At 44.7% G+C, this 144179-nt stretch overlaps 1 long non-coding RNA gene across 1 annotated transcript; it reads left to right on the top strand.

The window, feature by feature from the left end:
- Window positions 1-34197: 34197 nt before the first annotated feature.
- Window positions 34198-130162, top strand: LOC146867495 (uncharacterized). Its single transcript, XR_014966099.1, has 3 exons — window positions 34198-34693; window positions 83153-83226; window positions 129282-130162. It is a non-coding gene; the product is annotated as an uncharacterized LOC146867495 (long non-coding RNA).
- The last annotated feature ends 14017 nt before the right edge of the window (window positions 130163-144179 follow it).

Genomic DNA, 144179 nt, shown 5'->3' with positions numbered 1-144179 from the left:
GCCTGGCGGGGTCCTGCGGAGTTGAGGGGCAGACTGCTCTGGGAAGGTGCTTTATGGCTGGTCGTGAGGAGCGTGACGATGGGGGTGTGGGGGGGCCTGAGCGGAGTGGAGCGCCGGGGAACGACTGGCTGTGACTGGGCAAGGATGCTTGGATAAGGACTGTTGTCAAGCCCGTCTGGCGGTGAGCCACCACCTCAACCTCACGGACGAAGTGAGACTCTGGTGGCTACCAGAGGGTTTGTTTGCTGTTGGGGGTAGTATTTGGATGGGTAACTACAGTTTAGCACCTGTTCTGGGGAGGGGAGGGAGCTCGGGGAGTTGGGTAGTTATATGGTTTTTGGGGCTTGTCAGTGTGCCTCGGGGGTCCCGTCATGGGTGGTTGGTTCACCGATGGGATGGGGAACCCCCCTGAACTGCGATTTATGACTTGGAATGTGAGAGGGCTCACCTCAATGGTGAAGCGGCATAAGGTCCACGCGTACTTAGTGCGGAGAGGGGTACAGGTAGCATTCCTCCAGGAAACCCACTTGGACAAAGAAGAGGGGCAGGCGCTGCGTAGACGCTGGAGGGGCCAACTGTATTACACGACATTCTCGAAGTTTGCTCGGGGTGCCCTGATCTGGGTGAGGGCGGGAGTCCCTTTTCAGAATCTCAGGACGTTAGTGGATCCGGAGGGCAGGTTTGTGGCGGTGCAGGGGCGGCTGGATGGCAGGGATATAGCTTTGTGTAGTGTGTATGCCCCCAATGTTGACCAGGCCGCTTTCTTTTCCAGACTGTCGGGTCAACTGGCAGAGTATTTGACGGGGCGGTAGTACTGGGGGGGGATTTCAACTCCGTGTTGGATGTGGAGTTGGACAGGTCTCATCCGCCCCTTGCACAGTCGGCGGTCTGCCGGGTGGCCAAAAGCAGGCGGGTCTGGCAAGATACTTGGGGCTTGGTGGACACGTGGCGTACCCATCACCCGCATGACAGGGACTACTCCTTTTACTCGGCTCCACATGAGCTGCACGTCAGATTAGATAGCATATTGTGCTCGCCGGATGTTCAACCTTTGATGCGGCATAGTGAATATTTAGCCAGGACCATATCGGACCATAACCCATGCGTGGGGATGCTGCGATGGTCTAGGCAGCGGCAGGCGATCCCTACGTGGCGCCTTAACCCCTTGCTGCTTGAGGATCCGGTGTTCCAGGCGGAGATTGGCGATTGCATAACGCAGTATTTCGGGCAGAATACAGGGACGGCGACGACCCGAGCGACGGAATGGGATGCGTTTAAGGCGGTCGTCCGGGGGGCTTGCATTTCCTCCACCACCGGGGTGAGGAGGGCCTTGTTAAACGAGGTGGACGGAGCGGAGACACGGCTGCGGGAAGCGGAGCGGGCGTTTCAAGACGGGGACGGCGAGGTGGCCGGGGTTGTGGAAGCGAGAGAACGCGTGGCGGTCTCCATGGAACAGCTTCGTTGTCACGATCATAGAGCTTATCTGGTCCGAGCACATGCGGAAAGGGATAAGGTGGGTTCCCTTTTGGCATGGTTGGCGAACCTGGCGGCGCGCGGCAACCCTATACTCCTACTGGTAGAGGAGGGGGGGGTCCCGGTTTATTCCCAGGTGGGGATTAATATGCGGTTCGCCAGCTACTATGCTGGGCTATATGATAGTACGATGGCGCAGGAACCCGAGGGCCTTGTTGATTTTCTGTTGGCAGCCCGTCTGCCTCAGCTGGACTCGGACGCTGGGAAGGACCTTGGGGGCGCGATTTCGCTGAGCGAAATCCGAGTGGCAATTAAGCACATGGCTCGTCGCAAGACCCCGGGGGCGGATGGCTTGCCTGTCGAGTTTTATGCGGCCTACCCGGAGCTGTTGGCGCAGCAGTTGCAGGCCCTGTATAGCGAGGCCTGGGAGTTGGGACAGTTGCCTGCCTCTGCTCGGGAGGCGATCGTGATACCCTTGCTGAAACCCGGTGGCGAGGCGGGTGCGCGCACAGCGTACTGCCCGCTTTCTATGCTGACGGTGGACTACAAGATCCTGAGTAGAATTTTGGCGTCACGCCTTTTGACCCACATGACCGCCTTGATCCACCCGGATCAGGCGGGCTTCATTCCTAGGCGCAGCACAGCCACCTCAATTCGACGGTTGCTGCGAGTGATGGAGCTGGACCGGGACGAATACCCGGAGGCCTGCACACTGTCGGTCGACCTAGAAAAGGCCTTCGATAGTGTGGAGTGGCCGTATTTGTACCGAGTGTTGCGGGAATTCGGCTTAGGGGAGGACTTTGTCCGTTGGACAGCCTTGTTGTATAGCGGGGCCACGGCCCGGGTGAAGACGGGGACTAATATCTCGGCTTCCTACCACGTGCGGAGGGGGACAAGGCAGGGCTGTTCCCTCTCCCCCTTGTTGTTTGCGCTGGCCGTGGAACCGCTGGCCGCTCACGCCCGACAGGGGGGTGCTTATTCCGGAGTCTCCCTGAGGGGGGACACCCACTACATCTCCCTCTATGCAGATGACCTGCTGTTGTTTTTGAGGGACGCGACTGATGCGTTACGGGGCGCGACCGCGCTGCTGAAGGAGTTCGGCCGCATGTCCGGCCTGAAGGTCAATTGGGGTAAGACGTGTCTGTTCCCATTGTCGCGGGGCGGCGGGACACCGCGGACGGTGGGACATATCCGATGGGAGAGCAGCTGCTTGCGCTACCTGGGGGTTAACATTTATCATACCCAGGCAGATTTGTTGGAGGGAAATGTCGGCAGGGCGCTTCGGGGACTACGGGGTAGTATGGGATTTTGGAGTACACTCCCACTCTCATGTGCCGGGAGGGTGGCGTTGCTGAAAATGGTGGCGCTGCCACGCCTTCTTTATTGTTTCCGCACACTTCCTATATGGATCCCGGCGTCATATTTTGCGCGCTTACGGGCTCTTTCGACGGGGTTCATTTGGGGGTCGGGTCGACGACGGGTGGCGTTGGCCACGTTGCGGAGGCCGCGAGCGGAGGGGGGCCTGGCAGCCCCCGACTTTGAGTGGTACTATCTGGCGGCGCAGCTCCAGTGGCTCACACAGGCGGTGGCCCGGGAGTATCGAGGCCCTGAGGGCCCACAGGACAGGTTGATCCCACGGCATGTGCTGGCCTTCATTGTTCTCCAGCAGAGACTGGATCTGACTCAGCTGACCCTGGAGGAATGCACCCTCCGGCAGTGCTGGAATAGGTGCCAGAGATGTGTACAGCGCTCCCGCATGCGGGAGATTGGTCGGGGCTAGCGATTTGGGAGGAGCTAGGGGTACAGATGGTAGGGGATCTTTACCGGGACAGTGCGTTATTGTCTTTCCAGGAATTGCTGGACGCCTATGGGCTCCCGCAGGGGGACTTTCTGCTTCATGCGGCTTTGGTGGCGAGCATTCAGAAGCATTGGAACATGGGGCTGTCGGAACCCCCGACCGCGGCGGGTTGTCAGTATGTCGTAATGGCAGCAGGGACGGCCAAAGCCATAACATGCTTATACCGCAGATTATCGACGGAGGGTTTGCAACCACTGGCCGCCCTGCGAGAAAAGTGGGAAAGGGACCTCGGGAAAACGATCCCGGAAACCACATGGTCTACGATAGTGCGGAGGGCCTGAAAGGGGACTCGGAATGCACGATTCCAGCTCGTTCAGTTTTTCACATTACATAGGGCGTATATGACGCCGGCCAAGATCCTGCAATACTTTGGTGGAGCGCAATCTCCATGCCCTCGATGTGGGGGTGAGGGGGCGGATTTTCGCCACATGTTTTGGGCCTGTCCACAGTTAGGCGATTATTGGGCGGAGGTAGTGGATTGCCTGAATCAGGTGACAGACCGCTCTCTCACTCCGGAGATGGGGACATGCTTGTTACTATGGTTTCCCCACACCCGCCGCACGAAGGTCACTAGTAGGTTCTATGATCTGGGGCTGATATTAGCTAAGAGAGAATTGACCCTGCACTGGAAATCCAGGGGGGGGCCTAGCTATGTGCGGTGGAGGGCAGCGCTAGTGAGATGGGCGGGAGCAGAGGGTACGCTCCGGGTGCAGATGGCTCTGAGGGGTGACGATGAGAAAGCGTTAGCGACAGCAAGGGCATGGGAAGCGTTGGTAGTGGAGCTCCAGGGGCTGATGTCTGAGGTGGAGGAAGAAGGGAGCGCATCGGATCGGCATGAGGCGAGGGGACCTGGGGATTGAGTTAGGAAGGGGATGAGGGTGGCCCCCAGACAAAGGCCAGAGGCCTGGCCACGAGGGACGATTTGCTTCTGTAGAGAGGAGGTGAGCAACTACAACTGAACTCCAAGGTCGGGGGGGCACATCAAGGGTGAAATGGGGGACAGGGGTGCACTGACATGGGGGCGGGAGGGGGGGGACGAGTTGGGATTGGGGATTGGGAGGGTGGCTGCTCTTACGGCACGAGGGAACCCGTGATGTAATGAACAGTTGTTGTTGATTTGGAAACTAATAAAAAATGTTTCAACAAAAATAATGGACAAACACTCGTCTCACGGCCTACGATTGTAATGCTTTTCACAAGACTGACATTCAGAAAAGTATATAGGTGCTTGCCGCCGGACCTCCGGGTTGTCGGTAGATTGGCTGTGTGCAGGTTGGATTGGAACTCTGATAAAGTGTCTGCTATAGCCGGCCCGTGAGGTTGTAGGCGTGAGAATGTATAACTGTTGAAGGCTGAAATAAAGGTTTTTGAAATTTAAAAAAAAAAAAAAAAAGGTTGTAGTCCACACTGGTATCCCAACATAGAGTCAGTGTGAGAAGGAGCCCTATACTATGATAATTAGGAGAGCATACAACATGAGTTTTCTCTCCAGATTCCCTTTCAGTAGGACAGGACTATTAGATGTCACCAAAATAAGGTACCACAAAAATGCAGCAAAAAAATGCAATAGTGTGCCTCAAAAGTTCAATTTTTCTTCAGAAAAGGTTCCTAATCCATGCTGAAATATCATGGGGGGTTTGATTAAGATATGGCGCTCTTCTGCTCTCTCATAGCACTGGCGCACTTCAGGCAGCCTGGGGCCAACACTGGCACTTTGGACCATGGTGCAAGGGTGCCTGCATTATTTGCAGGATTGTTTTGTGCAGGAAAGGATACCTTGCTGCACAAAGCAATCCTGGGGCAAAGTTCTGTTTCTATATGTGCTGCAGAAAGCAGCACACATGGGAAGAAGAAGTAACAAGGAAAAATAAAGATAATTTTCTTTGTTAAACTTGTCTCCGGTTGGTGCACCATTATGGTGCAAACTCAGGCTTACAGCCATTAGTATATCTATGTTTGCATCGATATACATTAGTGGATGCATGGAATGCCCGTTCTCCAACCATGTGATGCCTATGTGACGCAGGGCAGTGTAAGGCTCTGCGTTGCGCTATTCTGTGGCTGATAAAGTATCGCAAGGCCACACAAATCTCGAATTGTGTGGCTCTGTAAATGTCTCTTCAGCACTTGTGCTGCCTTGCGTAGACTAGCTTGACGCAAGGATAATACAAACGCATAGTAAATCTGGGCCTCAGTCTCTACATCCAGCGATGCCATAGCGAGGGCAGGTGCAGGAGCCAGCTCACCGTGGCAACAAAAGGATAAGAGTTACTCCACACGTCCAGGAAGCAAACACAGTATGGGTGTGGTTTGGCACTTTTTATGTACACTTCTCTGTCCGGTAATGGAATCAGTTTGGGAGCTGTAGTCTCCAACACCAGTATCAGAGAGTCAGGATTGCTGAGCTCCTACTAAGAGCAGACCTGCAGTGGGTGCGGGTTCTGGAGTAGAGTGCAGTGACAGAATAGGGGTCGGAAATAATGGACTTTCAGCAGTTTCTACAACACACCTGGTAGAGCCACACCTTGAACAAGCAAACCAGAGGCCTTGGAAATAGACTCCATTGTCCCGAGTAGGAATCAGCCACCCTCCAACATTAGGAGCAGAGAATCTAGGCCGCCGATTTCATACAGCCAGCAGTACCACACTAAGGATGTTGGCTGGACCAGCTCACAGAGGCGGTGAGGGTGGACAGGGTAGAAACAGCTCCACCATACACCAGCTACAGTTGCATCCTTTTGCCTTCATTAGTTTTCCATGGTCGCCATATACTGTGCCCTTTTCACTCCAAGTAAGCATGTCTGACATTGCTTCACGGTCCTAGGTGCCATCTTTGTAAGTGTGAACAAGCTTTTTTCTCCAAACAAGCTATCTGCACTTTTACCCAAGAGAACCCACACGTGTTTTAATGGTGAAGCCAGCTAGAGTAGGTCAAGACAAAGATTTGCATTCAGTTCAGGACCTAGACAAACTAAAATGAGAATGGGTGGTTTACTCAATTGCCCTTAATCAAAATATAATGAACTGGAGCAGAATCTTGCAGTGGGTGTCCCTCACTGGTCAGAGTGAGTGTCAAGACTCCCAAACAATAAGGCCTTGGAGAGAGGCTCACACGCCTGAGGCTTCACATTTATTATTTTTTCGGTACACCTTTCCATTCATCGTTTGATTCCAGAGCATGAGAGTAAAATGAATGATTAATCAATAAGATGGTTCTGTGGTTCTTGGAATAATGTACTTTAGTTGAAACCAAGAAAATATGTGGTAAGGGAATTACACATTGATTATACTAAAACGCATGCTTTAGTAGATCAACACCTCTACATACAAAGGTTTAGCTGCTGATAAGGTGGAGATCAGATTAATTCCCCAATATTTTCAAGCAAATAGAGATGAACAAGGCGTCTACTTGATTTTGCCCACAATTAAGGGGTAGCACCGGTCGTACAGGTATCACCAATAGCTGATATAACGGTGTTCACATCATTATTCATCTGCCTTTATCCTTAATTCAGAATAATATGCAATCTGTTGAAACAAGATTCCGAATTGTGAGACAACAACTTGAATGATTTAATTCATTAAATAGATAGGTGTGCCCTTCAGGGGGCGCAAGTCGTCCCTCTGATTTCAAAGGCTAATTATTCAGCCTTTAATAAAGTGTCTACAGACAGGCGGGGAAACAGCAATGCATAACCTACTCAAATGAGATACAATTTCCACGAGGTTTCAAACAGACTGGATCCTGTTGGCAGGAAATCATATACAGATCTTAATTCTCAAATCTAGCATAAGGACAAATCAGAGACCGGCATAATAACCACATAACCCATGATGAGAGTTAAAAAAGGTTTGATGTTCTTAGACATTCATCTGAGACATGCAGCACCTTGCAAGCTTTCCAAATCGATCAAAAACCTTCAAGTGTGATGCTCGATTGGGTAAGTGGCAGGTTCATGACACTCATCCAATTGCAAATAACCTTCTCCTGATATGAAGAAGGCAGGTCTTTTTCTAGTTTTAATGGCCACTTGGACTAGTTTTTGAGGACAGCAATTTAACTTTGCAGCAAAAAGCACAGTGATATAAAAAAATAAGCTGACAATACAATAGGAAAGCCCTTCTTAAATGGATAGAGTTTTGCACTCTACGTCACTGGGTCAGGGCGGTGGCATCGGGCAATCTATCGTGTTTATTAATCTCCCTTTTGTATTAAGGGGCATATTATCAAGGACGGCGTTAAAAGTTTTCGCTGACTGCCGCTAAAGCGGTGATAATGGGCTTGATAATATGCCGCAAAGAGTTCCAATAGAAGCCCATGTTCTGGTGTGAACCTGGGCTTCTATTGGAATTGTCCAGAACATATTATCAAGTCCATTATCGCCGCTTTAGCGGCAGTTTTCTCCCGCTAAACCGGCGATAATTTTAACACCTTCTTTGATAATATGCCCCCTAGTATTGCACTGATCAGCGTCTGCTGGTAGATTGCTTTCCTCCCATGATTTAACACTTCAGCCCTCTTGAGGTATACGGAGCTTTGGGGGGACGAGTTCTTTCACTTGCAAGTTTGGTGGTTTTGCACATCCTGGTGTTATACCTATGAGCAGAGGTGCCAGGTTCTCTAAGATCTGTACATTTTAAATCAACCAGATACCGATGTGACTCTACCAAACGTTAATTCAGGATGTGCTTTGTAGAAAATTGCACAACACTGTCTTATAATACTTTCACTACCCTTAATCCAGCCATACAATGATTCAATTTCTAAATGCACCCAAGTCTGACGTCTTGTTAGCCATCGTAATAGGTCATTTCGAGTCTGCCAAAGATGATGGGAAGTGATAAACTGTCCAATATTAGTGTCACTTGTCATTGTTTCCACTTCACTCCATTACCATCTCTGTAATAGACAGGAAAGGAAATCTTAATACAGCATTGTGTGCAGCGTTACCAATTTTTCCTTTCTGGAGTGATGGATAGTATTAGACCTAACAACTTTTGGCGTGATTTCCCCTCTCTTTTTGCCGTCTGATGTCCTGTTTTGACTGTGTGCTGAACTTCATTTTTGCTGGTTTTAAGACTCTGGGAACTTTTTCACTGCTGGCCAGTGGTAAAGTGCATGCTCTCTGTGTCTAAAATGTATTGTCGTATGGTTTCTCCATGATTGGCATATTTGTTTTAGTAATCATTCCTTAGTACAGTGTACAATAGGTGACTTGGGCCTGTAAATCTAATGCTACTAGTCGGCCTGCAGCACTGATTGTGGCACCCACGAGTAGCCCCTCAAACCTATCTCAGGCCTGCCACTGCAGGGACTGTGAGTGCAGTGTTTAACTGCCATTTCGACCTGGCAAGTTCACCTACTTGCCAGGCCAAACCATTCCCTTTTATTACATATAAAGCCGACCATTGAGAAGCCTAGGCTCCATCTCCCTTTCACTTGCCCATACCCCCCGCATCTACCGAAGGAGAAGTGGATGGCGCTTCTTCTCCCACATCGCAGCAAAGACCTAGAATAGTCTCCCCAAGCACCTCTGGACCATCACCTCACTGTTGGAAATCCGAATGGCCCGCAAGACCTAGCTGTTCGAATAAACCTCCAGGGCCGGCAAGCGGCTGGATACCCTATTGTGTGATTAGCCGTGGATTATAAATCCTGATTTATATAAATCATCTCAAAGGTAAGCCCTACATAGCCCTTTGGGCAAAGTGCAGTGTATTTAAAAAGTAGGACATGTTCTTTTGATTTTCACATGTCCTGGTAGTGAAAAACAGCTCCATTTGTTTTTCACTACAGCATGGCCTGTCTCTCCCATAGTTTAGCATTAGAGCTGCCTTGTTACACCTTACAAGTGTAACTTACACTTGGGTGCAGATAGAAAATGTGCATTTGGTGTCTCTGGACTCACAATCTAAAAGCTCATCTTTTAGTGAAGTTGGTTTTTAAATTACAAATCTGAAAATGCCCCTTTTGAGCATGTTGGCATTTCCTTACTTTAACCATTCTGTGCCTCTGCATGTAGAATACATGTCTGGGTGGGATGACAGATGGGCTTTGTGCATTCCCTCTAGACAGTCACACACAAAGGGAGCTGAGGTGTGCCCTACATATCCTGATGGTCAACACCAGGCTGATGGGTCTTCCTGAGCTAGAATCAGAGGGAGGAACTAACACTTGCAGCTGAATTGGGCTGTGGCTGTCTCCATACACAGAGCTGCATATCCCCTGTAGTGTGTCTGGAGCCAGGGCCAGCAAGGTCAGGGTATTTTATACTACAAAGACCTTTCTTTGGAATCTCCCTAATTCAAAGGTTAAAATGGGTATATATACTGGGCCTTTGACACCATATACTCAGAAGACTACTGGACAGAGAACATTCTGCCAGGAAGAAGAGCTGTTGTACTGCCAGGAGGGATTGCCACTTTGCTGCTTGCTTTGCTGTGTTGGCCTTCTACTTCTAGCCTGGGATGGAGAAGACTGGGCTTTACTCTCTACAACCTGCATTCCTTAAGATTCACCACTGGTTTGTTTGGGCTTGCCTCCTGTTTCTAAAGTCTCAGGGATATCAAAAGACTTCACCTGTGTCTTGCTCCTAGTACCTGGTCTTCTCCGCTGTGAGTGCTGCTCTGCCAAGTGGTGTCAAACCCAGTCCTGGGCCTTTGGAAGTGAGTGTTTGTTGCTGTAATGCAAGAAACTAACGCATCGACACCGCAGCATTGTTCAGAGCCAGTGCATACCCTGTAAAATCAACGCATTACCAGGGTCTGCACCAAAGCCATGGACACCATTCGCCAAGTGTGCGATGCAATGACCTCAACATACAATGCAGCTCAGACTTTGACTTTGCTGGTGCAGTACCTCCAAATCACCCTGCTACGTGTGTCTCGGACAACACATCGTCGACGTCTACAACGCCCCATCCCCGACTTCAACACATTCCCAGCCCAGCACGGCTTCTAACCGACACAGCGCCCTCTGCCCAGTGGTTTGACATTGACAGCTTAGAACCGACGCACAGCGCTCTTGACATCGACGTATCAATGACTTTGCCGAATTTGAGAACCAACCCATCACCTATGACAGTGACGCATCACCTCTGTATTTCAATGCAGCATTCCCTAACATTGACTCATCCAATGAACTGCCACTGGGTCTGCGAGACTCCTGTATCCAGACAATGCTCCATTGCAGTCGGACTGAACTTTTGAATTTTCTCAGGTCAAGCACGACCAGATAGCCAGAATTGAAGCTATTGACTTCTAAGCACTGCATTTTGTTTAATTTTGCCAAATTCCTAACTTGCCTTGTGTATATTGGATATTTGTCATTTTGGTCCTGTTTTACTCAGATAAATATTGGCTATTTTTCTAAACTGGTGTGGCGTACTATTGTGGTGTTTTCATGTGTTACTGTGTGTGCATGCACAAATACTTTACACATTGCCTCTTTAGTTTAACCTGACTGTTCTGGACAGAAGAAGCGATGTTTTCACCAGATACTGATAATATTTATGAACTGTGATTTAAATATGAGAGAATGATGGGTAGCAATGGTATTACTAGTACCAACATTTTGACCCAATTTCCTTGGCCAGTCACTCTCCCTAAAGGTTGTCAAATACTGTTCTGGGAACATCCAAAAGGACCTTAATAGAGAATCCTTCATGTGTGGACGTTCAGTTTCACCCACAGGCTTTTAATCTAAAATGATATGTTGTGGACATGCCCTCCACTTAAAAAAAAGCCCCAACACATGACAAACTCATTGTCTGCTTGGTAGACTTCACACCCCAAACCACGCAACAACACATTTTCCCACCGCAAACCTCTTTATAGTGTAATGAGAGGTGTGCGCCTACATATCGACAAGCTGGGGTCAATTCTCACTGGTGTCCGATTGATAGGAGCAAAACTCGTTTGAGCAGTGCTTCAACTCGAGTGTCCTGATTCTGTCTGCCAGTCACTCCACTCTTTTGGTGCCTAAAATATCTATGATGTTGGTGCCTAGGCCTACATTTTCTCTTCTAATGCAGTTCTAATTGTCTTAATATGCAGTTTCTCCCTTTGAATCTTTGGTGAGGTGAGCAGACTAATGGCTTAAGAGAATTTGGAGGTGTTGATGCTTTGGACCTCACCAGTGTTAGGTTGGGTCTCCTCATCTTGCTTGGGTCGTTCCTTGTGTCCTCTCTTGTGTATCATGTATCATTGGGCCTGTCTGGCTTTCCAGGCCATGGCTTCCATTTATCTTCAGCTCCATGTTGATGAGGTTGGCTGTCAGCGATACCTGTTATTTACACCACTACGGAACAGCAAAGCTTTTGTAGCATGCACTATGTAACAATTCTAAAACTGAAATTAATGTTCTAAACCGTTCCCTGCCTTCTTCTCAGCTGTTTCATTGCTTCGCAGAGGAGATTTGCTTATTTATAAGTCGGTTATTATGGGAAATGCATGGGCCGTTGTTTACTCTTCTGCATGCCACTGTGTGGTGGAAGATATTTAATAACATGCTGGAGGTGGGAGGCTGTGTGTGTGTCACCATTGAAACTGAACGTTATTTCCATAACAAGATTCAATTTCTGGCTGTCAAAAATATGAGGGCAGCGATTATTTCTGTGATATTTTTTGACATCCTTCCTTTCTTTATTTCTTTTCCTGCCAATTATGCTGTTTTGGCTGTGGATGTTGTTCCTATATATGTGTCTTCAAATGTCACGTTCATAGTGATTCTATCAGATCTCTCATTTGCCAAGCTTTCTAAGGCAGACATTTTTTGTTCCAGGGAAATGAGTGAGTTGCCTCTTGTGTACACGACAGCATCACTGGTATACGTTATAGGACTGTGTTTTGTACTGAATTGAAAGGCTTTGGTTATTTTAATTCCAACTGTGACCATTCATCTACAGCACAGACAAGATGTCATTTCTATAATGCATGTAAAGGCGAGTTTATGGACGTTGCTGATATGTTATTAATTTATTTTACAGTTTATTCCGATTATCCTATCCCTTCAAAAACTATTTGAAAACCCTTCCTTCAGAAAAAGATACCACACTCTGCAATATGCTAAGGCTTCACTGATATATCCTTTTAACTATACGTACAAGAACTCAGGGCCAATTCACCAAGGCAAACTTATACTTTAGTCTAAGTTTACTACTTTTCCGTATTCACAAAGTCACTTACGAGTAGCATCTTTAGGACTGCAGAGTCTCTGTACTCAGGACAGAGGTTTCACACACAGGGTTCTTCATCAGAGCACAACAATTAATAATTTAACAGATGGAGGGAAAATCTCCATTCATAGGTCCAGAATCAGACACCATATCATGTTGTACAAGTTCTAGTACTACAAACAGTAGAACAAAAGGTAAAACCACAATAAATTGCAGTTTCAAGCCTCCTCCTGTCCCATATGTATATGTGTGCCTGTCAGGTAGGAAACAGCAATGTGTGGCAACATGTAACGAAATATTAAGTACTTAAAGTCTGAGGGACACAAAAGCCAGCCACCATTCAATAAATATGAGGGGAATACGAAGGAGCTATTAGCTATACTGGGAAGGTTTATGAGACGGGCAACACCTACCCTCTCAGTCAGTGTTGAAATGTTAATTAAAATACATTGCAAACACAAAGATAGGATGGATGGAGCGCTGAAACTTTTCAGACACTCACCCCCAGTCACAGATCTGGGTTGAATCCATCATCAGTCTTTAGCTCAGTTCCCCACCCCAGTTCACACCCAGCTATATGCAAATCAGTCTTGACCCTGTGCCTCATGGGAGCAATCTAGCCCGAACTGCCAAGCCAGGTCTTCCCTGGACCAGAAACAAGCATCCCGGGACTGGTTTCGGGATAACATCCCTCATCAGCCGGGCTAGCATGAATACATTGTCAAAGTGAGCAAGGGACCCACGTCTGGCCATACCCTGCCAACTTGGGGCAAACAAAGCAAACACACAGAGATGATGGACAGAGAGCTGAAACTTTTCAGGCACTCACCCCCAGTCACAGATCTGGGTTGAATCCATCATCGTTTTTTAGATCACTTTGCCACCCCAGTTCAGACCCAGCTATATGCAAACCAGTCTTGACCCTATGCCTCATGGGAACAGTCCAGCTCAAACTGTGAAGCAGGTCTTCCCTGGATCGGAAACAATCATCCTGGAAGCAGTTTCAACCCTTGCTCACTATGCCACTGGATTCAAGCAAGCCTGGCTGATGAGGTGTGTTACCCTGAAACCGGTCTGGATACCATTTGGGTTATGGCCTTTATATGGTTTCACAGTCTGTTGTCAATGATGATTGATAGAGATTTCCTACTCTGTCCATAATTTCCATCCTGACAATACTCTGTAAGCCTTTCGTAGTGTATCTGTTATCAAGAGGTAAAAGTTAGGCCATGAAAAACATTTGTCAGAAGGTTTGCAGTTCATCAGGCCTACGGAGCTAAGGACTCCATTTCCCTTGTGGAGTTCAGGTTTCTCATGTTTTGAGATGTTCCCCGGCCGAGTGGGCATCTATATCCTTCTCTACAACTGCTATCATGATGGGACATGTCTATGCATTGAGTGAGTGAGGGATGGCTTTGTGAACAAGATGGAGACTTATAGGGATGCAGCCCAATTTTTGTTTTGTCACTCCAATTAAGACATTTCATTTTAGAGCTATAAGGTACAAAAACAACAAACAATCATGCCTCGCCCATGGGGATTTAGTTGCAATGCTGTGTTCCTCATTTTCTCATTTTCACCCAGCGCTTACAAGTCGATGTTACATAGGGGTGAGATATAGTGAACACTTCACATTGGTTAACTTATTCCACATTGTAGGGGCAAGAAATGACAAAAACCTACACAGTACTTACTGGTGTAATGCATTGGAGCTTAATATCAGTGGTGGAGATGGAGTAGTCTCTGTTGCTGATCTAGTGAGGCCATGGATGAATAAACTTAAATGGGCATGAGCCTCTGTTTTCTGGACAGAGTAGTAAGACAGGTAGTACTCCAAGGGGCATGTGTAATATACCTTAAAAGAACAGAATTCAGCAAGGAAACTTGCTGTGCTGAGTTGCATGAATGAATAGAACCCAATGATACATATTTGAACAGGATAATTAACATATATGCTATCTCTGTGTGTTGCTGCTCTTGTGGCAGTGTAGCTACAATGTTGGAACCCTTGCACCATGGAGCAAGTGCTCCTGTGTCATGCCCAGGATTGTGTCTAAGCAGAAAAGGACTCCTTCCCCAAAAAAAGTAGAAGGGTGGTAGGATTTATGTGTGTAAGTGAATGCATCACTCATGTAAACGACAAGTAATGTGGATAAATAAGTATATGTTATTTCCTCCTACTTAGTTTGGGGATGGTTTCATTCTTGCTGACGAGGCAGATGGACATATATATGTGCATCAGGAATTGTGGCAAAATACATGGTTGGATGCATGGGAACACCTCTGGTCCACCCATGGAAAGGCATCACGGTGTAAGGCATAAGGCAAGGCAAGGCATCGAGATATGCTGAATTTGTCAAAAAATGTTTGGTCACATTGACATACAAGATGACACAAATAGCCCCCACTGTGACATTGTAAATAGCAGTTAAGGCTTTGTGTAGGATGGCATTTCCAGTGCAAGGACAACATCATCTTACTTGAGGTAAGTACACATGCAATGTAAAAAATCATCATATTATTATAGAACATGTAAACATATTTGAACATATACAAAATGTACCTTCCACGTACAAAGCACAATGTCCTGCGTGATTTGAGCACGTGCTGCAATACTCAGCTGGGTTTCAGGGCCACCATAAAGCTGAGGGTACTTAGCAAGCACTCCCTCACTAATGATCTTTAGTTCACTCTGGGTGAATGTTGGTGCCTTTTCATCTAGACCCTCAGCCATGTTGGGGGCAGGATAAATAAACAGAGCAGCAGGATGGGAGAGGAAGCGTCTCTGAAGAAAGCAAAGCACAGAATGATCTCAAAAAGGCTGACCCCATCTTCCTGTATGTCATTTCATATATGTCATATCTTATATATCATTTTCTATATGTCATATCCTCTAAGTCATTTTATAATTTTTTTTACAATTTTTTTTTCCCAAAAATTATTTCTACATGTCATGGCAAATTCAACAGAAAACTATACATTGAAGCTTTTACAATCCAACAGCAAAATCAGCAATAAAAATGCGTAACATAATTTCATACTCCAGACCCAAAAAAGAAAAGAAAAAAAAGACAAAAAGGAGCATTCCACTGCTATTCTTTTAGATTGTCTCGTCCTGATTTACTCTATCCATCCTGCAATTGGAGCCCCGATTTTTTGCCCCAGCTCTCGTCTCCTTCGTCCTCTTAACCTATATACTGAAGATTCAATATTGTATATAGCCAATATCCTAGACCGCCAATTAAAGAAAGTAGGAGAGTCAGGACTTATCCACTGAGAGGTAATACATAATTGCACGATAGCCATAACAATAAACACGAATCCGATCTCGGATCTCATCCTCGCATTTCCCCCCGTATTACACTCAATGCCCAAAATCACAAGGTCTGGTGTCATTATTAACAGGATACCTAAAACCGTATTAAAAAAATATTCAATATCCTGTAAAAACCTTGCTAAGCTAGGGCAGGAATAGAACATGTGCATGGTATCAGCAGCCTGCAACCCACATCTGCTACATTTACCCGTCTGCGTTCCCCCCATTTAGCTATCTTTTCAGGAGTATAATAAAGGTCGAAAATTGACAAATAATGTTGCCTCCTAAGACTTTCTGTTATTAAGATATGATTGGATAATTCAAGTGAGTCCTCTATGTTTATTCCTTCCTTCCCAAACTTTCTCTCCCATTTGGTATTCTGACTGCATACATCATCGGGAGAGCTTCCAATAATTTTTGATACATTTTCCCAATTCGGAATTTAGTTTGTATTATTTCCACCAAGCGTATCTTTTCAAGATTTACGACTGACCCTTGCACGTTCCTCCCCAAAAACTCAGAATCTGCAAATACTTAAAAAAATCTCGTTTGCACAGACCAAACTTCTCTTGTAAAAACATTAATTAGGCTTTTTTGCCTTCATTACATAGGTTCCCAGAACAATAATTCCAGTATACCCCCATCTGAAAGTAGTTTGGTCTTGGAAAATTGATTGCAAGGTACCACAAGCCGAGAATGGAGTATACAGATTTATGTTTGAAATCTTCAATCTACGCCGTATCTGTCTCCAGATCAAATAAGCCACCTTGATTATTTTGAATCTGGTCTTTTCGTAGTAGCTGTGTTCTAGTATCTTAACTAAACATTGCTTTGCTTCATCCCCCAGTCCTATTTCAAATATAGTTGGTCTGACAGCCGCCGGAATTTCAGCCTTAGCCCTGACTACATGTATCCCCATATGTTGCAGAATTGACGCCCAATAATAAAGAAGGAAATTGGGTACGCCCCATTCCCCCCGCAGTCTTGGGAGTGTCATCCACTTAGCTGCCCTTCTCTATCTCTGATACCCCATAAAAATCTAGAACACACCCGTTCAGTCCTTGCTAAACAAGATGTAGAAAACTCCAGGGGGATGGTCCTGAAGAGGTATAAGAATTTAGGGAAAACCATCATTTTAATGACGTTACTTCGTCCGTGTAGGGATAGATGTAAATGATCTAACCTCTTCAGTGTCCTATTAACAGTATCAATCATTGGCACAATATTTAATTCAGGGATTCGGTCTACCACTGCTGTAATCTTAACCCCCGAATACATTGCTTCAGAAGCAATTGGGAGATCTGCAGGGAACATAGTATCAGAATGAAGATTCTAGGACTTATTAATGTTTAATTTGTACCCGTGAGAGACTCCAAATCGCTCTGCCAAAGCCTTCACTGCTGGGAAAGCCAAAATGATATCACTAGTAAGTAACACAATATCAGAAAACTCCAGTGTCTTAAACCTTGTATCGTTAATCTTCATTGGTTTAATGTTCATACTCATTTCTGTTACTTCAGGTGATAGTTAAAGTGCCTGTACTGCTTGAATAAATTCAGTACACAACCCCTTCCATCGCAGGACAGACCACAGAAACTGCCAGGAGACCCTGTTGAACGCTATCTCCGTGTCCAACAGGACCACTCCTAGCTGTGATTCCGTGGCCTGAGCCCAGTTGAGAAGGGCAATGACACTTCTAACATGATCAGTCGTGTCCCTACCTGGGATAAACCCATGTTGGCGGATGAAAACCAAAGGGATGATGATCTTTCCTAACCTAGAGGCAAATATTTTTTAATAAATCTTACTGTCAGAATTAATGAGTGAAATAGGTCTGTAGGATGATGGGTTAAGTTCAGGTTTGTCTTTTTTTTTAATACTACTATGGTAGTCTTTCGCCACGAGTGAGGAGTGCGCCCCCTTTGGGCCAGCTGAAATAGAGACACAATATCTAGCTGAAGTGATTGACGGAATGTCCTAAAAAATTCCAAAGGAATACCATCCGGACCCACAGCCTTACCCATAGCTAAAGAAGTTATAGCACTTTCAACCTCTTCCCATGTAATCGGGGCTGCAAGAATCTCATTTTGGTCACATGTACTCTTCATTGTTTCGAGATCTTTAAAAAACTCCTCTGGAGATTCTTCCCCTATCACATCTGCTTCCTCAGTATAAAGTTGCCGGTAAAAATTCTGAAATACATCCAGAACTCCTGTTGGAGAGTCCTGAATCTGATCGAGATGATCTTTGATTCTCCAGATTATATTTGATACTTCCCTCTGTTGTAAACGCTTTGCCAGGACCCTCCCAGTATTTTCACCAAGTTCATATATTTCAGCCCTATACTGCACATACTTAATAGCAAGCTCTTCCGCGAAATGCTGATGTACTCTAGATTTCATAATAGCTATTGACTGTTGGCACCTTTCTGTATCTTGACCTTCCCATATATTCCTCATAAGCTCAATCTCAGCCGACCTGAGCTGTTCGGCCCATCCCCTGATCTCCTCCTGTACAGCCTTCTGCCAGTGAATAGAAAAACTAAGAGTCTCACCACATACGACTGCTTTAAACGCATCCCAGACTACAATTTCAGAAGCCGTGTTCCTATTTATATTTAAAAAATCCACAATACACTTAGCCATATGTTCACAGTATGCTTGATGAAGCAGCAATTTCCTTTCAAAAGTCCATGTCCTCGGAATTCTTAAAATGCCACTCAATGGGAATTCTACTACTAGTGGGTTGTGATCTGAAATGACCCTAGGGGAGATCTCAATGCTAACTCTCTCAGCCATTTGATTTGAAATAAAAAAAAATACAGGCGGACTAATTAATTATGAGGGGCCGAATAAAAAGTGAACCCTGGATCCTCTTGTCTATGCCTATACCAGGCATCAACCAAGCCGTGTCCCCTAACCAATCATTGCAGAGCCTTAAAAATTCTGACCTTACTTCCTTGATATGGAAAATTACTGAGAAGATTAAAATTACTATCCAAATGAATATTGAATTCTCCACGGAGGATTAGCGGACGCGACCATAGAGCAAGTTCTACACTTGAATGATTCAAAACTTCTGGATTGTCCAAGTTCAATCCATATATCGAGCAGATTGAGAGAGGGGCTTCATGAAATTATAAGTTCCACAATCACCCAAGGCCCCAATCTATCCTCCTTAACTCGCTTAGAGATTCCGACACCTCGCTTTGCAAGAATAGCCGCCCCCCTAGTTGTAGTACCTTGACGAGTACACACCAGTAAGTCAAGGCCCAAATCCTTCAGCCATCCACGTTTACTCCAAGGTATATGGGTCTCTTGCAGACATAACAGATCTATCTGCATAAATTGTATAACCTTGGCCGATAAACCTCTTTTGTTCCTGTTGTTCAAGCCACATATATTCAGTGAACAGATACACATTCTACCCCTTCTACCCATCATCCTTATGGGATACACACTCTTTATCAGGACTAGCCAAACAGTACAGACAATGCAGATATGCTTTGCAGATTATACCGGAAATTACTTTCATTCTTACATAGAGACAAATGCCATGACAATATATGAAGAACACCAGCTGTGCTCCCCACTAAACCCCCCTAAACCCCCGCCACTCCGCCACCCCCCCTACCTACCTTCCATCCTTCAGAAGAAAAGACTTGTGTTTGACCCTGGAATACCACTTTCAATTTAGCAGGATTGAGCAAAAACACCTGCTCCCCCTTTGCCTGAAGCAATGGGATCAATTGACGAAACTGCCATCTTTTCTCAACTGTCACCTTGCAAAAAACGGGTCTCACAAAAAATTCACAACCCTTACCCACCCTTTTCCTGTCCGCTCTGGCCAGATCATTTAATGCCTCTCGGGCCAAAAAATTGTTGAGACATATAAGAATAGCCCACGGCCTATCAGTAGCTTACCCCCCTTTTTTACGTTGATTAAAAGGAAACCTATGAGCCCTTTGCAGTTCGACTTTCCAGTCCTATTGCCTGAGTTCAGGGAATGCTTCCACAGAGAGTTCAATCACAAACGGCCGAACGTCAGCACCCTCCTTGCCCTCGGGGATGCACAAAATCCGCAGGTTATTCCTCCTTGATCGATTCTTAAGATCACTCAATTTCCAAAGCGTGTCATCCCTCTGAGCTTTCAGGGAGTCGGTAAAAGTTTGTTGCACGGCCAGCTCATCCTCAAGCGTAGATATTCTAGCTTCAGCTTCACCAATCCTGACTGCAAAGTCAAAGGAAACCTCTAAGTCATTTCTTGTGTTTTTGTGTTGATCTTTGGCCTACTTGTGGAGTCTCCACCCCACGTACAAGGCAGTGATCAACACAAGTACACAGGAAAATACATATATTGAAAATTGGTTTGGGAATAATAATGAAACCTTCAACTCACACTGTAAATACTGCAGACAATACTTGCTATGTCTGTCAAATTTTACAATATGTGGTGTATTTATTCATATGAGAGCCAAATCCCACCCAATCATTTTTAAATCACATATTATTGCTTTCTTGGGTCAAGGTACAACAATGTCAACAAGTGCTTTATCTTTTTTTTACTTTGCGCCTTAAAAGAGCACAACGCCTACATAATTGTTCATTTGCACTTTTCAGTGAATCAGGTTGGCCAATGGACATCACTACAGGACCAGAGGCAGACCAGTACATCCTCAACTTGTAGGCGGGCATGTCTTTACAATACCGCCAGTGAGGAGGAGAAGGGAAAACAATCACAAAGCAGGGACAGTGCCCCCATTTGAGGACTGAAAAGGCCATCAGAAAAAAGAATCTGGGTGAAAAATGGGAAGGCTGAAGGGGGAGGAATTGAAAGGGACACCGTCAGCTTGGGGGAGAGAAGTTGAAGCTCCTTCTAACCTACAAGATGAACCATCTGCAGTGGTATCCCCAGAGAAGGCCCCAACAACATCTGGGCCTGCCACCAGCCCTTCGTAACTTCTGAGGGCCCCATTCCAATGGGGCGTCTATCTGCACCCCCTGCCACTACTCCCCTCCAAGTGCATGTCAAGAGGAGCATGAGTTGATGGAGACATCTGCACCCAACACCCCACGCCCCTCATGTGAGCCACAATCCCCTTCATGTGTGTCTGCGACAGCACTCCAGGGGGCGATGGCGGCTTTGAGGATTGTGTTCTCTTGAGGCTTCCAGGACAATAGGGATGAACTCCAGATGCTCCGAGTGATCTAGGGAGCTTGATTCAATTAATGCCTCAATCATCAACTTGAGTGCAGCTCAATTGTCTCCATTCGCTCCAAGACCCGCGCGACTGTTGCTGTGTCTCCAAGTTCATCAGCCCTCTCTATTTCTCCTGCTACCCTTCATGTTGTCTCTTCCCATGGGGTGGCTTTTCCTGCACCAGCCAGCCGAAGTGTGTTCACATGTGAGGAGGATTTTGACATCATGGTGAAAGACGAGAGTGAGGATAACCAGTGACTGTGTTCCCCCATGCCTGGACCCTACTTGAAAAACAACATGTGCTTTGGGGGGCAGGCATTGTTCTTTAAGTTGACTGTGGACTCTTGGGTTTTGAAAATGTTTTTACTGTGGACTATTTTGTCTGAACCTTTGTATATGGAGTGGTTTCCCTGATGCTGACATGTTTTATTATGTTGCTCTACCACATCCTAGTTCCCTTGCCCATTCTGCCTGGAAACTTGATTTGTGTTCCTTTCTCCCATTTCATATGACAGTTTTATTTTTTAACTTTATTTGAAATTTCCTTTATTTATATTTTGTATATACCTATATACATACTAGTTTCATAAAACCTATCTGTCACTTATTTGACATAATGTGTGTTGCATAAGAAATGTTTAATTGTAAAAATGTGGGTGTTTAGCATATGCTTGCAACATGTCTTATAACACAGATGTTCCTACAGGTCTACATGTAGCACTCACAAACATAGATATATATGCATCACAATCAGAGTACTCATTTAGAAAAGTAAAATCTGTATAGAAGCTTTGATTGGTGCACATATGTTTATTTATATACATATGTTGAGTTAAAAACATATTTGCAGTAGTCATGGGGAATATATCTTGTGAGTTCGCAATTGTGGAGATAAAGATCTTTTTGAGGAAGTGTGCATTCTGGGTGGGTGCTGATTCGTGTGTGCATGTGTGGCAGCTGCCTGTCCAGGTGGATCAGTTGGCTCTGCTGATGGACCCAGTGGCTGTACAGATGGGGATGTGGTTGTACAGGTTGGGGTGGTGGAGGCTGTACAGATGGGGTTAGCTGTACAGGTGGGATTGTTGTAGCTGTACAGATGAGGTGTGACTGTCCTGATGGGGTGGCTGAACAGGTTGGGGTGCAAGTTGCTGTACAGATGGGGTGGCTATAGAGGTGGAGTGCAACTGGCTGTGCAGGTTGGGCGGCAGGTGGCTGGGCAGGTGTGAATGCAGGTGGCTATACATATGAGGGTGCAGGTTGCTGTGCAGGTTCTTCTCCATGTGTTGACCATGAAGTTAGACTTTGGAAAATTTTCAAAATGGCCCCCATCATCTTCATATCCAAGGCTTGTTTTCTTGCACTCTTTTCCTATACAATTTGATTTGATCTTGGTGCATCCTCAACATATCTTGTCAACATTTCACAACAGTGTAAAAGGCATGGATCTGTTTGTCAAACTTCTGAGCCTGTCCTTGTAGTGAGTCTAAAATGTCAGACAGAGTAGCCCCTAGTACACAAATATTCTTCTGCACATTGGTCTGCTGTTGAAAAAACTCCTCCTCATACTAGCCTACATGAGCATCTGCGATCCCCCTCCACATGGGATGCACTCTGATTTTTATTTCTTTGTTTGTTCTATTTTATAGAATGCGAACTCGACCCGAAGGTATTGGAGTACTTTACACGAGCACCGGTTACATTACACAATTACACATTCATTTTTGGTAGGCACAGAGAGATTAAGTGATTTACCCAGAATCACAAGATGTTGAGCTGATGCTGAGACTCAAACCTGGTTCCCCAGATTCAAAGTCAGCAGCTCTGGATGTTGTGCCACATCTTCTCCTCAGGTTGACCAGAACAGGGAGAGGTGGCACATGGGAAGCTCCGAGAAAAATATTCATGCCTGAGAGATGCCTTTTCCTCACCTGGGGTTTTCTCTCCTTCAGATGTTTGAGAGTAGGTTTGATGATCATTGTTTCGAGGTTGGTAGACTATTGTCTATAACTCTAATAAACCTAATAAAAACACCACAAGTCACACATCAATATCACGAGATGATAATATCAGGGGACTTTAATTATAATCTGACAGGAGGAAAGACGAATAAGAACAAGAATAAAAATCAAAATATACGAAACAAGCTGGAAAAACTAGGCATGGTCATCCTAAATGGAAACATGAAGGGAGATCAACCGGCAGGTATCACCTTTTCCTGTGGAAAAAAACAATCAATTATTGATTACACGATAATCAGTAAAGAGCTAACGCCCCGGGTAGACAATTTCTGCATCTCAACACGACCTGAGAGCGATCATTTCCCTCAGGAGACAGTCCTAGACTTAAACATCAAGCAAAAGGAGTGTGTAGCATCATTAGTTGCATGGCCCGAAATATACAACTTACGGAAGATTAAATGGAGAGGAGCCATCATGGAAGAGATAATGGACATGGTGAATGAACACATAAAGAATGCTGAGGAGTCAGCAGTACAATCATTAAGTAACTGGGAGGAACTATGTGAATCACTCCTGGACAAATTTCCAGCAAAAACAGTAAGCAAAGGGAACCACTGGTTTATTAAAGAGCCATGGTACACAATACAGATGAGAAATAAAAAAAGAAACATCGCCAAAGAGGTAGGACAAAACGCGCAAGCAATTAAAATGGGAAAAAAAATAGACAGCGGAAAGATCCAAAAATTGAGAAAAGACTACAAGGTGGAATGCAGAGTGGAAAAAAGAAAATACAGAGAAAAGTTATGGGAAGATCTGCTGAGGGCAAGCAAACTACCAAATAGTAAAGAATTTTGGGGCATAATCAACAAATTAATGAAAGGACACGGAAAGCAAAATACCATCGGAATAAGCGAAAAGACTTGGCTAGAACACATTGATAAATTGTATAACCCCAAACTAGGATTAGAATAGGTGGATGCAGTAAGGTCACCGAACGTAAAGGAAAAAGAACCTTACTCCGAGGTAACCAGCACTAATATTGAAAGTGGAAAAAACCAGATTAGCTGGGAAGTAGATGACCAAACTCTGACAACTGTTAAACGCATAAAAACACTGATAAAAAATTTGAAAGCGGAAGGAGCAGCAGGCCCAAACGGGCTACCAAATGCCCTGTTCAAACGAGACCCGGAAGTTTGGGCAAAATATCTAACACCTCTTTTTAACCATGTCTTCTGTGACAACAAAATCCCACAATCCTGGAGCGGTAACCTGTTCCACCCAATTTACAAGAGCGGCATCAGAACAGAACCCGGGAATTACAGGTTGATCGCCCTGATCGACGTAGAGGCCAAACTTTATGCTTCATGCATCCTGGAACATCTACAAGAGTGGACAGAGGAAAACAACATTACCCCAAAATTCCAAACAGGCTTCAGACGGGGAATGGGCACCATTACAAATCTAACAGCCTTGACAATTCTTACGGAAAAAGCTGAAAGGAAAAGGGGAGTAATAGTGGTTTGCTATATAGACCTAAAAGTGGCTTTCGATAGAGTGCCGTGGGACCGCTTGTGGAAGAAACTGAAAGCATGGGGACTGCCACAGCCACTGATAAACGCAATACAAGCACTATACAGCGAAACATGGGCTACTGTAAAACTAGGGGATGGACTAAGAGTCTCTTCAAAAATAAACATAACAAACGGATTAAAACAGGGCTGCGTCCTTTCTCCATGCTTATTTAATTTATACCTAGCAGATTTGAACAGCCACTTAGAACAAATAAATGGACACCCACCAAATTTGGCAAATGAGCCGGTTCAATACTTACAGTATGCAGATGATATTGTCCTGGTAAGTCAAACTCCGATAGGGCTACAAAGTACAATAAACAAACTTATAGACTACATGGACGCCCAAGGTTTAGAATTGAATAAATCCAAAACCAAGGTGGTAAGATTAGCGGGCCCAAGACAAGGAAACTACAAATGGTACGCAAAGAACTCTCAAATAGAGGAAATAAGACTTTATAAATACTTGGGCATCGAAATAGCAAAAAATCTGTCAATGGTGGAGCAGAAAAAGGAGATCACAGCAAAAGCTCAATCCTTAATATTTGCCTACAAACAACTATACAAGAAACTGGAAAGCCCTTCACACGGGCATCTTTTAAAAATCATGGCAGCCCAATTGCTACCGACCCTGTCCTACGGTCTGGAAACCTGGCATGGCCAAGAAAGTAACATCTTAAATAAATTACAAACCAAGGTTTATAAAACGGTATTCAACCTCTTTAAAGGCTCCTCGCCAGCACAAATTCGTTTGGAATTCGGACTACAGAACCAAGTATTCCAAAGGAAGGCAACCATGGTAAATCTATGCTGGAAACTCAGAGCAGCATAATTAGGAACTTTGAACAACTTATGCTGGTTGGAAATAAAACAACAACTAGAGCAAAGAATCCCAAACTCGTGGGGGGACAAACTGAGGATAGCCCTGGAAGAATTAGAGCTCTATGGGCTTTGGAACAGCAAGTTGGAAAAGGCCACATTTAAAAAAGCAAAATCATTATCCTTTGTGGAGGACAAGAGGGGATTATTAAGACGCCACCACGCATGGGTCATAATAAATTCTTACACACGGCTAAGACCACAACCCTACATAGCAGCTCATTTCCGATTGTCCTTAAAAAGGAGGTTTATGGCATACAGATTTGGAGATCTTTGTTCATTAGACTTGGCGCCCTCCTGGAAAAATAAGGATCAAACAAAGGCATGTCGTTTATGCGGTTATCATATTGAATCTCTGAGCCATTTATTGTGTGTCTGTGAAACAGTAAAATCAGAAAGAAGGAAGATGCTGAGAACAGTTTGTAATGATTTAAATATCCGCACCTGCAGACAGGCGGCGACAAGTTGGATGGGTGTCGCATCAAACATTTTAATATGCAGGGGGATAAAATTTATGATAGCGGTAAAAAGCTTACTTACAATAGTGGGCAAAGTCTGAAGGCTTGCTGCCACAAAGGAACTAAGTAGAATTTTATGAACTGAAAATGGTTTTTTTTTTTTTTTAATATGAAATGTGTTTTATATGCATTATGGTTTGTGAAAACCAAATAAAGTTATTTTTGACTGACTGGTAGACTATTGGGGAACGGCAATCCTCAGATGGGAAATGCGAGGTAAAATGCTGGCCGAACATGTAGTGGTCTTTCGTCTCAATAGCAGTGGGCCAACAATGGCCTCTCTTCATCCATCTCCTCATCCTTGACCAACACCTGCTCATCTTCTTTTTCTCACCCTCTTCTTGTTGAGAAGTAATGATAGCAGATATTGCTGCTTGAAGGAGGATAGGAATCTCTCCCTAGGTTGCCAGCTGGCCTCCACTGATAGATGGTTTAGCTTCACTGAATTACTCATTGTCCCCAGAAGATGTAAAGTGCAGATTGCAATATATGAAGCTTATAACATTGTGAGGGGGCCGACTCCATAACCTCCCTACCCCTCCTTCCTTTTTACCCTCCAGAACGGAGACGGGAACCAATGGAAGGACGGCGAGGCAGAGCCACTGCCATGTAAGGAGAACGCAGAAGTCCCAGCCCGTCGACACATACCGGAGGAGCAAGGAGAGCAGGTCACAAGTAAGCCTGGGCAAAGCACTACGCTACGCTCGCGTAGTTTGCAAATTTTGCGCTACTTCGCACTACGCGAATTGCACGTAGCACAGTGCGAACACCCGTAGCGTAGTGTTGCGTAGTGCAGCGGTCATTTTTTGCTTGCTCGCGGTCCTCAAGGTCAAGTTGGCGACCGCGAGCAAGCAAAATGACATCCCGGCGAGACTTTTTCCTCGTTCGCGATCAGCAACATAAAGTTGGCGATCGCGAGCATGGAAAATAAACCTCCCGGCGAGATTCTCAACGCGAGGAGGTCAGGTTTCTCATTGCGAGTGGTCGCGTATGCTCGCGACCGCTCGTGATGAGAAACTACCAGTCCGCGTTGAGAAAGCTGCCGCTCGAGTAAAAATTTACTTGAGTGGCAGAAAACTACAGCTCGCACTGTTCAAGATGCCGTTTTCAACGATTGCACAGTGCCGGTTGCTTGTCCGCACTGTGCAATCATTGAAAACTACATCTTGCACAGTGCGAACAGGGTACTACGCAGTTCGCGAAGTGCTACGCGTAGCTCGCATAGTGCGAAGTGCACTTTGCGTAGCTTCGCATAGTGCTACTTCGCGAACTACGCCCAGGGTTAGTCACAAGAGCAGGAGCAAGTAACTTGTGGAAGGAGAGCACCGAGGAAGAAGAGCATCAAGGAGAGGTGTTCGCAGGCGTTGACCCTACTGTCGTCCACGACTCCAAAGAAGGAGCTGAATCCTGGTCAGAGGAGTAGTGGATGCCCCCGGAGGATACCTACGAGCTGCTGCAGCTCAGGAGAGCTGTGGCTGTTGCGGTATGTGAAGCGGGAGGGGGGAGGGAATAAAGGGAGCGTATCGGGGAATGCGCTGTATCACAGGACACTGTTAATATTCATGCACTCATATATGTCTCCTGCACTGCTTGCCCCACTCCTTTGTGCACAAGCCCCTGTTCTTCTGAGCACGTCCTACCTTTACACGTGACCATCCCCATCCTTTGCACAGTAAGTATCCTAAAGTGAAGGAGACTGTGAGGAAGCATATTCCTTTCACACCGCTAGTGGCTTTACGCTGTTTTCTTTTCTTTACATATTCTTCAGCTTTACAAGCAGCCACATTTATAAGTCGGTCTCTCGCCATGGACTAAACGGTGGAGGGTTCTGTCCTTGTTCGCTTGTGACAAACAGACTGTCTTACCGCCTTTTCTCTTCTTTTTCCTTGAGCCTCCTGGGGTGCCCTACGGAACCAAGAACCCGGAGCTGCACGGAAGGAAGACCTCGGTCATAAGGGACAGAAGACGACCTGTACACTTCACTGAGCTAAAGCTATGTTGAACTTTTTTCTGCCTTAATAAGACCCTGTCAAAAATTGATCCCCAGATTCGGCCTCCTCATTTTTCCTTCTGCCCGTACCTCTCACACTTGGTTCCAGAAGTGGGATCTGTAAGGATGGAGGCCGCACTGCAGAAGATGGCGGAAGGCCAGGAAAGACTGGGACGCGTTATGGAAAAATTCTTGGCCGTGGCTGAGGAGAGCCTTCGGTAGTCCTACAAAAATATGTTAGCGGGGAGGACCTCGATTTTTTCTTTTTGAATTTTGAGAGAATGGCCAGGGCAGCTGGTTGGGCCAACGACAAGTGGGGCCAGAATCTGGGTCCTCTGTTAACGGGCGACTTGCAGGCCGCCTATCAAGCTGCTAATCCACTGGATCTCACCCCCTGTGACGACATAAAGAAAACCATTCTCGAAAGATTAGGGAGCGACGACGAGACCGACAGAATGCGCCTCAGACTGATGAAAGAAGGGCCACAGGAGAACCCCAGAGCCCTCTCCTATTGTGTGTGGGATCTGGCCGACTGTTGGTTTCAGTCCTTGACCTCCACCAAAGAAGACATCATGGAGAAGGTGTACCTAGAACAGTTTCTGTCCTTCCTACACCCCCCGTACAAAAATGGGGACGTCAGCATACTGGTCTGACCTTTGACTGAGCAGTGGAAATCGCAAGTGCGTTCAATCGAGCTCAGGAGCTCCAACGGGGTCGGGAGGATCATCCATGGAAGCAACCCAGCGGAGGCCCTTCTAGAGCAACCAAACCACCCGCTCCCCAAAGACAGGACACTGTTACCCTGTTGCCTGGCCCTTTACCTATCCCCATTCGACCCTCGCCCCACCAAGGTCCCCAGTGTTTTGCCTGTGGGGGTTTTGGTCATATCGCCAGGGTATGCCCCCAGAAAGAAGAGCCTATGGAGGTGGGGCTCACCCGCTCCTACTACTGTGACCCTGCAGGGAAAAAGCCCCCCTACTATCGTACCGTGAGGGTCGACAGGGAAAATTGACAAGCCCTGATGGACACAGGCTGCCTGCAGAGTGTGATATAACCCTCCGCCGTTCCAGGAGGTGTCACGCAAACCACTGGAACAGTTAACATACAGTGTGTGCAGGGGGACAACAAGCGGTACCCCACCACCGATGTGCAGATTAAACATGGTCCCACCTATGAACCGGTTCCCTTGAGAGTGGGACTGATACCCTGTCTACCAGAGCCTTTAGTCCTAGGATCCGACTACCCCTGTCTATCTATGATGGTACCAGAAACAGTCGCCGACAAGGAGGACTGGTGTCAGAGCACACCCTTTTCCCAAGTGCTCTGTCTTGCATGTCCCCAGGGGAAACCACGGAAGAGTGGGAAACAAAAGAAGAGAGAAAAAAGGGACTGGATCAGAGTCGCCTTAACCCAGAGGAAAGAGGGGTCTATGTGGCAGTACGACAGGGGTTCTTTTGCCACCCAGAGGGAAGACCCCACCCTGCAGGAAGCATGGAACAAGGCAACAGACACAGGAGACCCTGAACAAGTAGGTTCCCAATTCATTCTAATGAAGGGGTTAATATACAGGAAAGGAGGGAAGGGACTGCCACTACAGCTATTGGTTACCCAATCATACAGAGAGAAGGTGATGTTTCTTGACCATAGCCACCTCTTGGGGGAACACTTTGGGGAGGAAAAAATGGAGAAAGCAATACTAGAAAAAATCGTCTGGTCCGGTATATATCAACAGATAAGTAGATATTTCAAAGAATGCCCCGTTTGCCAAAAAAATAGCCTATACACACCCTCCAAGGTCCCCTTATATCCCCTGCCCATAATCAGTGAGCCCTTCTCCAGAGTAGGGATGGATATAATAGGACCCCTATTACCCTCCCGAAGTGATTGCTGGTATGTGCTGGTATTGATAGATTCTGCCAACCGCTTCCCAGAGGCGGTCTCACTGAGACATCTGAATGCGCCACACACGCCCATGGTAAATATCTTTTCCAGAGTAGGGTTTCCCCGAGAAATCATAACGGACCAGGGAACACCATTTGTCTCCAAACTCAAGAAGGCAGGTCTGCTTACAGTTAAACATCAAACAGATCCGTACAGCGGCATATCATCCCCAAACCGGCGGGTTAGTTGAACGGTACAACGCCACCCTCAAAACCACCCTAACAAAAACTCCTAGATCTAGAAACCCGACGATGGGAGGAAATGCTACCCTTTGTCATTTTTGCGATACGGTGTAAACCCCAGAAAAGCATAGGGTACTTCCCGTTTGAGCTGTTGTATGGCCGACAGCCCCGTACCCTATTAGACATGATGAGGGAGGAATGGGAGGAGGAACCAGAAAGGACCAAACCTCTCCTCGAGTACGTCCTAAACCTGAAGACTCACCTCCAGGAAATACGAAGCATCTGTAGGGCTCATATGGAGCTGGCACAGGAAGCCCAGAAGCATCACTATGATAAAAACACCAGAGAACGTTCCCTGAAAGTAGGCAACTTTGCCTTACTCATGATGCCTACCTCAGACCATGAGCTCTTTGGGCAGTGGCAGGGCCCTTTTCGGATTGTGGAGATAGTCACTCCAGTGACATATCGCCTTGAGATGGACCCCGAGAAGAAAACTATCACCCAAATATTCCACATAAACCTGTTAAAAAAATGGGAAGGGGAAGTACCACGTACAGTGGCTCTAACAAATAGCCCCCCCTTCATACATCCAAAGCAAAGATCCAGAATTACCCGAAGACCAGAGAGATGCCCTAAACCACAGATTATGGCCTTTACAGGCCGTGTTCTCCTCAACACCGGGGAAAACTAACTAGATTGAACATGCCATCATTACACAACCAGGGAAGACAGTGAAGTTATGCCCGACCGCCTCCCGGAGTCTCGAAGACGGGCTATCGAGGACGAGGTAAAACAGATGCTTCAGACAGGGATAATAGAACCATCGACCAGCAAATGGAATTCTCCCATCGTGTTAGTGCCAAAACCGGATGGGTCCATACGGTTTTCCATAGACTTACGGGAGGTGAATAAGATCTCTCAATTCCACTCCTACCTGCTACTGCAGGTCGACGAGATGATTGAGAGGCTGGGGAAAGCACATTACATCAGCATGTTAGACTTAAGTAAGGAATATGGCAGGTGCCCTTGAGAAAGCAGGACAGGGAAAAGACCGCCTTTTTGACCCCAGGGGGATTATATCAGTTCACCGTCCTACCGATTGGGTTGCATGGGGCCCCGTCGACCTTTCAAAGGTTAATGAACACTGTACTCAGACCCTGTGTCGATTACGCGGTGGCCTACATAGACAATATTGTTATATACAGCACAACGTGGGAACAACATCTTGACCATCTTGCTACTGTTGCCCAAACCCTGAAAGACAGTGGCCTGACCATTAACCCCGCCAAAATCAGGTTAGCAGCTAGGTCAGTGAGGTATTTGGGATATCTCCTTGGGGTGGGACTCATTAAACCCCAGAAAGAGAAAATGACTGCCATAGCCGATATCCCTTTTTACCGGACCAAAAAGGACATTAGAGTGTTTCCAGACATCCTGGGCTACTACAGGAGGTTTATTCCTGATTTTTCCCAAAAGGCAGCTCCCTTGACGGACCTCCTACAAAAAAACATGAACACTGAAAAAGTATTGAGTTGTCCCTCGGCCATGCATCAGTCCGCCTTTCGAAACTTAAAAACAGCCATCACCTCCAAACCTGCATTACTGAGACCGGATTATGGGAAACCATTCATTCTACAGACCAATGCCTCGGACCAAGGTGTAGGTGCCGTCCTGTCCCAAACAGATGCCCAAGGACAAGAAAGACCCATATTATACATAAGCCAAAAGCTCTTTTCCCGGGAAATAAAGTATTCATTGATCGAAAAAGAAGCCTTGGCAATAAAATGGGCCATCGAGACTCTCCGCTACTATCTGGAGGGGTGAGAGTTCACCCTGTATACTGATCACGCCCCATTAGAATGGCTCTCCCGCAACAAAGGCCACAGCAACAGAATCATGAGGTGGTATTTGGCACTACAGCCTTTCCGGTTCACAACTCTTCACTGAAAAGGGAAGGAACAGTCAAACGCTGATTATCTGTCCCGGTATCATCTTGACTCTTTTCTTGCGAGCAAGAAAGTTAGGGTAGGGGGTGTGAGGGGGCCGCCTTCATGCCCTCCCTACCCCTCCTTCTTTTTTACCCTATGGGTCACAGATGATCATCCTACTGTTCGCGAGGGCTGGGAGAGAAAGAATTAACCTCTTCCACTGCCTCTTGCATACAGGGAGGGATTCCCCAGAATGGAGACGGGAACCAATGGAAGGACGGCGATGCAGAGCCACCGCCATGTGAGGAGAACGTGGAAGTCCCAGCCCGTCGACACAGACCGGAGGAGCAAGGAGAGCAGGTCACGAGGGCAGGAACAAGTAACTTGTGGAAGGAGAGCACCGAGGAAGAATTGCATCAAGGAGAGGTGTTTGCAGACGTCGGCACCATCGTCGTCCATGACCCCGAAGAAGGAGCGGAATCCTGGTCAGAGGAGTGGTGGATGCCCCGGGAGGATACCTATGAGCCGCCGTAACTCAGGAGATTTGGGGCTGTTGCGGTACATGAAGTGGGAGGGGGGCGGGAATAAAGGGAGGGCATCGAGGAATACGCCGCCATACTGGGCACTGTAAATATTCGTGCACTCATATATGTCTCCTGCACTGCCTGCCCCACTCCCTTGTTCACAAGCCACTGTTCTTCGGAGCACGTCCTACCTTTACACGTGACCATCGCCATCCTTTGCACAGTCAATATCGTGAAGTGAAGGAGATTGTGAGGGAGCATATTCCTTTCACACCGCTGGTGGCTTTACCCTGTTTTCTTTTCTTTACGTATTCTTCAACTTTACAAGCAGCCGCATTTATAAGCCGGTCTCTCACCCTGCTCTAAACGGTGAAGTTTTCTGTCCTAGTACACCTGTGACAAACAGACCGTCTTACTGCCCTTTCTCTTCTTTTTCCTTCAGCCTCCTGGGGTGCCATACGGAACCAAGAGCCCTGAGCTGCACGGAAGGAAGACCCTGGTCACGAGGGACAGAAGACGACCTTCACACTTCACTGAGCTAAGGCTTTGTTGAACTTTTGGCTGCCTAAATAAAACCCTGTCAAAAATTACTAGTTAATGTGCTACCAAACTATAGTTTAATTCAATACATCTTCTTCTCTGTTTTCAATTACAAGTGATACGTGGTTTGCGAAACCCAACATATGATGGCTGCGAAGTTTTTGGCAGTGATATGATAAACAAACAATTAAAATCTAACCTCAAGCACACCAACTCCAGCCACAGATCTGTGTGACTTTTGATATCCTCTATGAGGTCAGCTGCTGAACATGGCTCCTCAAGTCTAGGCCTGGGCAGAGCTCGCAGCGTTTCACACTGCAGAATTCCGGTGAGTTACCAGGAAACTCCACCGAATTCCACAGACTTCCGCGAATGGGCAGATTAGGTTGATCACACTGTTCAAAAACGCAAATGAATGCTGTGCAGGGCTTCCTTTATAAAAACTGCAATGATCAGCCATCAGGAGTAGCTGTTGCAGAAGCAAACATTAATCCGTGGCAGGTTGAAAGTGTGTTTATTGACTTTTTTTTGCCTTCGTTTAGTGCACCACCACCGAGTTTCTGTTGCTTAGCATGAAACCAATGTGGACTGCACAGTGAGTGTTACAGAGGATAGCAGCAAATGCAGTTAGCCTGGCATGCTGCAAGCAGGAATTCAATTCACACTCTAACGGTGCACGCTATAGACAATTGCAGTGCATTGTACCATAATTGCCATACATATTGTGCCCCACATAGGCTGATGCAAGCTCTGTTTCAACTTTTCAAATGTAGTGTGCCATATGCCACACATATGTCACCATCATTTTTTCCCCAACAGTCTCTTTAATCCCCCATCTCTCCTTTGTTTCCATGTGGCCTTCTCTCGCCCCTCCTACCATGACTTTCCTTCTCTGCTTCCTTTTCAGGCCTGCCAAGGACCACGCATTAGGTGTGACACTACCGCATTTCAGTGTGGTGTTCCGCATCACCGCAGTGAAATGCATCGTCACACAGTAGCGTGCGGTGTGCCAGTGCCTGTGACACCTGTGCGCCGGCTCTGCTGCTCCCAGCAGACTTGCCAGCACTCAGGCTCACTCAGTAAACAGTTAATTAAATTGTCTGTTGGCTAAGTGCAGCACTTACTACAATGTTACAATCTTAGCCCTGCTCTGCTTGGCTGCATTGAAATTTCCACCCGCTACGCCGCACAGCTGTCACACTAGTGACTCGTCACTTCACTGCCCAATACCGACCCGGGGTGGGGCCTGCCCTCAGCAGTGGTTGCCGTGTACTGGCTGTGGCGCCGCGGGGGGATGTTGTGACCTCATGTCCTGAAACAGGAAGGAAGTGAGGTCGGTCAGAAGCGGCGGGGGATTCGACTGGAGTTGTGCTGTCTGCGTCCCTCCCTGCATCCACGGCATAAACAGTTTAAAACTCTGAGTGCACTCCTGCCTGCGCATATTACCCAGCGTTGGATCCCGGACTGCAGCTCTCTCAGTTAATCATGGGCACGCATGAGAGAGGCCTCGGGGAGAGCTGCCTGCAGTGCTGTGCGGCTGCGACACATGCGGCTCTCTGCGGTGGCCGTTCAACTCGCGCTCAGAGAGAGTGAGATACTAGTGCTAGCTGCCAGAGTACTGTAAGACCACTACAGAACAAGTAAGTACATTGGCCAGCCAGCCTGCCTGCTGCCACTGACTTTAGTAGTGTTGTTGTTCATGTTGTCACAGAGAGAGTTTCACACACAGTGCACTGCAGCTAGTCCGTGAATAACCGCAGCGTCCGTTGGATGAGATTGTTGCAGACCCAGCTGTGTGTTCATTAGCCCTGGTAGCCGGGCAACGCTGTGCACCGGTATTAAGTAGTTAACGTTATATTTGCCAGCTGAGGGCTCAGGCTGCAGTATCGCCGGGCATCTGCATCGGACGGTGGAGCCTGTGTGCTCTGCTGCACAGCAAGCACTGCAAGATCTGATCCTTTCATTTATGTCAGACAGTAATCTTCAGGCACGGCTGCTCTGTCTCGTCATCCTTCTGAAGTTTATAATGTTGGGCACCGTCGGTCATTGAAAGCACTAGTAGCCGGACGTGTCCCACTCGGTCTGTAATTAACTTACTTCAGTTTATGGACAGAATTATAATTCAATGAGCCAGTGTCAGTGATTGAGTCTGTAGCTAAATCAGTCAGATAATCTAACTAATTAAATGTGTACTTGAGTTGAGAGTTTGTTACCTGATTTCACATTATACATATAATTTACACTGTGCTTAGTTTATCAATGATGCAAGTATTTGTACATAATATGTCTGAGGGTTTATTCTCAGTGACTTACAGGTGGTGCGTGTGGTGTTTTGCCAGGGCTCTCTGCTATCTCTCATCGGGTGGGGTTGGGGGGTCGTCACGACTCGCGTCATCCCTCAGAGGCCCCTCTTCATGCTCTCTCGGGAGGCAGCACTAGGGTTAATGCCTTTCCATTTCTGGTGCTCTGCAGCAGTTCCAAGAACTAATTGGAGTTTTTTGTTTCCCAAATGGCTGTAGTTTCTGATATTTTGAAGATTCCCTCCTCTTTATTGCATGATTTTTGCTCGCGAGAAAGTGTCACTCATAGTTGTTGAAATGTCACTCATAATTTCACTGAAATTATGAAAATGTTACACATGGCAATCTGAAACCTTGGCAGCTATGCCTTTTCACTCTCTAGATCTCTCACCTACTGCTCATTTCTAGTCCCGCTTCCCTATACTCTTGCCATTAGGCAGCCTGTATTCACCGCAGTCTGACTCCAAATTCAGTTAGTAGCGAGTAGGGTGCATTAGAGGATTACCCTTAGGAACGATTACATGACCTGCACCAATCATAGTTGCCAAGCAGACGTTTGGTATTCATAATAATTGCCTGTACTGTGACGAGGGCTTCTTACACCACCATGCATTGGTAACCACAATTATAAAGCCTGCTGTACTTCGCAGAATGTGACAGCATGAGGGGTTTATTGTAGCAAGGTTTGTGCCTGCCTAACATGTCATACACCATTAGCTGGGCAATGACGAGTCATTCGGCTTGTAATATGTTCCCCACCCCTATCTCCAGTGTTAGGGGTGCTCACAGAGCTCATTTGCAAGGCACAATTATTATTAGTTTGTGGGTGCAAATCCACATGTTTTTGCATCTTTGGTTTCAACCCGTGTTAGAAAAAGAGTTATGGTGCCACCTGGGTAGTAGCTTTTAACATTCTTTGAGTCAATTTACAAACTTCTGACACTTTGAAACTCCCCCAGCCCCAAGTCAATCAATTTTCTGTTGTAAGCTTCCAGGATGTAATGTTGTATAAGTGAGTCACAGCTTTGATGTATAATGCAGCGATATGTTTGCGGTTCAAACTTCAAATAACGTGGAGAGAGAGTTGTCCAGGATCCTATCTAATAACAAGGTAAGGAAGCCGGAATTGGAGCTTTCCAGTTCAATTGTTCTCTTCCGAAGATAGAATGAAGCATTTTCTGGGAAATGAACATCCACTGGCAGAGTGCAGTGGGTGTGCAAAGCTGTGCATATTACATAGAATCCGTAAGAGTGGAGATCGGTGTCTGTTCAACCTCTCAATATAGGGTCGAGGCTCGAGAATTATTCGTAATGTGTACCATGCTCCTGGGACTTTTATAAAGGTGGGCACTGTTAAACTCTACCACTTGACAGCGCCAGAGTTTTATGCCAAACTTCGCTCTCCAAGCGGAGCGCGGAGTGGCAAACCTCTACGAACTCCATCCGTGGAGCGGAGTTTACTTCCCACCCCAACTCAATTCTTGGATGGATGACGAGTTCCTCGATCCAGCAGCTCCAAAAAGAAGTTTCATCTTCATTCATTTTCTGCATTATTAATATGTGAACATGAACAACAAAGAATGGACAGCACTGTAGACATTAGGAAAATCACACACTACCATTACATGCTTAGAACAAGTTCCATCATCTGTCAAACTAATTTCCTCAAAAGTTAGTTACTGAGAACACTATGCAAAATATTAGTTACCTACAAGATTTGTCACAATTACCTGACGGACGATGGTAGTGGGTCTAATTGATGCTACCAGTAGGTTTCCTGATACCCGAGATGTGTTCCTGATGACCAACGTGGTCCTGGCAGCAGCTGTAATGAGGCCAACACATACATATTTCTAAAAAAAAACACGTATATGTTAAAAACTGAATGTATGTGTTAATCAAATCTACTTTCTAAACAGTTGGAGTCATTCCTCCTTGGAGGAGACATTTTGGTTTGTTGTATTAATACATTTTACGTTGAATAGAAATGTTGAGCTATGCACTCATATTACACAACATGTTATGAAGTCTTCTAATCTTATAAACCATATTTGTTCATATTGTGCTGGGTGACACCAGGGACGTTTGCAAAGCTACATACAGCTAATATGTCATCCATGAAATTGAACAATTAGTCTTTTGTGGGGTTATATGTAAGTGAACTTACCAGTGTCTTTTATCCACCTGCTGTGTGGTGCCTAACCAGTTGTAACATCATTACAAGGAGCAGATGTCACTCTTGCCTGTGATGGGGTATTGGCCAACATCACAGGGCCTATAAGAATATGGATGAATTTCTGATGATAGTCAACATTTCAAACCACACTATTTAAGTTTACATGTAGAAACCCTAGTAATGAACGTGACAAAGCATATCTAATGATTGTATAAAATTACAGTACAACATCGAACACACTTACTGTTAGCATATTTATGTACCAGTTCTTGCAGTTGGTTGTTCTTAACCTAGCCCTTGATGTTAACCTCCAGTATGTGCATGTGCATTTACTTCTGCTCCAACAGAAGGATTCACTCTGGCTGTATGTTGAAATAAAATGTAGCAGATTACTCACAAGACAACAATTGATGCCTCTATTCAAATATTAACGTAAAACAATATACTATGCAGGTATAATAGAAACACAAACAAGGTCAATTTCATGAGTCAGTTATAATTCACATCTCATGTCACAGGTAAAGGATTTTCAACTTTTACCCAAGATGATAATGAAAAAAGAAAGATAGAGGGGAGGAAAGTGGAGGGAAGAGATCAGATATAGAGAGGAGAAAGGAGAGAATGGTAGCGAGAAGATGGATGGATATGCCTCCTTTGATTTTTATATGGCTGGGTCTAAACTGGAAAGGCATGGGGAGCAAAAAAAGATGGATGTAGGCTCAGATCCCTGTACTGGGGTGAATATTTGACATTGTTCAGGATTCTGTCCATCAATTGTTCTTTTTGTATTTATCACCCCGAGTTGTACGGGTATGTCCAGATATAGGTGCTGTGCTCTCCATGCAACTGGAGTCAAGCTAACCTGGCTGATGAGGGTGATTCCCCGAATCCGGTCCCAGGATGCTTGTTTCTGGTCCAGGAGTACATGGCCTGGCAATTCGTGCTGGACTGTTCCTATGGGGAGCAGGGTCAAGATTGATTTGCATATGGGTGGGTCTAAACTGGAATGGCATGGGGAGCAACATAATGATGGATTTCGGCCCAGATCTCTGTACTGGGGTGAATGTTTGACATTGTTCTGCATTCTGTCCATCAATTGTTCTTTTTGGAAAGGCCTCCTTCGAGGTCAGGGGTCTCAAATGAAGTGCCAGGAGTACCAGGAGCAAGCTAGGGGTCACAGTTGCGCCCCCTCACTGCCTTTAAAAGATTTCCATGACTAAGTCATTAAGTGCTCTCCTTCCTTCCTTTGTTCCATTGTGGACATTTCTTAAATTGTTTAGTGACAGTCTGCTCAAAAGTTATTATTTTCACTGGCATGCTAGATGTGGGTGAGATGAAGGTGGATGTTTTCTGCAAACCTGTGTACCCCACAGCTGTTCATGTGGGTAAATCAGCAAAAAACGCCTTCCATTTCAAATTTCAGAAGAAATCCGATAGCTCACACTTGTGCCTGAATTTGTCCAGTGTGAAGGTAGGAACAAACCCCTTATAGAGGACCTGTAGTATTTTATTGTTTAGTTCTTTATTTTATTAAATTTATTACTAGGTGCTTGTACTCTGTCCTGTTGCCATGTCCCTAGTCACAGTACGTGTGTGCACTATCTGATGTATGTCCTCTCTAAGGTGTTTTCCCTTTGGGCTCGCCTGGAGGATATCCTCGATGCAGCATAATCCTCGCCTCCTGTCCTGCCATAGAATGAAATATTTCCTAGTTGTCATAATGGAAAGTTTCAGTTCTATCAAAGACACGGAGGCCAGGATTATCCCACCCACATATCATTTTCCCTCCCTTTTTATTTTTTTTAATTGGCATTTCAGTTCAACAATACAAACCCATCAAACAGGTCAGCTGAATATCACATGAGCAACAGGTCTTTGTAAGTGAGTCCACTTCATACATAGTAATAAAGATACGACGCATTACGACTGCCTCTCCAAAATCGCATACATGGTGTATACAATTCCAATGTCTTGGTATACTCACAGTACCACAGATATGTTAAAAACATAAAATGACCTGATTTGTCTTTGTCTGAGAGGGCCAGTAGCAGAATAACACTCCCCTTTAGTCCCCTAAATTAGTGACCCCTATATTATACCATATACAGGAATGCAAGGCAATTACATAAAGCATCTACAGGGTTAACTGCACTGCCACCATCTCCGATGCCTCAGCCCCCCATGTGTCCTAGCTGACCATGTTAAGAATGGATCCCGGATGTTCAGGGGTCTGGAAGCTGGTGGCAACAACTCCCAGTACGTACTTAATTGGGTGTGACCATATGTGATGTCCCTGACCCAGTCCTTGACGGAGGGCACCCTCCGCTTACCCCAATGCACTGCAACCTGACGTTTTGCAAATAAAAGGAGGAGGGCATGCAGTTTACGCAGCTTAGGTGATGTGTCCTTTACATAGCCCAGTATGCCTATCACTGGAGATGGAGTCAGCGCCACCCCCAATATGTCATTAACTGCATCAAAAATTGCCGCCCAAAACTCAGCTACCTTGGGGCAGTTCCAAGCCACATGCAAAAACGTAGCCGGCGCAAAACCACATCTCCAGCAATCGCTCTCCGCTCGAAGACCCATACAATGGAGACCGACCGGGGTTCTATAATATCTATGCAAATATTTAAAATGTATCAAACGTAACTTGTAATTCGGGGAGAGCTCTGACAATTGTCCACAGCAATATCTCCATTGCTCTTCAGATAAATCTACCTATAACTCCACATTCCAATTTTTAAGTTAGTTTGGCGTTATGATCGGAGCTGTATCTTGCATGCGCGAGTACAAGCGAGTAACCAGTTTCCATGATGAGGGAAACTTCAGCAGGTTATCTAGTGCAGACATAGTCGGTGGTGCCCTCGGAAAGTCCACCCCCAAAGAGCGACACGCCGTGCAAATTTTATGATATAGAAAGATTTCAGCAAACGGCACCGCATGTCCCTCGGCCGCGACAGGTGGAGGTCGAAATGTGTCTCCGGGGTACAAGTCCCCAAATGTCTGTAGTTTCATTGTCGTAGCTAGTGTCCTACTTAGGCTGTCTTGCACACAGGGCATCATTGGGTTTTGCGGCAGAGGAACCAAGGGGGCATAAATCAACGGGAGTCTCGCTCTCCTGCGCAATTAGTCCCACGCCCAGCACAGGGTTCCAGCCGAATCTATATCGCCACGAGGGCGGCGGGGTTTTTGATATAGCGCCACCTTCAGCGGGGTTGGGGCCATTACCTCTGCCTCTACCGCTACATGCGGCTGGAATGGGGTCGGGTGCACCCAATAATGCAAGAACTGGGCTTGCGCACAAAGCGCGTATAGGTGCATATCTGGCGCACCCAAACCGCCCTGCTTAAACAGAAGAGTGAGAAGATCCCAGGAGGCTCTGACCTGTTCGCCTGCCCACGCTAGCGTGAGAAGATGAGACTTAAGTGTGTTCAGAAAGTGCTTGGTGACCGGAATTGGTATGTTGACGAACAAATATAAAAATTTCGGCAGAATGACCATTTTGGCAAGAGCTATTCCACCCGTCAGGGACAACGGCAGTTTCGCCCATATTTTCACTTTGTCCTCCAGCCACATCGTCGTACGGCCATAAGTTAGGCGCCACACTTCCTGCGTGTCGCGGCTCACCCAGACACCCAAGTATTTAACTTCCCCCGCTTCCCAGCGTAAGGGAAATTCCGAGGTCACCTGTGGGGTGCCGTCAGTCACCGGGAAGATCACAGACTTAGTCCAGTTGATGCGAACGCCCGAAAGCCCACCAAAGCGGATGAATTCTTTCAATAGTGGATCTAGGTTCTCTTCTGGGTTAATTATATATAAAGTAACATCGTCAGCATACAGAGGTATGAGCAGGTTCCGGGAGCTAAAACCAATCCTCCTCATGGTGTGATGCTGTCGGATTCGGGCTGCAAGGGGCTCCATTGCAATAGCAAACAGGAGAGGGGACAGTGGACACCCCTGTCGGGTCCCACGTGAGATCAAAAAGGGGTCAGATACCAGACCGTTTACCCATACGCGTGCCGAGGGCGAGGTGTATAGCAGCTGGATACTCTGCATATAAAACGGGCTAAAACCCATACGCCTTATAATGCGGAATAGGTAGGGCCATTCAAGTGTGTCGAACGCTTTAGTGGCGTCCAAGAACACCACCGCAACTTTTTCGTCTGGGTGCAGGTAATGGAGGACTGAGAAAATCGTTCTTAAATTATGGGAGGTGGATCTTCCTGGAATAAAACCCAACTGGTCCGGGAGAGCTATCATTGGTAAGAGTGGTTGCAGCCTATTAGCCAAAAGTTTTGCGAATATTTTGACATCTACATTGATCATGGAAAGTGGGCGGTAGGAGTCCAGCTCCTCTGCCGACTTCCCAGGTTTTAAGAGCGTGATAATTGTCGCCTCTCTCATTGACTGCAGCAGTACCCCCACCTCCAATGCTTCACCGTAAACCTCCAATAGGCGAAGCGCCAGCTCCGCAGAATAAGTCTTGTAGAACGATGTGGTTAGACCGTCCGGACCAGGAGCCCTACCCGCAAGTAGGCTTTTAATAACTTGTGTCACATCCTCTACCATAAAGGGGAGGTCCATATATTTTCTATGGGAGTCATTAAAGCAGACCAACGCTACGGTCTCAAGGAATGCATCCAGTTCCTCTGTACATGATCCCTGAGTGGTCGTGTATAATTTGTGATAAAATTTGGCAAATTCATTCGACACCCCCATGTGCCCCCTAATCATGTCTCCCTCCGGGTTCCGGATCTCATGGACAAACGTCTCTGATTTAGATGGTCTGATCATGCCAGCGAGCGTACGGCCCGGTCTGTCTCCCTCCCCATATCTGCACGCTTCAGCATATTTACCTAAGAATTTCGTTTCACGCTGCGCCTCCTCTGCATAGTCCAACAGAAGAGCTTTTAATTTCTGCGCCACATGGGTGTCACTAGCGGAATAATATACCCCCTCCATTTCCTTGATCCGGGCCTCCAGGGATGACAGTGTGCCTCGTATCGCCTTAAGTACCCCTGCTTGCCTCGCAATGCATTGGCCCCTGATCACCGCCTTAAAGGCCTCCCAAAGTGAGGCCTCAGATTACACCGACCCTTCATTGTTAATGTAATAGTCTAGGATGTCCCTCCGTAATTCCTCCCTGAATGCCTCATCCATCAAAGCATGGGGTGGGAGTCGCCAGGTGAATGCCCGGGGGGCCGCCCCCGGAAGGGTCAACTGCAACAAACACGGGGCATGATCCGACAGCATTTGCGGCAAATGCAACACGTCGGTAGTCCAAGCCGCCGCATCCCTTGATACCAGCCAAAAATCTAAGCGGGACCATGCACCGTGATGATCTGCCTTCCCTGGCCAAGGGGTGCCTGCTGCGCCATATGTCTACTAGGTTACCATCCTGAATTATGGACTGCAACGCAGTGCTAGCCGCCGGATGTAGGACACGAGCTGCGCCCCTCCTATCTGTAGCATCATCCAGAATGGCATTGAAAGCCCCTCCCCACAGTACAGTGTCATACCCCATTGCCTTAATTTTAGACCATACATCCTGGAAGAAATCAGGGGCATCGATATTGGGACCATATATTGCTGTGATTACCAGGGGGAGTCTCCCCAACAGTCCACAGAGGATACCGAACCTACCCTCTGGATCCCTGCTTTCCTCCCTCTCTTGCCAGTCCACCCCCTGTCGAATCAGCACAGCCACCCCTCTGGCATAATTGGAATATATGGACATGTATGTGTGCTGCCACCTGCGATGCCGCAGTTTTGGAAAAGGAGCAGTGTTCAGATGTGTCTCCTGCAGCAGACAAATGTCAACATTATGCCTAGTCAAATAAGCATGGATCAATCTGGCCATACGACAGTCATTTAGCCCTCTGATGTTCCATGTCAGCAATTTTAGTGGTTTATCGTGAGAGTCTCCAGACAACGCTCCCCAGTGAGAGGCTGATGCGCCACTTCGCCAATCAGCACATCAACAGAGTTATACAGTGGCTCATACCTAAGAATCACACTGGCATTAAGACACCAAACAGTCTCCCAACCCCACCCCTCGCCCACTCCAACCCCCCAATCAGGTTGCAGAACCCACCCCCTAAAGACCAAAAACATACCCAATTATGAACAATGCAAGGGAAACCTCCCAAGGGGGCATGGTGGCATCAGCAATCACCCCTGAGCAAACAGGGTGGCCGGGAATCCAGCGGTGTGACCACAACCCCAACCCCGGCAACCCAAAAGCACACCACCAGAAAAATAAGAGTAACATCATATTGACTTGCAGTTGCATTTGAACAGATAATCACTTATTATGACAGTATAATGAGTACATGTGGAGCACAATCAGGATCTAACTCAGCATCAGTCATTATCGCTCAAGTGACCAGACACTGGCGTCGAAGGCCCGCGGGTCTCTTTGCCCTTCTTCACTCCAATATGCTTAGCAAATTTGAGTGCGGACTTTGCATCAGTGAAAAAGTGTGCAGTGCCCTCATAAGAAACCTTCAGTTTTGCGGGATAAAGCAAAGAGTACGGGATCTGTGCTTGCAGGAGGATTCGCTTGGCCTGCAGGATTTCCCGTCTCGCTGCCTGCACATCCGGCATAAACTCTGGATAGAATGACACGGCGTTACCTTGGTATGTCAATTGTCCTTTCTCTCTCGCCATTCTCAAAATAGTGTCCCGGTCTTGGTAATTCAGCAATTTGGCCAGTATCGGTCGAGGCGGCGCCCCTACCGGTGGTTGCTGCCCCAGGGATCTGTGCGCTTTCTCCACCACGAAGACCGGGGACAGCTGAGGTTCGAACAACGCGTGTAGGAGCTCCGTCATGTAGCTCTCCATCCTAGTGATCGCGGTGGTCTCCGGAATCCCGGTAATGCATATGTTATTTCTGCGTGACCTCGCTTCTAAATCGTCATTTTTAGCACGAATAACACCCAGGAGTTTGTCCATATTTAACAGTTGCACTTTCGTTTCTACTTGAAAGTCGTGGAATTCAGTATGCCGATTTTCTAGGGCATCTAAGCGACTTTCGTGCGTGGACACCTGGGCTTTCACCGAGTCCAACTGCGAGGTCAGGGTGTCCAGCTTTGAGTCAATGTTTTGCAGGCTAGAGCGCATTTCCAGCATTAAAGTGCGCAAATCCTCTCCCCCATCCTCAGTGCAACTCCGGCTCCTCCTCCGGCTGCATATCCGAAGGCAGCTCAGCATGGCGCGTGGCTCGCTTGTCAAATGTTAGCTTCGGCTGCTTGGCATCATGCTTTCCCATCTTGCACCAACTTGCCAACAACCAGGGCAGTGCCAGAATCCCAGGGCGCAAGCAGGTCTGCAGACTACCCCACCTCCGACCCGCACAAAGCAGACTTCCCAGCGAGGGGCAGCAGCGCAGCTCACCTCGATATTGAAGCACACCGCCCTCTACGCCGCTCCGGGTCGCCCCCAGCACCCCACAGCCGCTCACCGCACCCAGGAGTGGCAGGACAGGACAGAAGTCGAGTCCCAGCAGGTGTCCGCGCAGTCCGTCTTGGTTCAAAGGGTGCGTATCACACCTGGGTGCTCACAATGCAATCCGGGGGGGGGGGACTTTACAGAAGGGCACATCCACAGTATCGCGATAGCAGGTGTCTCATCCACAGGGCGCTGCGATGGCAGTACGTCTGGGCTCCGCGCCTACCACTGCAGCTCGAGGCCCATCGCAATTCCTTTAAACCCCTCCCTGGGGCTGTATGTTCATCCGCCAGATCACCCGTTTAGCAACTATCCTCGGGCGCCACTCCACGATGGTATAACTCCGGGGGACAGCGCCAGTACTTCAACAAGCATCACGCATGGCCCAGCCCCTCGCTACATTCCTCCCGGGACCACCGCAGATAAGGGGAAGCAGAGGCACACTCGACTCCTTGGCCTACTATGCTCCCCGTGATGTACACAACTCTTCAAGATGGCGCCATCCGGCCTTCCCGCATACACGGAGACAATCCCTCACCGCCTTCCGGGACAGCCTCAGGCACGGGACGCGCTCAGACTCACCGAGTCTCCTGCGCTCCTCCAGCTCTGGTACGCCTCTCTCACAGCAGCTGCGACCCGCGTTGGTCGAATCAGGCAGCCGCAGCTCCGCCGCTCATCCAGGTCTGCTCCGTCACTGCATCCCCGGGCTTAATTTTCAGGTCCGCCGGCCGCCGCAGTCATCACAAGCATGCACCGCGGGCTCAGCAGGTCTCTCCCGCGATCTAGCGTCTCAGAGCCCGCCCGGAGCTCGGAACAACAGCAAATCAATGGGCAGCTAGTCAGCGCGCCGAGGGCGCCGGTTACAGCGCCGCAGCCCCACCACAATTCAGGATGTTAAAAGGATATTTTCCCCGGCCCGCGGAGCACACTCAAAGAACGGCCATTCCGCTGCTAAGCAGACCACGGTCCGATCTTCCCTCCCTTAATTGGGATTTGTTTCCTGTAAAGGTTAGTACGCACAATCCATCTCTTAAATGTTCATGTTTTTGATGGCAGTGTTTAATGCACGTTCATTGACTGATGCTACACTAAGTTTTCAGTACTCAAGTTTCAGACATATTTGTTTAACTTCCTCGTAGGATCTGAGGGGTCAAAGCAAGATTAAAGATGCTACTCTCTTTCTGCATTCATAGGATGAAAGAGGAAGCAGCAACAGAGGCATGGGACTATGGAGGGTCCATGGAGACATCTAATTGGACAGTATTGCTTATTTGAACTATGACTTCTTCACTTGGGCTTATGTGAAATGAAGTCTTGTTTAGATTTAAATAATGGCTGCCGATCAATAAAACGAAGAATGTAAAGCGTAATCCTCACCTCCGTGTCCTTGATAGAATTGAAACTTTCCATCATGATATCTGGGAAATTTTTCATCACACTATCATTCTTTTGTTTTATAAGGGGTGCCAAGCAGTAGATGATGAAACTTCATAATATGAATTTGTATTGTTTTATAACAATTAATAATTCAGCACAGAATTAATATGATGAAATTACAATGTATATACTCTCTTGCTTCATATTTTGCAACAGAATGTAGTATTTTGAAAATCTAAAAATGTATACAAATGAGAGTTACATTGGTGATTTAACAATTCTTTCTGCATTATAGCCCGTGGGTTAAATTATTCCATACAATTTTTAGTTTTCAACCCGTTATTTTATTAGAGCTATGAGTCTTTTTTTTTTTGTGGGGATAAAAAGGCACGAGGTCGGGGTAGAGAAAAGCTCCTGTAAACCAAAAGATCCCCATTAAAAGTTCTCTGTTATACCAAATTTGCCCAGAAACATTGTTTCTCAACAAATCAGGAATTACAAGGGATGCAGGAAAATTACAACATTGTTATTCTCCTTCTCCCAGACATTTCATAAGCTAAACGCAGGTGAAATCCCTGGGTGAGAATGGCCTGAAAAATTGAGATATTACCACTTTAATCATGTGCAGTACTCACAATTTAGCAATTCCCATTTTCTCAAGGGGCATTAGGAGACAAAATAGGTTTCCTGTGATACACCGCAGCATAAAATTACCAACACCTATGGTACTGGTAATTTCACATGCATGAATATTGATGCGGTGAGCTCACTCTACATGTAATGAGAAGCTAAGACAGGTCCATTTATTTATTTCCCAAGGTTTAAATGTGATGTGCCAACTTATCAGACAAGTGACCCACACCAGGCTAATTTGTCTGCTGCTTGTATAGTCATTTTACAATACATTAAAGTATTGGAGGCAGGGCCAGCTTTAGCGCTGGTGGAGCCCGGTGACCTCCTTCTCGGATTCCCTTACTAGCACCTGGCAAAAGTGCCCCTTATCTCTCCATATCCCCTCTCTCACATACATATGATGTGTTTTATAGTGCCGGTAAAGGCTAGCTTTACCAACCCATTCAGCTATCCACATAAAATACAGATCTGCTCTTTGCAGCAGCCATATTAACCCTCTGTGATACTTTTTGACGAGTCAAAAATGCCCTAGAAAAAACTCCCATCTCTCTCTCTGGCATTAACATCAATCACAAGAGTTATCATGGCATTTTATTGCGCACTGAAAGCTGCACGCACAAGGAAATCTGCAGTGGGTGTTTTTAAATGGCAAGTTATTTGTAAACACAGCACCCCCCCTGAGGTCAGCCCCCCCCCCCCTTTCCAGGTCAGCACCCAGTGCGACTGCACCGGTTGCGGCACCCTAAAGGCAGCTCTCATTGGAGTACCGGTAAGATAAATTCTGTTTTATTGTTTTGTGTGGGTGCTTACAGCATACTCTTACTCAAAAGCTGTATAATTTAGAGAAGCAATGTAGTTTTCGTTAAGTAACATAAAACGTTTGATTGAATTCAACAGCAATAGATTATTGCTTGTACCAAAAAATCAATGTCTATAAAAATATGCTTAACAGCAGGCACTTTGCAAGCGCATTTTTACCTTATTATTGCAGAAAACAGCCTCTTTAGAAAGTTCTCAATCGGGGGAGAGGCAAGTGCATTACATCCGACTCATCACTGAATAAACTATTTATGGTTGACTCTACAGTAATTTGGAATTGGTAACTATGAAAAATGTGGCCATTAAAATCTATGTGCTCATGTTTCTAATTCAGCAGTCCAAGTTGCGAGTAATCATGGTAAAATCTATCTCCCTTTAGTGGCAATGGAGGACTTTTCTTTTCCTGGGGGGCTCCTTCTTAGAGCACGTCTTCCTTGCTGCTAAAGAATGTCTTTGAATTATCTTAACAAGTGCATTGACGAAACATGCTTTTGTGCCTACAGAGACTTTAAAATGTGTAATATCATGATCAAAAGCCGTTTAAAATATATCTTGTTATCTGCTTCTAATCAAAACGAAGTACTGCAGTTTCTTTGAAGCTATCCTCATAAACATTTAGGGCCAGATGTCTGACCCTTACAATTCGTGAGCCGCTAATTGAGCAGTTTTGCGACTCACAATTTGCGACTTGCAAAATGTAATTTACAACAGTGTCTCAGACACTGTTTGCGAATCCGAATGGGGTCGCAAATTGTCTGTCTCATTAATATACACGAGGCAGCTGCAATTTGCCACCCCATTGGGAATGGCTTGCACTTCCAGGGATGGCGGCCTGCTGGGGTCAACAGACCACCATGTCTGTGACTGCTTTTTAAATAAAGCAGTTTAAAAAAAAAATGCAGACGGTTTTCCTTAAAGGAAAACAGGATGCATTTAAAAAAAAAAAATTAAAGGTTTCTTTTTCATTTTTTAAGAGTATGTAGTGGTCTGTGGGACCACTGCCTGCTCTTAAAAATATTTTCACAAACATTCACGAAGGGGTCCATCCATATAGACACTGCCATCCATTGGTCCATACACTCTGCCAACCATCTATCCATCCACTCTGCCATCCATCCATCCATCCACTCTGCTGTCTATTTATCCATCCACTCTGCCATCCATCTATTCATCCACAGTCCCATCCATTATACTCCATTCATCCATCCATCCATCCATCCATCCATCCATCCATCCATCCATCTATTCACTCTGCTATTCATCCAGCCACCCACTCTGCCATCTTTACATCCATTCATCCACTCTGCCATCCATCCATTCTGCCATCCATCCATTCACTCTGCCATCCACCCATCCAATCTGCTATTCATCCATCTGCTCTGGCATCCACTTGTCCATCCATCCATCTGCACTGCCATCCACTTGTCCATCCATCCATCCTTCATCCATTCACTCCGTCATGCATCCTTCCATCCTTCATCCATTCACTCTATCATCCATCCTTCCATACTTCATCCATTCACTCTGTCATCCATCCATGCACTCTGTCATCCATCCATCCGTCCATCAACTTTTTATTATATTCATCCACTCTGTCATCCATCCACCTTGCCATCCATCTTTCATCCATTCATACACTCTGAATGGATTGCAGAGTGGATAGATGGATGGCGCTCATCTTTTTACCCTTGCATCCTTCCATCCTTTTACTCTGCAATCCTTTCACTTCTTCATCACCTACCCATCCACTCAACCACCCATCCCTATACTCCTCTTTTCACCTGTCCATCCACCTATCCATTCACTCAGTCATCCATCTACCTATCCTTTTACTTTGCCAACCTTCCACCTGTCCATCCATCTATAATTCACTCATCTTTTCACTCAATCATTCACATTCTCATCAAATCACCCATTCGTCCATGCATCCTTCTTTTCACCCTTCCTTCCAATATTCCTTCTTTTTTCCGTGTTCTATTTACTCAGTACCGTTTTATCTTGCTCCTGCTTACTCTTCTAGTGAGGCTGCATTCCAGCATTAATGATGAGCTTTTGTCTACCAAGTTGCAGACAGACGATGCCTATGAAAGAACACCACCCCGCTGTAGCTGCTAAAGCTAGGGGTTTCATAGGCCCCTGCTTATCACAGGTAATGTGTCGCCCCTAATGCAACTGCAATCTCGCTCTTGCCCTAGGGCAGTGCATTGGTGAAAGATGGACTTGCTGTTTGAAGTAGCTGGTTAATTTTTTACTGTTCAAATGGCAATGCAGTCTGCTTTTCAAAGGGAGGCAACAATCTGCTTGCAAGAGGGTGCACTAAGTCATTTCACCTGTCAACAGAGTGTTTCCATGGAGACTGCAGAACTCTTTTCTCCCTTTCAATGGGCACCCTCAGGTGGTGCACTGATTGTGTGCCACCTTGTTTGGCACAGTGGGCCTCCTAAAAGCTCCTTTGCCCTGCTCCAACACCAACAAAGTGGCACGGACACAGAGGCAAATTATTCAATTATTTTCATGGGGCCTCGTCCCGATGCAAATGAGAGAACGGCCCCTTAGGATCACAGTGGCAATACTTGTGCACCAGCATGATCTGTATTACAGAAGAGGTTGCACAAGTGTCTGCATCGCCTTCGCTCACACCAAGGAGCTCAAATGGTATTATAAGCATGATGATGTAAGTTTTCAACAATTTATATAATTTGTTCAGATCCAGGGAAATTCATATTTGTGAACTCCGCAAAATCAGCCACATATAGGCACTAAGAATTCCAGGTTAAGCGCAAAGGTTGCAGTGTGGAGTTTTCACAAATCCTTTAGATCCATGATAGGTACACTAGAAACGTAGGCTCACATTTACTAACATTTCACTCAACGCAGCACAGCAAATAAAACTGCTGCCCAAGATAAAGAAAGCGAGAGAAGAACTGCACCATATTTGCAAAGCTATGCCACTGTTCTGCTCTCTCCTAGTGATGGAGCAGCTGTGGCGGCCTAGGGCCAACAGAAGCACCCTTGCTTCATGTCGCAAGGTTGACTGTATTGTAGTCAAGATAGTTGCACAAAAACTATGCTTGAGGCTATTTCCTTTTTGTATGTGTGCTGCTGCAGAATTCAGCACACTTTGCAGAGTCAAAAACAAGGAGAAATAAAGACATTTTTCCTTGTTACTCCAGCCTCATGTAGGAGCACCATTTTGGTGCAAAACCATGTTTAAAAATCTTTGTAAATATATATTACCTACTGGCGGTCGCCAGTAGGTAGTTATAGTTAGGACCCTCTTACCATAGGAAATCCGCAACATTCTATTTGGAATAACTTTGGCGCCGGTCGACGAATCCTCGCGAAATTTTCAAAACTAATGGGGCGCTACGCTACGCTCCTACCCTGAAAGTCTCGGGGGGATTCGTCAAGCGGGGGCTGAGAAAAGAGGGGGGTCCCAAAACGCGTTTTTCCCATGCATTTTTCCATAGGACCTTTAGACACAGCTACAGCCCGAACGGCTGAACAGAGTTACTTGAAATTTGGCAGAGAGGTAGTCTACAGGTCAAGGAAGTGCCTTTTGTAGGTTTGGTGTAAATCTGTTCAGTAGATCCTGAGAAAATAGCATTTAAATCAATATATATATCTGTGGCAGCTTACGGTGCGCTTACCGTGCGCTTACGGTAAGCTTACCGTACGCGTACGGTGCCGTGCGCGAGCGCGATTCTGATTGGCTGTTAGATCTTAGTAAACATTCGAATCGGTCGAAACCAAGAAGCGGCGGCCGCCATTTTCTCTCTCGCACTCTGAGGGGGGAGGAAAAACAAAGGCAAAAAACATGTAAAGGGGCTGTTTAGACAGCTCCTAACCACCTAGCCTTGATGAAGGTGTCCCCAAAGAACCCCCAAGGCAAAAAGTCAAATTTTTTTTTTTTGAAAAATCGCCGATTACGCTTAAAATTTTAAAAAAAATAATAATTATCCACACTCTCCCCACCCCGTGTGCAAATTGTGCCCGAAGTGCCCCATTTGTGCATGGCAAATCCTGATTCTGAAAATGTAAAAGATTACCTTTCACAACGAAGCGCATAATATGTCCTCCATGTGCGCACGGTGCGCGAAGCGCATCGTGCGTACATGGCCCATCCAGCGTAACGTGGGCACGCGGTGCGCGTAGCGCACCGCGTGCCCACCGTGCGTGCACGGCACTAACTGCGTAAAGTGGGCGCGCATGCCACGAATGGCGTAAAGTAACTTAGCATTTAAAAAACCGTACAAATTCACTGAAAAAACCATAGGTTTCACACACGTTATAGTTAGGAATTAGCATTTAAAAAACCTTGCAAATTCACTGAAAAAACCATAGGTTTCACACATGTTATAGTTAGCTGGACATTTTACTGATAAAAAACCAATGAAATTTCCCCGTTATAGTTCGTGCAGGCAACTATAACTCACGCGACCGCAATCCTCTGCTGATGACATATGTGTCTTTATGAAAAAAAAATATTTGTAATATATGTATAGCTAAAATTTAATGGAAGAAGACATGGGCAAATAAGTGTCTAAATACAGTATTAGCAACAGCAGAGGATTGCGGTCGCGTGAGTTATAGTTGCCTGCACTAACTATAACGGGGGAATTTCATTGGTTTTTTATCAGTAAAATGTCCAGCTAACTATAACATGTGTGAAACCTATGGTTTTTTCAGTGAATATATATATATATATATGTAATCCCTGAGGTCCCTCTCCTAGTACTTCGCCTCAACCACACTTAAGCTCAAGTCCTTCTCATTATCTTCACCACCATCCTCTCCAGATGCCTCTGGGACTCCTCAAATACTCTGAGGGATACCTGGAGATCCAATTTGGTAGCCCTTGTGTCTGCTTTCAGCTTCCTCTGTTTGCAGAGTTTCAGCAGCTCAGCCCTGCTGAGGTCACTAAAGTTGCACAGCACCATAATGAAAAAAGATGTAGCACTTAAATTTTGAAAGGGGGTGAAACAATAAATGGAAAGAAAACTACGAAAGAATTTAAAAAGAGGTCACTATGATGTCAAATTATTTATCTGGGATTTTTTTGTAACACAAATCACGGTATGCTACTCCACAAACACAAGTCCTGATCCACACCACTAAACACCAATGTGAGAAATTGGGTTATTGGTTGACTAGTGATGTGCGGCCTTGTCAAGTAACAGCCACAATCCCTTGCAGGGTGAACCACAAACAGTCACTACATTAACTTGTGTTTAACCCTGGGTAGCTTGCCACAAAAATCAGTCTGGCATAACTTAAAGGCAATGTGCAAAGTCTTTATGCAGTACACATACAGGAATAAAGTGAAGATACAACACAAGAAAAATCCCAAACCAATTTAGAAAATTAAAGTACCTTTTAATAAATGCTTTGACACCATAGCATCAAAAATCCAATTAGTAGTACTGGAGATATGATTTTGTAAAGTTTTTAGCACAATTTAGTGCAAAAATTTCAAAGCGCCAACTGCAGACAGAGACTGGGTCAAAGTTGAAAATCTCGGCCTGCTGTGATGAATTGTGGTTTGGACACAAGAAGTGGTTCGGGCCTGGTCTGAATACCTTACCTTCGGACTTTCTGAAAAAAATTGTTCTGAGAAGGTAAAGTTCAGTGGGGCAGGAGATGTCCGAGGGGGGGATGTCATCAATGGAAGCAGCAGTGAAGATTTCTATGTTCGGGCTTAGTCACCGAAATGGAAGTAAAAAAGCTCCAGCATAACCAGCCAGGGGGCTGTAGATGACGACAGTTCCACAAGGTCGAATACCACTTTGGCAAAGGACCGCTGAAAAGGATTTGCTACTGAAGAGAATAACGTAGTGGGAGAAACCGCTAAGTCAATCCAACTGCGATGCACCTCAGGCAGATAGATGAGCAGGTTAGTCCTAGTTCTCAGAGCAGTTTGTAGTCAGAACATTTCCAATAACCCACTTTCAGATTTTGGCTATCTGGGTACTTTTATTACTGCTTCCAAGGGTCCACGACTAGAGAGGCAAGACTGGAGATTTAAGACCCACTCAGGATGGATCTAGGCTTGTGTTCAAGATGGAGGAAGCCTTTTGCGTTCCTGTGGCTCTGAACAGAAGGCCAGCGAACTTGCTCTTATGAGTCACTCTGGAGGTCTTGGGACAGTTGAAAACATAGCCCTTGCACCCAGGTAGAAAGCAGTAGAGCAGCAGTACAACAGGGCTGCAATCCAGTGGGCAGCAGTCTTTCAGAGTAGCAGAGTAGCAGTCCAGCAGAGTGGCAGTCCTTCCAGCAGCACAGCAGTCCTTCTTCCTTGCAGAGTATCCACAGGTCCAGAATTGTACTGAAGAGTTGGAGTCTGAGGTCACCTTTTTATACCCTGGTGCCCTGGTTCTAAAAGGTGGGAGAAGCTCTAGATAGTGGCTTTGAGGTGCATGAAATTTCCTGTCTCCCCAGCCCTGGTTCCAAGCTGGCTGCAGTGACAATTTGGGATCGTTAGGCCCCTTAGGTGAAGGCAGAACATATGCTATGCAGTTGCAAGTGGGTTGTGCTCAGCTCTTCCCCCCCATCCTGCCATAGCCCATTCAGACACACCTAATCCCTCTATTGTGTGACTGTCTGGAAGGAATTCATCAAGTCTAACTGTCAGTTACACCCAGTCATGCGACTCAGGACAGGCTTCAGGCACAAAAGGGCTAAATGCAGAAAAATGGCAACTTTCGAATAGTTTGTCTAGAAAAAGGTGCCTACAAGGGATTTTATTTTAGTATATGAAAACAGTACTTTATGTTATCATTTGTGAGTTCCCAAACTAGTTGGCTCAACTACATAAATTTAGTAAATCAATGTATATAAACAAAAAAATCAACAAATCGAAAAATAGATAAAGCACGGGTGTATTCTTTTTCGTAGAAATTCCTAATCCAATATATCAATTTCAAGGGTACGAAACTGTATTCACATGTACCCAAATGACAGTGATTACCAATCTTTAAATACAAATATCTACTTGTCATTTATGTAAACAATCCATTTCTAATACCTATTTACTAAAGGACATTTTTTCACACATTGGGTCAAAAACTCCTGTACAACGGTATTGTTTTATCGATGACAATGGGTATGCTGGTCGACGTTTCGGTCTTGTTGTGTTATACATCGAAAAGACCATTAGAGAGGTAACAATAATGCCATCAGAGTTGAATGTATCTATCACGGTGTTTATATTGATTTGAAGCACCGTCTTAGTTCAGCGTCCGAACTTTGTGAACCACACCCAGAAGGGTATATCGGTTTGCCCAATTATTATAACAACTTTCTAATAGTGTCATTTTTAAAATAAATTGTATTAAAAAACCCAACTTTACCATTAAATAGGGGTTTTCGTTACAGTTCCAATGACACCAAACATGACACGCAACGAGCTCACATTTGGAAATTACAGCTTATTAAATGTGATAAGGAATGCCCAATGTTATCCTATGGGAGCGGTCAGCCTCACAGTAGTTAAAAACTAAGTTATGAGTTTTTCACTACCAGGAGATGTGCAACTTAACAGTACATGTCCAACCTTTAAAATTACACAGCACTCTGCCCTATGGGCTATCTATGGCCTACTTTAGGGGTGCTTTATATGTAATAAAAGGGTAGTTTAAGGCTTGGCAAGGGGGTTTTAATACCAAGTTAACATGGCAGTTTAAAACTGCATTCAGGCTGCAACTGTAGGCCTGAGACATGTTTTATAGTGACTGCTTAGGTGGGTGAAACTATAAGTGCCACAGGTCCACTGCTAGCATTCAATTTACAGGCCCTGGGTATATGGTAGACCACTCTACAAGGGACTTTAAAGTAAATTAAATATGCCAATTCGATATAAGTCAATGTAACCATGATTGAGGGGAGTGAGCACAAGCATTTAACACTGGTTAGCAATAATAAAGTGCAGAGAGTCCTAAGGCCAACAAAAATAAGTTCAGCAAAAAGGAGACGGTGAGGCAAAAAGTTTGGGCGAAGGTTACCCTAAGGCTGACAGGTCTAACACTTAATATGCGCCATATTTCCTGAACTACTTCTCAGCTCTTGTCCAATTTCATTGTACATTGTATAGACCTTGTTAAATTCTGAATTGATTATCTTGAAGACTTAGCTGGACCGCCAGTCAGCTCCTTCTGCTCCCCTACAAAAGACGATGATTTCTAACGATCAGTCTTTATTTTTTGCAAAAAACAGCAAGCATCATTCAAGGCTATGGGCCTGATGTATATCTTGGCAGACAGGTTACTCACGTTCCCCGAAATATAAATCCCATAGGAAATAATGGGATTTACATTTCGGGGGATAGATCTAAATCAGGCCCAAAGTCTCAATTGATGCTTGTTGTGCCCTTTTTCTTCTGAGCCAGCTCTCCATGGAATTTATGAGGCATGTATAGTATCCATAAAATGGAAGACAAGTCCAGTCTCTACATCCTGAATCCTGATTCAAACCCAAAAGCTGCAGTAAATTGCAAAATTCCAAACTTGTTGAAACTATGGTAGCTGTGGGGAGCCAAATGGCAAACATGAGAGACTCATTATCTCGACGGCTTTTGTCGCATTAATAGGACCTCTGGTAAAAGAGTCGAACATGAAAAGTGCAGTCCATTTTTGTACCATGTGTTGAAATATGTTGCCCAGAAACTAGTCTGTCTGCTTAGAGCATTACTATAGCCTTATAGCCCGCCGTAGCGGGCTATACCGGCTGTTAATGGCCCGCTGCAGCGTTAAAGGCCCGAGCCGAAGGCGAGGGACTTTAACAACAGCAGCGGGCCATTAACAGCGGTATAGCCCTGCTACGAAGGGCTATAAGGCTATTAGAACATTCTGCCACTAGAGGGCAGAATGTTCTACCAAAACAAAGCCCTTCAGGGAGCGCGAGGGGATTGAAATCCCCTCAGGCTCCCTGAAGTCTTTGTTCACAGCCAGAGCTGTGAACAAAGACACATTGGAATGTTGGTGCTCCGGGCTTATACCGGCCAGTATTAGCCCGGAGAGCTCCATTGTCTTCAATGGTTGTGCCAACGTTCCAATGTTCTAATAGAAAATATTATCCCCAAGGAACAAGGAGTGAAGGTTCATTTTTACAGAATTGTTTTCTATCCTCGCTCTGTACTGTCCTACCATTCATACCAAAAGTACAGAAACATGTTTAGAATAACCTTTTTTCATGGATTATTCTTGACATCTGGATGGCTGGTTTTTCATCAGCTTTTCAGAATTGTAAAAAGAGAATCCCCTATAACAAGGGATATTTGAATATCCAAAGTGGAAAATGTATTGTAGAACCTCTCAGAGCAAGGTTTCTGGAAAACATTTTTGCAAAAAACGTATTATGGCGATTGCATAGATTCCCCCCATTACACTACTACATATGGTTTTCTGGCATTTTGACAATGACAGCTGGTGACATTTTTGGGGGCCATATTGCTAGCGAGCAAGCAATGTGAGCGAGCCCAACATTTATAAAAGGGTTTGGAGGTTCCCAACCCGAGAATATTTTTTAAAAATTGGTGTATTTTGGTGAAATTTTCACCACTATTTCTATGATCAAAAGGCCAAAATATAAGTTTTTATAGACATTTATAAAGGAAACTCAAAAACTCAGCGTTGTCAATTGAGGTAAACTTAGGCCACACCTAAATCATAGCTGGTCCCGAACTCTGGAATCATGGAGGTGTGGTGAGCAAAGGAGGGGGAATGCCTCATGCGACCAGCAGAGAGATGGTAGGTTTAGGTTTCACAACATCAAAATTGAGGGGGCTGGGAAGCCAGGGGAGTGATGGGCCAGTGATGATTCTTGAGCAACCAGAACACAAGGTTAAAAACATTTTGCAGCAAGCCCAGTACCCTATCAAAACAACCCCTATTCAGGCACCTTGCAGGAAAACAACAGCAAAGTGCCACCCTGGATCCACGCGGTGCGCTTTATGCCAGTGGGGTCTGGAATTATTTTTGTTTGTGATCATGTGCTGAATGAAGAAAGTGTTTTATAATCAGCAGCCAGTTCAGCGAGAGGTATGAGATAATATTTTTCTGCAGCACCCAAATTTGATCGTGACAAGTGCCAAGTAAATAAGTGGGTCAAGCTGCAAACTCTCCACAGCGCACTTACTGCCTGTGCGCTCACTGCTTGAATGCAGCTCCTCATACAGTACACTGTGAGGTCAGGGCCCAGGGGGTCTATAGTTTAAATGAATAATGCATTCTAGTGTGGTGATGCGGACACTAGCATTAGTCTGACCCCTGATGCGTGGGGCTTGACAGGACTGTAAAGGTGAAAAGTGCACTCTCTTTAAAATGTCAAACTGTATTTCTGTAACATGTAGAAGCTTTGACATTATCGTGTCACATTATGGCATCGCACTGAGAAGCATTAATTAATAGTGATAGTGCTTAAATATGAACTTTGAATCAATCTGCCCCTGTCTCCACTCTGGTGACAGTGCACTTAGTGCACTAAGAGGGAAGATAGTTGTCATGTAAACCCTGTATGTGGGTTAGATAATTAAAGCTAGAGCAACATTACAGTCTATTAGAACATTGGAACGTTGGCACAACCATTGAAGACAATGGAGCGCTCCGGGCTAATACTGGCCGGTATAAGCCCGGAGCACCAACATTCCAATGTGTCTTTGTTCACAGCTCTGGCTGTGAACAAAGACTTCAGGGAGCCTGAGGGGATTTCAATCCCCTCGCGCTCCCTGAAGGGCTTTGTTTTGGTAGAACATTCTGCCCTCTAGTGACAGAATGTTCTAATAGCCTAATAGCCCTTCGTAGCAGGGCTATACCGCTGTTAATGGCCCGCTGCTGTTGTTAAAGTCCCTCGCCTTCGGCTCGGGCCTTTAACGCTGCAGCGGGCCATTAACAGCCGGTATAGCCCGCTACGGCGGGCTATAAGGCTATATTACATCAAATACATAAAGGCCATATTTACAACTTTAGCGGTGTAGGGCAGAGCAGCAAGTCACTTTGCTCTGTTGTCCTGTGTCACAGGGAAAGGGCAGGAATGTGCTGCATTTACTAAATACAGCGGGCCTCATTTATGAAAAGTGACGCATCGCTGCATGAAAACATTGATGCGTCACTTTTCACTGCGCCCTCCCTGCGACACCAATGATGTGTCATATTCACAGTATGACGCATCATGTCGATAGGAGTTACAGATGGATCATTCTGCAAACCAACAGAGCAGCGGGACTCACCAGGCGAGATCCACTAGACCACCAGGCTGTAACGGGACGCTGACGCTGTGTGTTCCCCTCGCCGCCACCCTCCATCGCTGGCCGCAGTGGGGAGGAACTACAGCTCCCGGCATCCTTTGCTGCCGCCAGGACCTCCTTCCGGCCAGTTCCGCGCCCGGAGGCGCTACATAAGCAGAGGCTCCCTCGGTGGAGCGGGGGGATCATTCTGCAAACCAACAGAGCAGCGGGACTCACCAGGCGAGATCCACTAGACCACCAGGCTGTAACGGGACGCTGACGCTGTGTGTTCCCCTCGCCGCCACCCTCCATCGCTGGCCGCAGTGGGGGGGAACTACAGCTCCCGGCATCCTTTGCTGCCGCCAGGACCTCCTTCCGGCCAGTTCCGCGCCCGGAGGCGCTACATAAGCAGAGGCTTCCTCGGTGGAGCGGGGGGATCATTCTGCAAACCAACAGAGCAGCGGGACTCACCAGGCGAGATCCACTAGACCACCAGGCTGTAACGGGACGCTGACGCTGTGTGTTCCCCTCGCCGCCACCCTCCATCGCTGGCCGCAGTGGGGGGGAACTACAGCTCCCGGCATCCTTTGCTGCCGCCAGGACCTCCTTCCGGCCAGTTCCGCGCCCGGAGGCGCTACATAAGCAGAGGCTCACTCCGCGTCGCGGGACGCGCGTGGGCGTCGCCGGGCTGAGCCCGGGCAGAGGGCGGGCCGTCTGTGGCCGTCAGGGGCAGACAGAGGCAGGGCTGGGCCCCCCCCCTTGCATCCTCAGGCTGTACAGGTAATAATTTTAAACATGGGGAAACGTACGATGAAGACCACATCTGTAACCACTGTTGTCCCTATTGAGCTGCCCACATCGATCGATACATTGTTGGCCAACGCCCTTACTATGGTCACCAACGAGATTGCCGACACCGAACGCAGATTGTCCTTCGGATTTCCTACCACCACCTCGCCATGTTCCCAGTCTCCAAAGGCTTTACCTAATCTGGGTCTCCCTCTCTCCCCTACAGTAACGGTCATTAAACCATCCGCTCAAGTTGACATTGCAATCCCTATTATTGACATAACTAGTCTGGTGACTGTACCTGCAACTGACCGCTTAGTGGAGCCCGAACCAGATAAAACACCACGCTCCAACAAAACAACAAGGGAGAAACGTAAGAGAGGCCCAGTGAAATGTATCATAAATAAAAGGAAACAATTAAGCCATTGCAGGAATCAACTTACCCCACAGAGTATGTGGAACAAAGACAAAGAGAAAGATTGTGAAATAGTGATGTCAGGTACCACTGAGGATTTACCACTTCTACTCTTACCATCGGATGAAGGAACTGGAAGACCCACTGCCTTTACCTGTAGATCAGAGTCTCCAGTCCTGGATAAAGGCACTTGTGGGGCCTCTATGTTACATGACGAGAGCATTGACAATTTTGTCAGTACTCAAACTGAGTTCATTGACCAAAATACCCAATCTAAAGTTAATGGCAATCTGATAGAAACTATTGTTGATACCATTTTTAAACAAGTTGAAATTCAAATAGCTAAACAATTTAATACTGTTTTTAAGAGACTGGACAAAATTGAAAACCTTGTTAAAAAAGAGGAAATCAAAAGGAAAGGCATTATTAGTTTGGATGCCGTTCGGGGCGAAAAAATCATGAATAAATTAGAATCATTATGTAATGGTCTGAGGGAGGGGGGTTTGGCCGCTGCTGCTGATCTTGGCCATAGTAACATCAAAGGCCCAACTGTTGCCAAAATTGTTTCATCCTGCAGTACTTCAGCCAATACCCCACCCGTATCGACCATGGGCCCAAATCATGACCCTTCTGGAGTAGCAGGAAGAGCAACGACTAGTACTGTGAGCTCGAATGCTAAGGCTACTATCACCCCATTACCTACCCTATCAGATAGGATAGGCAACACCTCGGACAGTGCAAGCATAAGCAGAGGTGCGTTAGTAAGAAACAGAACCACTAATAATCTGGGGCCGCCACTCCACTTACCCCCAGAAGCCTGCCCATATGTTTTAGTGTTAGCAGGCGTACCAGCCCTTAAGGAAAACCAAAGCGAGTCATGGTCACAATTACATAATAAATGTATCGATTGGCTGACTAAACACAAAGGGGCAAGATGGAATAACTCAAATGAGATCATATCAACTCGTCGGGTAAGCTGGGTGGGCCCACAACATAAGAATATTAGTGGGGACTGCATAGTGATTAACTTTAGACATCCGAGCTCTGTAAGATTCTTTATAGATACACATAACACCCATGCCAGTCCATCTACTGCAATAACTCTCCACCCACTGGGCTACTTTTATAGGCCCCCTTATAGAATATTTCAAACGGCCCCTAATACCATTCCTTTATCCAACAGATTTTCCGCCCTATCTGATTTAGGAAGCCTAGATTGACCACTACTAACATTTCCTATTACACCGGACAAGGTCATTAGTACAACGCCTCTGGAAATGGCAAACCCTATATGTACTCATAAACCCTGTCCAGATAGACCAGTTCCACCCCATGTAGTATGCCCCGACCCTCCCATTGCCCTTCCTTCTTCCACCACTATTCCACCGACTGATACTTTAAGCGTCATTAACTGGAATATTGCTGGGCTTCCAGGTAAGATGAAAATCAAAGAATGGGTTACCTGGATAATTAATTTTGATGTGGTAATGTTGCAAGAAACATGGTGCACATGCGCTCAACAATTGGAGGGTTTCTTCTGTCATAATCTTATTGCTTCATCTTCTGCTTCGGGGCGACCAAGCGGTGGTCTATCTATCTGGGCAAAAATTTCTAAGGACGTGTAAATTGAACCTCTACATGTGGTCAGTAAACACCTGGGGGCATATGTATGAAAGCAAAAATCAGTCGCAAACGCTGCGAATCGCAAAAAACAGCGTTTGCGACTGATTTTTCGCTATTTCATATGTATGACACATTTCCAAACTGAAAAATAAGAAATCGCTAAATTTGCGACTTCTTAGGCTGCGAAACAAGAAAACTGCGAATTTCCTAGCGAATACCTAATTTGCGATTCCTTAGCGTTGCGAATATCGCTAACAAGAAATCGCTAGCTAAGAAATCGCAAACATATGTATGAAAAAATCGCAAATTGCGATTTCACGAAATTCGCTAATTAAGAAATCGCAATTAACACCAATTGCTTGCAGGTGGTAAACTGGTGCAAGGTACAAAAACCAGCCCACAATGCAACAAACACACCCACAATGGCTGCAATGTACGTGATAGCCAGGAGGCTGCGTATTCGGGCCCTTGCACACAGGAGAATGAGACAGGAACGTATCTTCAGGCTGCGCATCACCCTGTTACAGAACACTGAAGAGGAGATCTATGACAAGTACAGACTGCACCCACAGACCATAATGGACCTGATTGAGGAGCTGAAACCCCACTTGGAGCACCCTACTCGCAGGACACAAACAATTCCCACACATGTGCAGGTCCTGTGCTCCCTGCACCTCCTCGCGTCAGGGAGTTTTCAACGGGTCATAGCGGAGGTTGGTGGTGTGTCACAGAGTGCACTTTCGCGCTTCTTCCATGCCTTCCTAGATGCAATGCTACTGAGGCTCCCACATCACATTTACTTCCCCACCACCCAACAGGCATTACAACAAACGATACTGGACTTCTACCAGATTGCACGTTTCCCCCACGTCATCGGCTGCATTGACGGGACCCATGTGGCCATCACACCCCCAGCAGAAACTGAATATGTCTACAGGAATCGGAAATGCTACCATTCCCTCAACATACAGATTGTGTGCAACGCTAAGTATCACATCACCGACATCGTAGCCAAATACCCCGGCAGTACACATGACTCCTTCATCTTCCGACACAGTGGAATACACAGACGTCTGAGTGCTGGAGAGTTTGGGGAGGGGTACCTGCTCGGTAAATACATTGCACACATCAATACATCCACTACATCAGTTGAGGGGGGGGACATTGACTCACCTATTGTGTTATTTTCCATGCAGGTGACAGTGCCTATGCAGTGCGCGACTTCATCCTGACCCCATACCTGGATCCTGCAAATGCAAGTGAGAGGAGCTACAACAGGGCACACAGATCTACACGCTGTGTCATTGAGCGAACCTTCGGAATCCTGAAGAGCCGCTTCCGGTGCCTGCATAAGAGTGGAGGCGCACTGCAATACAGCCCTGAGACCTGCTGTAAAATCGTGGCAAGCTGTGCAATGCTACACAACATGGCAATGAGGAAATGCACCACAATTGATGTGACCGATACAGACACATCGGATGACGAGCGCCCTGCTCCCCCTGCCAGACCAGCACCAGGAGTTGGGGCAGCTGCTGGACGCCAGAGACGGACTGAGATCACACAAAACTACTTTTAGGTGAGTATTGAGGAAATGAGACTACAAAGCCTGATGATGTGTCAAGTGTTTAATCACACTTAACATGAAAGAAAATGTAATTGTCCCCAGCACATGTTGTACACACAGTGCAGAGAAGGCACAAGAAATAGGGCAAACAGCCTTTTGCGGGTTAATGCACCCGTGTTGCAGTCAGTGTCCCCGCAGATGATCACCTCCGTCGGTGCCGTCCAGGGTGGTTGACCCCCATGGTGCGCCCTTGGCCTGCTACCTGTCTGCCACTGCGGCGTCTTTCACCTGGCAAGGTTGGAGTGATGCTGCTGCGACTCGATGTGTCCTCACTCTCAGCAGAGGCCATTAGTGCTCTGCCACCTGCATTGGCTGTCTGCAGCTGTTCCACAGCAGTGGTCACCTGCGCCAGCCCTCGCGCTATGTCCTGGCAGCAATGTGCCATGTCCACCTGCATGGTTACGCTTCTGCGTGTGAGTGCGCTGGTGGTGGTGCAGAGGCGGTTGACTGCCTTGGTATAATTGTGTAGCCGTGCATTGGCACGTCGTCCAGCCCTGTCATTGGCAGCTTGGGTGTCCCTCAAAGTGGCACAGACCTCTCGTATTGCCGCTACCATGTTGCAATTGTCCTGATGTAGGCGGCCTAGCTGGCGATTCATTGACCGCATTGCCTTGCTTTGCAGGCGCTGTTCCTGCAACATGCACTGTTCCAAGCCGGAGAACACGGTGCCTTCTCCTTCTGTTGCAGTGCTGCTCCTGGGCCTTGACCTGGAAATGGCCTGTTCCCTTTGCCTTGGTGTTGGTGCGTCATGACGGGGCATGTCTGTCACACCCTGACTCCCCTCTCTCCTGTCGGTGTCATCGCCTGTTGCTGGGACTTCATCCTCAAATGGAGGCAGTGGGGGCACATGTGCGCGCTTCCTGCGCTGAATTGGCTGCTGCTCTGTCTCATCGCTGGAGTCCGCAGGGTCTGCAGGCTCCTCTCCCTCAGCGCTGTCTTCTTGTGGCATGGCGTGTGCTGTGGATGTAAAGGGGACTATATGAGTTTGTGTTACTGTCTGCATGTGGCACTCAATAAAGTTACAAATCTTTGACGGCTAATCTCTGACACATTTCTATTCAATGATCCCCAAAACACATATGTTGCATTTACTTGTGATGGTGTCATGGACACACAGTCAGACACAGTACTATGAGTACCATGATGCATTGCTGGGTGTGCTGTAAGACCTGGGCTGGATTGGCATGTCGGGAGTTAACTATGCGCATTTGGGGGAGTGTGCAAGGGATGGGGAGGAGTGCAGGGTGATTTGGCATGCATCTTACCTTGTCTGCTGGATGAGGGGTCGGAGCTGTCGATTGCAGCCACACCACCAACGCTCTCAGGCAGGAGGGTTGACTCCACAAGCTCCTCATGGGGGGTTGGCTGCTCTGCAGTGGATGGTCCTCCTCCAGTCTGACTGGCATCCTTGAGTCTGGCTGCCACCCTCTCCTTGGACCTCTGGCGCATATCATACCACCGCTTGCGCAGCTCCTCGATGGTGCATGTGGTGACTCCAACAGCATTCACCTTGCTCTGTATTTCCAGCCAGATTTTCCTCTTCCTGGCCTCTGGGACTTTGAGTGCCTTCTTCCCAAACAGGAGCTCATGGCTGCAGACCATCTCCTCAATGAGGACCTCCTGCTCCTTTTCTGAAAACTTGTGTTTTCTCTTTCTTTTTTCTGCATCTTTGCCCTGCTGGTTTTGTTTGGGATCCATTGCTGGTTGCTGTCTCCAGGAAAGCCTCCTCACACTCCACAAGCAGCCTCTGGGTGTGGCTCAGGTGAGCAGGTGCAGGCAATCACTACAGTTTCCTGTTTGTGATGTCATCAGCCTGCACCAGGCTTGCAGATTCCCGTTTTTGCGATTTCTTATTTAGCGAATTTCGCTATTAAGAAATCGCAATACGGGATTCTGCGAATTATTTGCGATTTTTAAGGAATCGCAAATGATTAGCGATTTATTTTATACATCCCGTTTAGCGAATCTGATTTTGCGAATCGCAAATTCTCGCAATTTGAGATTCGCTAAAGGGGAGTTTGATACATATGCCCCCTGATAGCTGTGAAATATGTTGCAAGGTTAAAAATTTGTCTTATAAATTTCTATAATAATGATTTTATTAACCACCCAAATCCCACTTTTTTAGAATTGTTCAACTTTATTGATGAAGTCGCGAATGGAGAAAAGTTTGGCCAATTTGATGGCATTTGTGTTGGCGGAGATTTTAATGCCCATATTCACTCTACATCTCCGCCTTGTAGACGAGGTTCTGAATTATTGAACTTATTAAATAGCAGGGACCTAGACGATGTAATGGGCTATGGTGGAACCTTTGAGGGAGAGGAGCCGGCCCCTACTTATATTGGCCGTGGTAGTTCAACCACGATTGATTATATGTTTACCTCCTCCCTCCTTAGTGAAGTGCTACTTAAGTCCGAGGTTGTTAGTAGTTCATATAGTGATCATCTGCCCATAGTAATCCAACTTAAATCTATTAAAAAACCCGTAGGCCCACATGAGACAGGAGCCCAAAATATTACCATATCTACAGACAGGCTTAGGATTGTTTGGAGAGGGATCGACAACCAAGAGATCCTATCTAATGTGATTAGGAATAATCCTTTGCTGATTTCTAACTGCTTAACACCTGGTGGCCCCAATATAACTAAGTCTTTCTGTGATCTATGCACAATTATAAAAAGGGCAATCTCCAGACCATCAAAAGAACATAATGCAAATAATCAAAGATGGTTTGATACCAATTGTTCGAGGGCTAATAGAGAACTTAGAAAGGCCTTGGAAGCCAAACCCCGAGATGTGTCCCTTGTCAGTTCACTACGCTCCAAATATAAACATGCACTAAAAGTTAGAACTGAGGAGCTTTTAATAAGCCATTGGGACAATCTCACCAAATCTGCTGCCCTAAAAGATTCAACTGGGTTCTGGAGAGACGTAAAGAACTTGAGAGCCCTGGGAAGTAACATCACCCCGATAAATTGCAATATCACAGGAGACTCATGGGTCACCCATTTCTCAAAGCTTTATGCTGCAGTTGGAGATCCTACTGAGGATAATTTCCCCGACAGTACCATAGCCATAACATTAGAGGAGGTGGAGGAAGCCATTGCCAATAGTGCTGGCAATAAGGCACCCGGCCCGGATGGCTTGTCCATCGACCAGATAAAATCGAATACAAGCTTTTGGGCCCCCTTGCTCTGTAACCTTTTTAACAATTTGAGCAAGAAATCCATCCCCTCGACATGGTCTTGTAGTACTATCGTACCCATTTTTAAAAAGGGAAATAGGTTGGACCCGGGGTGTTATCGACCAATATCTTTGATCGATAATACCCTGAAGGTCCTTGGTAGGGTTCTATTTGATAAAATTAGCACCTGGGCAGATGAAAACTCTATTATCCACCGTTGCCAGCTAGGCTTTAGGAGCAAGCTTGGCACGGTGGAACAATGTTTGAACCTTAACCATATAATGGCCAAATACACGAGAGCCAAACAATCCCCCCTGTATTTTGGCTTTATGGACTTAAGCTCAGCATTTGATTTTGTCAACCGCTCTCGCTTATGGTCCATTCTTTTAAATTATGGTCTAGATGAACCCTTAGTCCATTTTTTGGCCAACCTCCATCGCAATTTGAAAGCCCGCGTTCGAATAAATAACGAAGGCGAGGTTTCAAATGAGATTTTAATAGGCAAGGGGGTGAGACAGGGCTGCGTCTTGGCCCCCTTGCTTTTTATACTATACATCAACGAATTAACTCATTCCTTATGTAACTTGACAAAGGACGTCCCTATTATTAATAAGAAACCTATCCCGGCGTTACTCTACGCGGATGATGCGGTACTCATGGGCCGCACCCCGAATGCCCTGCGTACTTTAATATCGGGATTTGTTGATTATATGTCTGACTTAGGTTTGTGCACTAATTTCAGCAAATCCTTTATAATGACTTGCGGCCCTAAAAATTATAAAATCTCAAAGATTACGATAGGTCAAAACACTTTAAAAAGCACTTGCACTTTCCCATATTTGGGTCTGCTATTTTCTAATAGCGGCTCGTGGCAACCTCATGTTGCAATGGGGAGAAATAAACTCTCCAAATCGATTAACTCTGTTACCTCTCTTCGTCAACCACGTCAGGCCGATGTGGTTTCCAGCTTATTACAAATCTACCGGACCCAATGTCTTCCAACTGGAACATACGGTGCAGAAGTTTGGGGGTTCTCGAACTGCTCCGAACTACAGAGAGAAGAGAATAGATTTTGTCGGAAAATCTTGGGGGGAGTTATTAGTGCTCCGACCTATGTATGTCATAATGAATTAAAACTGCACTATGTTGAGGATTTTATAAGAGCTAGACCAGCACTGTTTTGGTTAAGGGTCTGGAAAAACCCGGCAGCTTCCCTGTCCCGTGAGATTATTATAGATTGTTTGAAAAGTGAGAACGTCGGTTTAATCCCATGGATAAATGCGGTAGAAAGGAGCCTCGTGAGTGTCAACTATGGTCATCTCTTTTCACACCCCGACCAGATCGATGGCACCCACAAAAACCTGGTGAGAAGGGCACTCTATCAGCATTTTCATAAAGAGAGGGAAAGAGTAGACTCCGCGAAACAATCCACAATTAACTACTCACTAATCCAGGAACCATATACCGAATTTCCGATGTCACCTCAGCCCTATCTATGTAAAAAATTGGGCAGGTGGAATAGGACCTTACTATTTAGATTCAGGGACAGGAGTATTGTAAATCTCATCTGCTTTCCACTGGGTTACATTAAAAATCTGGAAAAATTAAACTGCCCTTGTGACCATGGTGGAACCCAGAGTATGCAACATTTTATTTTTGGCTGTGGTTTTTATATGAAATTTACAAGGCATTACTTAATTCCCTATTGTAGGAAATATGACTTGACTGACCACAACTATGCTTATAGACATTTTTTTAATGTTGGGATCAGATGAATTAATTTTTAGAGTCAGTAATTTTCTTAACGCCATTGTACGCTCACGCAGGTCTCTGAAAATCGATTAACTGTGTCGAGACATGCATTCTGCACTTTAAAGCATGATTTGCACAACCTAATGTATTGCACTTGTCTTGTTTTCATAATATTTATAGCTATCCTTTATGCATACCGCTATATACTGTATGTATGATGGTTTTATGCACAGTATAGCAAGAAGGTCATTTGAGTTTTCATTGTTGCTTTTATAAATTATATTTTATATGTAACAAGCTGTGGCCCAAAATTGTAGTATCATATGTGCATCTTAAAAATTTTGTTTTGTGCTTTTATGGATGGTTTTTGAAATCCGAATAAAGTCTATTTGAATTGAAATTGAATTAGATGCATCAGTATTTCTGACCTATCTGTAGGCGCAAAAGTGACGCATTGCTGGAGTTAGTCACGAAAGTGACGCAACTCTAGCAATGCGTCCTTTCACATGGGCAAGTCCCATGTTGATAGTGCCTGCGTCAGTCTCACACCTGCCATGAGGCAGGCGTAAGAAATTGACGCATTAGCATCCAAGAAATGGCGCAGTGAAATCTTAAAGATTTCACTGTGCCACTTCTACGACCCTTTCTTGCGTCAAAACGCCCCCCTTGCATACATTATACCTGGCGCAGGTATGATGTGGCGCAGGGGTTTACAAAGTGACTCATCTACCTAGATGCGTCACTTTGCAAATATGACCCAACAAGGCGCATTTATTACTCCACTGTGACGCACCAGCGGCGTAAAAGTGACGCAAGGGTTCATAAATAAGCCCCAGTGTATTCCTGTTCGTTTCTCTTACACTTGTGCCATTTTGACAGCCTAGTGCAAACGCAGGCACCCTTGCACCATGGTGCAAAAGTGCCTGCGATGTAAGCAGGATTGTGGTTGTACAGGAAAAACTATTCTGAGGGGCTTTTTCCTCATTCTATGTGTGCTGCATCCTACAGCACAAATAGAAAGAGTAAAAAACGAGAAGAAATAAATAGATTTCTCCTTGTTGCGCCTCCCCTGAGGAGGCATATCTTTTTGGCGCATTCCTAGGGCTACAAGGCCTTGTAAATCTGGGAATGTGTCAAAAACCATGGGAGTTCTGTAGGAACACCCATGTAATGGCTACCAAGGGCTGAGTAATGCAACACAGAGATTTGTGCTGAGTTGCGTTACTCATATTTTTTGACCCACTCGAAGCCATGCAAAGTGGCTTTGCGTGGCTTCAAAAATTTGACTTTATGTACAGATTGCATTCAGAACATGTAATGTGTTTAAGGAAAATGAAGATTGGCAAAATAAAATAATTACAGTTTTAAATTTACCTTGCCAGACTGTCTGAGAGGCTCTGTCCCAGTCTGTCCTGCGGGTTGATGAGATGAGGCCAGGGTTGGTGTGCTGCCTGTCGCTGTCACACAGGGAGGTGTCCGATTCCCAGCCACAGTTCACAGAGAAGCTAAAAATGAAAGCTCTACTCTGCAAATCTGGCAAAAATGCTATAAACAGATACACTGAGCACAAGCATGCCCAGTGTATCTCTTTACAGCAGACAGCATGTGACTGATGTCATAGGATCATGAGTTGAGTTTCATGATGCTGTGAGGTCACGTCATACTAGCAAAAACGCATTTTATTTTTACAAAATGCAAAAATGTAGCGTTACTACAGTAATCACAGCATGATCAATGTGCTGTGCTTATTGTAGTAAGTTGCATTTTTTGGAAAAAAAATTAAAAAATGACCCCTTTCTTTCCCATCTCATCACAGGGATTGGTGGGTCAGTTATGCTTGATGACCCCATTCAGTGACGACTTGGGAAAGGGCGCATCCTCAATACTGCTTAAGAAATAAGGGGCCTCTGGAGGCACAGGGTTTATACTGTAACAAACTGCGGCTGCTTTAAAACATGACCCTGCCTTGCATCATTTGTGGGAGGTGTCCAAGGACCTCGATGTATTGAATTGCAGGGCTGGCACCATGTCAGTCCATGTTTCCAGAGGAACTATATGGCAGTTATTTGTCTCACAAGAAACCTGACTTACTGTCTGCCCTCACTGACGTCTGTGTCTGAGCATCATCAGGCAGGCAGCAGCGCAGAAGGAGTCCAATTCCAGCACTGGTGCAAAGCTCCCACATTTCTTTTAGAATGCTAAGAAACGTCGTCACTGGTGTTACTTAGCATTCTAAAAGAAATGTGAATGCCAGTAATTGCTATTTGCAATTATCATCATGGTAATTGCAAATAGCAATTACCGGCATGATCTAAGCACATGCAAATAGGGTGGGCGGAGTCCCAGCGCCCTATCAAAGAAACCACTGCTGCATTTTGACTATCTACCAGAGAACGCTTACTATTTGTCTGTGCTTTTTATTACTGACTGTGCTGCTGATAAAGTTGTATCCCTGTTGGAATTTATTTGCATCTTGTATCGGACCATTTTCTTTTCATAGTGTGTTTTTGTTTAAAGAGCTTTAATGAAGCAAGTAAAGGCATAGGTACAACATTATACAAAATTGTGCATGACAAAAGAGCAAAAGGGTAACAAAACAGAATATAAATGATGAAGGAATAAACATTAGAAGATAACTACCAATGATACATATCCCAAAATATTAAAGTAATAATGAAAAGTCGCACCTTGAAACGCAATAGCATTTTACATTTTTCAAAGAAGGGAAAGACAGGAGAAAGGAGGAAAGGTAAGAGAAGGAAAGAAAAAATAAGAAGAAAGAAAGAAAAGAAAGAAAAGGAAATAAGAAAATAGGGGGAGAAAGAAAAGAAATAAGAAAGAAGGAAAGGAAAAATGAGAGCTGACCTCATCAAATACCATGTAAAGATTACCAAAATACATTAATATATCATTTGTGTGAAACATACACAACCTTGACTACTAAAAGCTACAAAAGCAAAAGAAAATAAAAAGAAAAAATTCATGGCGTTTGGTAAACAAAAGAAGAGTCATTATTACGAAGTGCAGAAGAGGATAAATAATTGGAAAGTGGAGATCACAAGGCTTCTTTTCGAATCATTTGCTGAGATGTGCTGACAGAAGTTGTATCCAGTCTGTGATGGTAACAGAGAAGGTTCCACCAAGCAGAATAGGAAACCTTAGAGGCATCTTTCCAATTAGAGGTTATTACCTGAAAAGCAATAACAATTAACATATACACAAAGATACCAACCTTGCGAGAACCAATCCATATTACAGAATTACTTCCAAGGAATATAGAATATATATCAAAAGGAAAATTAATAGAACAGATGGAAGATATAGATTCACATATTTTAGTACAAAAGCGGGAAATGTTCGGGCATTGAAAAAAGGAGTGCATTAACGAGCCAGGGTAGTGTTGACATGACCAACAATTCGGGGATAATTCTACATTATACATGGAAAGGGATTAAGGAGTAAAGAACAATCTTTGATAAAAATAATAAAGCGTCTGAGTGGTGCTAGCATTGCAGGAGGTGTGATGCATGCGAGCCCATATAGAATTCCAAGTGTGAATTGAGAGGGTACGCTGCAAATCAGATTCCCATAGAAGTTCAACTTTAGTCTTGTGACGATCAAGAGCGGAGAAATGGAGATATTTAAAGATGTGTGAGGCTCGAATAGAGGGAGAAGTAGATAGGGGTTCAAATATGGAGTCCAAAGAAGATGAAGGAGATCCAGAAAGGAGGGAGAATCGATCAATTAAAAGCATTCTCAAAGATTCATATCTAAGTAGTGAGGAGACTGGTACATGAAACTTAAGCTGTACCTCTTGGGGTGTGAGGAAAAGAGAATCTTTAAGTAAATGTTTAACGAGGAATATCCCTTTAACGGCCTATTGTTTCCAAAAAATGGTACAATTTGATAATTTAATGAGTTTGTTATGCCACAGAAGTGAGTCTAAAAATACTTGTAGAGGTGACTGGGATTTGCACTTAACTGGGTGAAAGGTAGAAATAAAGTGTGAAATCGTCGGGTGATTAAAAGAACGAGGAGGATTAGCAAAACCAGCCAACAAGGAAAAAGGAAAAGGATGAATTAACGATTCCTCCAAACTGTGCCAGACATAACTGGAAGTCCCTTCAGAGGAAGATAAATACGGTAGCACTTGATAAATCGAAAAGGAAGAATTATATTGTCGAAAATTGGGGAAGTGTACACAACCCCGGTCATTAGGAGCAGATAAGATGGCTAAAGACATTCGGGCCTTCCGTCCATTCCAGAGAAATTTACTCAGAGACCCATTAAGGGTTCTAAAAAACTTTAAAGGAAGTCTAACTGGTAACATGGGCAAATAGAAATGAATGACAGGAAGCAGCATCATTTTGATGGTGTCCAATCTACCCCACCATGATAGGAAAAGGGGAAACCATTTGTTTGTCATATTATTAACTTTTAAAAGAACCTCATCTAAATTAAGTTGGATCATTTTTGCAACAGAGGAGGAATATTTAATCCCCAAGCAGGTAATACTACTAGTGTTCCACTTAAGATCAAACCCTTCAAACATGCTCCTTAAACAGTATTTGTTTAATGGAAGAACTTCAGATTTGGAGAAATTTAGTTTGTACCCAGATAAGGAGGCATAAGAAGAAAGAAGATCCGAGAATGCAGGCAGAGAAATAGATGGATCTAAAATATATAACATAATATCGTCTGAATAAGCCGTATATTTAATTTCAATTGCCTTATGTTTAAAGCCTTGGAAGGAAGGTGAATGATGCAAAGAAAGTAGAAAAGGTTCAAGGGAAAAAATAAAAAGCAAAGGAGAAAGAGGACATCCTTAACGGGTACCCCGTTGTAAAGGAAAATAAGACGATTGAGAGCCATTGGCAAAACCTGAGGGTTTTCATAGTGTCTTCACTTGTTTTTTTTACACTGAGTCCACACTTCTACTGAGAAGTCTTTTGCAAAAAACCCATCACCTTGATTTCTTATGGAAAGTCACTGACTCACATAGGCATCTCCTTACAGCCTATTCGTACCTTGTTTAGCTTTTTGTGGGGGTTCAGACCCTTATTTGTAGTTTTTTTCTAAGGGCAAACATTAACATTCTTTTCAACCTTCACTTTCATTGAGATGAAAGGATCATGGTGCTGAAGTTTCCATAAACGTTTTCTCTTATTTTTTTTCACTGACAATCCTTTGTTTGTTTCATCTTGTTGTACAGTCATCCTAGCTTATTCCAGGTTTTTACACGCTATGTAGTACTAATCATCATTATATTGATTCAAAGACTATTTTGTGAATTACTGCAATATAAATTAAACTTGTCTTACATGTAGCTTACTTGTTATGTTTTCAAACACTGCTGAAATTTCCAGACAAACATTCTTCCATCCAGGATTTTTTTTAACTGTTTATGATATAACAATTTTTCAATAGATAGTCCTTCTTTTTGAACTGCCTTCAAGCTCTGAAATAGGAAGTGAAGTTAGAGGAGGAAGGGGGTGCAGTTCCTGTATCCATTTGCAGCAGGAAAAGTTTGATCAAGAGATAGCCTTTCCTCGATGGTGAAAGAAATGCGTCCCTTCGTTTACTCCTGTGTTAACTTCAATAGATCACTAGGTTGCATTTTCTGCCTTCCAGATCATGTCACTTCCAGTTTAAAAGGTTTAAAGAAAGGCCAAAAAAATGCTTACAAAATAGTTTAAATAAAGTAGATGACGGAAGCATACTTTGGTGTGTAAATGTGGTAAAGGTTCAAATTATATGGCATAAAGCAACATATTTTGATATGATTTGCTCTATAACACGGGACATATTTATCAAGGGTTTGCAACGCAATGGGGTGGAAGAACGACACAAGCAGTAAGCTATATGTAAGAAAATACACAAGTACCCAAATGCATCAAATGTAGGTGAATTCAATTTTGCGAGTCTTTAATAGCGATTTTTACCAAATCGCTATTAAGGGCTCGCAAAATTGAATGTAGGTAGGAATCGCAAAAATATTTGCGGTTCCTTATTATTCCTTAATTGTGAATCTAAAATTGAGATTCGCAATTAAGGAATCCCATCCCATTCATTCCTATGGGCCAAGAGGCCCATAGGAATAAATAGGATTTGCGCCCGCAATTTGTGAGTCACCAAGAGGCACTCGCAAATTGCGGGCGCAATTTCAAGGGTGCAAGGGTTCCAAAAGGACACCATGTTGCACCCCTGAAATGTGCATGTGTGCACATGTGGCGCACATACATGCCATACAGACATGTATGTGTGCCACATGGCACTTTGTAAAAAGACAAAAAGTGCTTTTTGAAATCAAATCGCACAATACCACCAACTTGAAGTTGGTTGTATTTTGCGATTCCTTAAGGCAAAATCGCAATTTGTGAAGCCTACCAGCATGGCATTTAGGGAATCGCCAATTGTGATTCTCTAAATGCTTGCGCAAAATAAGGAATCGCAATTTTGTGATTCCTTATTTTGCGAGTAGGTTTAAACTTACCTACATTGCTCGCAGCCAAATAGCGATGTCAAACACTGAAATTCTGCAAATTTCAGCGTTTGCACTCGCTATTTGGCTTCCTGCATCTGGCCCTTAGTGGTGCAAAAGTTGCGCTGAATCCTCCTGCATCATGCACAAATTAATATATGCAAAATCCAGTTCAAAATACAATGCAACTGTAACGCAGTGGTATTTACCAATATATTACTGCATCACGCATCATGGAATAGAGCAACACAATGATAAAAATGCATCAGAATTGCTGCACATTGGCAACCCAGGCATAAGAAATAATGCAATGGCTGTGGGATAGAAAATCTCAACATCATAGTATACTCTGGCAAGCTCAGCTACGCCATGAAGGTTGCAATACTGCAACTGGGAGTAGCTAGAACACAACCACGTAGGCAATGAAGGGCAAAGGAGCGTGTTTTTTGTCAGTGCATATCCCTCATTCACCTCAGGTAGGAAGAGGAGGTGATACAATTTTACAGACTGAAGAGGGAGCCCATCATGGAATTGCTGGAGATGATAGCGCTGATGTCTTCAGGATCCTTTCAAATCACAGCAGCCAGATTGGCATGCATTTCACAGCAAGCTTTTCCTGCCTTTTTCCCATCAGTGTTGGATGCCGTCATAAAACTCACACACCAAGCAAGGTTTCTACAACATTTTGGGACACCCTCATGTGCTTGGTGCCTTTAATTGCACAGGTGCAATTTGTTTCCCCTGCAGCCACATCGCACCTGTACAGAAACCATAAGTAAAATTACTCCATAAATTTCCAGGCAATAGTGGACCATCATGGAATGTTCATCACTGTCCTTGCAAAATTCCCAGGAAGTCCACATTATGCATACATCTTCTACCACAGTACTATCAATGAGCGGTTCCAGAATGGCAGATATGGGAATTGCCTATTCATTGGTAAGGAAAGCTGAACTATTGAATATACCAACAAACAATTTGTAAAGGTATGGCATAATACCCTTCTCTTTGTTTGTGTCTGGATCTTGTGTCATGTGAACATTGTGGGAATAGCTTACTGTAAAAGGTAGCCAATGATGCCCCAGTGTGTGATACGATGCTGCAATAGAAGCAGCAAAATATGAGAAGTGTTGTGTCAGCTCACACTGCGTGATTGAACAGAAGCATACTTTCTGCAATGTAAAACACAACAACTAACAAATCATGTGGTCCATAATTATCATCAATATAAGAAGCAAGGTTACATTTTAGAAAAATTTGAGTTGTGTTTGTGCGCAAGCATGGTTGAATGAGTTGTAAATACTCCACTAAAACACAGCCATTGAACACATCTTGTATCCTACACATATGTGTCACACATAGCAGTTTATCAAAGTATCAGGATATCCATATATATAAAAGTATCAGGATATCTATATATATATTCAATGAAAAAACCATAGGTTTCACACATGTTATAGTTAGCTGGAAATTTTACTGATAAAAAAACAATGAAATTCCCCCGTTATAGTTACTGTAGGCAACTATAACTCACGCGACCGCAATCCTCTGCTGATGCTAATACTGTATTTAGACACTTATTTGCCCATGTCTTCTTCCATTAAATTTTAGCTATACATATTTTACAATTTTTTTTTTTTCATAAAGACACATATGTCATCAGCAGAGGATTACGGTCGTGTGAGTTATAGTTGCCTACAGTAACTATAACGGGGGAATTTCATTGTTTTTTTATCAGTAAAATTTCCAGCTAACTATAACATGTGTGAAACCTATGGTTTTTTCATTGAATTAGCAAGGTTTTTTAAATGCTAATTCCTAACTATAACGTGTGTGAAACCTATGGTTTTTTCAGTGAATTTGTACGGTTTTTTAAATGCTAAGTTACTTTACGCCATTCGTGGCGTGCACGCCCACTTAACGCAGTTCGTTCCGCGCACCGCGCGCCCACTTTACGCAGTTAGTGCCGTACACGCAAGGTGGGCACGCAGTGCGCTACGCGCACCGCGTGCCCACGTTACGCACCGTGCGCACATGGAGGACATATTATGCGCTTCCTTGTGATAGGTAATCTGTTAAATTTAATTTGTAAGTGATGACAATAATATGCCATGCACAGAGAGTGTTTTTTTTTTTTATTAAAATTTTTAGCGTAAGCGCACCGTACGCGTACGGTAAGCGTAATCGGCGAAATTTTCAAAAAATAAAAATTTACCGTTTTTGGCCTTGGGGGATCTTTGAGGACTCAACTAACATGGCTATGTGCATGGGCGCTGTCTAAACAGCCCCTTTATATGTTTTTTGCCTTTGTTTACAGCCCCCCCCTCAGAGTGCGAGAGAGAAAATGGCGGCCACCGCTTCCCGGTTTCGACCGATTCGAATGTTTACTTAGATGTAACAGCCAATCAGAATCGCGCTCGCGCACGCCACCGTACGCGTACGGTAAGCGTACCGTAAGCGCACCGTAAGCTGGCTCAGATATATATATTGATTTAAAGGCTATTTTCTCAGAATCTACTGAACAGATTTACACCAAACCTACAAAAGGCACTTCCTTGACCTGAGGACTACCTCTCTGCCAAATTTCTAGTAATTCTGTTCAGCCGTTCGGGCTGTAGCCCTGTCTAAAGGTCCTATGGAAAAATGCATGGGAAAAACGCGTTTTGGGACCCCCCTTTTATCTCAGCCCCCGCTTGACGAATCACCCCGAGACTTTCAGGGTAGGAGCGGAGCGTAGCGCCCCACCTATTTTGAAAAATTCGCGAGGATTCGTCGACCGGCGCCAAAGTTATTCAAAATAGAATGTTGCGGATTTCCTATGGAAACGTGGTCCTAACTATAACTACCTACTGGCGACCGCCAGTAGGTAATATATATATATATATATATATATATATATATATATATCTATATATATATATCTTTCTTTATTCAGGTGCAAACGCATCCATAAAAGATACAGTCATACACTCATGCGATAAAAAGGAAAATACATCACATAATATATAAAAAAGCATTTCATGCAGCTAAAACATCAATACATAATAAAACAGTACAAATTGATAAAACTCTGGGTGACAAAGCTGTACACACCCTCGCGCAAAAAGAACTTTACCAATGCAGGCCACACAGGTTCAGTCAATTCTATAGAGCCTAGATCTGTAAGCGGCCCGCAAACAACGTATCACTGCACAGGATGTAAAGGGTTTAGGTAACAACTGTAAGTGCAAGAGTGCCACTGTAGCCTGCCTAAACTTCAGACTTTCTAACAAGGGCCGGAGGAAGCATTTTCTCGGTAATGAAAAATATTTACACAGTAATACAAAATGTAATGTGCCCTGAGGAGATTGAAGATCACAGCCACAGGGACCTCTTTGGTCTGACGGAAAAAAAAACATGCCGGGGATGCTAAAAACATGATGAAGCTGATTGAAGCTGAAACGTGTGATTAAGAATTTATCATGAGCACTAGCTCACCGAAAGATATGGTTCGATACCCGGAACCGACTTTACCATAACAAAGGCCCTCACTGAGGATTTACTAAGCTCAGTGTTCTGACAATTCACAGTAAAAAATATATGATGTAGTTCTTTTATGATTTTAACGTCCCCAGAATTTAAAGTGTCGTGGCAAAGAAAATGTCTGGCCTTCCTATAGCCTGGAAAGACTCCATTACGTATCGTATCCCTGGAATTTTATTGATGTGTTCCAGGGCCAGCTAATCCGATAGGATCGTACAGTTAAAACACTTATGCTCACATGTCCATATCTTTATCCAGCACACTAAAGGTTTCATTAACACTTGATCCACCAGATAACCAACCCCTAGCTCTTCATGCACAGACCAGGCTGGCGTGCTTTGGGGACTCGCAGGACCTGACGGAAAAACGTATTTTCCGCCACATGTAACCTGTGTGGGGGTACATACCCCCAGATTTCACTACCGCATAAAACTCTAGAAATGCCTTTAGACTTATACAGTTTCAGATCAACCTCAGGGGGCCCATGAACCCAATCTACTTGCAAAGCTAGTCATGGCTCCAAGGGATTTCTTCAGCTCGCTCAGCAAAGTATCAGGAGCACAAATGGAAAAAGAACATCTAAATTAAACCTGGGCAGAGTTCGCAGAGTTCTGCTATGCGGAACTCTGCGAAGTGCACAAAAACCTCCACTGCGCTACACGGAGCTCCGCAAGTGGCGGAGTGAGTTAGAAAAAATGCAGTTCGCAGTAATTTTCGACCCCTGGGTGTTTGTCTGTGCTGCAAAGTTATTGTGAATGGCACCATGCACAGCGCAAGTGGGCGCAGCTTCCTTTCTGCTGCTCGAGTGGATTTTTTACTCAAGCGGCTGGTTTTTTCAAAGCGAACAGACGGTTTCCTAATGCGAGCAGTCGCATTGAAAAATCCAGCCGCTTGTGTTGAGAAATCTCGCCAGGAGGTTGATTTCCCTCACTCGCCAAAGTGACGTTGATGTGCATGAATGAGAAAAAATCTCGCCGGGAGGTAGATTTTCCTTGCTGGTGCTCGCCAACTTGATGTTGATGAGCTTGAGTTTTTCAGAAAGCCGCATAACGCAGAGTGCAGAAAACTCCGCAAAATCCGCGAGCGGAGCGGAGTTCACCACCCAGACTTATTCTAAATTCCATGTATGTCACTCACTGAAATTGTAGTATCAATTCTTGTATAAATGTGTACTCTAGTAACATACGTGATACCTAAAGATCAAAGTGCAGCTAAATCCCAGGCATTCCAACATACAAGGTTTAAATAAGCACAGATAATAAACCACATTGACATACTTCAGTAATATGATAGATGAATAAGTTAATGCCTCAAGTTGCCTACATTTCCTGCATCTCAGGCCATAATTGTAATACTGACACAATTAAAAAATAGGCTCTGAACGATGTAATACACTAGGAAGAAACCTAGGAGAAAGGTAACGGAGATGAGGTATCACAGTGTAGAAACAATCTCAACATTTAACTGTTTCACTGTAGATATATGTCCATACACTTCATTGACAAACTCCACTCCCCCGTCCACATGACCTGGACAGTACTGGAATCATTCCCTAATGCAACTAAGAATCACCTGTTCCATAAAGAACAGAGATGGATTTTCCGCCATTCTACACATTCAACAGGACTGAATGACAGCATACCTTGGGGTGAGATACATAACTGATGCACCTCAACAAAAAACCAACCCCCCCCCCCTCCATTCTCATTTTTTAATTCCTCCTGAGAGACTTGACTCTTACCGTCTGATCCTATCAAACTGAGCCATCCCTGTGGCCTCCCTTCTATATTGACCTAGATAACATTAATGAGTGCTCCACCATTGATGTGTGCTCCTTGTTTTTACTGACACCGCAGTTACATGGTTTAACTTAGCAACTGGTGGAACTCCCCCTTTGCGCAATTTTGTGATTTATTGGCGGCCCCTTGGTAAAGCATACAACTATTGAGTTAAGTACTCCAACACTTCTGCTATCATATAGTAATTGGATTTAAGATTCAGTCATTTTTTGCATCACCAGGGTAATTTATCCCCTAGGTCTAACTGTCCATCACTTCACTCCAATATGGTGCTGGCTCATTCTACTACCATATTCCGATATGGCACTGGCTTTTGCCACAGTTCCTTACCAGCGACAGTGAGAAGGATTAGCACTGCAGGCGCATCATTATGACGTATCCAGCGATTTCCCTTTTTCTCGTGTTCCAGCAAGAGCCAAGCCAGGGCTATATCGCACTCCTTCCATGGCGATCCTATACCGTGAGTAACTCTTCGTTCATTTATCTTTCTTGAGGGATTACCTCCTATGTGGTTATTTACCACCACATGGGGAGCCTTCCTCTTCATTACATTTGTTTATTTTTTAATCTTTTTACCAGGCAGTATGATGCTTATGTAGCGCGACACCTCCACTGCTTATGGAGCCTTAGCCCATCTACATTAGTGGTAAGGCCCCTTATCTATCCTGGTGTTTACTTTCTATTGCGCATAGGAGACCTTAGCTTCACTCTCTCATGATTAGCACTTAGTTTGTGCATACTTTTAAGCAAACACACTTTTCTACTGGTAATGGTGTGTGTTTCCACATTTTTCTGCTAAACCTTGGTCACCATTGCTGTGTATTATTTCATTTGTATGCGGTATGATAATAAACAGGGGCACCATATTTAGACTCACCTCTAGCCAGATTTACACACGAAGTAACTTGCACTTTCGTGGCTGTCACCAAATCACTTAATGAAACTTCTTCCAATGGAGGAGTCACTCATTGTCAGGATCATCGATATTTTATGACAATTGATGTAGTGCTATCCCCACTGAGCATGCCATGGCTCTCCATATCTATCCCTATTTCAGTGTCAGTACTGTTATTTAATATTATTGCTGCTCTCTTTCTCTTTCTTTTCCAGGTCAGTTTACTTATCAATTGCACCAGATCTACTTTATACTTTAATGCACTGGAACTGGTACGCCTTTAAATGACACATGCACTTCTGCCCGTCCCCCTCCCTATGAGTCGTTTAGCTTTTTCATGGTCCTGACGAATTGTCTTGATCCTTTGTGAAAACCTTTTGACAAGAAACATGTTGATCAACACTTATATTTAAAGCCAATGTAGACCATTATTTCCACTCTGGCCTACATTTGATTTTAGTGTGACTGATGGTTTCACACATTAAATGTTGGCCTTTTGAATACCTCGAGTGATTTTTAACCTACCACCCTATTCACTTCCAAACACCCTCACATAAAACACCACACTTCACTATGGCAGCTCAAAAGAACTCCGGCAAAGAGCCCCTATTGCAGGGCCCATTGGGCATTGCAGCACTGGCCCAACGAGGAGCTGCCCTATAACGAAGCATGACACCCCTTGGGGTGTGTGAGGGCTCTTGCTCCTGAAGGATCAGATCCCCTGACTTGATCCCTCAGGTTCCCCATACCTTCTCTAATATAGGAACTGCACGCCTCTGTGTATATTTAAAGTCCTGGGGGCGCGTGTGCTGGACCTTTAACGGCCCTTTGTCCCTCTTTGAGATAGTTTATTTAGGTAGGGCTTGAGCCATTGTGGCCATGTCTAGGAAGTGGAGAGGGAAACATTTTATGGCGGGAGAAGTTGGATGTCGGATCTGACTGGTGATGCACTTCCTGCTGCAGATGCTGGCAGAAGGAGGAAGAGTCAAAGGGTTGATGAGAGTGGGTATGGTGGTACACGGGCAAGATTGCCCAATAGGAATGCTCTGCCTCCTAACTGAAGCATCGTTGGGTGGTCGAAATTGCCTGTGATGCTGATGTGCTGGACCTGCTGGGTTCGAAGATGGAAACCCCTGTAGGTATGTGTTAATGCACTATCAGTGTATAGTAATGTAAATAACTTCTTTATGGTACACATCAAAATATAGTTGCAATTTGTGAATGCCTTGTAACACACAAGGCAAAAGAATGACACCAAGTGGCAGACGTATCAAACTGTCACACAAAGCAGCACACATGGCGTACATGCTGTGTTGCATTACAGGGAGTTAGCACTCTTGATGCTAAGTAATGCAAACCAGCCATGTGTCCAAATGAGGGTTACTATTTAGCAATATCCAGCACCGAAGAAGGTTTGGCTTGTAAATGTAATTGTATTCATCATTTATTGCTGCTTTTCCTTACCCATGTGATGCAAACACTGCACCATATGTGGCTAAATCATCCCCTATGGCTAGATTCACAGTACAGATCATTATCCATGCTGCACAAGGTATAAGGTATGTGTGTGTGGCAAGACTAGTATGTATGTACCAATGGACAAATTGATCAATTCTTCATGCAGCTCAATACAGCAAGTCACCTTGCTGCACTGAGCTGAGTGAAAGGGCCGGAATGCATCATATTTAACATATTACGGTGCATTCCTGTACTTTCCTAGTGCTGGCAAACCTTTGCCACCTAGTGCCAATGCTTGCACCCTTGCATCATGGTGCAAGGGGCTGTGATAAGGCGGGCCAGAAGTTCTTAGAACATCACATGCCTGGGGCCTGATTTGGACATATGACGTAAGACATTTCTGACCTTTCACCTTCTGGCAGATCATCCCTACAAGGTGACTTGATGCATTCCATGTTCTGTAAATGTATACATATGTGTGTAAGGGTGTCCAACTGTGCCATGACACTGGTATGTCATAGTGCTTAGTTTAGATTTGGAAGTGTGTGTAGGTGTTCTGTTTTTAATGCAATTTCTCAGTTTTTGTTTTGCAGGTGGAAATTGCCCATTCACACAAGCCAAAGTTGACTGCTTCAGGGATAATGATGCTGAAAGTAAGTGCCAAGACTTCATGGTTGTAGCTCTGTGACAAGTGTGTGTGATCTATAATAGCTGTAACAGTGCGATGTGTATGGGGAGGTTTTTATCGCCTGCCAACTAATCACTTACATTTATTGAGCAAACACAACATCACGTGTAAACAGATTGTACAATAAACAAGAAGGTGTGGTAATGTAAGTGTAGTGTCAGTAATGGTGTGGGTAAGTTGTTCTGCAGTAACCCCACTTGAAATATGGGGATGGTATACTTGTGAGAGTACCTGTATGTCATACCTAATGGCACATTGAAGAAACATTTATGACAGTGTCACCAGGTTAGACATCACACTGCAGTTATTGTATGTGAGAAATCAGGACCTGTTTGCAGGGTCCTTCTGCGTTTTATCCCCATTTCTACTACTAGGCACTGGTTTTCTAACTTTGATTGTGCCCTGGGCTCTGCTAACCAAACCCAGGGCCTGTGCTTGGATTAAAAGTAAATGGTTTGGTATAAAATATAATTGGCAATGACAGACCCCTGTAAATCCCTAGTATATAATAATGAAAGGGGGATTCAAATTACCTATAAGTCCCTAGCATATGATAGGGCAGGGAGGTTTAGGGGGCCAATAGATTTGCTCGCTAGAGTGTGCACTCCTGAGTTGCCTGATGTCATTTCAAAAGCATCCCAGCTTTTCAGGCGGCTTTTAAATTGTAATTATAAGCAAATTGGTGTTAAAGGTACTTTCAAAGTAGTAATCTACCTTATTTTTACATATAAGTCAGCCTTAAGATCTCTCCTAGGTGCCCAGGGGTAGGTTGCCATTTACCTATAAGCAGGGATATTATAAAATATGTTTTATAAACCCTGGTGAGGGAAAAAGTGACAATCTCATTTTTCACTATTGTGGATAATGAGCTCCCTATGCTGACATTGTAATATTTTATTGAAGTACAAATATTGCTAAGAAGGAGCAAAAATGACATTGAAGGATTTAAAATGATAGTTATGACAAATCCAAAAACGTGTCACTGTTAGATTTATAACTATCACAGAAAATAAGTTATTAAACTTTCTTTTCTGTAAGCCAAAATCCAGCCTTCCAGCTGCTCTCATCTGATTGGCCAGCCTCTGCCAGACTGAGCCAAGCTATCTTAATGAGGTGTGAAGTAGCCTTCTAGAGAGACAATGGGTATCTTATGGAAGGAGAACTGAAACAGCAGAAGGCAGGAGGGAGGAGGGTTTGGCAAACTGGTTTTCAAAGGGAGAATGACACTTTAGGACAGCACAGGCTTACCCCCCCCCCCCTCCCACACACACATCCTGCAACCCCAGTCACACAGGAGCCTCAGTAATTAGATTAAAGAGAGGATTGGGAGGGGAGTGTTAGATAATCTTAGTCACATCAGTGGGTTGGCTTAGCCTCATCTAAACTCCAAGAAAAGTATTGCTCTGTGTTGGATTTTGAGAGAATAGTGCTCTCTGGGACAAGTATATGCCACTCTTTGGAGAAAGTGGTCACACACCTGGCTGGCACCCTGCATCCCATTGGTCAGGGTTGCCCCCCTACTTGACACCCAGAAACACAGTATAAATATGGAAGAGATACCCAGCAACTCAGATTTTCTGCCTGAACCTATAAGGAGAAGAAGGACTGCCCTTCTGGAACCCTGTCCTGCACCCCAGAGCCCACCAGGGTCATCTCCACCAAGAAGTCCCCATCCTGGAGTGCATCCAGTGGACTTTTAAGGATTTGGACAGGTACACTGTGGGAACTGTAGTCCTAACATCCCAATGACCATCTAAGAGATTTCAGACACCTGACTCGGTCTTGTGGACACTTTGAACTCTCAAAGAGATCTGGAAGAAAGTTCAGAAGTTTGGAGATGTTTGGTGAACTTTTTTGAAAAAGTTCCATAAGGTGACAGAATCAAAGTTGAGAGTCAAGCCAGGTTCCTTCAGTGCAACCGACCTGGATTTCAAGTTCATCCCTCTGAAAGCTCTGGAGCTCCAGACTTCTAGGATTTGACCGGGCCTTGCAGAAAACCAAGCAGACATTGATGAAAATCCAGCCTGAAGATGACCTTCACTCAATGTCGAGAGAAAAAGCTCCAGAAAAATGACTACGTGTGAAGGTAAAATTTGGCCACAAGCCTCCCGCTTAGTGTATCCGACCAGGGCTCCATTGCGGCCAGGCTCAAATTTTGACTGTGTCCCGGTCAAGCACAACCAGATGTCCCAATTTGGCACTGTACTTTTTGTAAGCACTAGAAAGTGATTATTTATATCTCCAGTCCCCTACATTGGATTTTTGTCATTATGATGTCAATTTGTTCATCAAATATAGCCTATTTTTATAAATTGGAGTTGGAGTTTTGTTGTGTTATTGTATTGTCTTACTTATTTAATGTATTGGGTTTTAAAATGCTTTACACATCTGTCTCCTAAGTTACGCCTGCTGGTTGTTGACAGCAACCAAGGGTTGAGCAAGGGAATAATTTATTGAGACCTTGACTGATTCTTTTATTGTGTTTTGTAGTGTAGGTCCTATATCCCTGATAGGGTCTGCTCATTGGAATAATGTACACTATAGTTTTGACATGGGACTGAGGTCAGTATGTCTCTATCGAGTACATTAAACTTAATTACTTGTGTGTGCCAGCTAACTCAGAGGTCGCTAGAAACTTCTCGAATATACAAGAAGGGATTAGTTTCTGACAACCGCATAAACATGACAGCTTTGTTTCCCTTAGAGTTGGAACAATCTCAGAACCGTGGAAACAATAGATAACATTTTCACACAGTCAATCGTGCATGCTTCGTTTCTACAGAGTTACACAGAAATAGATACACGGGTGTTTCAATAGAAAGGGTTTATTGAACAGTCTTTTTTCTCATGCAAGAGATATGAACTGCTACAATCGTAAGACAGGATGTGAAGTACAATACGTACAGGGTTAGCAGTAAGATAAAATAATACTGCAATAGCATGGTTTGTAGCTGTGACATATATTCATAAAATACATACAGAAATAACACAGGCTAAAATGTGAATACTCATCTGATGCTTCTAAATAGTTCTACCCCAGTGTACCTAACCTAAGTGTAGTACGAGGTAAGAAGTAGGTGCTGTTTTCTAAAGTATAGCTAGCTATAGTTTTAGTTTTGCCAAGAGTTGCCAAAAGTTTCTCTAAGTTCTAGTCTTCTCCATACCTTAGAATGTGTGAGGTTGGAATCTGTTTCCGGGACTCGATATCTAACACCCCGCAAGGGGAGTCAGAAACACTGGAGCTGGATTCTCTGCGAGGAGGATGACAGTGTCTGGTCAGTGCATCAGGCGGGAACTCGATCTCCTTCCAAACTTGCTGTGGCGAACCGCAAGTAGGCAGTCGAACTGGACCGTATCCGGAACCGTGGTTTGCCAGGGCAAGTGCAGGTATATTTATACGTTGAAGGTGTTTAGGAAAGCCTGTATTTACATAAAAGTCGGGCATCGGATCATCATGAATGAACCCCTAAGGAATAGATGTTCATGCATAATAAATGAGTTCTTGGAGAAATCAATATCCAAGCAAGGGAAATTCCTAAAGGCTTAAGAGTCTGGTTTTCCAAGAACTCGTTGTGAAGTGGATTGATGGATTTAGGAGACCATGCCTGTATTTCACGGGTACTCATAGTACGGCCCGCGGGCTGCCTGCGGCCCGGCAAGCCTTCCTTGTCGGCCCGCGGACTTTGCAAACATCGTACCCGTGTTTAAAAAAAAAAAAAATAATGAGTGTTCCTAAACACTGCCGGTTGCACCAGCGCGACTCTGACTCTGCTCTGTGGGTGCCGCGGGCGGTTCCAGGGATAGTCAGAGTGGAGCTGCGGGGCCTAAGAAGAGGTGAAATGCAACAATTAACATGCAAATGTTCTTTTAAAGACCTGTGAAGTGCTCGGGTGCGGCTGTTGGTGTGCCCGGGAAGCTCTCTCAGCCGGCTGACACACACGCAGGGTGGAATGACAGAGGATGACAGAGGGAGGTAGAGGGAGGGAGACAGAGGGAGAGGGAGGGAGGGAAAAGGAGGGAGGTGGACTGAAACATGACTAGTATCCGGACGTGAGGCCTACACGTTGCATTGTGAGGTGATGTCATATAGTGTATGTGTGGAGTAGCCACTTTGGTTTGGGACAAGCTTACTAGGCGCTTGCAAGATTTCATAGCGGTTGTAAGAAAACATTTGTTCTTTATTTTAACCTACTGTGTGATGTCTGTGTTTATTATTAGACATAATTCTACAATACTCAACTATTTAAAGAGAATAATATAGGCCATAGCAAAAAATAAGAACAAATACACTGCAGAATTATTAAATAATATTGTTTCCTTTTATTCTTTGGTCATTTCAATATCATAATTCTGGCATTAAGAGGGAAAGATGGTTTGTCTGTTCGTTTGGTTAAAATATTACAAAATATCTAGTATTCAGCCTTCTGCTTCTTTTGTACAAAAGACAAACAGGGCAATATTGAAGGGATGATGTGGTTGGGTTTACTTGAGAGCTTTTGTAAGATTTTAGAAGAAATAAACTAAACCTCAAAAGGACATTTTCTCTTTTGAAATTACCCATTGTAGCTGAAGTTCCTAAGCAATTTATAAATTGATGCCATCTTGTTTCTGCTTCCAGTGAAATAGATGTGTACCGATATGCTGGTCCACCGAAGCAGGGAACGCTTGGAAAAAAATATCCCCGTTCTGGAGTATTATAAATGTTATTCCAGAGGACAAAAAAAGGAGAAGGCTGTGACAAAAGGTAGCTGTATTAAGAAAGCTGGCAGCATTTTGGGATTTTTAGAACATTACATATGATCAAGTTATAAGAGACCACCTTTTAAATAAAGACAAGAAGTAAGGATGTGCCCACACTTAATGTCACTATAAACATATCAAAGGCGATTGAGCGGTCTAAAAGATATGTTGAGGAAATGCATGCTAAAGAGAAAACGAGGATAAGTGCTTTTTCTCAAACAATTCCTAAGAAGAAAAAAGGGGCATGGCGACAAAGGAATCAAACACAACTTCCGAAACAAGACAAAAGCCATGTTGTCACAGTGGTAGCCAATCACATTTAGCCAGCTGCAGATTTGCTCCTTCAGTTATTAAAATATGCAGTCAGCATGGCCATGGAGGATATGTTTGAACTGTATGTTTGAATATAAAGAGGTTGAAGTTAATAATGTGGACAAACAGAACTCTTCTGAAGAAACTCGTAAGGAGAGGGAAGGAGACAGACAGAGGGAGGGAGAGAGAGGGAGGGAGACAGACAGAGGGAGGGAGAGAGAGAGAGGGAGAGAGATGTGTGTATGCCGGGTCTGGAGGCTCAGAGACAGAAGGAAACAGACAGCGGGAAGGAGAGGGAAGGAGACAGACTGAGGGAGGGAGACAGAGTGAGGGAGAGAGAAGGAGGGAGACAGACAGAGGGAGGAAGACAGAGGGAGGGAGAGAGAGAGAGAGAGAGAGAGATGTGTATGCCGGGTCTGGAGGCTTAGTGGATGAAGGCATCCGCTGCAGGGACCTGTGTTCAACCTCTTGGTCACATTTTTTTAGTGGCTTTACCCCCGCCATCTTCCCCCACTGACCCCGCCCCCACCAGTGCAGCCCTCGGCCACAAACCACACTGTAAATTTGGCCCCCGAGAGAAAGTTTGTGAGTACCCCTGCTGTATTTGGTTAGCATGGACAATGCCTAAATAAGGGCTGGATTTTCTATGCCTAAATAAGGGCAATATGAATTGTACCTATATAAGGGCATAAATCGGGAAACCTATATACGGAATCGAAATCTACACACAACACCCACTCCAGTTTCATATGAATGATATTACTAAATCCCAAACATGCTAAACATATCTAAAAGAAAGTATCGCATGATTAGCTAAAACATGCTAAAACATATCTAAAAACATATGTCCTAAAAATGCATTACAAAACCATTGCTATGCATAAGGTGCTGTACATATTAAAAGCAATATTTCATTCTAAGCATATGTGTGCATTGGAAATGCTAAAAAGAATGAACAAGACATATATACACATGAATAAATGGCTCGTTAATACAGAAAAAAAAGGGCTGAAACCATTTCATATCAGGTTAACACAAATCAATTGTTGATGTGACAAGGTGGCATAATGTCCCTGGAAGATTTTCAAATAATTCCGTTCTCTATGAATAGTTCTACTATAAGCAGATTACTGTGCCAAAAAATGAAAAAAAAATACAAATTTGGAAAAAACTATTTATCATAGGAAAAAAGTTCCAAAGTTAGTCCCTTGTCTGAAAAGAATGAAGGCCAAATTCAGAGTCTCATCGGAACACTGTGTGCCTGAATAAAAAGTCAGTGTGTGGGCTTGGAGAAAACATGAAATCTTCTAATCCTGTAGACAAAAAGTCATCTACCGTTGTCTGTGAAAGGTGGAATACCTTGTTTAAAAGATTAACTGCACATAGATGTGAACTATCGCCTTCAGAATTGGTTGCATCAGCAATGTTCGAATCGGATGTTACCTGCTTGCCTAATGTTTCTTCTCGTACCTCAGCAGTAGCAATTTGTGACTGTGAGATCCCAATGAATGCCGTCATCAGGATTGGTAGCTGTTGGGGACAACACAGAGATGGGCCGTTTCCGGGTCCAGCAGAGTATCGATATCCGTAGGCATGACTGATGGGAGTGTTAGACAGATGTCTAGCACATATTCTTCACCGCAGAGCAGGCAGCGTAGAACAGGTAAGATGCAATCTTGCCAGATTGGTCTGAATGACAGAAACCATGTGGTGTTTAATTCTCGTAGATGAGGTAAACGCAAAATTTGGATGATGCGCTCATGACACTTCATCTCCAATAGAGCTCTCTCTATGGTGCCTGGAGTGACGCTGGTGATTTGGCTTGCCATATCGTAGAAGTAGGAGCAAAAATAGGATCCCTGTAACGAGTGCTAAAAGGAGCGGCAATCCGCCAAACACAGAGTGCACGAAGTTTGGAAATATGCTGAGGACTGCTTGAAAAGGTGCTAACAGTCCTGCACATACATTCTTATATACGTGTATAATACCGCTCGTATCAGACATGTTTAAGATACGACCTAACATTTCGGAGAAATATACAGGGCAGTTTGTATACAAAAGGGTATGCATCTCGGCAGAAGTCCTTGCGACTTGGAGATCATAGGTTTCTCTGGCCGAGGTCAGTGGCACTGTTTTCTGTAAAAGAATGTCTTTCATTCTGCTTAGAGTATCAATTCATATAGAAGAGGTGTTCAGTGAAGGCCATAAACGTGACTCCCTGACTGTGTCTATTTGTGGAGACAAGACTTGCATACAGCAAGTGACCCTGGATGTTACCGTAACTAGACATGGAATACCTGGCAACATGCCACAGCAGCTGTGATCATTCAACATAATGTAACTCCCATTAGAAAGTTGACCAAAAATTGGATTAATCACTGCAGCCGGTGAACCTTGCAGGTGACAGGTTAAGTTTGTAGTGGAACCATCACAGGCCCGTGTAAGTTAATACCCTGACAAAGGAGAGAACCGCTTAGTGCGTGTTCACAGTTTTCACCGCTAAGAAACACTTCACGTTCCTCACTCCAACATCTATGTATGTAAGGTAAATCCCAGGATGTCTTGATGTATTCTTTACCCAACCTTTCATATTTGCCCACTGGTATATGTTTTAGGCAATACTGAAAATGGAAAGTTGTAACAAGCAGAGTAATTTTACCTTGTATGATCTACTCAGTAGCTGGTTTTTCTGCCACTGTGAATGGTAATTTTTCCAGTTTTTCAATGCTCAGCATAGTGTAGTCTGCTCCCCTTTGTGCCAGTCTGATTTGCTTATCAGTGAGATTGAATTCTGAAAACAGTGACGTAGTGTTGATTAAACGCCAAGGCACATAGCCTGCACGCAAGTTTTGCAGCGTCCAGCACAATAGCATGATAGAACATAGCTGAGACTGACCATGTTGGAACATGACCAAGTCCTGTTAAGTCCTGTTCCATGATGTCTATGACAGAAGACACAATGCTGTCCAATGAATATAATCTGGACGACAGAGTCGTTAACCCATTGTCTACTACAGAGAGAGTTTTCTCTAAATTAATACGATCAATTTCTTAATTCGTTCTGCAGTCTCTTCTTGGGTAACCTTCCATGCTTCATTATAAGCAGCGTAGATACCGGCATATATGAAACATTTTTGACGCGGTTTTCTTGGTCCTAGCAAGAATTCCCTAAGGTCTGCACAGCTGGGCAATAAAGGCTGCAGAATAAATCTGTTTTGTATTGGTTAACATATTTTTCGTTCCTGTCTTGTTCACATTTTTAAACTAAAACTTTTCCGGATTAGACAAATTGAAGCCTGAGAAATATGGAAATTTCATTGCAAAAGTTTTCGAGCTACCTTTGGAGGTGTGGGACAATGTTCCCATTGGTTAAACATAAATACATTTATAGGTGTTGCAGATTTATGGAAGAAATTATGACCATAGTGGTTATAACAATAAATTTGCTCATAGTCTGATGAACCTTCTAAATATTCATGATTTTTGTATACTGCAGACATCTCCAGATCAGACATCATGTTATTAACAGTCTTGAAGTCCCAATCATCAGAAAAGGTACCAGAGGTAATAAAGTCACTTAATGAAATCTTAAATAAATGTGGAATCTTCAAAAGCTCCGACGGGCCAAAAATGTCATATTCAGTTCTGTCACAAACTATACCATCTGGTATAGGAACGGCTGTGATGTTCACTGCTGACAAGTCTCTTGCTTCACGATGGGATGATTTGTGTGGCTGTAGAAGTAAGTTTGCTCTTTTACTTGCTGTGTCCTTTTGAATCTATCTTCCATTTATCAGCATACCCAGAGTTAGTACCAGAGCTAACTAAAGTAGAAGGAAGAATATTCCCAAAACAATCCATAGTTCAATCCATGGTGAAACCAGATAAGTCTTTTTCAGGAAATGAAAAAAGTATGTTGCTTATTCTTTGAAAGTTCTTTGTGCTGGCGTCGTTTCAGGTTCACTGGGATCCTCAGAAAACGTTCATGAAATAGCCAGAGGCAGTTCTGCCAATGGTTGGAATTGCATCAGGATTTGTTGAATTTGCTGGAACCAGTTGATCACTTGTTACTTCACTGTAGACAGGTGTGCCAGGACGAACTGTTATTTGGGTTTCAAGAGGGACGAGTTCCATAGCTTTGTTGCTTAGTCCTTCATTTCTCACTGTAGAATTTCCAAAGGTGATGAGTCATTCAGTTTGAACCTCTTGGATTGTAGCTAGAGGAGTGCGTCTGCTACATTGGCGGAGTCCACTTGGCCTGCTGCTTAGTATTGGCCACATAGTGTGGATTGATCAGGTCGATGGACGCAAATCGTTTCTCCTTTTTACCAGCAAGGGGCGGCAGTAGTACTGTTCTTGATCTGCGGATTGCTAGGACATTTACTGATTGTCTGTAAGAAGGCCCAAATTCCTTCTTGTCCGCGATCTTTTCTCTGACTAGATCACCAAGCTTTGGGATCCAGACAGGCCTTGCTGGGACGGCTGGTTTTTCCCCAGTGATGGTTGGCTTCAGGAGCACGTTGCTTTGTTTCGTTCTTACTGGCACATGCATCAAGCAAAAATCTCCTCGCAAAAATACCGAATCGCTAAAATCTCCCGTTAGCGAGTGGCAAACAACCAATTCCAATGCATCAACACCAATAGCGAAAAAATAACGAATCACTAAAATAATCCCCGTTAAAATAAACAATCACTAAAATAATCCCCGTTAAATTAAAGAATCGGAAATTAAAGAATCGGTAATACCGAAAACACAAATAGCGCCTGGCATTAGCGATTAGCAAATAAAGAATCGCTAAAGAATGCATCAAAAATCGCAAATACCGAAAATCTCCAAAATCGGTATTTAGCATGAGCAGAATAAGGGGAATCAGACCCAGGAGGTAAAGTTGCAGACACACAATAAAAAAAAATAAAAAAAAGTCCAAGTGTACCACAGATGTAATCAATCCGAAAGCCTTCAAAAATGGGCCTGGAGTCCCCGTTTCCTCTTACAAAATGGCAGCCCTCTACGTGCTTGCAAGGAGGATGAAAATAAATGCAGCAGCACAGCGCAGGAGGAGGATCCAGGAGAGGGTATTCAGAGTGCGCATTACATTGCTGGGCCAAAATGAGGATGAAGTATATGACAAGTACCGTCTCAATCGTGCCATGATAATGCGCCTAATTGCTGACCTGGTACCACTACTGCAGCACCAGACACGTAGGACCAATGCCATTCCAGCACACGTCCAGGTCCTATGCAGCCTGTACCTACTGGCATCTGGAAGTTTCCAGGGGGTCATAGCGGTAGCGGGAGGCGTATCACAAAGCGCACTTTCACGCTTCTTCCGTAAATTCATTGATGCCATGCTGACAATAATACATACCCACATCAGCTTCCCCACAACCCCACACCAGATGGACCACACCAAACAGGAATTCTACCAGGTGGCCCAATTCCCCCATGTCATAGGATGCATTGACTGCACGCATGTCCCCATCTGTCCCCCCTCAGCCAATGAGTACATCTTCCGTAACAGGAAGTCCTATCACTCCATCAACGTGCAGGTCGTGTGCGATGCCAAGCACATCATCATGGACATAGTGGCACAATTTCCAGGGAGCACACACGACTCATATATATTTAGACACAGTGGCATCCACAGGCATCTGCTCAATGGAGAATTCGGAGAGGGACTCGTGGGAATATATCCTCACCCCCTACATCAACCCAGCAACACCACAGGAGAAACGCTACAACGTGGCACATATAAGCACAAGAAATGTGATTGAGAGAACATTCGGGATCCTGAAGAGTCATTTCCGGATCTTACATAAGACTGGTGGTGCTTTGCAATATAAACCAGACACCTGCTGCAGGATTGTAGCAGTATGTGCCATGCTGCACAACATTGCAACCAGAAGGGGGATACCCATAGAGGTGGACAGAAATGACAACTATCGGGATGACCAACCACCCACACAACACCGACAGTCACACATGCCAAACACAGCTGAAGGTCAAAGGAGGCGGACATACATCACACAACATCATTTCAGAGCCAGGTAAGAATGAGCCATGACTATATATTTTGGAGTGCTACTGTTTACTTCACATGAGCACTTGCGAAAGTGATGTAACATTACTATACAAAATTACAGTGCTTTCACATATTGTGTCAAAAAACATAACCGTTGGCATCACGGGAGTGCTAAGGCAAAATTAAAGTGGCCCATGGTTACACCACCATGGTCAGAGATGCAGGACTGAATGTCTAGTGCCGCTTCCCACATACCCCCAGCCTCCTGTCACGTGTCTCCTCTACCTCACCACGCTGTGTCTCTGTGGCTGTGGAGCAGCGCGAACTGCACCTCCTGGTGCAGGTCTCCAGCACCGACACGCTGCTCACACTGGATGTGGCCTCACTGCCCTCCTCCCCTCCCAAGTTGCTGCCACTGAATGTCCCTGACTGCAAGTGTTCCACTGCAGTGGTCACCTGGCCTAAGGCCTTCACCACATCCCCACAGTAATGGCCGAGGTCCACCTGCAGTGACACGGAGCGGCAGGACAAAACCGCTGTGCTATTGCACAGCTTTGTGATGGCCCTCATCGATGCAGTGGTACGGAGCAAGTTCTGCCTATGCCTCCTGCGCGCGCTGTGTTGTCCTGCTCGGATGGCACGGGTGAGCTCCTGGAGGTTTTGACTTATGTCCCGCTTGCCCTCAGCCACAACTGTGGTCATGTGCCGCACAGCGTCTGTCAGAGTGCACATGTGTTTGGCGACTTTTGAGATGTTGAGGTTCATTGTCCCCATGTGTCTCCCCTGCAGGCACTTAACACGCAGCATCTGGGCCTCTAAACAACCATAGATGTTCCTTGGCTGGTCGGCTCCTTCGACAGTACTGCGCATGGAGCTGCGCCGCTGTGTGACTCGGCCACGTGCTGGGGCTGTCGGTGTGCCATGTGTCTGACTGTGGGCACTTGTGGGTGCTGGACTCGGGTCTGTATCCATCACCTGCAGGGAGGGGACATGTGCCCTGCGTCTTGGTGGTATTGTCGCTGGAGGTGGTGGTGGTGGTGGTGGTGGTATTGTCGGTGGTGGTGGTGGGGATTGACCTTCCTGCGGAGTCTCGCCATCGGTATCTGCTGATGTCTCGGAGATGATGAGGCGCTCACTGTCATCAGATTCGTCAGGAGATGCATCTGTGTGTGAAACAGTGCATTGTTAGTTTATTTTGTGACTACATCTGTTTGTCATTCAGCATTTATTTCCTACAATAAATTACATAATTTGACACTATGTTGGGCCTGTACTGCTGATCTGATTTATTGTGCATTGGTGATTATACATGCACACTTGGCTAACATGACTACGACTCCCATGATGCAATACTAATGTGAGGGCATATGTGTTATGCACTTCTCCCTGCACACTGTGATTGACCTGAGGGCATGGGGATGGGTATACAATACGCAGCGTATAGCCGCAGGCATGCATCTTACCTTGTTCTGTGGTTGCTGCGCCGGAGGTGTCCATCTGGGTTACTCCGATGACTGCCTCTGGCTCAATGGTCTCCTCAACAAGCTCCTCCAGGGCAGTGTAGGCAGGTACTCTGGATGCCCCCCCCCCCCCTGTGCCAGCTGCCTCCTTGACCCTTTCGGCAATGCGTTCCTTTGCCCTCTTCCTGAGGTCATACCACCTCTTCTTAAGGTCGTCGATGCTGCGGTGCATCACTCCGACAGTATTCACCCTCTCCATGATGCGAAGCCAAATCTTCTAATTCTCAGCTTCGGGCACCTTGAGGGACAGCTTCCCAAACAGCTTGTCATACTTGCTGCTCACCCCCTCGATCAAATGCTCAAGTTTCCTGTCAGAGAACTTTCTCTTCCTCTTCCTGGGCGTGTCTGAAGTGGCAGGTGCATCCTTGTCCATCCTGGATGAAGGTAGGGTGGATGGGTTCTGAGGGTGAAGTCTCTTGCCTCAGCTTGTATGCTCTGCCTTCTCCTGTGAGCTCCTCAGGGCAGTGAATGAGGGATGGGCTGGATGACTTCCTGGTTGTGATGTCATCAGCCCGCTTCTTGTGCGACCCGTTTTTTGCGAATTCGCTATTTACGAACTCGCTAATACCGAATTCGGTAATACCGATTTCGGTAATTGCTATTCTTTATTTTAAGGAATCGCTATTGCGTTTTTGGTAATTATTAGCGATTTTTAAGGAAACGCTAAATTATACCGAATCTGTTCATGCATTCCGGAATGCGATTCCTTATTAGCGATTCTTTATTTCTCGCTAATAAGGAATCGCTTTTCAGAATGTTGATGCATGTGCACCTTAGTTCATTTATGTCCTGTAAAACAGCCAAACGATCTTTGATATCAAACTTTTTATTTTCCATCACTGTGCCTTGCATATAAAGGTCCGGTACCAACATTCTAGTTCCAAATAGAACTTCATATGGAGTGACACCCCCCTAGAGAACTTCTTGGCAAGTTGTTAAGTGCGCGCTGGACCCCATAAAGGTGTTTGACCTACCCATCACCCGAACCTAATACCCTAGCTGTTACAGACTGCTTTATGTCCCGGTTTTTTCTTTCCATAACAGAATTTCCCTCAGGATGGAATAGAGAAGAATACCGCAATGCTACACCCAAACTGGCCATGGCTTCTTTGTAAGCTCGAGAGCTAAATGCAGGACCCTGGTCAGAATGTAGTGTGCCAATTGCGTATGTACCGATAAAGACTTGCAAATCTTTTATAACAGTTCGAGTGTCAGCCGAGCGCTCAGGCCACATCCATAGGAACCTTGATTTAGTGTTTGTGGGACTGCATTTGTCCAAGAGCACACCTGCACGTAGATTGTCTAATGCTGTCTAATAATGGTGTCTGAACTGGGCTGGCTATGTTGTAGTCAGGTATCTGGTGGGGTTCTGTACTGCGATCTCTATTGCAGTCTATGCAGTTATTGATGAATATATGAATCAGTGTATTCATTCCTGGCCACCAGTACATCTCTTTTAGTTCTGAAATTGTTTTAGAGATCCCCTGATGTGTCAGACCCTCTCCCAGATGTGCTTCGTAAATCAAAGCTGCTCTGCGTTCCATGTTTGGTATTACCCTATCCCCTCTCCAGGGATTCGAGCAAACGAAACATTGTTCGCATCAATTATATATGAGTATTTGAGTGGAAATATTTTAGGTAACGCTGCACCGCTGCCTGCGCTTGAAGCATTGACAGCCAGCAATATTTCACTGTCTATTTTTGTTTTTGAACAAGTGATTGCAGCTACGGAAGCCGTTTGCACAGCCCCTTTTGCTGTTTCATCAGCCAATGAATTCCCTTCAACGTGAACGCCAACGTGTTTTGTAGTCCATTTCGCAACTGAACTACTTGTTCCCAAAGCATTTTATGCTTGATTGTGCCACCTTTTGCATCTTTGAAACCATTTTGAAGCCAATTCTGTAAATATTAATTGTAAGATTGAACACAGTAAAAAGAATCGCACACTATGAGTGTGGGGAATTCGCGATCCGTGTTTTCAAGTGCCATCTTGAATGCTTGTAGTTCAGCTCGCTGAGCTGTACAATCTCCAAGAGTTTGCGTTTGTGTGACCATTGGTCTGAATTTGCCAAGGCGCATATGACCTATAACGATCGCCCATGCTGCACTGTAAGCTTGTTTACTCACCGTAGCGGGTTGTGCAGATCCGTTAGTATAAATTATAAATTCGTACTGATCAAGAGGGAGAATTTCAGTAGGCAGAGGACATTCGTGTTCGTATTGCAGGAATGCTTCTGTTTTCAAATAAGAATCAACTACATATTCAACATCAGTTGCAGCAAGAGAATTAACCCATTGTATCCATCTTGGATGTAAAGCTTTTGCATTCGGAATGCTAGCTTTAGTAACTGCCTCTAAGGCTGGTACAAGAGTCACGACCATAATGCGTTTCCCCCTGTGCTAGGGCTCTTTCTTTTGCTACAGCGGTTTGAACTGCTGTCAGAATCTTTTCTGTAGAAGTGAATTTCATTTCTGCTTGTGTATACAAGTGTGATTTGTATGCAGTTGGTACTTTTTCACCTTCGTTAATAGTTAAGTAGGTGAATCCGCATTGACCCGGAATGATTCGGATCACTAAGTTGCGTATGTTTACGCATGTTTGTAAGTGTTTTGTTGCTAACATGTCTGTTTGAAGTGAACGCAGGATTTCTGTGTGTTCTTGTGTCCAAGTTGTGACTTTGAAACCAGGTTTGATTAATTCATAGAGAGATTTAACCCTCTCTGCGTAGTTTAGAATGTATGTTCTTCCAAAATTCAGGAAACCTAGAATCGACTGTAAGTTGTTCAGCGTTTTTGGAGGTTGGAGCAGCGCACACTTTTCTAAAAAGTTGTCTGACAGACTTTTTCCTTCACTTGATAGTTCATATCCAAGGAAAAGGACGTTGAGATGGGCAATTCTGGACTTTTTAAAGTTGAATTTGTAACCTTCAGAGGCGAAGCCCAATATAATGGTGTTCACCATGTTCAAGTGTCTGTCCAGGTCATTGTCTGTCAGATATATATCATCGACATATGACAATGCCTCGTCATCATAAATTTGTAGTAACTTTGTTACTCTTGCTGAGAATAACCCCGGGCTGTTTTTGAACCCCTGTGGGAGTCGACAAAATTGAAACTGGGTCCCCATTATTGAGAAAGCGGTCAAATATCTACTTTCAGGTGCAATATTTTAACAAAAGAAACCTTTTGAAATGTCTAATGAGGTTTTTTACTTTTTACGCACAATGTTATTCATTTATGCTGTACTGGGTGCATTTTGCACTGCAAATGTTTTACAACAAGAGTTTAGGTGTCTGTAATTCAAAACTAGACGATATGTACTGTCTGGTTTGGAGACAGGAAACAAAGGATTGTTCATTGATGAGGTGCATGTTTCAATCACCCCCTGGTATTCAAGTTGATCTAAGATCTCCCTGGCTTGTTTTTTAGCTTCTTGCTTAACCGGGTACTGCCTTTGTGCAGTTGGTTGATTTTTTAACTGGATTTTGTGTTGAGTTGGGTCCTCATCCCATCCTACATGATTCTTATATAATTCTGGGGCCTGGGCCACTGCCCATTTCCTGGCATAAGTATATTTTAAATGTACTGGAACATGGTTAGAAAAGGCTGGCATAATGGTGTATATGCCATGTGGGCACTCTCTGACAAATTCTGGTGGCCAGTCTTGTTCTGCTAGAAGTATATCATAACCCTTTGAAAGTTGCTCCCAAAAGAGTGCTTTCACTTTTCTTAGTATGTCTCCCTCCATCCGGAGTGTTATTTCATATAACCTATGCCGAGAACTAACCCTGGTATCTGCAGTTTCAACTTGAATGTCCTGATTCAAGTCCACTGTCTCCAGAAGCCCCTTCAGGTTCTGACAAGCTACTTGTTCTGCTTGGGTTTTCGGAACCCGCTCAGCAGAGCCTCTCTAACCCAAACCAGAACGTTACCCCCTCCCTAGGGCCTATTTACACCTAAATAACCACATATATGTACCACCTAAGGACAGGGAATTCCTACTATATATACCAAGACCTACAAGTCACAGCCTCGCGGTCCCAAATGGACCCAGGACTTCCTGCCCAGACGGCAGCCACAGACTTCCTGCCCAGACGGCAGTCACAGCCTCGCGGTCCCAAATGGACCCAGGACTTCCTGCCCAGACGGCAGCCACAGCCTCGCGGTCCCAAATGGACCCAGGACTTCCTGCCCAGACGGCAGCCACAGACTTCCTGCCCAGACGGCAGTCACAGCCTCGCGGTCCCAAATGGACCCAGGACTTCCTGCCCAGACGGCAGCCACAGCCTCGCGGTCCCAAACGGACCCAGGACTTCCTGCCCAGACGGCAGCCACAGCCTCGCGGTCCCAAACGGACCCAGGACTTCCTGCCCAGACGGCAGCCACAGCCTCGCGGTCCCAAACGGACCCAGGACTTCCTGCCCAGACGGCAGCCACAGACTTCCTGCCCAGACGGCAGTCACAGCCTCGCGGTCCCAAACGGACCCAGGACTTCCTGCCCAGACGGCAGCCACAGACTTCCTGCCCAGACGGCAGTCACAGCCTCGCGGTCCCAAATGGACCCAGGACTTCCTGCCCAGACGGCAGCCTTAGCACGAGTTCATCCTATAATTACCACGACATCAGTGTTACTATATATCAGATCACACAAAGACAGCTAGTTGAGCACAACTTGTTCCCCAGTTCGAAGGGCTCCTTTCTCCCTTATTCAGTTACCACCTACCTGATCAGGATTAACATCTGTTCATGTTAAGTCACAGCTGACTAGAAGAATAGGTTACCCTCTTACACAAGAACACGTAGCACATATTGCTTTACTACAAACTGAATACTTTATTTAGTTATTACATGCACACTCACGGAACATAATACGTATCACATAGCCTGCAAAGAAAAGTGAAAGATTAAGTTGTACACTCTAATAGTAAGGGGTTGACATCACCTTGGTCGTATGTAGCCTGCACTCAATGGTCATCTAGGTTCCCTTCTCGTCTGCGCCTCGGCTTCGCCTGGAAGTCACACCTCCGCAATCACGGGTTTACTCCCGTCTCCCTCTCCGAGTCACTGGGACCTCTTCCTCATCGGCTACTCTCTTCTCTTTGGAATATCTATCTCTCGGTTTTTCTCCACCTCCAAGTTTGTCATCTGTCTTCCCTGGAATAAGTAGCAGCTTTACTACTAACGGCCAGGTGCCGCCCATGGACAAGAAGCAAGTGCCAGTATCTGCCTCAAACTTTTACTAATATAGACGTGCATTTCCTCATGGAAAATTCCAGCCCGTAACCTGCCGCCCACCAAATTCTTGTACCTCCCCGTGCCAAGGACACGTTCCCAGCCGGCCGGCCTGATGTAGTGTCTTCGGCATGAAGAAAAATACAATCCTTCGATAAGGGCCGGCCTGAACCGGTTCTCTCCAAGCGAATAACACCTCCTAACTAAAACACTGCCTATGACCTAGAAACATCCCGAGCTGCCAGAGCAGGAGGAAAGATGGAGTCTCTCCCGTTTAAGGCCTACCAGGCCTGAATTCAGCACGGCTCCATGAAATACCCTCACTACAGAACAGATTACCCCTAATGCTAACGAATCTATCCCCTAGGATATATATATGCAAACCCTGATCTATGGGGAAGAACACAGGATCATGTCGAAGTGCCTAATAAATAGGCTCTATACACTACTCTAACCCTTAGACTTGAATGGAAAGAGACTGAAGTCACCTAAATCACCCTTCAACACAATAAGACCGGAAAGATCGAGCAGTACACTACTTTAACTTCTGCTGCGCTGTCCAACATTGTCTGAGCCCATTCTCCGTTCTTTAGTTGTGTTCTCAGAATCCTCGGCATGTCTAATCTTCAGACCTGCTACCTTCTTTTTGGAGAATTGAGGTTTTGGTTTGTTTTTCTGAACGTGTTGATCGTCTTTGGACTTCACGCATTCTTCTTTGTTCTCTGACCGTCTTCTTCTTTCGGATGTCCGTGATGATATCTGAAAGGTACGAGAGGAACGTGTATCAGTATCTTGATACCTGTCAGGTTTTCTCAAATTATCCCTATTCCTGAGGTTATACCTCCTTTCAGAGGGCGCCTTTTGAGGAGACCTACCTTGGGATTGAGAATCTTTTTCTTTTGAATGTTGTTTGTTATTTTCCCACTTCTTTTTAGAAGAGATAGGATTGTTTTTAGTAAAGGCCTTTTCAGGACTTTCAGACAGTTGTGGTTTAAATGTGTAATTTTATTAAATTTTGTATCTGATTAAGTAATTCTACATCTGACATTGCTTCAATGTCCGGATGAGGTGTGTAGCCAGCTAAAATCGGCCATGTTGCTCCTGGTCTACCTAGTGGACCGAGCCTGGTAATGTGATTGTAATGTTTTAGGGCTCCTTTAAACCAGAGATCATGCTCCTGGTATGTGAGTGGAATTTCAATATCCTCGAAAGGAATATATTCCTCAGGTGGTTCATCTTCTTTGTAGAAGTGAAACGTTTTAGCTACTGGATTTCATTCTGGGAATACTATCCATGAATAGAATACCTCTGTCTAGTGAGATTCATGTGCCTCCATCACAAAAGCTGCCCTACAACCTCTTGGTGTTAGGCCATGTTTTATAAGTTTTAGAGTGATGGCTCTCCTTAAATTTGGAGCGATGATTTTCGCATTTTTATCGGTTTCATCAAAACCTGTATAATTAAAAGCTGTTGCGACTTCGTCAGGTACAGCTCCACCAGAATCGGTGTTTGTGCCATTTTCAGTCATTGATGGATGAAAGTTTCAGAGGAAGTTTCAATGGAACAAAGATAAGGTGCACAATATTTTGGAACACTGTATCCTTCAACGTTGAACAAACCAAACAGCTAATACATAGGATTTTTGTCCTACTCAGCTATGGCGGATATTATTCCTCCCCACTCCAGACGTCTTATGGAGTATTATGAGTAGGGGTCTCTGAGAAAAGCACGACTGAGTTACTTCAGTATCTAGCGTTAAATTAGTGCCTTACCAAACCGTTGGGCACCATGTAGTGTAGTTCCTATATCCCTGATAGGCTCTGCGCATTGGAATAATATACACTATAGTTTTGACATAAGACTGAGGTCAGTATGTCTCTATCGAGTACATTAAACTTAATTACTTGTGTGTGCCAGGTAAATCAGAGGTAACTAGAAACTTCTCGAATATACAAGAAGGGATTAGTTTCTGACAAAAGCATAAACATGACAACTTTGTTTCCCTTAGAGTCTGAACAATCTGAGAACCGTGGAAACAATAGATAACAGTTTTACTCAGTCAATGGTGCATGCTTCGTTTCTACAGAGTTACACAGAAATAGATAGATGGGCGTTTCAATAAAAAGGGTTTATTGAACAGTCTTATTTCTCATGTAAGAGATATGAACTGCTACAATCGTAAGACAGGATGCGAACGAAGTACAATACGTACAGGGTTAGCAGTAAGATAAAATAATACTGCAATAGCATGGTTTGTAGCTATGAAATATATTCATAAAATACATACATAAATAACACATGCTAAAATGTGAATACTCATCTGATGCTTCTAAATAGTTCTACACCAGTGTACCTAACCAAAGTGTAGTACGAGGTAAGAAGTAGGTGCTGTTTTCTAAAGTATAGCTAGCTATAGTTTTAGTTTTGCCAAGAGTTGCCAAAAGTTTCTCTAAGTTCTAGTCTTCTCCATACCTTAGAATGTGTGAGGTTGGAATCTGTTTCCGGGACTCGATATCTAACACCCCGCAAGGGGAGTCAGAAACACTGGAGCTGGATTCTCTGTGAGGAGGATGACAGCGTCTGGTCAGTGCATCAGGCGGGAAATCGATCTCCTTCCGAACTTGCTGTGGCAAACCGCAAGTAGGCAGTCGTACTGGACCGTATCGGAAACGTGGTTTGCCAGGGTATATTTATACCATGAAGGTATTTAGGAATGCCTGTATTAACGTAAAAGTCAGGCATCGGAAAACATCATGAATGAACCCCTAAGGAATAGATGTTCATGCATAATAAATTAATTCTTGGAGAAATCAATATCCAGGCAGGGGAAATTCCTAAAGGCTTAAGAGTCTGGTTTTCCAAGAACTCGTTGTGACGTGGATTGACCGATGTTGGAGACCATGCCTGTATTTGGTTAGCATGGACAATGCCTGAATAAGGGCTAGATTTTCTATGCCTAAATAAGGGCAATATGAATTGTACCTATATAAGGGCATAAATCGGGAAACCTATAAACGGAATCTAAATCTACACACAACAGTTTGTGGCCTTATTTCTAGTGGTAAGTCACTACTTATCACTACTAATAATCCACTTTCCAGCATTTGGTTTTTAGCAGTGAGGATACGTACTTGTGTTTAAATTACACCATACAGTAAATTAAGTTAAGATCTATAAACTCCTCTATATTGACTTAGAATATAACTTTTGATTTTTTAATTCTTTACATTTGGATTAAACTGTTTTGAAGCCCATATTTTTTATCTTTTCTAAATGTGTTCTATTTTTGATTGTGAAAATCTTTTGCTATGACCCAAAATGTGGGATACCATGGAAAGATCTAGCTAACCTGAACGGACTCCAGTGGCTTAGCTTAGGGATCAGTGTGGGTCTGGTGGGATACCTGCACCCAATAAGATTTGGAAGGCAGAGTTGATTAGAGCTCTTAAGGCCTGGGCAGAGATTGCTCCAGAGAGTGAATGGGAGAAAGACTCCTCCAAACATCATCAGGAGGAGGATGATGAAACCTTTCCATTTCTTCAAGCACCAAGTTTGCACTTCCAGCTAATTGTGTATGTGAGGCTTCCCCACAGAAAACCCATATAGTGACCTCAGAAGGCAAGCGCTGGAGGCTTAGTTAGCGTCCATACCTCTGGAAGAGGGAAAGTTGGCCCTAGCTGAGAAGAAGTGGGCAAAGGGGGAAGAGAGAAGACACAGTGGCAGCGATAACATGGAAGATGTTGAAATGTCCAGGGGTGGGGGTTTTTTCCCAGATTTCCAAAGAGAATAGTTCCCATGTATGTGGATGGAGATGACATAGTAAATGGCTGCCTGTATTTGAAAGAGCCCTGTAGATGAGAAGGGCCCCCTCTAAGTATAAATCAATCAACCAGGGTTTTGTATAGCGCGGCTACTCACCTATGAGAGTTTCAAGGTGCGGGGGAGGGTGCTGCTGGTTGGAATAGGTGGAGGGTCATTCGAAAACCCAGGTCTTGAGGTCCTTCCTGAATTGGGTCAGCAAAGTGGATATCCTGGGGTTTGAGAGGCAGGGTGTTCCAGGTCTTGGCAGTGAGATAGGAGGATGACCTTCCTCCGGTTCTGGTCTTGTGGATCCTGGGGAAGGAGGCAAGGGTGAGTTGGGAGGATCAAAGTTGTCTGTTGGGTACATGGATTGTGAGGCGATCTTTCAGGTATGCTGTCCTTCGTCATGGAGAGCTTTGTGGGTGTGAGTGAGGAGCTTGAAAGTAGTTCTCTCTTGACTGAGAGCCAGTGGAGTTGTCGGAGGTGTTGCATGATGTGGCTGCGGGTGGGGGATGTCGAGTACCAGTTTGGATGCAGCACTTTGGATGTTCTGTAGTTTCTTGAGCTGTTTCTGTGTGAACCTGGCATAGAGTGCGTTGCCGTAGTCGAGTCTGCTGGGGATGAGTGCGTGGATGACCATCTTTCTGGATTCTGTGGGGATCCAACTGAATGTCTTTCTAAGCAGGTAGAGCGTGTAGAAGCAGGCTGAGGAAACTGGAGGTTCAGGGTGGGCGATGAGTCCAGTATGATGCCGAGGTTACGTGTATGGTCCATCGGGTGGGGGGAGATCCCAGAGTGGCTGGCCACCAGGAGTCATCCCAAGCTGGGTCCCAGGATGAGTACTTCGGTCTTGTCCGAGTTGAGTTTGTGGCAGCTGTCTTTTATCCAGGTAGCAATGGCCTTCATTCCACTTTGGAAGTTGGTTCTGGTGATTGTGGGTTCGTTGGTGAGGGAGATCAGCTGGGTGTTGTTGACGTATGAGTCGATGTTGCATCGTGGCTTCTGATGATAGCTGTAAGGGGGGCCATGTAGACGTTGAAGATGGTGGGGCTCAGTGACAAACCCTGGGGCACTCCACAACTGATCTCTGAGGGTTCTGAGAGGAACAGTGTTAGCCTGATTTGCTGGGTCTGACTGGTGAGGATGGAGTGGATCCAGTCCAGAGCCATGTCACGGATGCCGGCGTCGTGAAGTCTCGTGATTAGGCTGCGGTGGGAGACGGTGTCGAAGGCGGCAAGAGGTCTATTAGGATGTGGGCTGCAGTGTCGCCCCAGTCGAGCAGGGAGCGGATTTTGTCGGTAGACGAGGAGTGCAGTCTCATTGCTGTGGTTACTTCAGAAGCTAGATTGACAGGTGTCCAGGATGTGGTTCACTTCGATGAACTCGGACAGTTGGGCATTGATGGCGTTCTCGATGACCTTGGCAGGGAAGAGGAGGAGGGAGATGGGTCTGAAGTTCATGAGGTATGTTAGGTCTGAGGACAGCTTCTTCAGCAGGGGGTTGGAGTAATTGATAGTGCAATGAAGTGGGAGCATGATGGCGGTGGCTGCTCTGTGGAAGATGTGGTACGGGCAAGGATCTGTTGACGATCCTGAGTTGATGCTCTTCGTGGTCTTGAGCGTGTCCTCTGTTGTGAGTGGGGTCCAGCAGAGCAAGGTTTATTCGGGAGCGGCTTGGTTGTGTGCGATGGTGGCGGGCATAGTGGGTGGGTCTAGGGTGTCAAAGCTGGTGTAGATCTTCCTGATCTTGTGGTGGAAGAAGGTGCCCAGTTTGATGCAGAGGTCTTGTGAGGGGGGAATGTCTGTGTTCTCGCTATTGGTCCTGGTGAACTCCTTGACGATGGCGAAGAGTTTCTTGCTGTTGTGTGCATTGAGGTTCACTCCTGTGGGATTTGATCCCAGTCGCTGGGAGGGAGAGGCTCCTGACCCTACAGGGGATGAGGCAGTATCCTACCCACACATGAGAAAATGTATAGGCAGGAAATTTGGTCTGACCCCAAAAAGTACGGCGTAAAGTTCAGGGAAATCCAGTAGGTAAACACACAGTGAAGGATGAACATTGTGCACAACTCAGTGAAGGCACTAGAGGGCCGGATGGAAGGTAACAAAGTGCTTGAAACTACAAGGTGAAAATGGACTGCCCTGCTTGAACCCTGGCCTGCACCCCAAAAGATTGCACTCTGAAGGCCTTCACCTGCTGCACATTGGGAACTACAGCCCTAAGGACTTTGTCTTACTTCACAAAGCTTTCAGGACTGGAATCCTTGCATGCTACAGGTTAACAGAACCCACCTGCATCATCTCTACCAAGATGTCCCTATCCTGGAGTGCATCCAGTGGACTTTTAAGGATTTGGCCACGTACATTGTGGGAATAGAAGTCCAAACATCCAAAAAGCCACCCTTTAGAGATTATAGGCACCTGAATTATTGTTTTGGATGCTCTGAACCCTAAAGGAGACCTTCTGAAAGAAGATCCAGAAGTTTGGAGAAGTTTGATGAACTTTTTTGAAAAAGTTCTATAAGATGCCCGACTCGACGTCGAGAGTCAAGCTGGCTACCTTCAACTGAGCCCGGCCTGGTGAACTTTTTAGAAAAAACTCTATAAGGTTACCGACCCAACTTCGAGAGTCAAGCCGTCTATGTTCAACAGCGACCCAACCTGGATTTCAGGTTCATCATGCTGAAAGCTCCAGAGCTCCAGACTTCCAAGATTTGACCTGGTCTTCGCAGAAAACCAAGCTGACGATGTCGACGTGAATCCGACCTAAAGTGGACCCTCACTCGTCATCGAAAAAGCTCCAGAAAAATGACTACGTGCAAGGGTAAGATTTTGATCAAGGGCTTCCTCTTAGTGTACCCGACCAGGGCTCCATCGCGGTCTGCATCAAACTTTGACTGTGTCCTGGTCAAGATTTTCTACTCGAGCAGCAGCTTTCTTACTGTGAATGGTCATGACCATCCACGTCTACTTGCGTTGAGAAAATCTCCCCAGGTGCCCACCTAAATCCCAAAAATGGCACCAGGGGATGCCAATTCTCACTCGCCAACTTACTGTTGGGGAACCGTGAGTGTGATAAAACTCTGCCGCACGGCGGTTGGCTGAGTTTGGCTAGAACACTGCATTACAAGCGTAACATGGAATGGCCAAAACTCAGCGAACTCTGCTGGTGGAGCGAAATTTAGTGCCCACCCCTAGTTTTAACATCTTTCTTTTTAATAAATTAGTCATTGCTCAAAATGTAATGTTTTATTGTAAGGTTACTTAAAATCTACAATACCATCAAAGCACCAGAAAAACACATACAGAATAAAATACACAAATATAAAATCACAGGCCCTGGGCTCTCTAATGGAAACAGGTAACGTAAGGGTCTGTTTAGTCCAGAAAGAAGTAAAATAGTACATTTCAGAAGGTTTGAAAGCTGAAGTAAACATTTCATATGTGGTTTAGGCAGCAGTCATATTATTCAAAGTGCAAGGTGCTGAGTAGGCAAGGCTTATCGAATGGCTCAAAGCAGAATCCAACAAAGACCGAATGCATGAGTCACAAGACTGTAATCATGGCAAGATGGAGAACATTAATACAATGCATCACAATGGAATTTCAAAATACAGCATTTCAAAGTGCAAGGTGCTAAGTAGTGAAGGCTAATCCAATGGCTCCAGACGGAGCCCAACAAGGGCCAGCAGCATAAGTGAAAAAGGTGCAAACTCGCTAAAGTGACATGAGCAGAGTGCTAGGAGCCAAGTTACTGGACCATTCACTAAGGTCCATATGCAAATGTAAAAATGATTGATAGCAAACAGATTTTAAGTCAGCATTTCTTTCTGGCCCAAGTGCCCAACCTGTGGGCCAACAAAAGCATGCACACCATTTAAAGTGCCATGTGCCATGATATCAAGCTTAACAAGTGTCACAAGGCGAAGTCCGACTAGTGCCAGCCACTTGAAAGGCAAAGGTTTCAATAGCATGCAGTACATTCAAAATGTGAAATTCAATGATCTCAAGATTTCTCAAGTGACACTGTGCAGAACCCAACTAGTTCCAGCTGCCTGAAAGACCAAGGTGCAATATCATTAAAGTGCAAAGTGATGATTCAAGAATTATTATAGACTGTCAAGGAGCAACGGTGCCAGAAACGTCAGGCCATATCAAAAACACGGACAGTGGGGCCATTTGCAAGATGCCAGACCTATGGGCCAGCAGCATTTGTAAATAGACATGGCTTATTGAATACAAAATGAAGGTTCTGCAATATTTATAAACAGACATTTCTTTCAAAGTGCAAAGTGCAACATTATAAAGCCATCTTAAGTCATTGTCAATTTTGAATTCGTGCTAGAGGCCATCAAGCGGATGTCCCGGTGGGTGGGCAGGTGTCTCGCAAAAGCCTTACAGCTGTAGCAAGAACACATTCCAATCCATTCTGGTGCCACAGGAATATCAGATGTATAAATGTATGTCATTGTCTCCTTACATGTTCTTATACCATATTGCAGAAAAATTTCCCCTAGATATACATGCCTCTGAAGGACCAACGTTAGACAACAACATACAACGTGTGCCGCCGATTGTGAGGAATACTGGCACAGCCTGCACTGCCCATGATCTGGTGGGAATGTTCTTCCAGTGGGACCTATGCTCCTATGTAAACAGTGTTAAAAGCCTGTCTATTCAAGCTACTTTCAAATATGGTTGCCGAGAAGTAGCTTCATTTTATGTATCTAGCTCCACTGCTCCAGGGATGTTTCTTATTTCATTAATGTCATGTTCCCTTGATATTAGCTTGCCCTGCTCTTTTAGGGTCCTCTTTAAGTGCTGTGTTGTTATGAGTGGGTCGATTAAACTCTCTAATGTTAAGTTCAGTAAGTCTCGATTGCTACCAAGGTATTTTGACCAGCTGCTTTATTTATCCTGAAATATCACACACAAGGCACCTCTCATTGAGTCTGGATCCGCCCTGGTTACGTGATGATAATATTTGATTAGGTCCTTTTTACATTGATGTCCATTTTTACAAGGCCAAACTCTAGGCAAAACAATGTGTATCAGGTTGCTTTAGGGATGCTGAATATTTTTCTGTATGCAGTTGTGTAGCAGCGCCCTAATGGGTCTGCGAGCATGCCTGGGTAGGCGAGGTGTTCCTAACTTACGGCAGGTAATGGTGCCACCTGTGTTACTCTTGGAATCCCCTATGATATGAATATGAATAATGATATAGTGTGGATAATGCAAACATACTTTTGGCTGCTTTTTCTGCCATTGCCTTGGTATGCAAGGAAGATTTGCTGCTGTCTGCCAGGCAGACCCCAAGGTAATTGTATTTGCTGGTCATACTTATCTTTAAGGGGCACACCTGCTAGTCCAGCTGATGTTTCATGATTCTTTGTCCAAAGACCAGGACTTTGGTATTTGCATCATTTGCCTGTAGGTCATTCTTGATGTTATATATGTAAAGTATATCCAGGGCCCCCTTCATCTCAAATCGTGTTTGATTCAGTAGCACCAGGTCATCCGCGTACTGAGTGATAGGACTTTGGTGGGCAGATATTTCCTTTCAGCAGCTCTAGGCCCAAGTGTACTGTATACAGATTGATCAAGGTAGGAGCAATAACGTATCCCTGCTCCAGGCCTCTGTATATTTTTGCTGTGGCATGGGTTTGAGTTATTTTTGTCTAGACCCAGGTGTCAGTTTACAATGCTGTACTAGCCGCCAGCAATTTCCTTGGTTTTCCCCACTCCATGAGTTTAATCTAGAGGGTGTTCAAGTCAATTCCATCAAATGCGGCACTGTAATTGAAAAAACCGGCATAGAGCTGGGTGTAGATGTTTTGATGGCCTTAGCCTCCAAGTAGGAAAGAGCAATCACATTGTCCATAGTAGAGTAAGTTGGTCTAAACCCCGTCTGATAGTGTGGAATGATGTTATTGTCATTGATCCAGTCCTCCAGCTCATGAAGGGGAACTTTTACAAAGGCCTTGCTATCGACATCCAGTAGGGCTATTAACCTGTTTCTTTTAGGTGAGCAGTAAGCCCCTTTTTTATGAATCAGATGCAAGATGGAGCCTTTCCTTGATTCTGGGATGGCAGACAAAAAAAGAAATAGTTATACAAACTATGCATGTAGGGTGCCCAAAATGCCTGGTCTTCCTTAAAGATGCTCCCATGTAAGCCATTTGGGCCCTTGGCTCCGTCTTTCTGGATGCTCTTCAGGATGCTTAACGTCTCCTTTTCCGAGCCTATTTTTGGCTTCTAGCCCAAGCCCTCTAGGAAATTAGCCAGTGAGTTCTTGATGGTGGCCCTTGTTTTGGCAGGGTCTACATAAAGGTTTGACACGTGAGCAGTCAGTTTGTCAGATGGAACCTCATTCTCCTTGCCCGTGGTTGTTTGCCAGGCTGTTGATGTAGCCCCAGAATTCCCTGGACTTGCTGGGTGCTAGCAGGCAATATATGTATTTCCATTTCTCCTCTAGGTGTATTTGCTTTAGGGCTTAGATCAAAAAAAAAATTTCCTTGCGTCTTTTAGCACACTTTCCGTGTTGTAGTCCTTCCCCCTTCTGCAAGGCGGCACATCCTTTTCTCTCCTTGAACTCTTTGTTCTCAAAGTGAAGGAAGGGCCTTCAGTTCATGGGCACACTTTTTTGAATGTTGTGCTTGTAAGATGTTAGGACTGCTTGTAGCTTTGTTACTATTGTCTCCCATTGTTTCTCAACAAGGTTCAATTGGTGTTCCAAGGCAGGGGAAATACAGGCCGATTTCCAGTGTGAATACCTGGCTTTGCTAACCTGGCCCCATTTGACTCTTGTTGTTAATGGGCCAATATTCCTTGGTATTAGTTTACCAGCTGGTTTGTGTCTCCTGTGTGTCATCGCACTCGCTGTGACCACAATGGATAGAGGATGATGGTCAATTTTGGTTCTATGCTGGACTTGGTAACTCTCTGTTTCTTCTTAGGAAGATGTAATCCAATGTCAATATGTTTTTGAAAGTGGGCTTTGATATGTCCTACACAATACCTTTCTGGTTGACGAGCCCAACTCAAATTCACTAATGCAAGCTTTTAGTATGTTGTGGGAATGATCCCTATGGTATTTTCTTGATTGACACATGTCTCATGTGTTAAAGTCTCCAGCAACTATGCACACGTGTCCTGGATGATCACAGAGGAAAGTTTTTTTATCAGTTTGGAGATATTCCTGGCATTCTTAATTTTCACATCCCTGTGTGGATTGAAGTACAGATTTACCACCAAGTAGATGTTCCATCCATTACCAGGCCTTTGAGTTGACGCCGAAGAATTTGTTGCTCCATTCCTTTGCTTTTACCTGCAAATCCAGTTTCATGTTGATGGAGAGACCTCCCATTGGTCTCCCAGACAGATTTTTCTTTTGAGCTACTGCGATGTCAGACCACTCTGTCAATTTGGACTCTCTATGACTGATCCAGGAAGAGTAAATAATTTTAAAGGCATGGAAGCGTGGACGTGGCAATTTGCCATCTTTTTCTATATAAGTGTTTGTCCGCAGTGGTGCGATCCAGAATCCTGTTTGGTTTATAGTGTCCCCACCGACCTGATTTTGTTGAACCTTTTTGGACTACCAATTCTTCCTCCATGATGATTGCAATTTGTCGATCGTATGTGCCAGAGTTCTAGAGCTGCTCATCGTGGTGTTCCTTTTGCAGAGAGCTATGTGCCTGATTCTGATCCACCATCCTAGTTAAATTGCCCCGCTATATCCCAATTTAATATTGCGCCGACCTAATCATTTCAGAATGTGTTATAGTTGTCCCTGCTGTCTCATGCTCATTAGATGTTTTGGTGGTGGGATCTTGGTTGCGTCAAAGCGCTGCCTCTAATAACCCCCGCACTCTGCCCCCTCCCAACTTCCTTTCCATCCCTGTATCCTTTGTCGTGAATTAGCCAACATACACTTCTACTGTCGTGGACCTTTGTTGGCCGTAGTTTTATTAGGAATACACGGATACACATATCGCCTACATGTTGCACCTCCTGTCATAAATCATTATTGGTAAACTGTCATTACGTCATACATTGCGTTTGCGTAAACATATATACATATATATTGCACAATAGCAGCTTAGACTGACAGTTCTTTGTACAGGTCACTTGTAGGATTCCAATGTCTCTTGTCCCTGCTGGGTTGTTGCTTATCCTGGCTGGATTTGTCCTCGCAAGGGGGTACAACTTCCGTCCCCGGAGTTAGACCACAACTCGCTACCGTGCCGATTCTTGTTGTGCCCTGTGTTCTGCCGGGGGCTGGGCAGCGAGCAGCGTCTCCGTTAGCTACCCCCCTTTTGTGGTAGGCCAACTCACCCAGCCATAAGGCATTCGAAGGTGAGTGGTCCTGCTCCTGCACATCGCACTCCGGTGTGCCTCGGTTCCAACCATTATCTTCTTGCCGGTGCTGCTCCCCCCCTCCCCAAAGAGAGGAGCTTACCTGGGGGAGCAGTCCTTATATCCCCCCCAAGTGCTGTGCCGTTCTCCTCATGGACTCCCCCCATTGGGGAATTCATATCACGCCTGCCCCCCATTGGCCGGGGGCCGGCGCCTTTCTGGCGGACCCAGCGGGGGGTGGGAGCTTCTTGCTCCGTAGCGCGCGAAAAACCAGTTTAGTCCGGGGGCTCGGCATCAGTTATGGTGCCGGCCCTCTAGGCCCCCTTTGGTGGTTGACTTTGCTATCAGGGTCCACAACATTTGAATACGTTTTTAACTGACCACTGAGCAACAGTCTGAGTGCAATTTTCCTTTTTTTGTTGTGCATCCAGTTTCAAAATCAGTCCAGCGCTAGATAGTGCAGGATTAATTTCTGTAATGAGTGTGGTATGTTTGTCTAGGAAAGGCTGTTTTTGTATAGCTGTTTTTGATTGAAAGATTGGATTGATTTCCAATCCCTCCACACTGCTTCTCATGACTCTGCCCTTTCCCATTCACTGGGGTGTTTAGCTCTTGCAGATGAATCAATGTTTCTTTTTGTCCATTGTGAATAATCCTATTCTTTCTTGTACTGTTTTTCAAGAATTTGCGTCATTTTTAGGTCTCGCCTTACCCAGCGCATGCGCTGGTCTGGCGAGACTTATTGAGAGGGCTCCAAAAAGTGCTACCAGGCCAGCTTAGAGCTACAGTGCATGTGCGCGGGTGCGCGCGCCGCGCTCGACCGCGATTACTTTCACTTTCGCGGCCACTTGGCATAGCCAATAGGTCTCGCTTTTGGGACCTTATAAGTATTTAGTTATGCAACTGTTGCATGGCTAAACACTTATAAGGTCCCAAAGGTGAGACCTATTGGCTATGCCAATGCTTGTTTTCTTTTGCCGTTGTGTAAGCAATGCTGGGGAGTTCACGACTCCAGATGTGGTCTCTCTTGCATGGTCACTTGTAAATGGATTGTCCACTATGCACTTGACAGAACTAGCATTATTAAGTGCCTCCTCTTGTTGTGGACGCTTGATTCCCTCAGTGCTCAAGTGTGTGGGTGACGTTATATTGACATGTTGAGTCTGCTTGCTGATGTCACTTGGCCTTCCAATGCTTAAAAACCTTTGATTTCTGATTTCCATTTGTTCATCCATAGCTATGGCAGCCTGAAGTGCTTCAGGGCCGATTGTACATCCCTTACCTGAGGTTTTCGCATCCTCTGTTCCCCCGAACTCTAATCGGGTCGGAGTTATTCTACTTTGCATAGTTACCATTTGAGTGCTTTTGCAATAAGTTATTAGTGTGGATAATAGTTCCGGCAGTGTGGTTAGCTTGTCAATCATAACACGGTTCTGGGGCGTCTCCACCCTTGTATTTGCTTGCCCATTAACTTAACTTCAGAATGAGTGTGTCCAACTTCTTGTCAAGCGTCAGCACACTGTGAGCAAGCATTTGTGTTAGCTCCACTTGGATTTCAAGTTTCTGGGACTGCCAAGTGAGAGCCTCGACCGAAGTGAGTCGTGATGAGTTAATAATATTTATGATGGTGTCGGAGACATCATCGCTGGTTGAAATAAAACTTGTATTGCGATGGCACTTCTGGCTCTAATTGCTGTGTGGTTTCCTCCGAGGATTCCCCCATGCCTACCCTTATCCTTGTGAAATACTTACGTATGGGGTTTTTATTTGTGGCTAAACCATATGCTCTGGCCGGTGTGCCCTTGGGATATTCAAAGCCTGGCTTCTCCCTCTTCAGTATGGGGTAGTCCTTTCCCTAAAATGCTGTGGGGCACAGGCCCAGGCTCAAATTGACCATGTGTCTCTCTGTGAGCCCTTTGTTTCCTCAACCTGCCCGCTGCAGTTTCCATTGTTGCGGGCCTTGCTATAGGCCTCACTGTAGATCTGACTGCCACTTTTCTCTGTTCTCTTCCTGATTTGGCAATGTACCTATCAGTCTCAAATACCCGGTGGGAGAGTTTCCAACTGGCGCAAAAGGCGAAGGGCTGCTGTTGCATCTTGCATGCCTGGTTTTAAAGCCTTGTTTATCTGTTTGCACAGGTAAATCTCCAGGTTTTTTATTTGACATGGGTGTTGCCTGATCAAGAAATGCAATAGCACGGTGCTGGCTTTGTATGTTACGATGGTATGTGTGAAGCTCAATGGTGTAGTAATGATTGCAAAGAGAAGGGAGCTCGCCTGCAAGCAGCACTCATGTCTAGTCGGCAACCTACGCACCCCGGGGCTCAACCACATGACAAGGCCCTGCATATTGCCCCCTTCCTGCCAATGCACTGCTACTGACACTTCCACTTCTACTGCCTCTTCCTTTGTTTAATGTAGCTTGTCTCCAGGATCAATCAAAGCCTGCCTCCCCCTACCGCTGCTGTCAGAAGTAAAACAATTGGCTAAGTCCAAGTACATACAGGAGGCTTGAAACAGTAGTGGGCCTTGCTGGGCCTTACCAGTTGTGGGCAGTGTGGTGCTAATGCAGTGTCTGTAACGTGCCTGTGGCTCACTGAACCATCTGGTAGGCTGACCAGACAAAAACATGCAGCTATAGTTGGTAGGCTGGCAAACAGACACTGGTAGGGGTTGTTTGGGGCTCAGTAGCAAGCGTGTAGGCGTGATGGCTCCTCGATGAGACAGAAGCCGCACAGGCCTACCACCGACCACCTACATACCTCCGTCGAAGATCCCGTTGCCTAATGCCTGCCCACTTGCTGCCCCGCAGGGTCCCTAGACCAATATTTGCTCACAGATATTTGCGATCTGTGGCCCAATCCACCTTGCTCCGCGCCTAGTCTCCAAGCTGCAACTGCAAACAGACTGAGGTGATCCACAGAAGTGAGCAAGTGGGGGTCAGTGCCGGGAGAGACTGTGGGCTTGCACCTTAAACAGCTGCTGACAGGCCCTCTGCACCTTCAACAGCCTCTGGCAGGCACCTGGCTGCACACCTGTGCGCCAGCAGTCTGGCCCCTACACAGCTCTGCTCCAAACTCCAAATGCTACACTCCTTGCTTGTGCCACACCTGTGTGTATTCAGCTCACCTCACCTCCAGCTTAAATTAATCCCTGTATTCATTTATTAGTCCTGTGTTGGTCCTATTGTGTTAGGTTCAATTGTCCTGTTTTGTTCAATTTGTCCTGAGTACATTTTAGGAATATGTTGCATTGTCGGAGTCCTTTGGACAACTGTAAGTCTTCCTCACATTAGAGTAATGTATGGACCTATTTTCGAAATGTAGACATTGTAAGTAAGGCTCAGAATTATATTTTACACACAGTACAACACAGGTAGGCTCCTTACTGTAGTACCATGTGTGAAAGGGAGAGGGCAGGTAAGTGTTGGAATAGACATGATACGACAGATTGATGCTCCATGCCTGCACTGGGACACGAAATGCTGGCGAGCACTGATGCAAGCAACCTTGCACCATAGTGAAAGGGAGTTTGCGTTGTTGGCTGGTTTATTTTTGTGCAGGAAGTCACACATGCCTGGACAAAATCAATCGTCATCAGCATTTACTTCTTGCTAAGTGTGCCACATCATGCATCTCACTTACAAACAGGACAGTACAAGATGTTTTGTCCATATATCTCCTGATTTGACCTTCCCTGGGGAGTTGTCGCATTGTCACATATTGCATTGTTAAAGGTTCCTTGGTCTGTCACTTATGTCAAATTGTATGTTCAAATGATGTAATGGGTTGATATGTGGGTGTACTCAGGCGCAACACATGTGACAAATATCTGGGGCAGAGTAAAATAAGTCAGCTATTTTGGCCTGTATTATATTTCACCACATTTATCAGTATACACAGGGCCAGGCAAGGTGCCCTTGCATATCTTAGTTACTGTCACTCAAGGCACAAAGTTGGACTCATGCAATCTTGTGTGGCACAGGCGCAATGAAAATCTTTGAGGAATATGGACATGAGCTACTGGCTAGTATTAGTACAAACATCCAGAGTAATGAATTGTTGATGAACTTTTGTGTGAGCAGAAAGGTATTCACATTAGATAACAATGTAGTCGTATTTACTTCGCAACATGTATGTGGATCAGTAGAACAGTATATTGGGGTCACAAATCTCCTACATCCTATTTATGGGTGGTAAGAACTTTTATACTTTGCAAAACTCTCACTGTATGCCCAATAGGAATAGGTGGCTTTTTTTTACCTACGTTGGCAGGGTATGCCCGTACGTGGGTCCCTTGCTCACTTTACCACTGGATTCAAGCTAGCCTAGCTGATGAGGGGTGTTACGCCGAAACCAGTTCCAGGATGCTTGTTTCTGGTCCACGGAAGTCCGGGCTTGGCAGTTCGGGCTGGACTGTTCCCATGAGGAGCAGGGTCAAGACGGATTTGAGTATGGCTGGGTCTGAACTGAGGTGGCGAAGTGAGTTAAAGAACGATGATAAATTCAACCCAGATATGTGACAGGGTGTGAATGTCTGAAAAGTTTCAGCACTCCATCCCTCATCTCCTTGTGTTTGCCTTGTTTATTCACTCTGATGCTGCATCCAGAAACTACACATTGCTCATTATACCATTACAATGGATGTGATTGTTGTGGGTGCACATACAGAGACAGCATGTGAAATTAACTTTAGGTCACTCTTCTTGAGCTTCAACTAAGCGTTTTTGACTTCCATTATGTATGAATATTTTTGAGAATCAACCATACGAATCTCATAATGGTATTTCAAACATTGTTTAGTTTAACATAGGTTCTGGGCCTCACAACACAACATGAGAGTAGTATATATTTTTCAATCAACACATATGCCAAATGTAGTGTGCTTCCAAATATATTTGGATACAAATGTGACTTCACATTTACAGGGTTTATTGAGATAAGTGTGGAGGTATAAATTGCCATTAGTAAATGAAGCACAGTAATTTGAAGCACAAGTGCCTAAGATAAACTACTGCACAAACAAACAGTACTGTACTGAGTTTTAAAGAAAGTGGCATGATGTCCTACACAGGACAGAAAGAAAAACTGGCCAAGGGGAATTCACAAATTTTCATTGGGAAGTTTTCCTTCGGCAACAGGTGAACTCTACTTCTTCCTCCTATGATGAGTGCTCTGCCTCCCCTGGAAGGTGCGGTGTTGGAATCGGAGGCAGCTAAGTGGTTTTACTAATCTCAGGCACACAAACATCAGAGGCATTGTTCCCAATAACATTTGTAAGTGCCAGTAAGGCAGCATGGACGTCCCTGGCAAGGGTTTGATAGTTGGCCAACAAATCAACAACATTGCTACTGAGCGCCCTTGAGGATGCTATGAAGGTGTCTATCTTGGCCTCCAGAGACTGGATGGATGTATTATTGGCTCCCAGCTGCCTAAAAACATCACTGGTGTCAGATGTAGAAAGCTGGTACTGTTGTTCCTTCTGCATCATGACACCAGCGATGTCAGCTAGGGAGTCTTCAATCCTATGGAGCCAAGAGTAGGTGTCTGTGATTGCCTTTGTCAACCCCTTATTAGGACTAAGACACCTACGGACTCCTTCAAGGGTGCCCACTATGGTCTCCATCCCAAACCGGACTGCATCAGCCGTTTGCTGCTGGACCCCTACCACTCACCATTGAAAAGCAACTTGGGGGTCCTCAGAGTCCTCAGCAGTTATGCCAACGGTTGATGGACAATGACCAGTCTCTATCGGTTCATCTGGAGACCCAACAATGTAATCTTCCCTTGTAATGGCGGAGGAGAAACATCAAAAGTGTCCAGGAGTTTTTGGAATGTGTCTTCATCCTTGGGGGGTAGGATGGTGTCATCAACAGGTGTGGCATCAGAGACAGGCTGATTTCCAGGAGAATCTGTTTGTCCCTCTGGAATGAAATAGAAATATATTACGAAGATTTCATGATTGAACATGACATAAGTCATTTTTAGGTCTCGCCTAGGTAGGGCTGGCGCTGTCTCTTGAAGACATGCTGTATTCAGGATATGGGCAATCAACAGGCCCAGTGCTTTTGGTTGGTTAGTTTGCCTGTCTTTCAAAATTCCTTTAGTCTGGTTTATTAATATTGTCCCTCTGTCCTGTCTTTGTGTGCTTGGTTCCCTCCCAGTGGACATCATCAATTGTTTTTTTTTGGTTGGCGATCTCTAGCCATCTGTTGCTTCCTCACTCGCACGCCCTCCCTCCCGTCATTACTGCTGAAGTCACAATAAGCAGGAACATTTTTTAACAGTTTTTAAGTGAACCAACTCATTCGGGAACATGCCTACAGATCAGTATATTTTTTAAGCATCCCTCAATGCATCAAAGACAGGAAATGTTAGCATATAATCCCATCCGATACAAACGGGTTAAATTCTCGTTTTTTTTATAACATCGTGCATAGCAATGCCCATCCCTCATTCAGGATTACGTGGAATTATATTGTTTTTGGGTCATGATATTTCATGGCACCAATAGAAGTATTTGAAAAAAAAAATAACAAATCAGAAATATTGATATATTATCAAATGTGTTGGACCAGCTAAGCCCTTTAATATTAATGACACTCGCAGTACATTCATTAGTTGCTAAACTCAACATTGCAGCTGGCAGTGTTTGCTAAAAGAAGTGATGCTCCCTGATACTACTTTTATATAATACATACAAACTTAATTTTGAGTCGCAGTGTTCATTATTCAAACCTGCATTATAAGATGCAAATTTAAACTGACCATCAAAAAAATATCTGATTTTGTTGCTAATTGCTTCAATCCTTCCTAGGTCAAAGTTCAAGCAAATTCCGGCATACATGAATAGAGAATGCGAATTTATTAGCGCTTCTTTAATTGCGCATCAGGTTGGCTGGTAACACGGCAGCGGCCGCGCACATATCTGCTCCCAAACAGATATATATCGATGTCTGCCATGCTGTCCCCGAGATACCAAACCAGAAGATTTTTCTGTCAAATGAAAGAAGCTTAAAATAAGAGGAAATAAGAGGCGCTCGCTTTTTCTCACTATAGCAGAAAAAAAATGTGTATATGAGTCGGTTAATCAGATGTACAAAATTGCTGGAATATTTATATTTTCTTATTCATATATCATGTGTACATTACCCTATCCATTTCCATTTTAAAGGCACCTAACATTATCTGGAGATATCTGTGCTATATTAAGCATCACCTCTATGTGTAAAAGGCCGTGTTTATAACACGGTGCGTGTTATGTTTATTATTCTGCTTTACACATCAGTGTAGGGTAAAAAGTTGTCTGTTTTGCAAATTATAAATGCTGATTCTTGTTAGCAATGGTACAACACATAGGGTTATTCCTGCCATGGTGACCTACTGGAATGGCTGGCGGACTCAGTCCGCCCGCCATCCTCGCGGTGTTGGGACCGGCCACCAGACGTGCGGCGGTCCCGCACTGCTAATTAGTATGCGACCGCCACCCAGGCGGTCGAATTCCGCATGTTTGACATTGCGGCGGGTGCTGCTTATAGCAGCACCCGCCGCAATGCCAAAGTGCCATGGTGTGCATTTCCTTGCACAACATGGCAGGCACCGCGTGGTGCCTGCCACCTTGTGCATGGAAGGGGGTACCATGGGTACCCCTCAAGTGCACCCCTCACCCCCCCAACCCCCAGGGGCCCCGCAAAGGGACCCCAAAGCACATCCCGCCAGCTTTTCCATGGCGGCTTCACCACCATGGAAAGGCCGCCCGGCCGTTAATTGGAACGATTGCAGACCAGTGGAAAAGCGGCGGACGCACTTTGCGGCCGCCGTGAAACCCCCACCATTATAATATGGCAGGGGGTAAATCTGGTTACGATGGCGGGCGGATTGCCACCACAGGGCCGGCGGTGGCAATCCTCCCGCCATTGTAATCAGGCCCTAGGTGTCCTGTTGGACTCGCATTGGTGAAACTTTGAGCTATTGGTGTTGCAAGTAGATAATGGGACACCTAGCGACAGGCTGTGGTGATGCACCCTCACAACACTGATTTTTTACTTGCAGAACGTTGAAAGCTCTGATAAACTGTTTTCCATATCTTGGATTTAAAGTTGGCAAATCAATATTAGAAATATCCGCCTATACTACTGCTTGGATATTTTCTAACAAAATGAAAATAAAACCAACATTAGCATTTGCAATGCCAATAGCTCAAAAGTTTCACTAATGCAAGACCTATTGCATTGCAAATGCTTGTTTAAACATTGACAGTTTTTTTCTTCACTTTCAAGTACACATGAATATGTGGTAACTATGTTTCTAAAAGTGAATATGTCCATGTTGTTGCTTTTCACATGGCAATACATATACATTGATCACACAACCTCAGTATTCACTTGGGGGCCTAATTGTGTACATTTCAAACAACTCAACACAGCTAGGCAGCTTTTTGCACTGCCTGAAAGAGTGAGTGCAGGAATGGGCCACATGTAACATGTTTCGGGGTATTTCTGCTGTCGGCTTGCACAGATGCCAAATTTGCTGCCTAGCACCACAGCAGGGACCCTTGCACCATGTATCAAGGGTGCCTGCATTTGCTCTAGCCTTCAGTTTGTGCCCCGGTACTAGCCAAGAGACGTAATATATTGTTATGGCTCACAAATTCCTGTGCTCTACCTTTCACGCTGTACAACACACCAAGCTGCTTTACTGTACTGTCTTGCGTGCAATTTGTGCATAATTGCGCATTGGGGGGTCATATTTCACAAACATGCACATAACACTACACAGTAGGTCACCTTGCTGCACTGCATGTAAGAGGAAGGGCATATGTAAGCCATGATTCACATTTTTTAAGGGGATCCTGTAGTTTCCTCATACACACACAGTCCTCTTCAGACTCCACAATACAAGAAACTAAGGACCATCCCTGAAGTGGATAGCCATAATTGAAAGTATGCAACATCTTAAGCTCACTCTAATCCCTCAGAACCCAAGAAGCTCATCTGCTGAGCCCCATAAATCTCTTCATTCAGCCTCACTCCCTTAACCTTATACATGACTAATCTAGCAAGCATCATTCAGACACATGGACTCTACATCATCTCTTACACTGATAACACCCAGATAATACAATAACTCTAAGGATACACCTACACCACCAAAAGTAGATGCATTATGCCATTGACCAACATGTGTAATTCGGAGATAAGTAGGTCATACTCAACCTGACTAGATAGAAGTGATGATGTTCTGCAACATGAACTCACCCTGGTTGCCCACATAACTTGGCACAAATCCCCTACCCTCCAACCACCCAAGAAACCTGTCCATTCACCTGGACACCAACATCAAGTATGAGACTTCAAATTGCCATTATCACCTCCATCAGCACCTTCCTGCACATAAACAATCCAGCATGGAGATTTGTAACTTCTATGTGTGCGCCAGTGTGCAGCACACATAGAAGTTACAAATCATCATTTTTTTTTTAAACAGATTTTATTTGTCAAAATAGCACATATAATGCAGACCTCTGAATCCCAGAGACAACTGCCGCTTGAGTCACAAAAAACAATGACTTTGACCGTTTTACATAATGAAAAGCAGGAGAATACAAATAGAATCAATACCTTTAACCAACCAACCAAGAACCAACCTCCCTCCCCACCCCCCAGTGCACCGTCTCATATTCTGAAACAACATATAGCTGATCCGGGCTGCTATCGGTCCACACAAAAGCTCAACAGCCACCATACCATTATTAATTGATGGATCGTGAGCCACACATAGGTAAATGCAAGGAACGAGAGAGGTCAACCGGTTACTCTGGGTCACGACCCTGGTCCCCCCTTGGGGGTTCCAGCTCCAGACCCCGATAATCTGCCCAGCGCATCCAGATCTTATAGTGCTTCCTAGGGCACTCTCTAGCCTCAAAGATGGGGGCTCGAGGCCCATACTAAAGTCTAGGCCATTTTTCCAGGACGAGACTGATGGGGCAACCACGGCCTTCCAGGCCCTAGCTATATCTCTCCTTGCTAATGTGAAGCCTAGGAGCAGGAGATGTCGCTTATAGATGTTGTCCCCGATCCCGTCCATCACATGGAGGAGAACTAATTTCGGTGAGTGCGGAAGCTCCCACCCCAGAACCTCCGAGAGACAAGCTAGCACCCCCCTCCAGAAGCAAGCCAGTGCCGTGCAGTGCCATATGGTATGTATCAGGGTCCCCTTCTCCCGCCCGCAACGGAGACACTCCGGGGAAGCCACCAGGCCCGCCCTCCAGAGCCTAACCCTGGTAAAGTAAACCCGGTGAAGTTAGTTAAATCGAATAAGTCGCAGGCGCATCGCAATAGTCGGCCCACATGGGGAAGCCAGAACTTCTGTCCAGTCCTCCTCCTCTAACTGGCCTACATCACCCTCCCAGGCCTCCCGAAGACGCTGCAAAGAGGGGTACCAAGAGCGTAACCAGAGATTGATAGATTTTGGAGATCTTGTGGTCAAGGAGGTCCCCCATAAAAATCTTTGCTTCCACTGGACTAAACTCCGGCAGTGACTCCAGGCCTTCTAGGCTGGGAGCAATGGCATGCCACAACTGTAAATATTTTAAAAATTGAGTATTTGGCAACTGAAAAGCCGTCTGGATGTCTTGGAAGGATTTCAATACCGTGACGCGCATAACATCACCCAGAGTAGAGATCCCGATGTTATCCCAATTGCGGAACCGGGGGAGGCCCAACAACTGGGGAAAACGTCCATTGTGCCACAGCGGGGTCTCTTTAGTCAGTCTGTTCCACTACCCCATCTTTCACAATGCCTGCCTCCAAATCTGAAACACCATCCGCGTGGCAGGCGGAAGAGGACGTCTCTGCGGGGCAGAGTAAAGGATAGTGTGCAGGGAGTGATCCTCCATGCAGCGCCGCTCCACGGCGTATGCCGGGTCGGCCCTACCTCCATACCACCACTCATTAAGGACAAGTAGATGCGATGCAGCATAATAGGACCATATATCGGAGGTTGCCAGCCCCCACAATACATAGAAAGGAAGCACGTCCGGACAGCCACCCTAACTGCGCCACCCTCCCAAAGAAACTGTCCCATAACCAAGTTCACCTGCCGAAACCACCGCGGGGGAATCGGATAGGGATGGTTTTGTAACTGATACATTAGTCGCGGGTAGATGGACAGGGGCATGTGGGACCAGGTCTTAACATCCTCGCGTACCCGCTCCCATACAGGCACAAGATTGCGCTCCCAGGCCGTTGCCGGAGAATCGGATAGGTATACTCCAAGATACTTCATGCCCCCTTGTACCACCTGTACAGAGGATGCCCACGAACCAAGCTCGCCCCGATCTCCCAGTACCCACAGAGTAGACTTCCAGGGGTTCGTATATAAACCGTAAGTTTCCCCGAAAATCTGCATGATACGCAACAGCCGCGGCCCCGTTCATTCCAGGTTGGCAAGAAAGAACAACACATCATCGGCATAGTGGGCGATGCGGTTAGACAGGCCATGCGCCCATTCAAACCCGAACACCTGAGCATCCATTCTAACCCACACAGCCAGGGCAAATCATCATTTTTTAAATGATTGTTTGTGCAGGAAGGGACACCTTCCTATACATAAACAGTAATTCATGGCATTTTACTGTTTCAATGTGTGCTGTACAATGCAGCACAGAGAAACAGCAAAAACGAGGAGAAATAAAGCATTTCTCCTCATTTAGTCGTGTTAAGACCAGGTTTTCCCTGGTCTTAATTTTGGTGGTGCCTCCTATTTACGCCACCCTTGTAAATAGGGGGCAGTGTCAAAATCAATGTGTGTTGCGGTGGAACGCCCACCGCAACACCAATTGCCCACCCCTTTCACATTAAGTATAGAGTAAAAGGGTGCCTTATTTACAAGGTGGGGTTAAGCCATGTTAAATGGCTTAACGCTGCCTTGTAAATAAGGTGAAGCCTGTATCGCCACAGGAACATCGATAAAAGTGACGTTCCTGTGGCGATAGGGACTTGTAAATATGCACCTTGGTTCCGATTCAGACACACTGCCAGTTCAAAATGTTCACCCACACCTACAAGACACTACACTACCAGGGGCCCACCTAGCTCACGCGCCATCTGAACTTCCACCCAACAATCATGAATCTCCGCTCTGCAACACTTGCACTCACCAGTATCCCCATATCCATTTGAGAAAGACAGGTGGTAGGGTGTTCTCTTACATGGAAGGCTACACCTGGAACAACCTCCCCCAGCATATCAGGACAGCTGCATCAAATATCGAATTGTGCTAGAAACTGTACACCTGGCTCTTCAAGTGATCCTACTGGCAGAGTATGCGTCTACTTAGCATCTGGATCACCTCTGGGGTGACAAGCTGACCCTCTACAAAGCCACTTTAACTAGATTTGCATTACAGTACACTTGTGGCTGCCTAGCCCCAACACAAGCACACTTGCGTCATCATGGTGCAAGGGGGCCTACATTGGCGCTGGCATATCTGCTAAGTGTTTAAGGTCGATGCATGATGTTCTGCTCCTGTCCAAGCTTTTTTAAGTTTGTATTCTGGGATTTGTAGCCCTGTTCCATAATTGAAAAAATTACACTGCAAGTCCTAGTATTCAAAGGAAATACCTTGACTGGGACAGCACACCACGCATGGACCTGGAAAACTTGGCACGGCTGGACTGAGCTGGAAAATGGGTACTGTCCAAGGAAAGGACAGTTTTGTGAAGGATGAGTTAACGTGTGGGGCATTCATGCCCTTTCATGCAGCACAGGAAAGTGTATTGCTACACTACATGACAATTTGAGAATCTATAGTCCCTTGTTTTAACTCATCGTGTAGTTCTTGCTGGTCCTCTACTTCAGCGCTGTCCTGACCTTTCACTCCAGCTACCAACTCTGCTGGAATGAGACATACAACCTGCTCCTCCAATGGATCCAACTGCTCCTGGACATCAGGTCCTCCTCTGGTCCTCATGGCTGCCTTAAAATTCCTGGCCAGTTTTTCTTCAGTCCTGCGTTCCATGCCATGCCACCTCTGCTTGCACTCCGGTACTATCTTTTTTGTTTGTGCAACGCGGTTTATCTTGTCCACTATGGATTCCCAAATGGCATCCTTCCTTGCTAATGCCAATTTTTAGGTAAGAGTTGTTCATTCTTTGTCACCTCACTTATTAGGATCTGGATCTCCTCATCATTAAAGCTGCACTTCCTCTTCCCTTTCATCTGGGATAATGGCTGCTCTTCAGGGTTGGGGTTATTACCCTCCTGGTTCACTGAGGCTCCTTAGTTCTATGTGTTGAGGAGTATTGTTGTGTAGATTACGTTGGTTTTTCAAATATTTCCGAGACGCAAAGCACTGCTGAATGACGCAATGCTGATTTGCAAAACATAAAGGTGCTGCATGACATGCAAATCAACTTTGATTCATGTAGGTAGTACTTGCGTTGCAGCACTTTGTGCCATTCCCTCAACCCTTGCGTCAAAATTTGTGATGCATCTCAGGAGCTTGCGCTATGGTGTACCGTCCCATAAACACATCGCATCCATGACTCACGGAAATGCTGCAACACAGAGCAGACATTTCTGATACAACGGTGTGCAAAGCAGCATGGCATCAGTAATGATAAATATTTTCCCAAGCATATAATTTGCTTAAAATGTATGACTCACTTTAAGATTATTTTCACTACGTATGTGGAATGGTCAAAGATTTCAACAGTCTAGTTCAACTTATGTGGAATGGTCAAAGATTTCAACAGTCTAGTTCAACTTATTGAAACTCACGAGACAAAAGATGTTTCGTATTTTAGCATATTGATCAATGTCTTTTTACCTATAGAGCATAAGAGTTATGACTACCTCCATTTGGAAGATTTATGACTTAGGGGACAATTGCTTATGGTCAAGTCCAACACATCTGCTACCAACAGGATGTTTGACATGTCCATGCTATGAAACATTTGATAATCATTATATAAAGATGTATTTAAAAAATGGACAAATAAACTTTTCAGCTTAGTTTTTAGGGATGTCTTTGTGATTGAGTTAAAGGTTTGAGAGGACCATTATCAAAGTTATTGAAACTAAAAAAACGATTGAGAGACTATCAGAAGAAATCTAGCATGCACAAAATAACGGGAAGCCTCTGTGAGAAATGAAACGTGGAAAATGCACATAACGTTATCTGGTAAACATGCATGTATCACTGTAGAATGTGAATGCATTTCTTATTTTGTTTAATCTTAAATTCAATATATAAAAGTGTTTTACCTGGAAGACGCCCCTACTGGTTTGCAACAGCATTTCATCTTTAGTACAATATTCACACGGAGGAACAGCATGTATATTCATCAATAAAAAAACTGTTAGCTAAAGTGACATTAAGGTTAGGCATTATTCATCGCCATCTGTGCTCATGCTAAATAAAGATATTCACTTGAATCTTCTTTACATAATGTAACCTTATGGTTTAATTGTAAGCTCTAAAGGACGAGAAAGATTTGATAATTGAAATCAATATATATAAAATATGAAAAAAGAACTTATTTAAAGCGACAGCGATTTTTCAACACTTCCTTAGACCACCACTGGTTATATCTCATATTTGATCACTTGTGACATCACAAAGCACATCATTGATGTCAAGGCCTCACTCACCTGAAAACCATGTGCCTCTGGACCGGAGATAGTCCTATGTCTTTCCTCAGGCTATTCCTCAAAATCCAATATGAACGGGTGCGGGAGATTAGCCTTTGGGGAAAAAGGAGGAAGGATATAAGGAGAAAGGAATAATCATGGAGATATCACGGCTCTCTATGTGGTATCTGGTACCACACCTCTGGTTTCGGGAATTTCATCCAATGGTATCACTCCCCCTTCAATATCAAAATAAAAAACAAGCATTGGCATAGTCAATAGGTCTCGCTTTTGGAACCTTATAAGTATTTAGTTATGCAGCACAATATCCTTGGTGCAACAACATCAAACTGTTGCATGTCTAAACACTTATAAGGTCCCAAAGGCGAGACCTATTGGCTTGTACTCTTGTACAGGGTACCTGTACTTCTATTTTTCCATTGAAAGTACTGTTTACCCCTTCCCTAGTTACTTCACACCATTTCTATGGTAATCGATACAGTTGATGCTTGTTTTCTGGCCAGAGAGGACCTGGCATCGCAGTTCGGGCTTGACTGTTCCCATGAGGCACAGGATCAAGACTGATAGCATATGGCTGGGTCCAAACTGGGGTGGTGAAGTGAGCTAAGGAACGCTGATAGATTCAACCCAGATATGTGACTGGGGGAGAGTGTGAGAAAAGTTTAAGCACTCTGTCCATCATCTCCTTGTGTTTGCTATGTTTGTCCTAAGTTCGCAGGGTATGCCCAAGCGTGGGACCCTTGCTCACTCCGCCACTGGATTCAAGCTAGCCTGGCTGATGAGGGGTATTACCCTGAAACCGGTCCCAGGATGCTTGTTTCCAGAGATGTATCCTGCAACCTGCTGATAACAGTATTTTAAGCTGAAGTAGGGTCAGCCATCTCCACTAGTAACTTTACATACCCTTGACTTTGAGAAAAAATATCTTGGCGGGAAGGGTGGCAGTTGGGGCAGTCGTCTGGGCTTTGCAAGACAAGTCTCCCTTTTAGGAGAGGATCCCTTTGCTCACTTGTGGTATTGCATTGCACTGTGTTGTAACATTTGTATAACGCTTCAAATCCGGTGTCAAAGTGCATTTTTGGACGGGTGGCACACTACACCTGGGGAAAGTGGATTTCAACATGTAAAAAAAAAAATATATATATAGGGGGATTGCAAAGTGCTAACTACTGGAGCCGCGGACTTTCTTACATTATAGTTTAGATTAACCATATGTTGATTGGTGTGTAAAGAAGCTGCACTTTGTATAATCAAAGTATAATAATTAGTTTCAGAATATAATCACGTTAACAAAATGCAATTTCTTAAGTTAGCTCAAGTGAAAGTAGTCCTCAAATGACTTTCAATGTTCAATAAAATATTTCTTGCTTTTCTGCTTTCAGGCTTTTCTCTTTGTTTCCGGAGCAAGATACACTGCTAGTTAGAAGAGCAACTCATGGAAATGTCAAAGTAGATAGCAATAAACTGCCAGTAGTTGTGATTTACACCTTGGGCCATGCAGTCCAACCAATGATACATCCAAGGCCGTGCAGCTGTGTGGTCCTTTGTTCGACGATGGGAAAGAGGGGAGTTTACCTGCTCCAAGAAGACTCTGAATTGTGATTGGTCGCCACAGTTTGGGAGTTAGTGGGAAGAAGTTATCGGTGACTTTTTTTTTTCTTTCTGTGATTTTAGACTAGGCAGGAGCTCTTTTCCTGACTTTGCTATGCTCAGACCTATTTGATTTGAGACTGTATATTTCTTGTTCTTGAGTTGAACTCTCAAACTCGTATGCATTTTCTTTCCCGCTCAGAATTGCCCTTTGCCACTTTAAAGGAACTGAAACTGTCTCTGCTTTGTAGCTTGCAATATTCAAATGATTTACTCTACAAATACACATTTATATTCTGTTGGATTGATTAAGTTTACTGAACTTTGATGGCTAGTTGATAAATAATTAACTGATTGAAAATTCTATAATTTGACAACAAACCTTTATGGTTTGAAATCATCACTCTGACGTTTTTTGAAACCAAATAGGTTTCACTGTACTTTGAAGTATCTGATTTGATGATTGCTCCCCACTTATAGGCTGCAGCTGATAACCAACTGAGATTGAGTAATGTACCCGACACTCTTAAGGAGCAGAAATGTGCATTCTATTACTACTTTAAAATGGGGTAATATTGAACCGAAGAGGGTTAAGCAATATCTGCGAGCAAATTTGGCTACATAATGAAACCTTGAAGGCATGTATGAATTCTTCAATACATATCTTTTTTGCAACAATAATTTATGTAGCATGTATGTACTGTTATGCTTTTGTATTTTTCTATTCAAGAATGTTATTTAAATTTTTAGCTATGTTGTTGGGTGCACCAACCTCTTCTTAAAAAAAATGAAAACGAATGAAAAAACACGATTCAATTGGCACTTCTTTAAAAATCCGATTAAAAATAAAAGGCTCAAAAGGGCACAGCAGGGCTCAAACGTGACCTATAGATGACTGACGGACATTCAGCTGCTGTAGAATTAACACGATGAACCCCAATTCACAGAGGACGGGGTGTATGGAAAGACGCTGTGCAAAACAGATGGAATCCTGTGAAAATCTAACATTGGAAAACAGTTTTACTTTGGCCCAATAGATGGCACCCTTGACATCTTCAGGAAACCAGTGCTGGGAAAGCACATTTAGCTGTGAATTTAACGAAAACACAAGAAAGTGTCGGCAAAAGTGAAAGCGTTTCCCTTGCGGGCGCGAGCCACGGGCACCATGTGTTTGCAAGTTAATTACAATATCAAGGAAATCGACAAATGTGCACGCATTGCCATTGAAGGCAATGCAACGCATGCACGTTTTTGGGACAAAAACCGTAGCGATTGCTACAGGTGTTTTTCCTGCGTAGGCGAGACCTAATAAGTAAGTACTTCTTCAAAAATACCCAGTAGTGCCACCCTGAGTCTACCCTCAAAAGACTCCTGAAACACACTCACCAGCGTGATGAATGTAAAGATGTCAAGTAATACAAAGCTTCTATTACTTCATATGAATAGGTCCAAACATCCCTTTTAACTGCATGTTCCTATGCAGTTAAAAGGAATGTTTGGACCTACTCATATGAATAATGGCATCAGAAAACCAGGGGTTTGGTATCAGAAGAAAGTCACAGCTAAATAACCACTTCTACAAGCTCTCAAAACAATTCAGACATCAGAAGGGCACAGTATGAAACAAAAAAACAATGCCTAAAGTTGCAAAAATTAGAGGGGTAAGAGCTCGCCAAATCCAAAAATAAAGTACATGCCACTATAATATATTAGTAAGTGTAATAGGGCATAGTGCACTGGCCAAAAACGAAACAAGTAGGGAACTGGAGAGGTATAAAGGAAGGAAACTAAACTGCTTGGTTGCCTTGTTCTGTTGTCCAAGAGCGGCTATGGAGGAATGAAGGCAGTCCTCACAAGAACTCTGTAGGGCTGTTGGGATACAGCAAGGCAGGGAAACAAGGAGATCTGGATCCGGTGTGCAAAAACCTTCTCCTCTATGAAATACTCAAAGCCAATCATCAGGAAAACGTTGTAAGCAATATTTATAGACCGCGCCTCCTGATGACGGCTACATTACGGGCTACCCTGAGATCTTGCATGCGAATCCTACGGTATTGCCCTGACCACATACGCCGACGACACGCAACTAGTGCTTTCGGTGTACAATAACGGAGCCAGCGTGGCAGCCAACTTCCAGGAGGGTATGAAGGCAATAAGCTCCTGGATGTCATCAAACTGCCTCAAGCTTAACTCTGATAAAACGGAGGTGATGACATTTGGGAGCTTGAGACCAGCATGGTCCCCACAATGGTGGCCACCGGAGCTGGGATCCCCCCCCCAACCGGTGACTAAGGTTCGTAACCTGGGAGTCACCTTCGACAATAAACTGACTTTCCACCACCACGCCAATGCCGTCGTATCATCTGCATTCTATACACTCAAAAAAATCAGGAAACTTCTTCCATATCTACCTCAGTCAGCCGGCAAAACACTTATCAGTACTTTAGTGTTTTCAAAAACGGACTATTGCAACTCTCTGCTTCTTAATGCGCAAGAAGGAGTCCTCAATAAATTCCAGACCGTTCAAAACGCGGCTGCCAGAATCTTACTTTCTATCCCCAAATTCACATCAGTATCCCATTACATCAAAAAGCTCCATTGGCTCCCAATCAGGAGCCGAATAAAATTCAAGGCTCTTTGCATAGCCTACAAGACCCTTAACTACCCAGGGCCTAAGTTCCTAAAAGTAGCTCTTCATCCATTGGAGCATCGCAGAACACTTCGATCCTCTACAGCCTGTATGCTGTCTGTCCCTCGGACAAAAAAGGCCACTTGGGGAGACAGGTGCTTCACTACAGCCACTGCTAAACTATGGAACACCCTCCCATTGCATATCAAATATGCCCCCACCCTCCTTAAATTCCGAAAGAGCCTCAAAACATGGCTTTTTTCCTCTGTTTAACCACCCTCAAGAGTAAGGAGTTCTCTGATCACTAGCGCCGAGACACCTGTATGGGTATTTGCGCGCTTTAAAAATAGCAAAAAATAAAATAAAAATAAAATAAGGTATCTGTATCATGATAGGAGGCCTTAACAGAAGGTAGTATGTAAGCAATTCTCTGCACCCCAGGATCCTCGGGGAAAACCACAAGATCATAGATTAATAAGGTCAAACAATGTAAATATCAGTGGGAAAAAAACAGTGTGGCATGAAAGATAACCATATGGAAGAGGAGGGATGCGATTAGGGGTTCACAACATCAGTCACCAGAAGGGCCAAATAACCCCCACACGCAGCCGCGGCCCATGCAGGTGAGAGCAGTGGTGCTGGGTGGGCTGGATTTCGACAGACAACCACGGAGGAAAATTAATTTTTATTTAACTTTCCCTCATGGTCGTCTGTCGAATACCATCCCAATCCGTCCCCACCGCTCTTACCGGCACAGGCTGCAGCTGCTCACACATAGACTCAGGTGAAGTACAGGTAGTTCACGGAGCGCAAGTCATGACAATGGATGATAACTTTAATGACATCACACATGATATTCCACTGATATAATCCAGAATATCATTGGTGACATCACACTTAAAGATTATTGATAACATTATCAATCACTATCCTAGAGTGATCTCTTACGGCAAGAGAAACACTATCATAGGAAAACATAAAACAAGACCATTTCTAAAATGGCAGTAAGACTTGTTTAGTAAAATGCATTAAAAAAAGAATTGTAATTCAGTAATTATGTTCTTTAGAGAACTGATACAGGCAAATGTTTACATTACTGTATACACCCTCTAGAGATAAAACATAAATACTACTAAAGTGTGAAAACTTCATATCTGCTGGATTTTCACAGCACTTCATTACTAAAGATTGTGTTGTACATGCATTGTGCAAGTCGTTTCACCAGCAAACACTCACCACCAGACATATAATGGTTGTGTTTTTTGAAGAATTTAGCACAATCAGCAATTTCACCGAATGTTTGTTGTGTATCACACTGGGACCCACTGCTGTTCTCTTACCTAGCAATTTCTGACTTTTTTGCTGTACTTTGCACAGTGGTGGATGACCTTACCTTGGGCTTCAGAGTGCAGCCCTGTCTCATGTGAGACACCACTTAACTGCCCTTTACCTCTGCTTCAAATGACTTAGCTTAACTGAGCATTGTTCATAAAAACAGAAGTTTCATGTGTTCATGAACACTGCCAGTGTGCAGGTCAGCTCTCGTGGCCTTGTCTCCAGGGTCCCAATGACAGGAGTAGGAGGGGGCTAAGGTACGATCCAGTTACAGAGTGTTATTTAAAAGCAGAACATTTGTAGGTGGATGCCTGGATTATGAATATGAGAGGCATAGTTCAACTATGATCCCCTCACAAAGGCACAATCCATTTTACTTAGCAGACATACTCTGCATGCCTCAGGCACTACAGTCTATCTTCTAAAGTATGGATGTTACAACGCACATCAGTGCACCCTTGAGGCTAATGAGAAGCCACACAGTGCAGCAATGGTAAGGTCCCAGCACTGTCCCAGCTTCATATAGGGCTGTGCTTCCAGTCCTATCAAAAAGCTGGGAGAGGGATTTAGGTGGGTCTTCATCGTTTTAAACCTGGTCTTGCTGCTCTTTCTGGCTATTTGCTTGGAATCATAGCTTGCTCTGCTGCTGCCATGGAACCTCCAAGTTTGACAGCTAAATAAGCACGGAAAGTAAAAAAAAAAAAATAAATTGTTTTCTGAGTGTGTGTGTGTTTATGCGTGTGTTTGTGAGTGATTGACAGAGAATGTGATTGAGTGAGTGTGAGTTTGTTGGAGAATGTCAATGAGAGAAAGTGAGAATCTGGGATTGAGAGAGTTTATGAACAAGTGAAAATAAGTGTGACTGAGTGAGTGAAGGATTATGGGTGCATTAGAAGGAGAGAGTAATTGGAGATTGTCAAAGGACGGAATGGAAGTAAGTCAGGGGTGTTCTTATCAATAGTGTAGCAGGTGCAGTTGCACCAGGGCTACAGTCAGTGAGTGTAAATATATGCATGTGTAAGTTCATTTGTAAGTGAGAGTGAGTACCAGTGAGTATGAGTACGTTTGTGTGCGTCACAGTGAGTGAGAAGTGAGTTTAAGTGAGAATGATTAAGTGAGAGAGTGTGAGTTAAAGTGAGTGAGACGGAAGAGAGTGAATGTGAGAGGGAATGAGTATGAGTGAGAGATTGTTAGTAAGAGTGGGCTTGTTTGACTGTTTTATTATTGTGTTAGTCTGGCACTGGCCATGAGCTACTCAATATAATTATTGGCTTAGGGTGACATCTAATGTAAAATCTTGCCACTCGGCATCTGCCATATTGGAGTACATTTTTGGTATAAGAAAGGTACCCGAGGCAATATGCGGGCCCTGACCAATTAGAACTAATCCTTGGCATAGGAGCTACTGTGGATAAATGCAGGTGCTTGCATACTGTAGACAATTATTGGCATGGGGACACCCATGGCAAAATGCTGGTGCTGTGACACTGAAGTCAATTCTTGGCATAATGAAGGGCACCCAAGGTAAAATGCAGACCCTGAAATACTGGAAGTAATATTTGGCATAAAGGGGACACCTATGGAAAAACCTGTGTGCTGGCATACTGTAGGCAATGTTGTGCCTTGGAGATGGCAGCAATGGCATACTGAGGTTGAGGAGGGTGGTTGGTGGGAGCAAACTATGATAAAATGCTGGCTCTGAAAACTGGAGATCATTTTTGACATTCTGACCACCCATGTTATATGAGCAACATCAATGGCAAAATTCTGGTACTGGAATATTGTATCTAAGTATTGCCATAATGGGGTACCCATAGCAAAATGCTGGCATTGGCACAATGAAAATAATTCTTAACATACAGGGAACTCTCGAGGCAAATTTTGAAAAAACATGGGGTGAACTCCTGGAACCTATCATGCCCCATCACTTTAAAAGATCACCAACCTCCACTAATTCATTATGAAGTTTTTTGATTTAGCTTTTGAGATGTGATTGTATCAAACGTGTATATGCTTCACTGTCTTTTCAAAATCAGGTTCTAGGTGCGAAAATTGATAGTGTATTTCTTTGTGATACAGAGCACATTTATAGGACCACTATTATGAGCAAGCGGGCCACACACCATGTTGTAGGATGATTTCTTGTGCACATTTGGTAAGTATTCTGTCTTCTCTCTGCACCAATTCTCAGCATAATAACTGTTCTAAACAATATACAGACAAGGAGCCGTATCACAAAATACTTTTTTACTAACACCATTATAAGACCTTCATGGTAATGAAGGCAGTTCTTGCCATAAATACTTTTTATAAACTTATGAAAACAGATTTGTGGAAGTGATAACATGGGGCAAGAATACTTGAGCATATTTAACCACACATTCCTCCAAGGGCAAACCCACACAAATCGATTTGGCTCCTCTCGTGGACCCATTATGAGTGGAAGAATTGTTATTAACAGTCAAACACCCTCCAATCGGTAAAGCGCCTGGACCAGATAGTATCACGGTTGAAGTTTATCCTCTGTTTTCTAAATTACTTTTCCCTAAACTAAATTAATTACCATTTCCTCTCATTGAAAAAATCTTCTGGCTCTTTTACAAAAGCTACGATTTGTCTTCTCCCAAAAAACAGACAGAGATGGCCCCAATGTAAGAATTACAGTACCACGGGCCAGATGTACGACCATTTTTCCAAGCGCAAACGGGTTTGTGAACCCGTTTGCGCATGCAAATACAGTATGGAGAATGTACAAACCCTATTTTGCATCTCACAATTTTTTGCGACTCGCAAAATAGGGTTTTGCGACTAGCTATTAGGAAGGGGTGTTCCCTTCCTAATAGCAAGCGCAACCCTATGAAAGAATACTTTGAGTCTGCAATTGGGGGTGCAAAACACTCACAAATTTCCACCCTCTTCAAGAGGGTGGTAATGCACTCTCAAAAGGCAAGGGGTTCCCTTTGCAAATGCAGGGGAAAATATGTTTTAAGGGCAGGCAGTCGTCCCAGGGACCACTGCCTGCCTAGTCACAAATAACTCGCAATTTGCAAGGCGCTATTTCCACGGTTGTACATTTGGCCCCTTATCATTCATAAATACAGACTGTGAAATCTTAACTAAAGTCCTGTTTCTGCACCACAATGACTTCATGCCTGATCTAGTCGCTATGGATCAGACTGGTTTTGTTAAAAACAGAAATAGAGTGGACAATTCACAGTTTTTTTAAAAAACATTCTCAGCAAAGCAGCTAAACTTAAACACTCCCTGGCGTCGGTAGCTCTGGATGCTGGGTAGGCATTTGATTGTGTGAATTGGCAATATCTAATGTATGTTCTTTGCTCGCGCTGGTTTGGCCCTTGATTTCTTCAATTATTTTCTTTACTACATCCCTCCATGTGTTCTTCTGTTCTGGTCACTGGTGCACAATATTCCTACTTTCCCCTACACAGGGGTACAAGGCAGTGTAGCCCTCTATCGCCCTTGCATTTTATTCTTGCACTAAAGAGGTAAATGCATACTTGAAGGTCTCAGGCTATAAACATAATACAGAGAATTCCAAGGTGATACCTTCGAATAAGTTCTGCTTTAAACAAAACTTGAGGGTGCCACACTACAAAGTAAATAGAGGGGGCTTCCCAAGTCCCAACCGAGTAAAGAGCTCTAAGGCCAGCCCATGTACATTGCTCTGAGGGGGCTCCCTGGAGCTCAGGGGCCCAACTGCACTGCGGGGGCTGCAGGGGAAATTGTTATGCCACTGTGTTGGTCTCTATATTGATATTCCTCCCTACCTCTTTCATTCAGGGGTGTGCTCCTCAATCCTCCTATTGCTGTATAATTCATGCTTTCAAGGCTGCATAATATATAGAACACTGAAAACTCCCCCTCCAGATAGACCAAAATCCAAAGTGGAATTCATATGGGAATTGGATTTACTCTCTAGTTGGCCTTCACCAATTTGGCAGAAAATATGGGAGAAAATTAATTCCACAGCAACCTCACCCAAATGCTTTATTATTGCTACAATAGACTCTACCATGCACCAGAACACTTGTTTAAACTTAAATTGCTAAAAAGCGGTACATGGTGGTGATGTAATACCAATCCTGGTAACTCTTTTCATATATTCGTCCTCTGTCCTAAGCTGTCTTTATTTTGGGAGCAATTTCTGGTCCAAGAATAGGACACATCACTGAGATTCATACTCCATTTTTGATTGTTGTTTTATTTTTAGCTGGGTTAATTCATATTTGGTCTCAGAATAAACTAATCCATAAACTTGTGTATTTGTTAATCGCTATTGGCTTCTAAATGATTACCTCTAATTGGAAATTTATGGACAGTATCAAATTACAACAGCGGAGTGGGTGAATTTGGTTTATCATAACCATCATCTGGATCATTATAATTTATATTCTCTATCTTTGTCCGCGGAACAGGATTAACTTTACGAACCACTGACCAGATAATGGGCTCTGTATGCTTGTACTGCAACTCAATTACCCAAAGCATTTAAACATACTGATTGTAGGTAGTTGTTTGTGCATTTTTCTATTAATAATATTGTTCTTGTTTATCATAAAATGTATATTTTCATTGGTTTTTTGTAAGTTTCTATCAATAATTTTGAGGAATGTAATGTTCCTCCCTTCTCTCTCTCTCTTCTCATTTTCATTTATTTTTCTTTACTTTTCTTTATTTTCCCTACTTTACTTTCTTCCTGTAATTTTTCCTTTGAATATACTCCTTTCAATCTAGTTACCAGCTCAATATGGATATACGTACCCCTGATGTTAACATGGGTCGTAGTATCCAGTTTCTTTAGTATATCTCATTTTTTCTTGTGTACTGGTTTGCTAGAATTCATGTACAACTTCAACTATTTCAATAAAAATACTAAAAGTTAAAAATAAAGTTCAGCTGCGGTCAGAGTGGCTCTAATTTCAGATGGCCAGGTCACCCAGCCCTTCATTTGTGATGGCACTGACATAGAGTGTAAAATTAAGTATGTTTATCTAAACTCAACAATACCAAAACGACAAAAATCCAACATACAAGTATTAATAAAATAGCTTTAAAAAGCTTTTAGGCAACTGGGTCCCTAAAAAACTATGGATGCGTGATTTCTCTCAAAGTACCTGTAGTTGTGCCAAAATATATAAGGTCAAACAGCCGCAGCGATGGGAGGCGTCCTTTCCTGAGACCTTGGGGATTTGATGCAACATTTCTGCTGCACGCAGGAGAGCGCCTCGTTGGGTCCGGCCTGTAGAGGGAAAGCGATGCATCGCTTCTGAGGTGACTTCGATCATCTGCATGTGATGTGTCAGGAAAACCTGCCACACAGGTACGATGCGTGGAAATCCAGGATGCATCGGCGATCGATGAGGTGGCATCAAGCGGTGCTGCGTTGGTCTCTTCAGCAGTGACCCCTCGATGCATCGGTTCTTGCAGCGGCAACAGGCACTGTGTCGGTGTTCGGCAATGGCGATGCGTGGAGATTCTTCTCGCACCGCTGTGCTGCATCCGAAAAACCGCCACCAAAAGGGCAATGTAGTTACGTTGCTTTTCCAGCTGCCAACAGCAGAAACAACCTCCAGAGGCCCAAGACAGTCACAGGCACCTCCTGGCAGGTCAGAACTCCCAGCAAGGAAGCTGGGAGTGAAGTCTTTGTGTCCCTGAGACTTCAAAACTGGAGACAAGCTCTACTCAAGCCCTTGGAGGTCTTCTGCAAGCATGGGACACAGCACACAGCAAAGTCCTTCTCTTTTCCTTGGCAGAAACAGCTTCTGCAGGCCAACCCCAGACAGTGAGCAAAGGGGCAGTGCTTCTCCTCAGTTTCTTCAGCTCTTCTCCTTGGCAAAGGATCCTCTTGATTCCAGAAGTAGTCTAAAGTTCAGGGGTTTTAGGTCTAATATTTATACCTCAAAATGTCTTTGTTCTGTTTGTGCAAGGGTCTCTGAGCCAATTCCAAACCAGTTCTGTCCTCACAGATGCACTATGACCATAGGGGGTGGAGAAAGCATTGTGCAAGGGAGACAGGCCCCAATCGGGTGCAAGAAAATCTCCTCCCACTACTCTAAATTCAGCTGAGCCCTTTTCAGCTCAGCTCTGAGTCATCCAGGAAGGGGTATGCACACGTCAACCCCCCCCCCTCCCCTCCCCCCCCCTCAGTGGCTGTCTTCACTATCAGAACTTGCCACACACACCAGGGCATGTCCTACCTTTCACATACACTGCACCCTGCCCACAGAGATACCTTGGGCCTACCTTAGGAGTGACTAACATGTATGAAAAGGGAAGGTTAGGGCCTGGCAAGTGGGTGCACTTGCCAAGTCGACATGGCAGTTAACAACTGCGCACAGACACTGCAGTGGCAGGTCTGAGTTGCCTTTTCAGACCTACTCATGTGGGCGGCACTATCAGTGCTGCAGGCCCAATAGTAGCATTTGATTTATAGGCCCTGGCACACTTCAGTGCACTTTACTAGGGGCTTACCAGTGAATCAAATATGCCAATCGGGGAGAACCAATTGTAATCACAATTTACACAGGGACCACTTGCACTTTGACACTGATCAGCAGTGGCAAAGTGCCCAAACCATCTAAGACAGCAAAAACAAAACCCAGCACAGCTTCGAAAATACAGGAGGTAAAGGCAAAAAGTCAGGGGAAACCATGCAAAAATGCCAAGTCTAATATCTTCCAGATATTGAGTTATGGGGCAATAACTGAATATCTACCACTGCTGTAATATATGTTGAAAATGTGTCCACCCAGGTTATTTGCAGAACATACACAAAACAGTTCTCCTCCTTTTCCAGAAGTGTCTCAGTAGAGTGAGAGCATTTTAAGTATTAAAAGGGAACAGCAATTTAAGGTCACTAATATAAAGCAGACTCAGCGCATATTGGATGAAGCAGAGACACAGGTGGCACCTGACTACTTCATAGACACTTCAGAATATGGAAGTCCCTGGTTTAAGAAATTGACCACAAGTGCAGGATCTCACCACCGATCATACAGAGAGGTTTTTGAACCTCTCATCGCCCCCCTACCAAACAAGCAATTCTTTCACTACTTACCAACTATATACCGTAAACCTTATAAAGCAATGATATCACGATTAAATAATAATGAAAGCTTTCCCTCTCAGTCAGGAAAGATGAATGTGCAGGAGGACCTGTTACAAAATCGCCTCTATCAAACATCTATAAACATATAGAAAGCAACTATATTTGGTGGAAAAACAATCCTGAATCCTACTTTACAGACAAGCCTAGTGAGCATTGCTCTTTTCCCTCCAGTGTAAATAAATTTAGCTCTTTAACAGTTTACTGCATGTACTATGGATGGTTGCAATACGAACCAACTACAATATTAAAAATAGTCTAAAATCAGAAAAGGTGTTGGTTCTAAAGCGTTCTGCTGATTAGATCCTGACATCTTCATTAGCTATAATGGTTTCCCCTCTGCAGGGCGATAAAGATTAAATGGAGGAGGCAGGCCTGTCATTGCAACAAAACAGTTTACTGTTGAAGCTAGCATAAAGGCTTTGATTAGGGTAGGGATGCCAGCACTAGTTAAAAGCACATATAAGGGGCCTTAACCGCTTGCGAGCAGAGGGACATCTAACATGATGACCAAAGATAGGCAGACAGTTGGTATTAGTAATCAAGTTAAGAACAAGTAAGTTACCCAATTAGGGGGCATATTATCAACGGCCAGTGATAATTATCGCTGGCCGTTCATAGCGATAGAAAAATTATCGCCAGCTATCGCTGAATATTATCACCATGATAACGCTATATTTACAACACATAGTGCTATGGCAATAATATTTCAGCGATAGCGGTCTTTTCAATGGAACATCGCTGGTTTTCCAGTGATGTTCCATTGAAAACAGCGATAACGTTGCTGATAGGACCCTGTGGTCCTATCAGCATAATCCATATTCCATTAAAAGTATGCCTTAGTCAGGAATTTAACAGGTGTTAAATTCCTGAGTTAAGGCTGAGGTAGCACGATTTTTTTATCGCTGCACCTCCTTGTTAATAACGCGAAGCTGCCTTCACGATATTAACATGTGTTGTTTTCACAGCCACGCCTCTTTTGCATCTCATTAGCGATGCGAGGCGAGGCTGTGAAAAAACGGGCTCTACAACAAGGAAACACGCGCTAGCGTGTCCTTGATGATATTGCGATATAATTATCGCCGCTTTTCGCCCAAAAACGGACGCTAAAGCGGCGATAATTATATCGCCAGCCCTTGCTAATATGCCCCTAGGTTACCCAGTTAAGCCACTTGGGAAAGGGGGACCACACACATACAGGGATTAACAATTTTCCACAACTAAGAAGTCTTTTGGCCTACACCACTAATTTGCACTCCAGAGTTAGATGGGATAGAACTGCCTACATGCATGGCTTACTAATATCTGTACTTCACCACATGACCAAGGAGATCATCGTCCGTCTCTCCAGCCTCCTGAAATTGCTTCCCCCAGATAAAATTCTGATATGTACTCTCAATTTTATCTCAGCATACAGAATGGCACCTTAGCAAGAAGATCACAAAAGTTACATAGAAAGACAAGAGAACAGTAATTATGTGACATGCAAATTGAAACCTTTTACTAAAATGGGAAATAGGCTATCCCATTTCCCAAGATCACCAATAAGAAGCAGAGCATAGCACTTCATAAGAGTATCCACTTGGGTAAACCTACTTCTCTGAAGAATTCACACGGTACGAATGCTCAATTGGGTGAATGTTATGAAAAAATTATCCAGTATGTAGTTCTTTGTAAAAGGAGATAGGGCACCGTGGGTAAAGGGATCAGGAATCAAAACAGGACTGTAGCAAAGGTAGAGTAGAGGGGTTTGCAAGTGCTTTAACAGATCCTGGGAATCAAGGTACAACGTTCACTGTGGGGCTGATTCACAAAGGTAAACTTACACTTTTATGTATGGCTACATTTTTTGTTGTTGTCTACAAAAGTTAAGTTAATAGTAAGTTTATGACTGTGGAGACTCTCCAGTTGGAGCAGAGAAATCCATACATAGAAAGATAGGACCGGCCTATCTTTTTATGTGAGGAATCCCCAACATTCAGAAGTGAATGATTTAATAGTGTAAGTTTACCTTTGTGAATCGGGCCCTTAGAGTTTATTATTCCCTCAGATAGCATTCAAATTCTTTAACTTAATCTGAAAGAACTTTGGGGGTTTTCTTTGCCAGAAAATAGTATTTGCTCTCAAATATAAAGAAAAAACTGAAAATGCATGTTAGTCTGCTCAATGAGCTACTACAGCTAAACGCGTTGGGCCTGGATGATAATGAGAGTGACCATCTGGTACAGAAAGCATGCTTTAGATTTAAAGTCGGTGAGAGGTGTAGTTATGAAAATTTGTGACACCTAGGGCCTCATTTATGAAAAGTGTAACATTTCTGCGGTAAAACAGCGATGCAACACTTTCCATAGATCCATCCTTGCGACACCATGGATGCACCGTATTTACTGTACGATGCTCCATGTAGCAAGGATTTACAGATACATCAGTATTCCTGGTGTATCTGTAGCCGCAAAATTGGTACATTGTTGGAGTGTGTCTGAAAACAGACGCAACTCCAGCAATGTGTCACTTCACATGGGGCAAGCCCCATGTGAAAGGCGCTGCGTCACCCCTTACGTCTGTTTCAAGCAGGTGTAAGGATTTTTACGCACTGACGCCGTAGAAGTGTCCAGTAAAATCTAATAAATTTCACTGCATCACTAAAACGTGGCTTTCCCTCAATGGAACGCCCACCCTGCATACATTATACCTGCCGCAGGTATAATGTAGCGCAGGGGTTTACAAAGTGACACATCTGCCTCGATGCGTCACTTTGTAAATATGGTGCAGTATGGCGCATTATGTACGATGCCACAGCATCACAGAAAGTGATGCACTGGTGGCGTAAGGGCCTCATAAATATGGCCCGTAGTTGGTAGTGCCAGTTAAACTGCTTATCTGGCCGGCTCCCTGGAGATAGCTATAGCAACTGGAAAATTTAACACAGCAGTCAGCTTTTATCACTCCTTATGCTGACCAAAGAGCACAAACCCACTTTTATTCACTAAGGACTGTTACTTAACAAATGGTTAACATTATGTAAAAAAATAAAAGAACACTTATTACAGGACGAATTGCAGGATTCTCCCATGTCTGGGATATGGCAGAGAGCTAATACTCGGTTTTCCCCAGCCCACCTAAGAAAGATGAAAAAGTAACCAGTTCCCGGGGAAATGGTTGAAACACTAAAGGCAATAAAAACAGTTACAAAAAATGATGTATAAAGCTCAATATAGTCAGGGTCTTATGTTTGAGAAGTGTTGCATTCTATAGATTTCAATGCGCCATTTCTACGAGGCTTTGATGCGGGGGAACGCCCACCCTGCATACATTATACCTGACGCAGGTATAATCTAGTGCAGGGGTTTACAAAGTGACACATCTGCCTAGATGTGTCACTTTTTAAATAGGGCGCAATGTGGTGCATTTTTTAAGCCGGTGGTGCATCACAAAAAGTGACGCACCGGCAGCGCAAAAGTGTTGCAAGGGCTCATAAATGAGCCCCTCAGTCCCTATTTTATGATGTGGTTGATCCTGCATGCACACTGACAGAGGTTTTGACCCAGATCATTGGTCTCTGTGAACCAATGTCTACAGCAGTCAATCTCAAATGTGGGG

This window comes from Triturus cristatus, chromosome 1_2 (genome assembly GCF_964204655.1).
Source record: "Triturus cristatus chromosome 1_2, aTriCri1.1, whole genome shotgun sequence".
Taxonomy (NCBI): Eukaryota; Metazoa; Chordata; class Amphibia; order Caudata; family Salamandridae; genus Triturus; species Triturus cristatus.
The sequence above is the reverse complement of the archived record's forward strand: the minus strand, read 5'-3'. Positions and strand labels throughout refer to the sequence as shown.